Below are 144,179 nucleotides of genomic sequence, written 5' to 3' on the forward strand. Positions count from 1 at the left end.
TTCTAGTCTGAAACTGCACAGCAGCCTCTGCTGGCCCTTGCCCTTTGGGAGAAATGTGCCAAACATCATTAAGTCTTTCTGAAAGCACAAGCACCACAACTTGTGCTTGTACAAGCTGTACAACACTCTACCAAGATACTCTGGGCCTTGTAAAATGGGAGAATATAGCATACTCAGATGTAAGAGAAAAATGTTAGGTATGAGAGCGTGCAACACCTCACAATGATATATAACTTGCTGTGGCTCTTGAAGTGACCCTCAGTCTCTAGTATCTTTATTACCCCTTGCATTTTATTTTTAAATTGGAGTATAGTTGCTTTACACTGCTATGTCAGTTTCTGCTGTACAATGAAGTGAATCAGCCGTATGTACTACTCTTCTTAAGATTTCCTCCCCAGTTAGGTCACCACAGAGCACTGAGTAGAGCTCCCTATGCTACACAGTGGGCTGTCCAGGTTATCTATTTTATACGTAACAGTGTATGTCAATCCAGTCTCCCAATTCATCTTACCTTCCCCCTGGGTTTCCATACATTTGTTCTCTGCTACTGCTGCTAAGTCACTTCAGTCATGTCCGACTCTGTGCGACCCCACAGACGGCAGCCCACCAGGCTCCCCCGTCTCTGGGATTCTCCAGGCAAGAACACTGGAGTGGGTTGCCATTTCCTTCTCCAATGCATGAAAGTGAAAAGCGAAAGGGAAGTCGTTCAGTCGTATCCGACTCTTAGCGACCCCATGGACTGCAGCCTACGAGGCTCCTTCGCTCATAGGATTTTCCAGGCAAGAGTACTGGAGTGGGGTGCCATTGCCTTCTCCGACATTTGTTCTCTATGTCTGTCTATTTCTGTTTTGCAAATAACATCATTTATACCATTTCTCTAGACTCCACATGTATGCATTAATATATATGTTTTTCTCTTACTTTGTATGATAGTCTCTAGATCCAGCCACATCACTACAAACAATAGAATTTTATTTAAAAAGAAATTAAAAAGATCAGTCAGTCAGTTCAGGTGCTCATGTTTGACTCTTTGTGACCCCATGGACTGCAGCACTCCAAGCTTCCCTGTCCATCACCAACTCCCGGAGCTTGTTCAAACTCACATCCATTGAGTCAGTGATGCCAACCATCCAACCATCTCATCCTCTGTCGTCCCCTTCTCCTCCTGCCTTCAATCTTTCCCAGCATCAGGGTCTTTTCTAATGAGTTGGCTCTTTGCATCAGGTGGCCAGAGTACTGGAACTTCAGCTTCAGCATCAGTCCTTCCAATAAATATTCAGGACTGATTTCCTTTAGGATTGACTGGTTTGATGTCCTTGCAGTCCAAGGGACTCTCAAGTGTCTTTTCCAACACCACGGCTCAAAAGCATCAATTCTTTGGCACTCAGCTTTCTTTACAGTCCAACTCAGAAATGAAAATAAGGACTAAATTTACCAAAAAAAAAAAAAAAAAAACAAAATAGAAAGGAGACAAAGAAAAACAATGAAAATATAAAACAAACGTAAAAATTATCAAATAAAAAAACAAAAAGTAAAGTAAAAATAGAAAAATTAAAATGTATTTAAACATAGAAAAGATTAAAAATAACAAAAAACACCCCTGACAACAAAAAAATGAAACACACAAAAATTAATACTACTAATATCTTCCTGGGGCCTCCTCTGTCAGTGTCCTCACTTCTGCAGTGAGCCACAGCCCCTGCCTCCCGAGGTGGCTTTTCGTTATCACTCGATAGGTTTCTAGACCTGCTGTGGGCACTGTGGAACTCCCACATGGACTTGCCTCCAAAGTCCACTGCTGCTAAAGCTAGACGCCTCTCAGCTGTAGGAACACTCACTGACTATGCAGATATTCCAAACTCGCAAGATTTACCAAGCCAATCGCAGCGATTTAAACTATGGCTTGCACAGCTGCATGAAGATTTCAGTTCCCCTTCATGTCACAATGCCCCTGGGCTCAGCTTGGATTTTGGCCCCAACTTTGCTTGTGTGGCACCCTCAGGGGTCTGTTCCCCACCTGGGCGAGAGGGAGCAAAAGCAACAGCCAATTGGGACACACCCACTCACTCAGGCTGGAGCCGGGTAAGGCGGCCACAGCTGGGCTGTGTGTTGAGAGCCTGGGGCATGCTCACTCTGGCTCAAGTTCCCCTCAATGCCCGTGGAGGCTGCTCACCACCTGCATGCCACTCAACACTGGTGCCTCAATTCCTCAACTTCCCTCATTCACATCTCCTCCAATATATCCACACAGCCAACAGTGGTCCTCTCTCCATATCCAATCTCTTAACCCCATGCTTTAGCACTGAGCCCCTGCCAGCATTCAACTCTTCTTTGTATTTTTCATCTTATTATACTTCTGAGCTGCATTTTTTATTGACTTCTTCTGACGTATCCTGAAATGTCTTTGATATTTTAAGTGTGGTCCTTGAATCTGGAGAAGTCTTCTCACTTCTGAGCCTTTTAGGCATGCATAATTTCAAGAACCACTTCAAACATGCAGAATCAGAACTTGCTTTTTAATATCATCCCCAAGTGGTCTTTCCAGTAGTCATGAACGAAGGTGAGAACTGGACCATAAAAAAGACTTGAGTGCTGAAGAATTGATGCTTCCAAACTGGTGCTGGAGAAGTCTCTTGAGAGTCCTTTAGACAGCAAAGAGATCAAACCAGTCAATCCTAAAAGAAATCAGTCCTGAATACTCACTGGAAGGACTAATGCTGAAGCTGAAATTTTAATACTTTGGCCAACTGATGCGAAGAGCCAACTCACTGGAAAAGATCCTGATGCTATGAAAGACTGAAGGCAGGAGAACGGGGTGACAGAGGATGAGATAGCTGGAGGGCATTACCGACTCAATGGACTTGAGTTTTAACAAACTTCAGAAGCTAAGTGAAGGACAGGGAAGCCTGGCGGGCTGCAGTCCATGGGGCTGCAAAGAGCTGGACACGACTAATCAAGCAAACTAAACTGAACCATATGATTTGCATGCACATTACAGTTTGTAAAACATTTATACTGTTCATTTACTTTCAGACCTGTGCCTATCTGTACACAGCTTTCAATCATTTTTACCTCTACAAGTTCTATGTGGTATCTTTTAGTATTTAATTGGATATACTTTATAATTCCTTGCATGTATTTTTCAGTCTTGTCTTTCACTTCATTGAACAAGCCAAGATGATCATTTTAATCTGTCCCTGATAATTTCATTATCTAAAGTCCCTGTTTCATTGTTTCTTCCTCCTGAAACTTAAGGGTTTTTTTTTGTTTTACTTCAAGCAGCTCATTTTGTTTGGAATTTTCTTCTGGGGTGAATGTACATTCTTCCAGAGTGAATCTGTATTTACATCTCCCAGGTACCATGGGGCACTACCATTACGGAGGGTCACTAAATTTTCAGGTTGAAGTTTTAGTCAAAATATCTAATACTATGCATTCAAGCTACAAGACTGTGTGAATGTGAAGCCTTGTGGTAATTTTCCTCCTTACCTAAAAGCTCAAGATTCCTTGTGATTCCCTCGTAGACTAGGATTACTTCTACTCCATCTTTATACTAACGGTACAGCCCTTTGGGCTCTGGTTGTATGGGGAGAAAATCACATAGTAGATAACTTAGGACCTTTGAGATTTGCTTGCTATAATCATGCCCCAGAGCCTGTGAAGACCAAAGTCAGGTTGCTCTGGTTAACAAATAACTGCTGAAGCCAACTGCAGCAGTTTTGTTTTACTCTCTAAATACCCCATTTTACTTCTTCCTTGAGAATTCCTTGATTTTATACTAGCTAATAAATGCATCAAAGCTTTAAAAAAAATTTTTTTTTAAATCTAAGACTCTTAGCTGTTCTAGCAGGAGCCTGGCTAGCTTCAAATAGGTGCCTGTTTGATCCTGGCCAGTTGGACAAAATCTAGTGTTATCAGGCAACTTTTCAAACTGCTGGTTGACACAATTTAACGTGTTAGGAAACAAATGTAATGAATGGGTCACACTCAGAATTTTAAAATAATAGAAATAGATATTAGAATAGAAAAATAGCTATGGACTCTGCAAGAACTAGCCACTTCAATTTAATGTGTCAGGAAAGCAATGTAGAGGGTCACAATCATTATTTTCAAAAATAAAGATATTATAAATAACTACCAAAATAGATACCTAAGTGAGCAGACCCATGAACATTCTGTAAGAACTAGATATGTCTCAATAAACACTACAGCCAACTGAGACAGACAGCACAGGAAAACCGGTAAAGAGCATGTGATGAATATATGAAATGGAAGGAACAGGCCATTTAATCTTTTGTAAAATGTGGTTCCATTTGATTTTCTAGCATATGAAGGTCAACTTCTATTAGGAGGGTTATTGCTGTATTATCTGAGTTTTATATTAACACAGTTTGTAGTTTATCAAACTAAATGCACAGACATATAATCTTCTGTTGGTAAACATGTCATTACTATGAGTTTCAATTATGGTGTCTGTTTTTCAGAAAGATTATCGACAATATTTTTAAGTGGAAAATAAGAATTAAAAGATATTACTGTAGCATATTTCTTAACATTGCTAGCAATATGAATGTATTTATGACAATGGCTTAAAACAAAATTAGAGTGTTATACCTCATTTTTCCATCATGGACTTTTAATCACTACATTCCAGGAGAGAAATCTGAAACATAGTGACTTCCCTTCCATGCAAGAAGAGATTGGATTTATCCTTCTGCCCACAACAATCAAAATATTCTCAAAGTATATGGAACAACTGCTTCTTTGATGCTGGATATCAGGGACAGTGATTCTTGAGAGAGTGGAAACAAATGAATTGAGCCCTACCACTGCCCCAGCTTATTACCTCGTGAGTTTCCAAGCTGCAGCACAGTAGAGAACCCAGGCAAAGGCCAGCAGATCCTTTGAATTTAGAAAACAGCCTGAGAACCCAGAGAGACCAAGGTGGTGAGAACTTGCAGGACAGAAAACAGAGACAAGGAGCTAAACAGAGAGGGATTCCTTCCAGAATCCATCACAGTGGCTATCAATAAATGCATGTAAGTAAATTATATGAGGACGAGGGGAAAATACAAAGAATTAGAGGGAATAATGTCAAGCACACAGAACCAGAAATGGTGCCTATTCCCAAAAGCCACAGTGTAAAACCTCACAATTCAAGAGGCACTGCATATGATAACCAGGAGGGTCTTGCCTCATTATTGTGGAACAGCTAGCCTTGGACAGATCACTGTTCTGGAGGCTCCTAAAAAATCAGAGAAGACAGACATGAAAGAATCAACTATTTCCAAGTGACATAACTGCATCCCAAAACAATGCTCAATTCATTCATACAAACACAAATATATTCAGCACAACACAAAATTTACAGTGCCTGGCATCTAAACAAAGATTACCAGGCATGTAAGCAGAAAAACACAATCCATGAGGAGACATACCAACCAACCAAAATCAAACCAGAATGGACCCAGGCGTTAGAATTTGCCAATAAGGACAGTAAATCATTGTTATAATTTTATTCCATATATTAAAAGACTCAATTAGCAACTTGGAATATACTATAGACCCTAAATGAATTTCCAGAAATGAAAAATATACTGAATGAAATTACCAGATAATTCGTTAATCCTTTAAATGTTAATGAAATCATACATGCTTTTTAAATATGTAAGAACCAACAATGATTCCTAAAACTTTGTTTTTAAAATACAGTGTGTATATTGAGACATAACTTAAAATATATTACTATGTTCACATTTGAAAGTTTTAGAATCACTGATGTAGGGCCTTGTCAGTCATGGTAAAAACATCAGATTTACCCAGAGTGAGCCAGGGAAACATTAAGGATTTTGAGCACAGCGGTTATATGATCTGAATTGTGTCTTCAGAAAATGAACTTGTGGGGCCTCCCTGGTGGTTCAGTGGTAAAGCACCTGCCTGCCACTACAGGAGCAAGGGTTCGAGCCCTGGTCTAAGCAGCTCTCACAAGCTGTGGAGCAACTTAAGCCCTGTGTCACAAGTACTGAGCCTGTGCTCGAGAGTCAGGGAACTGCAACCATGCTGCAGCTACTGAAGCCTGTGTGCCCTAATGTCCGTGCTCCACAGCAACAGAAGCCACTGCAATGAGAGGTCCACGCATCGCTATCGAAGAGCAGCCTCTGCTCCCAGTAATCAGAGAAAAGCCCATGGAGGCACAAACCCAGCACAGCCAAAAATAAATAAACAAACTTAAAACAACAACAACAAAAAAAAAACTTGTTACTGGGAGAGAGAGGGATAGGGAGACGGGTGAAAACAGTAAGATGCTTCCTACAGTTATGGTACTTCAAGTGAGAGGAGACACACACTGCGGTGACTGCCCATGTGGCCAAACTATGTCATACACTGCTGAGACAAAACAAGGTTTTCCTCAAGAATTAAAACGCTGGGCTTTTGTATCCCCAACACGTAAATGCTACCAAGAGACAGCTAATCAGCTCTGAAAACATGTGGTTTCCCCAAATCGTTATATAAACCATCAAGAAACCAGTATCAGTTCATATTCCACATTTTAAAAAACTGCAGTTCTCTTTTAATTTTGTTGTTCAGTCGCTCAGTCATGTCCGATGCCTTGCGACCCCGTAACTGCAGCAAGCCAAGCTTCTCCGTCCTTCCGCATCTCCCAGAGCTGGCTCAAACTCCATGTCCATCGAGTCGGTGATGCCATACAACCATCTCACGCTGTCGTCCTGTCTCCTCCTGCCTTCAACCTTCCCAAGCGTCAGGGTTTATTCTAATGAATCGGCTCTTCACACCAGGTGGTCCAAGTATTGGAACCTCAGCTTCAACGTCAGTCCTTCCAATGAATATTTAGAATTGATTTCCTTTAGGATGGACTGGTTTGATCTTGCAGTCCAAGGGACTCTCAAGATTTCTCCACCACCGCAGTACAAAGGCATCAATTCTTTGGCACTCAGCCTTCTTTATGGTCCAGCTCTCACATCCATACAGGACTACTGGAAAAACCGTAGCTCTGACTATACAGACCTTTGTCTGCAGTTATGTTTCTGCTTTTTAATACGTTGTCTGAGGTTATTGATATTTCTCCTGGCAATCTTGATTCCAGCCTGTGCTTCATCCAGCCTGGCATTTCCCATGATGTGCTCTATATATGTTAAATAAGCAGGGTGACAATATATAGCCTTGACGTAGTCCTTTCCCAATTTGGAGCCAGTCCATAGTTCCTTTGCTTCTTGACCTGCATACAGGTTTCACAAGAGGCAGGTAAGGTGTCTGGTATTCCTAGATACCAATACAATTGTACTGCAATACCCAGAGTAGTATAGCTGCCCCAGGTAACTTGGCCCCTAGGATACAGAGATTACAGGCAGAATTTCCCCAGCCTTATGTATACAGTAGGCTGAGTCTACAATGGTCCTAGGCCTTCAGGTTTAATGAAACACCTACTGGCACATTCTTGTCCCTACTGTGCACTTCCCTACCGATCTCCCATTCCTGGCCCTTGTCCCTCTAAGAGTTTGGAGTCTATTAGGTTAGTAAGCGCACTTCCTCCAAAATCCCCAGCTTCTTTCACCCGTCTGCCTTCTCGTTTCCTTCCCTTGTGAATACCTGTTGCTCAGATGTCAAGTCATTTCTACAGTCAGCATTAAGTCAAACACAAATGACGACCCACCATTTCTTCATTCACAAGCATTTATTGAGCACCTACTATGTGCCACACCATGTCTGGCTCTGGGATACAACTGAAATATCACCCCTGCCCTCAAGGAGCTTACAATCTAGCAGAGGAAACATACAGTGAACTAACATAAAATAAACACAGGTTGTGCTATCTGCCATATAGGATACAAACAGTGATGTGGTTAGGATATTTAGGAAACACTTTTTAGACAGAATAGTCAAGGAAGGCCTGTATGAGAAGATGGGTAAAAACTGAGTATGAAGCCTGACTCCCTGCTTATATGCTGCAAGTCACTTACCCTCTCAGAATCTGTTTCCACATTTGTAGAATGGAAATAATCATATGAAACTCAACCAATGCTCCTTACTGTGAATCACCACGAAAAATCTTCAACAACTTGTTGCTATTGATATTCTACATGATTTTCATGACTTCTTACATACTTAATATTCCTTAGCAAACTTCTGGCTATTTTGGACGTTTTCAGCCCTCTTGTAGCACCCTGACTCCACCTTTAACCACTGCACTATGATCTCCCTACTTACTGATTTATATGGCCTTAGTTAGTTAGTAGTATTAGCCGCTCAGTTGTGTCTGACTCTGTGACCCCATGAACTACAGAGTCCATGGAATTCTCAAGGCCAGAATACTCGAGTGGGTAGCCACTCCCTTCTCCAGGGGATCTTCCCAACCCAGGGATCGAACCCAGGTCTCCCGCCTTGCAGGTGGATTCTTTACCAGCTGAGCCACCAGGGAAGCCCCATCTATTGGATGACAACTTTGGTGAAGGTAAGTCTCTATTGTGTATTCCAAATGCCTGATACAGTGCCTGGCATATACAGCCTCTCAAATATTTAATGACATGACACTCATAAGCCAAAAGCGGCAGCCAAAAGCAGCAGCCAAAAGGTGGAAGACATAAAGGATAGAGGGGAAGTCTCATGGAGGGAGGTCCTGAGGACAACATAGGACACAGGCGTCGAAGGTTCACGGGGCTGGACTGGCCTTTGGCCCAACTCGTCCTCTGAGGCTGGAATAAAGGAGGGAAAGAAATCATGCTGAAGTCCTGAATCTTCTGACTGAATTTGGAAACAAGATCACCTGCTAAGAAAGGCGTGTTCTGAACAGTAGTGGTAGGCTGCCATCAAACACAAACACAAAAGACAAGTAAGTGTTGGTGAGAATGTGGAGAAAAGGAAATCCTTGTGCACTGTTGGCAGGAGTAAACTGGTGCAGCTAGAATGGAAAGCAGTATGCGGGATTCTCAAAAAACTAAGCACAACTACCATAGGATCTGGCAATTCCACTTCCGGGTTATTTACATGATGTTAAGTGACTTCAGAGAGATATGTGCACATCAATATTCACTGCAACATTATTTTACAATGGCCAATGTATATGGAAGCACCTTAAGTGCCCATACATGAATGGGTAAAGAGTGCATACATGCACAACACAGCCACTGACAACAAAAAAGAAATCTTGCCATTTCCAACAACATGCATGAATCTAGAGGGTTATTATGCTAGGTGAAATAAATCAGAAAAAGACAAATACCATATGATCTTGCTCCTTCGTGGAATCTAATCAAATGAAATGAAAAGACTCATAGAGAATAAATGAGTGGTTGCCAGAAGGGAGGGGCTGGAGAGGGGAAGAAATGGGTAAAGGGAATTAAGAGATATAAACCTCCAGTTATAAAATAAGCATAAAAACATACAGCATAATACATTATTATAACTTCTTATGGAGACAAATGGTTACTAGATTTATCATGGCGAGAATACATGCAACCAAATCATGCAGTACATCTAAAATTAACAATTTTGTGCATCAACTATACTTCAATTAAAAAAGAAGGAATGGCAATATTTGCATTAATTGATGAGAATGGGGAAAGAACCACACAGTGTCAAGTCAAAGGATGGGCAGGTGACTGAGAAGGGCTCTGAGGACATGCTGAAGGATGTGATATTGCAGTGGGGTAGGAAGTACAAAGAAAATAGAGAAGGTTAAATAGGGAGTTTCAATGGAAGAAAATGTTGGAGGCAAGATAACCAAAACTCTCACCAGCCAGTGTTGGATGGGTCATCTGTCAGAACACGAAGTCACTGAGAATACGACAGAATCAGAGATGGCCAAGTACACTGTCAGGAAGTGAGGCCTTCAGCAAACCAATGGGAGTGATCGATGGTAAGAGCAGAGGTAACTGACAGTGTAACTTCCTGACATAGGCAACACAAGGGCAGATTTTTGTCAGAAGCCTTGAGAAATTATTTAGAAATTACAAGACAGAGGAAAGGCAGCCGCCACCAGCTCCTGTGATAGTGGAATGTGGACACAGCCCACACTGGTGAGAGCTGCAGGCTATGGCAGGCCTTTAGAAGACAGCCAAATTCGTTATGACAAGGCAGATAAGTACAAATTCAAAAAAACCCATTAACTTGCAGCCAAGCATGGTTAAGGGAGGAGAGAGGGTGGACAGAGGGCTTCCCCATGGCTCAGCAGGTACAGAATCCACCTGTAATGCAGGTGACAGAGGCTACAGTCCAAAGGGTAGCAAAGAGTTGGTCACGACTGAGCGACTGGGCATGCACAAGTGCAAGGGTGGGCAGGCAACTGGGAGAGACTAGAACACATACAGAAGGGAGACAAGTGATGGTAAGAACGGAGGCAAGGGAGTCTGCACTTCTTAAACACTGCAGAACAAAAATACGCTTCTTGAAAACTTTCTGAAATCTCATCTTAATCATCAAACTCACCATTGTCTCCCCTTAACGACTGCTGTCCATTCTACCTTGAGAAATGGCCTCAGCTCTTACTCCTACATCCACTTAATCTTGAGTCTTCCTTTGAAATGGCTCCATCATCCACTCCTTCCTTATTCCTGGAGCCATCACCTGAAATCAGTTCTCACAATTTTATGTCTAGGTTACCACACCAGCCTCCCAAATAGCCTACCTAATTAGTGTCACTTCAGTTTAGTCAGAAGGCTTTTGAATTAATAGGTCTGTTTCAGACACCCAAGTCCAACTGCAAAATTTATGTTTCATTTGCAACATAAAGACAACTACTTTCCTTTGAAAGACTGCAGTAACGAATGTGATATGTTGTAGGTTTCTTAGCACATCTCTTAGCAGGTAAGAATTCCTGATTTTTGAAAACTTGTTATAAGCCCTTTGAAGAATGGGACCAGATCTGTTTTACCAGTCTAGTCCACATACACTTTCAAAACACACTGAAATCTTGTTGAATGGTTTGATAAAGGCCAAAATACGAGGGATATTTTATAACACAACACTCTTTTGCTGTGTTTTACAACAGAAACACTTTTACAAGTGTTGAGCTTGTAAAGACTTGAGCTTTGAAAACATAAAAGCAGCTTTAAAATCCATTCAAAAAGAAACAGTTCAGGAAACAATGTGGTATGCCAATCAAGAAAGTAACACCTTGAGCAAAAGACTGTTTTTTCTTATTCCAGAGCTACCTTGAGAACATCAAATGGGGTGGGAAACACACACGAAAAAAAATGAAAAAGCAAAGCTTAGCTCTGCTTTTGTTGTTGCTTTAGCCTTACCACTTTTCCAGTTTGAGTTGGACTGCCTTTGGCTCAGATGATCCTACTGGCTTTGGGGAACTCAGAAAGGCCAAAATGGAGCCTAAGGGAAGAGGAAAAAAAGAGAGAGCTGGCTACTAAGGGCTGGCCCCAGGCAAAGATGGTTTCAGAAAGTCAAGACTTTCTAATTAAAAATGGAAAACATAGTGTAACACGTTTATGAATGTGTTATGAAGTAGCACATTACTTCATAATGCAAGTAAAAATGTGTGAAAAATCATTTGGATATCCTTATAAGCATGTTTCTGGAACTTATCAGAGAGATATATTTGAAACTGAGACATCCCAGGAAAATTTCTGCCGATTATCTCCAAATCAGTTACCCCAGCTCACCAAGGTCAGAGGTGGAAGGCCTTAATGCAGATGCCTGCATACAGTTAATGGTACATATTCTTGGAAAATATGGTTAGATAGTTCTTCTCATACCACATGGTTAGCAAAACCACTTGGAAAAGTGCTGTGCACCAAAACCTACAGAAGTATTTGCATCCTTGACTCAGAAGTTCACCTCTAGGAATTTATCCTAAGGAAATAATTTATGCACAAAGACATGCACTGAAACACAGCGTCATGATATAACCTAAAATGTCCAACAGGGAAAGGCAACAGAAAGCATGGCACATCCATACAGTGTAGTGTTTAGTAACTTGGAATAATGCCTGTAGACTGAGAAAAAAGAATCAAGATACAAATTACACTGAGAATGAATAAAACTATGTAAAATCACAAACATGTAGCAAAGAGACCAGCAAGAAACATTCAAAAATATTTAAGTGCCCTTTCTACCTTTTCTGTATTGTCTGGACTTCCCACAATAAGCATGTATTACCAACAGAAAAAAAAATAATTATAAATACAAATAATAAACAGAAAAAAAAAATACTGAATCAGGCAAGCATTAAAGCAGAATGGGCATTTTTATACATTTATTGGTTTCTGCTAAGAATTGGAGTGAGGTTCCTAACAAAAAAGCGGGGGCTTACAAACCAGTCATTCTTTAAAAAGCAGAGAAATTATTTAATTTCTTTTCTGTAAGATCCACCATATCCATGTAGAAACGTAGCAGAGAAGATGGTGAGTCAGGTTCTGTCGTGAATTACCAAGCTGGATGACAACTCCATGCTCCCACAACACACAGACCTAGACCCAGGGTCACAAGACACAATGCCAGACCCAAGTTTTAAATGGCATGCTGCTCTACATTTTCCATGATGAAAAAGATTAGGAAAATAAAAAGTGCTTACTTGGGGCGAGGGGAGACTTTTTTCACACTCATTGGGGGCCAGAGAGAAATGAAAGACAGAGCTGAGAACTAATACTTTATAAAATTCAACTTTACTTAAAAAGACAAAATGTAACTAATACTTTTTTGGCAGAAGAAAAGCAGACACCTTGGTTACTAGATGACAGACGTTCAGGACTGCTCTGAAGGAAGAATGGCCGAAAGGTCTGATTCCTAAATCACAGCAGTCTGTTGAATATCTTTCTTCTACAATCCAACCTTTCTTCAAATCCTTTTAAAATTCTACCCTAGGGAAATGTGCTTTATACCCAGAGTTATGTATCTCCTTATGTATACTCACAATCGTTCACTTAATCATGGTATTTCCATTCTAGCTTTCTGGACTCTACAGTTTTGTTTGGCCTTTATAATCATCCCACAACAGATGCTGAAAGAATTTATACCTTCTGGGCAGAAATGGAAACAAAGTCCTAAAGCAGCTTACCTAAGAATCAAAGTTAGTCGATGCAAGCAGACCCTAGGCATGAAGCTACATTCAGTACCAATTATATTGTCATGAGTTACCAGAGCAAGGAAACTCTTCTAACATTTCTGTGTGAACAAAGATAAAAACACAGGCTGGCTAAGTGTTTTAAGAGGCTGGTAACTGCAGTTCCTTTTCTTAAACATCATCAGATGGCAGATGGTTGGCTGCCACTTAAGTAACAGGTAGAGATGACCTCCTCTGAAACTGAATTATACTTGGTTGAGCAGCTATCTTGGCTAGTAAAAGACACTATACTACAAAGGCAGGGTCCCAGTAAAAGTTATTTGGTGGCCATACTAAAAAAAGCACAATGGCTTAGTAAGCATGCTGTTGTCAGAGCCAAAAGCATAAAAAAAGGTACTCACCTTCAAAGATACATGCATAAAAGCCTGAATTTAAGATTATAAACTTAAAAATATGTTTTAAAAAATGTTAGTCGCCTATATGAGATAAATTAAAAATTTATGTAATTTAGTGTAAAGCACCAAAAATGAACAACACAACTGTTCACATAAAATAGTGAAAAGAAAACAAAGTACAACTATAAAAGCACAGCGATTATCAGTTACAAGAATCAAGTAAATGAACTAATTTCTATTATTTTTTTCATTTACCTTATAAAACTCTGTTAAGTTGGGGGGGGGGGTCTCTGAGAAATCTAATGGGTAACAAAATGATAACAAATATACAGCATTTCTTTATTAACAAATTGTACCACACAAATCAGGTTACTTTTTCTGTCTGATTACAGAGTTAACAGAACTTGCATCCACATTTAGAGCAGCGATATAAAAGTTTACCAGGAAGAAATTCTGTGTATGGACCAAAGGACTGCAACATGTCCTAAGAATTTAAAACTGGCAACTATGATGTAACAACTGCAAGAAGATTCAGGTTTGTTTTCCATGTTTCTAACTCTCCCAAAGGGATAATACATTAGGGGGATAATACAGCCAAAGAAGGGATGATGTAGAAAATCACAGGAAATTAAACGAGTACAGAAACAGCACAAAGATCATGAGAACTTGAGAAGGTGTAAAAAACCAAGCAGTGACAAGGCAGCTCCCTGGAGCTGCACCAGCCCTGACTGTTCCCTACCCTACATGAAACTGGTGGGCTCTTCATCTGGGCATCTCAGCCTGAGAAATCCGCCAGACTAATGATTTTTAAACAAAGGTTTACTTAGATACAGCTTAGGGAGAGAAAGCTAAACATTAGCAAAGTATTAACTCCTTGAGAAATCAAAATTGTGCAGCCAAATGAAAGCAAAGTATAAAATCTGGATAAAAAATGTTTCTCTAAGGGTAAAATTCAGCTTCCTGAGAGATTTTAAATCAAACACATAGTAAGAGGGTGGTTTTCAAAGTGGGTTTAAGGCCCATCCTCTCTTCAAACTGTTCTTATACTCAAACACTTCTAATTTTGTTTTTATCTTCTGTGGTTTCAGGAAACATCTTTTTAAAAATAAAAAATAAAGGAAATCTGATGCCGCCTCCATCCCTTTGCTATTGTTTGTTCTTTAAATTTAAAAATCACTGCTATGAGAAAAATGAGATCTATGACACACTTTGTCAGCGTTCCTCATAGCAGATTTGAACATTATCCTATAAAATAAACAAGTAACAGAAGTTCTTAGGAAGAAATTAAACTTTGCTATTCCCACTGCCCCTAAATCTGTTCTTCCACTGCCTCCATGCTCTCAGTATTTCTGGACAGTGTGAACAAAATCTTAACATTCCAGCCACACCTCAATCCAGAAACATTTCAGTCAACGGTCACAGAGAACTTCTTTGAGAAGGTAAGCCCCTATTTACAGACATCTCTAGAATAAGAAAGTTCAATTACCCAAAAACAGCACACATTACATCAGGGCAGACTCTGTATAGTGTTCTTCAACATACTCACTAATAAGGAGCAGCCAAATCCCAGAACTCCACTCTGCATTCTCAAGCACAGAACACCAGAGTGGCAACAACCGCCAGGGGAAACATACAGGCCATGTTTCTTGGATGGAAATGAAGAACAGTGGAACCCAAGCTTTGGCCACTTATCTAGACTTCATTATTTCAACAAAACAGAACAAATCCATGGAAAGGGCCCATTTGGCAAATGTAACTTCTTTCCATATATTTTTCCTTCACATCAGGTTAAACAAAAAGTTGTCATTTTAGAATCACTGATTACATCTTTTTAAATTAGAAAAAAGTATACTTGAATATTTACATAATTTTATTGCTGTGTATTACAACAAAAAAAATTTAACTGATTTGTAGAATCTATCCAGTAACATGAAATTGAAATCCATCTCTCAGGAGGATGTCATTACAGCTGAATATATCTGATGCTCCAGAGTACATCAAGAGTAAGAAAAATCCGTGCATGTCATGTGGTTCTTGTTGCAGTCATCTGTGTTCATCTCTCAGAAGGCAAACGAATCCATCTGACATTTCAATAAATACCAAAGTAATCATTAGCAAAAAAACAGCTTCCACGGACCAGAGATCCAAGAAAGAGCAGTTCTGATGAATGATTCCTAGAATCGAGTGAGTCCTCCTTTAGTCCAGTGAGATGATGTCAGGAATGTTACTTCCACTGCTGGTTATGACCCCTGTCTCACTCCTGCTGCTGGATGAACTAACATGAGTACTGCTTTCATGGGGGCTGGTGGTGGTGACAGACGCACTGCTGGCTGTTAAGGGTGAGGTGAGACTATCCAAAAACATAGGAGGACAGTACTGCTTGAAACAAACAATGATGCGGATGAGGACGAGGCTTCATTGATTGTAAATAAAGAGACTACACACTGTTAGATACGCACAAGTGATAGCCACATATTTAAATCTTGGTGGGATTTTAAAATTTCTCAAAACTTCACATCTTTGGATAGAAGGTGGCACAAATTTAACATTTTACATTATTTGATGAGTGCAGCATATTCTTGACTGTCTCAAAACAGAATATGTTGACCAAAAGGTAGTAGTACAAAAATGTCAATAATATCTATCTATAGTTGTTTAATACTAGCCCCACCATTATGACTCATACTTAGTCTTGAATTTGCTCACTAAATGTATTTATACCAAATTTAAAGCACATTGTAAAAGGCTAATAAACTTATCTTTAATGGCTTTAAGCAAAAGTGCTACCAAAAAATTCAGTTAATTCTTTCAAAAGTTATTATTAATTAGACCCTTAAGGAACAATGTTAAGACTGACCAGCAGAAAAACAACATCTGATTTCTATCTACATACACGTAACAGTTACTTGTGTGAATAGAAGACAACATACACTCTAATATAGAGACTACATGGTAGCTAACTACCCCGGGATGCTCAGAATGAGATCTCCTGTATTTTGGAATAAAAAACAAACAAAATTTTGGAATAAATCTTAAAGGAAATCTAATTGCCTCTGAGATGCCTGCTTGACAGCCCCCTCCAAGTATTTATAAATGTTGGTTTAAATCTTAGTTGCTGATCCCCAAACAAATTTCAACCTGGGTTTAAGTACTCTGATACTGACCAGGAGGAAGAGAGACAAGAGCTAAAAGTTTTATTTTATATCACCGTAGACTGTTTTATGTGAGAAACAACTGCACTAACTTTAGTATGATAAGCGAGGTCCAGCACACACTGTAAGAGGAGAGGTCCTAAGCTGGTGTTTAGATTGACTACAGGAAAGATCAGTAAGGACGGCTCATCATTATTATCAATTCGAGGTATTTTTTATCAACAAATTAGCCTGACACCAAGCATCTGAATGGCCCTATAAAATCAAAATCCTCAAGGTTCCAAGATGATTTTTTTTAAAAAGGATGGTTCACATAAAAATCAGTAATACTTTAACCCTAAAGAATCTATCTCCTAGAAAAATACATAGATATTTTGCTATAGAATCTACTGATGTAACAAAGTCAATTGAGGGTGAAAAGAAACTTCTCTTCCTGTGCTTGTCACCTTGGGCCCAAACTTCCAGTACTGTTTGTGTGATCACACACAGGATTAAACCAGGAAGCTGATACACAACCTGTGGTTAGCTGATTCTGAGCAGCCTACAGAAGCAGTGACCCATGGTTCTTCCTCTGTCCGTCCCTACTCTCAACACCTCTCTGTCTCTTTCCCCGTCAGCTTTCCTTGCGCCTTCTCCTCCTCTGCTACCAGCCTATCAGCGGAGTCTGTGCTCACCACAAGGTCTTCATGGTGGGACACTGGAATACTAGTTTCTTATCTCCGACAGAGAAAACACGAATGGTTGATTTATAGCAACTTTAGGTGAGGGCTTCTTCAAAGTCTGAATTTGACTGTCTTTAAAAACTAGGAAGAATCAAGCTAATGATTCAATCTGTTTAATCAACTTCAGCCATCTTCTATGTACAGAACAAGTGTTTTACAAATTATCTGTATAAAGTTTCAACATTTCCAGTCATCCAGCACAGCTTCCCCTCATTTTAATCACTCAAATGCTTGTTAAGAAATGCCAAATGATTATATTAAACTAAACAAAAAATAATTTTAAATGCTAGTAGTAAAGGTCAAGATATCATAAACTGAAAAACAACATCATGCCTCCAAGTAAAATTGTGAAATATTTATAGAAGTACTTTCCTTCCATCAATTTAAGTAACTGAGAGTTGACTGTCCTGATTTTATGCAACTGGTCATTTTTAGTTAGTGACACAACCAACAATCCAATACAAATTAGTTGCTTAAATTCAGGATACATACCTGGGGATCAACTGGAATAAGGGAAAGAAAATCCAAACCTAAAACAAAAATGTTCTGTTAATAGTTGTCTCATATTTCGGAGACAAGAATTATTTCCCCAAATCATTTTTTATTTAAGTCATAGAGAACATCTGGGTTAAGTCCTTACCATTCTGCTGTAGAGAAGGTCTATACCACAATCAGGATATTTCAGGATATTTATGTGCATAAAACCCAAAAATGTACGTATGTCTTGACAAACAACTGGAAAAACCATCCCCAGAGGTTTAAAAGGGGTAGAGGAGTCCAAAATTTAAATAGAACTTTCAAAGCAAATTTTTGCTTAGCAGAATGAGAAGCAATGAAATGAAGAGATGATTATCTGGACTGAGACGTTAAAAAAACATGCTTAGTCTCTTAAGACACTTCACATTTATTTTTTTAGAAATACACATTTAGCTTCATCTAAAATATCACTTCTTTAACAAATAAATGTCCGTTTCATGGACAGCTCTCTGTCCCACGGTTCCCACAACAAAAGGAGTAGTACACAGTTCAACACGCTGCATAAAGCAAGCACTTTGTAACGGCTGCTTACTAACAAGCTAAATCTTGCCAAGGTGTACTGGGTTATAAGCTAATGCAGTTTTCTAAAGATTTGGGATCCTCCAATTATACTTCAGAAATAGAAAAGTGACAAGAGGTTGCCCAGTAATACTGTTTTGAAATATTAAACTTGTAACAATAAATAATAAAATCTTCATGTCTGAAAAGTCTAGCAATAAACTTCAAGGTCAGTTCCCCTAGACCTCTGTTTGACTAAATTCTACGACATTAAAAAAAAATCATATATTAGGTATAAGATTACTAAGGCCAATTTTTATTTATTCTATGAATTTTTATATCCTGGTATTCAACGTCACCTCAAATACAATAATTGTAATAGAGTGTACTATGATACTGGACTGTTAGTCTAAACAGAGAATATTAGTGGGAAATGATATTTAACCTGTCTGAATATAACTGATAAATCAAATGTTTAAGTTTATTCCCTTATAATCTCTAAATAAGGGTATAATGATAATACTTACTGAATAATACAAGCTGTAGCACCAATCATTTGAAAGAAGTTATTCAATTTCTAAAAGATTTTTGAAAACTCCTGACATGACTTGTCATTTCTTATGCCTATCACTAGCTGTAAGATACAAGATTTGAGCCAACACTGGACAAAGGGAATCATAACCAGTTCTTCCAAAGAGTTCCCCATTAAAGTGATACTAAGGAGGTGATGTACTTCAGTAAGCGAGTTTCTGTTCACAGTAATAATAGCACTGAGTAAATCCTCTCTCTGTGGCAGCTGAACAGTAATTCAAAATCTGTCTAGCCCTTATAATAATCATCTGCAAGTTTTATATATTCACCATTTCTATTACTGGATGATTATTTCATGTGTGCTAACAGTCTATTGATAAAATACTTTAAGGGATAATTGAATATGATAACTTAACGCCATAATAAAAGTATCTAGAAATTTTTCTGAAATTTTGGTTGAAACCCACTGTTATCTCCCTAGCTGTATTATACAGATGCTCTCTACACAAAATTCAATAATATTTCAATGTAAATATTTCTCACTGAAACCATTTTCTCTCCAACAGTAATACTGAAGCTTGCACAGTATTTCAGATGTTATTCCTTCTATTAAAAAACTATTATCAACAATGTCTTATAATTCTACTTTGTAAGTATAGACTATGAAAACTCTTACATGAAACAGATGAAGAAGCTTCATGAATAGTGATTAAAACATTATTGCCTTAATACTTTATAAAAAGTTCAGTAAAATGCTATTCTTATTTCACCATAAGTTTGAACTGCAATGGTATGCTGTGTTTTCACTCTTTAAGTATTTCATAATTATCTTTAACTAAAAAAGCAGGTAGTTTTAAAAATTATGATGGTACATTCTAAATGCTTTTCTCAATACTGATAAATCTGTAGTTTTTAGATTTTAAATGCTGCTTCATGTGAAACTGACTCTGTATGTCTTATTAATAACAACACATTTTACTTACTTGAGCCATGAAGTTTAACAAAACATAACTGCTACATGATTAAATATGTAAATGTTTAGCACTTTCAGATTTTAATGATACAACTTTTGAGCACCATTCGCACCTGACAGTATGGCACTAGCAATAATAAGGCAGTCATATTTTTCGTGAAATAATCAAGCTGCTTTCCACTCCACAAACACAAATTATGCTTTATTTTTGCATTCACTGTTGCACAGTATCAGAAGATGCTCCCAGCTGCAGTTCATTATTAATATCATTTCTTCTTTGTTCTCCTGCAGATTCAGAAGATTCATGTTTATGATGTTTTAAAAGGAATGTTGAGAAATGTATTAAGAGTTTGTCATCTCTCAATTCTTGGTGTTCTATTTAATATTTTATTATAAATTATTAAATTTATAAATAGCAAAACTCTGTACAGTATGACTAATTACATAAAAATTATGCACAAAAAAAATCCCTAAAGTAATTACTAATTACAAAAGAGCATATTAACAGTAAAACCCAAATAAAAACTAAACTATTTGGATCAAGTAACTACTACATCATTCATAAATGACGGTAAACTGGTTAACTCTCCTAAAGAACAATAGATCCTATTCTATTCCATTTATCAATAAGAAAGTCTTTTAACATTTTAATAAGCAGTATCACTATACTAGCTTATAATGGCTAAATACCAGTCCTGGATAATAGTCTTAGTTCTTACCAGCTTGAAATGTATTTTATGAAATACACAATTAACATTTGATCGCATTTTTCTCAAATCTGTACATTTTATAAAATAAATAGTCTGACTTTATGCCCAAATTTTGAAATATAAATTCTCTGGAATTGAAAATTCTTCCAAACTCACACAATTCAAAAACTAACAGAGCAAGTGATTTGTACATTGTATCTATTCTATTGCTAAATGGCCAGAGTCACTTAGTAAACAGAGAATGTTCATTATCTTTTTTCTCAGGATTAATTTTTAATTCAAAAGCTTCAGGAAATGAATTCTTCTGGAATGCTTATTTGTAACACATACTAAGATGACATGTAGAAACCTTTCAACTTCATTTAAAACTAGCCACAGTTAAAACAAAACATGGCAGTCAGGAATTAAGACTCTGACTTTCCCTCTTTCTTATGAACCATGAAACTTCACCTATAACTCAAAATCAAGCTTTGTATCAGCAATGACTCTGTAACTGGTCCTGGCTGGGTTTACAAACAGTTTTTTTAAAATAACCAATTCCCAAAGAACATGTGGAGGAGATATATTTAAGAACCAAAGAGCTTTTAACTTTTTTTTGATGGATACTATTTTTAGTCTACTTCTTTCCATTAAATTGTATTCAAACTGAATAAACTCTGAACAAGTTTCAAGTGACAAAATTACACCTGACCAGATTACACAACTATCAGCTGTTCCAACAACACAAATTTTACCCAATAGAATATATATTGTGCTTAAAATAAAGATCTTACTAAGAGGGCCAAGAAGAATAAATCACAGGTCAAAACTAACTTCCTAAACCCAGAGAAGAAAATTAATAAAAGGAGGAAGTAACTGAATTTCAATAAAAGGGCCCTTCAGAGAGAAGGGAAGTCATGAAGTCACTGGTTCTAAACTTGTGCCAATTTGATCTATCAAAAAACTTGATACTAAGGTAACTCAGGCAGCCATGAAGTTTTTAACTGTTAATATACATATAAAAGATATCCCTAAACAAACACATAATTGTAAAGCAATTATCCTCCAATTAAAAAAAAATTTTTTTTTTTTAAAGATAACCCTAAATACTCAGGAGTGTTGTGGAAAAAGAGCAGGCAGATCCTATTTTTACAGGGTAAAGCTGGCAGGCAACCTGACCTCACAGTTCACATGTATATTCTGAAGTTGTGATGGGCTACCCAGAAGTGATGTGCTTTTAGAAAAGAAAAGTATGAGAAAACATTCTCTCTAACCTGTGAAGCTTCCATGAAAAATAAACCAAGAAAAAGTCTCCCTGTGGTACATTCTCTATGTGGGAGAATAAATTCTGTAAAATTTTCCCACTATCCTACTACTCTATTTCCTCCCAACAAAATCTATAGATTGCTTGGTAGTTAAAATGACAGCAATTGAACGTGACTGATATTTAAAACAGGTATCACCTTTACAGGAACCCTTTCCTTAGCAATTTCCTTTGCATTTTTATTTAAGATACTTAAATTATATTTGCTTCACAGATTAAGATAAAAAATAAATGGTAAAAAAAAAAAAACTGATAAAAAACAAAACAACTCTTCACATACCTGGCAGATCTGAGGACATGCTTGAGATTGGCGTGTGGTGGAATGGTACTGAGTAGTCTGTTAATGAAGGCGGAATAGCAGCAGGATCAACCGAAGTCACACTGGGCACCCTTACAGAAGATGGCTGATACATGAGAACCCTGTTTTAAATAGCATGGGAAATTACAATCTGGCTGTTAGTTCACAGGAGAGAAGAGCTGTACTCCCGGGCATTCTCAATCGTAAGTTCACTAAGCTTCAAAACAGCTATACGGCAGCTACTCACTACACAGAACTCCACTCACTCTCCTCTTTCATAACAGTCTTCACTTTAACATGAACATATGCTGCCTCTCAACAGCAGCTGTGGCGTAAGAGCAAGGTGGCACTAAAACGTGAAGCACACTGCTGGAGCAAAACATGGAACTCTGAACCACAAATAGGACTGTACGCTGCACACTGCTTTTATTAATGTATGGGTAACATGCATGTGATATTAGTAAGCTATATATAAAGAAATTTAGAAATAAAACAGAAGACTCCTAAAATTTGATTCAAATCAGGGTACCTTTATGAGTAAAGCTACTTACTTACTATAGCTCAAACATAATTCCTTCCATTGTAACATGAATTGTGTTAATTATTAGCACTCTTATCTGGGATCACCTGAGTAAAGACAGTCCTAAAGCCAGCCAATCTGATAAAAACCAGTAGTAATCAGAAAAGAAATTAGATTAAGAATAAAACAATCAGGACTTAAGACATAATATTCAGAAATAAAAACACTAGCTACCATGATACCATCTACTCTTTTAGGAGTGCTATGACTTTCAAATTCACTGTTCATGCTACTAAAAACACAAATTAAATATACTTAAGACACACTTTATTATTAGTATTTATACATATATGTATACACACTGTATATATATATATATATATACTATAATTATTTTATAATTTCAAGAAGCAGTATAGTTAAACACATTTTTGAAGAAGTTCAGGAAAAAAGAGAAATGATTTTGCATTCTTCCCACTTAATAGTCATTATATCTTAGTCCAGAGTAAATGATTAGAAGTCCTCAAGAAAACATCTTAAATATATATATGTAAGCAACTGAGCAACGTCATGGACCCTCTGGCTCATGGTGACCATTTTTTTGCCCAACATCTTAGTGAGGCTGCAGGGGTAGCAGCTGCTCTCCAATCTCTGAGATGCTACCCAAGGATGACAAGAAAAAGTAGATGCCAGAAAGCCAGCCAAGAAAGACAAACACCCAGTGAACAAGTCTGGGGGCAAGGCCAAAGGCAAAATATGGGACAAGCTCAATACCCTAGTCTTGCCTGACAAAGCCACATATGCCAGACCACGTGAGAAGTTCCTGACTACAAGCTTAAAGCCTCAGCTGTCGTCTCCGAGAGACTGAAGACTCACAGCTCCTTGCCAGGGCAGTCCTTCAGGAGCTACTTAGTAAAGCATCCATTAAAGTGATTTCAAAGCATAGAATACAAGTAATTTAAATCAGAAACACCAAAGGTGAAGATGCCCCAGCTTCCAGTAAAGATGCATAGACAGGTCCCACCACTGTGCATTTTGAAAAATGAAACTTTACTAAATTTGAGGGAAAAAAAGAGTTGGGGACGGGGACCCATGGACATGAGGTCATTAGGACATTAAGGTCAGCATACCAAAGCACCAGCAGTAAACTACTGTGAGCTCAACGAGACAGGCACAATCTCCACAGCTGGAAGGGATCACTACAAAGATGACGCACAGGTGATAGAAACAGTGCGTGCGTGTATACGATCAGTCACGAGGTCATGTCTGACTCTTTGAGACCCCATGGACTGTAGCCCACCAAGCTCCTCTGGTCCATGGGATTTCCCAGGCATGAATTCTGGAGTGGGTTGCTGTTTCTTCTTCCAGGGGATCTCCCCCACCCAGGGATCAAACCAGCATCTCCTGCAGCCTCTGCACTGGCAGGAGGATTCTTTACCACTGAGCCACCTGGGAAGTTCTGTTATTCTGTACTATTTTTCAAAAAATACAGATGTCACTGGAAAGGAGGAAAACAAAGTCATCTTGAGAGGATATACATGGCTGTGTTGGCAAATGCTAGTCTCAGAAAAGCAAGTGAACTGAGACCGATCTATTTGGGAACCACAGGAGATATAGTATGCTTGAGACAATAACATAAGCTAAGTATTTCAAAACACATTTTCCAGACCGACAAAAAAGGCAACTGCCTCAGTTACAATCAGGAGGTTTCTTGGATGCCAGTGTTACCTGGCCATCTAAAACCACAAAGGTAGACTCTGGAGGGGGAAAGAGAAAACCTGAGATGAGCTCAAGTATGTATGTTAAATTAAAGCACATCTTTTTCTTGAAGTCTGAAGACACTGGTCCTCTACAAGGATGAAAGGAGAACAGGAAATCACCAGAAGTGTTTCCAAATTACACATGATCCTACCTCCCACACAGGAATGTGTATCAGAAACTGGGGCATGGGGTCATGGGAATAAGAAGGAAAGAGAGATTGGCATATGTGAGTACTCACAAGGGGGCGTAAAAAGTGGCTCTGATTATCTCACACTGTCTTTTCTCTTGATCCCCAACTGACCTTTCAATCTGGATCAGATTCATAGAAAACAACAACACTCCCTTTCCCTCCCTGGCCCTTTACTTACACCTGCACAGAAATGAGGTCAATGTCCCAGTGCACTCATCACCATAGTAACCCTTAATCACTGCACATCTTCTGCTCTCATAAAACTCTGAGTGATTAACTATTCCTTGTTTCACCAATATAAAATGCTACCACAATATGTAAAAATGTCACAATCCAGTGACAGTACCAATTAGTAAATCAACATCTACAATCTCAGCAAGTATCTGAAAAGTTAAACAATTCAGTGTAAGTTAAATCCGATTACCTGAACTTTGTAACATTAACATAAATTCAACTTTACATAGAATGGGTAAAATTCCCCATTTGTTAGGATTATCAAATTACCTACTGGTAGCAGATTTTTATCTCAATCAGAAGCATCACAAAGATCACATTCGGAAACGTAAACAACTCAACTGCCTGTGCAAAAATAGGTGTATTTATAGATATGGAACAACAGAACTATGGTGAAATCTAAATGGCTATGTCCAGTGGAATTATGGGTCTAAGTACGTGATGCTATAAATACTAAAAACATTTTTTAAAACTTTTGTTACTCCCTCCTTATAGGATTGGCAAATACAGAGGCCTATATGTACATTATGTATTATGTACACATATAAGTTTTTATAACTTTATGTATAGTATCAGTGAAAGGTTGGCTTAAAACTCGACTTTTAAAAAACTAAGATCATGGCATCTGGTCCCATCATTTCATGGCAAACAGATGTGGAAACAGTGAAAGATTTTATTCTCTTGGGTTCCAAAATCACTGCAGACAGTGACTACAGCCATGAAATTAAAAGATGCTTGTTCCTTGGAAGGAAAGCTATGACAAACCTAGACAGCGTATTGTTTTTTGGCTTCATGTAACAAAAAAGAGTTATTGGGTGGTCTGTCAAATATAAGATGAATAATGACAACGGCCAAAATACGTCACTTTTCCAGCGCTTTACTGAGTACTGTCACTGCCATTATTTCATTCAATCCTCACAATAACTTAATCAGTTGCACATTATTATTATTTCTACTTTACAGATGAGAAAACTGAGCTTACAGAATTCCCAAAGTCACACAGTTAATACATAGCTGAAAATGTTACAGGGTGTTTATTGTCACTTTCAGTTCATCATATTTAAATAGAAAGTCATTATCCTTGTCCTCAAGTCAGCTCTATTTCAGTCAGTGATACCAGACAGCACATTATTAATAAATAGAAGAGGCATCACTTTGCCGACAAAGGTCAGTGCAATCAAAGCTATGGTTTTTCCAGTAGTCATGTACGGATATGACAGGTGGACCATAAAGAAAACTGAGTGCCAAAGAATTGATGCTTTTGAACTGTGGTGTGGAGAAGACTCTTGACAGTCCCCTGGACTACAAGGAGATCAGCCCTGAATACTCACTGGAAGGACTGCTGCTGAAGCTCCAGTACTGAGCACCTGAGGCGAAGAGAATGATCCACTCAGTGGACATGAGTTTGCGCAAACTCCAGGAGATACTCAAGGACAAGCAAGCCTGGCAGGCTGCAGTCCACAGGGTCGCGAAGAGCCAGACATGAATCAGTGACTGAACAACAACATAATCTCACAGCACAGAAGAAAATTGCTGGCATACTGCTAGATGGCAAACAGTATTCTAGAGTACTAGATCACTAAACTCATCATACTTGGCCCAGACTTAGATGTCTGAAAATTCAGTAACTTGAATTTTTATCTATAAACCTGAAATTCACCAGGTGTTCCCAGTTTATGATCACGAAAAGATTTTCAAAGATTCAATTCTGCTACCAATTCCTAATGATTCTTCAGTTCAGTTGCTCAGTCGTGTCTGACTCTTTGCGACCCCATGAATCGCAGCACGCCAGGCCTCCCTGTCCATCACCAACTCTCGGAGTTCACTCAGATTCAAGTCCATCGAGTCGGTGATGCCATCCAGCCATCTCAGACTCCGTCGTCCCCTTCTCCTCCTGCCCCCAATCCCTCCCAGCATCAGAGTCTTTTCCAATGAGTCAACTCTTCGCATGAGGTGGCCAAAGTATTGGAGTTTCAGCTTCAATATCAGTCCTTCCAAATGAACACCCAGGACTGATTTTTAGAATGGACTGGTTGGATCTCCTTGCAGTCCAAGGGACTCTCAAGAGTCTTCTCCAACACCACAGTCTTAATCCATCTTTAATCTTTGCTTCCTTTCTTGAGAATACCTCTTTATTAATGACATTCAATTAATCATTCAATTTCCAAGGCATGGGGTAGGGGCATAATATTTTAAAATTATCTATTAATTTAGAAAAACACCAGAGGTTTTCTAAAAGTCTTATTTTCCCTCTATTCCCCCCATTTGCTTACTAGCACTAAGAAGCCCTATGATAAATTTACACCTCAGGGAAAATTTCCAGATGCTGACACAAAAGGGAGGACATGAGAAGAATGACCAGACACAAAACCAGAAAAAAAAAAAAGAAATCTAAGAGTTGGATGGGATTACACAGATGAAATAATCACAGTATAGTCACCACTGTGATGCCTGCACAGGTGGCATCCACTCTACCTTAACACAGAAAATGTGATTTTAACACAAAACATCAACGTTCTTAGTGTTCAGAAAACTCCAATGCAAACTTTTCATGTATCATTCCTCTACTGGATTTGTATCTGCCAAATGCTATAACAAAGAAAAAACTTAACCCAGGTCATCAATGACTCCCGTTCAAGACCTACAAGGTAAATATCACATTTTCTCTTTTCCTGGCTTCACAGCTTCAGTCCTTAAGACCCACTCATCCATCAGGCTACAGTTTCCACCACTCACCATCCTCTTTCCCTTCTCTGGCTGCTCTCATTAATATCCTTCTTGATGAAAGCCCTGACTAAAATGGTCTAAGTGAAAGTCATTTAGCCTAAAACGGAATAGAACTGGCATGGGTATGTAACCTGGATACTGCTTCTTTTATTACTGCAATCTAAGAACAAATCAGCTCAAGTGGTAAACCATTAAGTGAATTCTGACACTTCAGAGAGCTTCTATCTAAATGGCTGTTAATTTACAGAAGGCCATTATCTATTAAGATGATGATATACAGTCGTCCCTCAGTATTCACAGCAGACTGGTTCCAAGGACCCTCTCCCAAAAAGGAGACCAAAACTCACAGGTCCTGAAGTCCCTTACCTAAAATACTGTAGTGTTTGCACATCCTCCATAAATTAATTCATCTCTAGATTACCTTATACCTTACAATACCTAATACAATGCAAATGCTATGTGAAATAGTTCCTGCTTTTGGAAACTTAAAAAAAAAATTTTCCTCTAGCCATTTCTGATGATCCACAGTTGCCAGAATCCACAGATGTGGAGAGCTGACTAGCTGTCTATGACAAGATCCATTTTCTCAGTGTATTTCCTAATTATAAAGCATTCTTGGATAAACTTTACTTGGTATTAAAGGATGCCATTTTAACATATTAACTAATTTACTAAGATCGAATTCAGAATTTTCATTGATCTTCCTAATGTAAGCCTGTTTCATAACAGTTTTCCTGTTTGGCTGTTAACATATCAGTCAAGTATGGGTATTAAGAATTATGCCAGCTTCGCAGAATGAACGGGGTAGCTGCACTTTACAAACAATTTAAACCAAAATTTTCACGTGTTGCTGGTTTGGTCACAAATTTCCACCTTACACTCTAAATGTTAGGTTTTTTCTTTTTAACCTAGATGAGACTCAACACCTATCTCTGTGGTAGCTGACCACAGGTGTGAACTGTCCTGATTCCTCAGCACGGTAAGGTCATCTCAGATGACCCTTACAATGAGCCACCAGAGACACCCTCCAAGATGACAGTAACCCTTCAACCTGGTGTGAATCCATCTAACTATATATATCTAACTATATACTGTGCAACCTACATTTCCCCAGCATGTTCTAAAGCATTTCATTAGAGAGTAAACTCTGGAAATATCACATCTAAGCCAGTAAACATTTCAAAACTCTATTTTCATTTTTTATCATTTAAATTCTAGAAGTGCCAACTAAATTGTCTGAAAGAAACCATAAATGATCAGCATCCCAGAAAAAAATCCCAGTTGAAATACTTATTTCATTTTCAGTTCCACTAAGAAAAAGAACGCACTCTGTGATGTGGAAATCACATCTGGAAATCCAAGTATTTTAACAGTGAAGGTGGCAGCACAGAAAGCTTTAACTCTCCTGGTTTCAAAAATTAACTGTAAAAAAGGAATGTTTCAAAAGTGCACCGAGAATATAACTCCACTTGTATAAAATGCCTAGAGAAGGCAAATTTATAGCAATAAAAAGAAGATCAATGGTTGCCTACTGGAGTGTGCGTGGGGATTAACTCAAACACGAGAGACATTTACTGGGTGTGGAGAGTATTTCACAACTGAGTTGTGACGATAACTGTGTATCTATGAATTTACTAAAACCACTTAACTGTGCAACTCAAGACTTCAGATGTGGGATTTTATGGTGTGTAAATTATACCCCAATAAAGCCATTAGAGAAAAGAAGTGCAATGAGAGGTCAAAAGACAAGGCTGGCACACCCAAGTCTGAAATACTATGCTCATGGGATATCGAAAGAACCCTCTGCTACTTTCCTGCAGGTTCCAAAATCTCTCAGAAGTATCTATTGCTAATTACTTAAACTTGTCACTTAGATAGACCACATTTACTTGCCCACACTGTGCCTTGGAGAGGGTGAGAAGGGAAGGCAATGATTTTTTACTGAGAAAATTACCATGGGCCTGAATCAGGCTGAGCTCTTTCATTATTTTATTGAAACCTGAATATAACCTTATGAGGTAGGCATTATTTAACCCCATTTTAGAGAACAGGAAAAGGAGGCTCAAACAAGGTTAAGTTTTTCATCCAAGATCACAGAACGACTAAGCAATGGTGTCAAAATTAGAATCCATACTGGTCAGATTGCCAATTACACACTCCACACACTCCACTTCCTCACGGTGGTCTGTGATGCCAAATTCACTCCTTACAAAGAGAGTCAAGAAAATAACAGGAAGTGTTCAATATGAAATATTTAGACATGAGAAGATTACAACCCTCACTTCCCAAAGATGGGAATATCATCTTCATCAAAATTTGCTTCCCCATGAACAACATACTCTTTTGAAAATATTTCAACTGAATAAAACGCAAATGAAAGTGGCCCTCTATGGTTACGCCACTCTCCAAGAGCCATTCACAAACCTAACCCAGGAAGTTAGTTCCAAGCGTGATAAACAATAGTGAACTATAAATTCACAAACCCTTTGGTTGGGCTGCTTTGTGTTTCTGACATAAAGATGCATTTCCTTTTGGCAGGAGGGCCTTCCTCTTCATCAGAAGAGCTTTCTACTGTCAGGTCAATGACATCCACTTTCTTCTTGCTTGGCTCATTGGCTACAGTCACTGCACAAGGCTTACTGAGGACAGCTGAAGCTACATAGAGGGAACAGAGGGGGGGTAAAAAAAGTGAGAGGTGTAACACAAGGTCGAACCATAAGTTTTAAACTGTGCAGCATGTCCTGGAGAATACACAGCCCATAAAGTCCATACTTGCCCCATGGACAAAGACTCTCTAACTTCAGACATTCAGCTATAAAACGATTGCTTACCTAGGAGACAGACGGAGCACAATGCCTGTGAGAAGACCAAAACCTCTTTCAGGTGGCATCTGCCAAGTTATCCCCCCAGTACTGCCAGCAGATCTCTGTAGATCCTGCTCCTCACACTATCTCCCCCGGTGAGGACTCACATTATAGACAGACATCCGGAGTTAAGGAGCTGGTCTCTGGCCGTGGACAAGAGTATGTGGCTGTACTGGCTGTGTATTCTCACAGACATGGTAGTATTAAGTCAGAATCAAACACTTCCATTCTAACAAAGCAGTTGCTTATATCAAAGAATACAGAAGCTCTTCACCACAAGCCAGAAATGGATAAAATGTTCACCTTAATAATATCAGTTGGAAAAAACCCCAACTATCTCACTTTAACAAGTTACTCAGACCTTCAAAGTTTTTCTTACCAATTACCTACTTAGGTTCTTCTTTCTGCCCACTTCCATAGTCTTACACGATATGTTAACTCACTATTTCAAAGAAAATATGCTCTACAATCTACTTAGTAGAAAATGCATGCTACTTGATAATGGAAAAGCAGTAGCAACTAATTAAATCACTATTTTTCTCATATATGAGGGAAACCTTGATCATTCCCACGGGTTCAGTAACAACACAGGAGAATGATTAATACTGACATAAAATCCTTTACTTTTTCCTCTCTTCCTACTCTGAACACCTATTATTCATTACATTGCCAGAATGCGAAACACAGTCAGCACAAAACTCAGTGAGTGGACTATGTCAGATAAAAAGAAACTAGGTTTACCTACAGGTTTCAATTTCTCAGATGGCCTTGAATTTCCCCACTCAGCACGGACATCACAGGGAGCTGAAGACTGAGCTAAGTAACTCAGGTTCATATTTCTTCCCACAAAGCAATGAGCTTTGAACTCACCTTTTTTTTTTTAAACCAACTAGCCTATGACCATCATTCCCCACCCTCCATTAATGGAAAGTGCAGCCTCTCTAACCACATGTCTACTTGGGGTTCCTCCAACAGATACTCTAAAAACAATTCTGGAAAACTATCCATTTTCATGTTGTAGCAAGCACCACATATTAAGATGACTCTAAAAACTACAAGCAATGTATTGGTGACGATCTGGAGAAAAGGTACTCTAGATTACTGTTGGTAGGAATGTAAACTGGTGCAGCCACAATGGGGAACAATACGGCAGTTTCTCAAAACACTAGAAACAGAACTATCCTATGACCCAGCAATTCTACTCCCGGGTGGATAGTGAAAAACAAAACAAAAACACTAATTCAAAAGGATGCACGCACCCCAAAGCTCATAATAGCATTATTTACAACTGCCAAGATATGGAAGCAACCTAAGTGTCCATCAACAGATGAATGGATAAAGAAGATATGGTGTGTACCTACACATACATACACACACACACACGGACATTAAAAACAAACAAAAATTCTGCCACTTGCACCAACATGGATGAACTTGGACAGCATGATGCTAAGTGAAAAAAATCAGACAGAGAAAGACAAATACTATATGATATCACCTGTATGTGGAATCTAAAAAATATAACGAGTGAATATAACAAAGAAGAAGCACACTCACAGATACAGAGAACAGATTAGTGGTTACAAGTGGGAAGAGGAAAGAGAAGAGGGGCATTAGAGGGGTGGGGAAGCAGGAGGTACAAGCTATTAGGTTCAGGATAAGCTACAAGGGTATGTTGTACAACACAGGGAATATAGCCAATATTTTACAATTAACTATAAATGGAGTATAACCTTTAAAAATTATGAGTCACTATATTGCACACCTTTAACTTTGATAATATTGTACAGCAATTATACGTCAATAAAAAATAAGATGATTTAGATGGTTACTTTATGTATGAAAAATATACTATGAAAAGACTGACTATAATGTGATATAAACCTCTGCACATGTCTTAAGAAAAATCATTTGGGAGAAATCAGATGTGTAACAATCAGAAGGTAAACTGAGCACACTGAACTGCAGTCGCTCTAATGGCCAAGGTTAACGCTACAGACAACAGCACATGCGTCTCACTCTTCTCTGCAGCCATTCTGCACATACTTTCTATTTTTGGACATGGTTGGCTGGATACTTTCATAGCTTCTTTCTTCGGTCTCATTGGACACCAAGAACCATCTTCTTGGAATTTGATCTCATCCACATCAGTACAGTCATTGAGAATTTCCATAAAAAGCCTATAAACCAAGTAAGAAGAACAGAAACGTAATTGCATGGCTTTGCTCAAAGGTGAAATAACAAAGTAATACATTTTACCTTGGAGACAAAAGGTATTTTGTATTTTCTGTTTGCTTGGTGTTTTAATACTTCACACTTTACAGCAACTATTATCACCTCCTTCCTCCTAGGCTTTATCTCCTTAACAGGCAACAAAAGAGTTAAGTGACTTACCAACTATCACCTTAAAAATCAGTGATTAAACAAAAATAGACACACCTGGAACATTCTTGCAATAAAGAAACAACCCTCAACATAACACATAATGCAAACACAAAAATTACTGTCCAAAATAAAATATATAAGATTACCAACAAAAAGGATCACAGGGATGGGGAAAGGAGGCAGAAATAGGGACATCAAAGTCTCAATAAATTGAAAATAACTCAGCATATGAATTACGTTACAGGATCAAAATGAAATGAAATTGGAAAACAACTTCAGAAAAATATATGGAAATTACACAAAACAACTCATGACACAAAGATAGTATTAAAATACTCAGGAAGTATTTTGTACTGAATGGAAATGAAAATATACTAAAATCTGTTGAAGGTAGTTAAAGCCATACAATTTTCTATTACAAAAGGATGCAAATCAAGAACCTCACCTTCTAACTAAAAAGAACTAGAAAAAAGTAAATTAAAGTGACGATAAACCAGAGAAGGAAAATAACAAAGAACATAAACAAAATAGGAAAAAAAATAAAATAGAGAAAAAACAAAGAAACCAAAATGCAGGTACTTTAAGATCAATAAAACTGACAAACTTCTAATCAGACTTAGACTTATTCAAAAAGCAATAGATAACCCAAGGAATCTGTGTCTGTTAAAGAAACTGAATTTGTAAAAACTTTACCAAAAAGAAAATTCTAGGCCCATATGTCTTCGGTATGAAAATCTACCAAATATCTGAGGAGACACAGTATGACTTTCCAGCTCACCTATAATGCCAGCATTGTGTGGGTGCTCAGCTGCACAGTTGAGTCTGACTCTGCAACCCCATGAACTGGGGCCCACCAGGCTCCTCTGTCCATGGGATTTCCCAGGCAGGAACACTGGACTGGGTTGCCATTTCCTCCTCCAGGGCATCTTTCCCACCCAGGGATTGAACCCACGTCTCTTGTGTCCCCTGCACTGGCAGGAGGGTTCTTTACCACTGCACTGCCTGGGAAATCCCATGAGGCCAGCATTACTCTGATAGTAAAAACAGACATTACAGGAAAACAGACCACTCTCTCTCATGAATTGAGCAAAACAAACCCAACAATAAATATAAAACATAGCAAATCATGACCAAGTGACGTCAGAATGAAAGGTTAGTTTAATATTTGAAAATCAATCAATGCAAATCATCATGTAAACAGACTAGTCAGTTCAAGACAGCAAGACAAAAATATAAAAGGCATCTAGATTAAAAAGGAAGTGAAACTGCCTTTATTCACAAAGTATTAACTTTTCTATATAGAACATTCTATGTTCTCCATAATACAACTAGAACTACAAAATGCATTTAGCAGAGTTTCAAGATAGACAAAAATCAACGACATTTCCATATAACAAGGAGAAATATAAAAACCAATACCACATCAAACATGAAATAATGGGATAAATCTGAAATAAGGCACACAAGACCAATATTAAACTACCAAATATTACTGAGACCTAATTAATGAACAGTATGAAAAGGCAAAAAGATAGGACACTGCAAGATAAACTACCCAGGTTGGTAGGTGCTCAGTATGCTACTGGAGATCAGTGGAGAACTAACTCCAGAAAGAATGAAGGGATGGAGCCAAAGCAAAAACAACACCCAGCTGTGGATGGGACTGGTGATAGAAGCGAGGTCCGAGGCTGTAAAGAGCAATACTGCATAGGAACCTGGAATGTTAGGTCCACGAATCAAGGCAAATTGGAAGTGGTCAAACAAGAGATGGCAAGAGTGAACGTCGACATTCTAGGAATCAGTGAACTAAAATGGACTGGAATGGGTGAATTTAACTCAGATGACCATTACATCTACTACTGTGGGCAGGAATCCCTCAGAAGAAATGGAGTAGCCATCATGGTCAACAAAAGAGTCCGAAATGCAGTACTTGGATGCAATTTCAAAAACGACAGAATGATCTCTGTTCGTCTCCAAGGAAAACCATTCAATATCACAGTAATCCAAGTCTATGCCCCAACAAGTAACGCTGAAGAAGCTGAAGCTGAACAGTTCTATGAAGACCTACAAGATCTTCTACAACTAACACCCAAAAAAGATGTCCTTTTCATTATACAGGACTGGAATGAAGAAGTAGGAAGTCAAGAAACACCTGGAGTAACAGGCAAATTTGGCCTTGGGGTACAGAATGAAGCAGAGCAAAGGCTAATAGAGTTCTGCCAAGAGAACACACTGGTCATAGCAAACACCTTCTTCCAACAACACAAGAGAAGACTCTACAGACGGACATCACCAGATGGTTGACACCAAAATCAGACTGATTATATTCTTTGCAGCCAAAGATAGAGAAGTTCTATACAGTCAGCAAAAACAAGACCAGGAGCTGACTGTGGCTCAGATCATGAACACCTTATTGCCAAATTCAGACTGAAATTGAAGAAAGTGGAGAAAACCACTAGCCCATTCAGGTATGACCTAAATCAAATCCCTTATGACTATATAGTGGAAGTAAGAAATAGATATAAGGGACTAGATCTGATAGAGAGAGTGCCTGATGAACTATGGATGGAGGTTTGTGACACTGTACAGAAGAAAGGAATCAAGACCATCCCCATGGAAAAGAAATGCAAAAAAGCAAAATGGCTGTCTGAGGAGGCCTTACTGTGAGCTGTATAAAGAAGGGAAGTGAAAAGCAAAAGAGAAAAGGACAGATATATCCATTTCAATGCAGAGTCCAAAGAACAGCAAGGAGAGATAAGAAAACCTTCCTCAGCAATCAATGCAAAGAAATAGAGGAAAACAATAGAATGGAAAGACTAGAGATCCCTTCAAGAAAATTAGAGATGCCAAGGGAACATATTATGCAAAGATGGGCTCAATACGTGCAGAAATGGTAGGGACCTAACAAAAGCAGAAGATATTAAGAAGAGGTGGCAAGAATACACAGAAGAACTGTACAAAAAAGATCTTCATGAACAAGATCATGATGGTGTGATCACTCACCTAGAGCCAGACATCCTAGAATGTGAAGTGAAGTGGGCCTTAGGAAGCATCACTACAAACAAAGCCAGTGGAGGTGATGGAATTCCAGTTGAGCTATTTCAAATCCTAAAAGATGATGCTCTGAAAGTGCTGCACTCAATATGCCAGTAAATTTGGAAAACTCAGCAGTGGCCACAGGACTAGAAAAGGTCAGTTTTCATTCCAATCCCAAAGAAAGGCAATGCCAAAGAATTCTCAGACTACTGCACAACTGCACTCATCTCACATGCTAGTAAAGTAATGCTCAAAATTCTCCAAGCCAGGCTTCAGCATTACATGAGCCATGAACTTCCAGATGTTCAAGCTGGTTTTAGAAAAGGCAGAGGAACCAGAGATCAAATTGCCAACATCTGCTGCATCAAGGAAAAAGCAAGAGAGTTTCAGAAAAACATCTATTTCTGCTTTATTGACTATGCCAAAGCCTTTGATTGTGTGGATCACAATAAACTGTGGAAAATTCTGAAAGAGATGGGAATACCAGACCACCTGACCTGCCTCTTGAGAAATCTATATGCAGGTCAGGAAGCAACAGTAATAACTGGACATGGAACAACAGACTGGTTCCAAATAGGAAAAGAATTACATCAAGGCTATATATTGTCACCCTACTTATTTAACTTATATGCAGAGTACATCATGAGAAACGCTGGGCTGGAGGAAGCACAAGCTGAATTGCCGGGAGAAATATCAATACCTCAATTATGCTGATGACACCACCTTTACGACAGAAAATGAAGAAGAACTAAAGAGCCTCTTGATGAAAGTGAAAGAGGAGAGTGAAAGAGTTGGCTTAAATGGATTGGAGAAGGAAATGGCAACCCACTCCAGTGTTCTTGCCTGGAGAATCCAGGGACGGGGGAGCCTGGTGGGCTGCCATCTATGGGGTCACACAGAGTCGGACACGACTGAAGCGACTTAGCAGCAGTAGGAGCAGCAAAGCTCAACATTCAGAAAACTAAGATCATGGCATCCAGACCATCACTTCATTGCAAATAGATGGGGAAACAGTGGAAACAGTGTCAGACTTTATTTTGGGGGGCTCCAAAATCACTGCAGATGGTGACTGCAGCCAAGAAATTAAAAGATGCTTACTCCTTGGAACAAAAGTTATGGCCAACCTAGACCATATATTAAAAAGCAGAGACATTACTTTGCCAACAAAGATTCGTCTAGTCAAGGCTATGGTTTTTCCAGTGGTCATGTATGGATGTGAGAGTTGGACTATAAAGAAAGCTGAGCGCCGAAGAATTGATGCTTTTGAACTGTGGTGTTGAAGAAGACTCTTGAGAGTCCCTTGGACTGCAAGGAGTTCCAACCAGTCCATCCTAAAGAAGATCAGTCCTGCATGTTCATTGGAAGGACTGATGTTGAAGCTGTAGCTCCAATACTCTGGCCACCTCATGTGAGGAGATGACTCATTTGAAAAGACCCTGATGCTGGGAAAGATTGAGGGTAGGAGAAGAAGGAGACAACAAAGGACGAGATGGTTGGATGGCATCACCGACTCAATGGACATGAGTTTGGGTGGACTCTGGGAGCTGGTACTAGACAGGGAGGCCTGGCATGCCACGGTTCATGGGGTCGCAAAGAGCTGGATGCAACTGAACTGAATAATCAATAGATATATATCATGTTCATAGATTAAAAGACTCAATATTGAGAAGTCACCCTTAATTGATCTACAGATTCAACATTATACAAGTTTAAAAAAACAGGTTTTCCTAACTGACAAGCTCACTCTAAAATGTGCAATGAAATGCAAAAGATCTATAATTGCCAAGATAATTTCAAGAAAGAAATTAGAAGTCTCATATTACTCTGATTTTAAGACAGTGTAATACTGACATAAACATACACAAATCAACAGAATAAAGTTCAAAGATGAACCCACACACATATGGCAAACCCATTTTTGAAAAAATAATGCAAAGGCAATGCAGTGAGTAAAAGCCAATCTCTTCAACAAGCGTGGCAGAGCGACTGCATGAGCATATGCCAAAAACAAATATGAAGCTAAATCCCTCATTTTTATCTCACACCATATACAAAAATTAACTTGAAACAGACAAGACATCTAAGTGTAAAATGCAATGAAAAGACTTCTAAAGAAGGCAAGGAGAAAATCTTTGTGACCCTGGGTTAGGGGAAAATATCTTAGTATGATATCAAAGGCATAGGACATAAAAGAAAACCCTGATAAACTGGCCTTAATCCAAGAACTATTGCTCTGCTATTGGGAATATAAAATAGTACATCACATTGGAAAACAGTAGTAATGTTTCTTAAGGCCCACTTGACTGTACACTCCAAGATGTCCAGCTCTAGGTGAGCAACTGCACCATCATGGTTACCTGGGTCATTAGGACCTTTTTTATATAGTTCTTCTGTATATTCCTGCCACCTCCTCTTAATCTCTTCTGCCTGTTAGGTGCTTACCCTTTCTGTCCTTTCTCGTGCCCATCCTTGCATGAAATGTTCTCTTGATCTCTCCAATTTTCTTGAAGAGATCTCTAGTCTTTCCCATTCTGTTGTTTTCCTCTATTTTTTTGCCCTGTTCATTTAAGAAGGCCTTCTGATCTCTCCTTGCTATTGTCTGGAACTCTGCGGTCAGCTGGGTCTATCTTTCCCCTTCTCCCTTGCCTTTAACTTCTCTTCTTTCCTTAGGTTATTTGTAAAGCCTCCTTGGACAACCACTTCGCCTTCTTTATTTTTCTTGAGGCAGTGACCAAAACCATCCCCCTGTACAGTGTTAGGAACTCCCATCCACAGTTCTTCAGGCTGTCTGTCTACCAGACCTAATCTCTCAAATCTACTTGTCACATCCACTGTATAATCATAAGGGATGTGATTTAGGTCATACCTGAATGGCCTAGTGGTTTTCCCTACTTCAATTTAAGCCTGAATTTTTCAATAAAGAGCTCATAATCTGAGCCAGTCCACTTCAGGTCTTGTTTTTGCTGACTGTATCGAGCTTCTTCATCTTTGGCTGCAAAGATCAATCAGTATGATTTTGGTAATGACCATCTGGAGATGTCCATGTTTAGAGTCATCTCTTGGGTTGTTGGAAAAGGGTGTCTGCCATGACCGGTGTGTTCTCTTAACACAACTTTGTTGGCCTTTGTCCTGCTTCATTTGGGGCTTCCCTGGTGGCTCAAGTGGTAAAGAACGTGCCCACAATGCAGGAGACCTGGGTTTGATCCCTGGGTCAGGTAGATCCCCTGAGAAGGGAATGGCTACCCACTCCAGAACTTCTTGCCTGGAGAATTCCACGGACATACTTCATTTTGTACTCCAAGGCCAAAGCTGCCTGCTAGTTCGGATATCTCTTGACTTTCTATTTCTGCATTCCAATTCCTTACAATGAAAAGCATATCTTTTTTTACTGTTAGTTCTAGAAAGTTTACAGGTCTTCACAGAACTGGCCAATGTCAGTTTCTCTGGTGTTAGTATTTAGTGCACAGACTTGGATTACTGTGATGATGAAGGGTCTGCCTTGGAAACAAACTGAGATCATTCAGTCCTTTTTGAGACTGTACCCCAAATACTGCATTTCAGATTCTTTTGTTGACTATGAGGGCTCCTCCACTTCTTCTACTGATTCGTGACCACAGTAATAGATATAATAGTCATCTGAAAATTCAGATTCCTAAAATGTCAATGTTCAGTCTTCTCCTGGCCCACATACATCTTCTCCTGGACCATATACAATTTACCTTGATTCATGGAACAAACATTCCAGGTTCCTATGCAATACTGTTCTTTATGGCATCGGACTTTGCTTTTACCACCAGACACATCCGCAGCTGAGTGTCATTTCTGCTTTGGCCCAGCTGCTTCATTCTCACTGGAGCTATTAGTAACTGCCCTCCACTGTTCCCCAGTAGCATACTGGACATCTTCAGACCTGCAGGGGGCTCATCTCCCAGCATCCTATCTTTTAGCCTTTTCATACTGTCCATGGGGTTCTCCAGGAAAGAATACTGGAGTGGGTTGCCATTTGCTTCTCCAGCCACCTTGCTTCCCAGGTGGCTCAGAATCCACCTGCAAATGCAGGAGTCACAGGTTTGATCCCTGGGTAAGGAAGATCTTCTGAGAAGGAAATGGCAACTCATTCCAGTATTTTTCCCTAGAAATCCATGGACAGAGGAGCCTGGTGAGCTACAGTCCATGGAGTCCCAAAAGAACTGAGAAAACTTCAGGTTTGACAGATATATCTGTTATCATATTTTAATGATATTTCAGGTATATATTGGGTCAAAATGTATCAAATTGTACACTTATTAGGGATAGTTCTTCTACCACAATAAAACTGATAAAAATGAATGAGGAAAAACGCTACCTTCCTTAGAAGATGTAAAATTTTAAATATGTATTTTTCCCAATTATATGAAAAACAAAATTCCAATCAAAATCAAAACAAGATTTGTGTAATTTAAGAATACTTTCATTCAGGTGAATACGGCCAACTGCAATGATGGGTCAAGAAAATTCTGATTCATATGGCCTAAGAGATATTAATGCATAACAAAAATCCAATAATTAAAAGTTTTACAGTGATCAATACTTTGATCAACAGCACAAATACAGCACAGAAATGACACTTGTGTATAAAAATATTTCAAATGATGGAGGCAGTGTCCTAAGCCTATGAAGAGATGACATTCATTAAGTGCTGGTGAGACCTCTGACCAACAGTCAGGTAGGCTGTAGTAATGCGATCACATACTCCCTACCATCAGTTTCTTCCCCATCCCTAGTTCTCTTCACATAGTTTCATTCTTTACCTTCACAGCACTTAACAGTTACTACACAATTCTTTATTGTCTCCATTTCAGACCTGACACATGGCTAATATTTAATATGTATGATGTTGAAAGAATTCATGAAGGAATGCATATAAGAATAAAGAACTGCATGAATGAAAAGAGGGAAAAATGAAATCTTGAAGTTTCTGACAAAAAACTAGTGTTTGCTCAAATAAAATCTCTGGAACTCTCTAAAACACATTAATAATAAGCAGTATACCCACAAGACAAGGTCAAGTATTCAGGAAGCACACCCTAAAATATGAATGGGCAAAAGGGCATCTTTTTCTCTATATACACAGACATACACACACAAAAATACATATAAATTAGGAGGGAATGTGATAAAACAAAATGGCAGAATGTTAACAACTGACACATTATGCTACTGTTAACAATTTCTTGTTAAGTTTGAAATTATTTCAAAGCAAGTTAAAAAGTAAAAGTTTACAGACAGAAAAAGTCCCATCACTCTTTACTGTCTCATTCCTCTCTACAATAATACTCTTTTCAAACTTAAAAAACATGCTGCAGAATTATCTTTAAAGATCTAAATTATGTTTCACTCTACATTGAATGAAATGATAGGTATATATATACATTACTAACAGTTAGGTTGTATTATTTTCCTTAATTGCAAAATACACAATATGAGCAATACTGCTAAGAGTTTGGGCTCCACTGTCAGAAAAACCTACAAGTGAATTCCCATTTTAAACTTACCAGCTGCATAACACAACTCTATTTACCCTACCACTTAATTACTATGTTTTTGCAGAGACTTCATTGCTCTTCTAGTTCTAGATAAGCAAAATGACACCACTAAGTGGATTTTACCCTCTTTCCTATAGGTAATGAAATATGATCATGGAAAGCAAAAACAGAAGGAAACTACTCACCCTCTTGCCCCCAACACCGTAATAATGTAAAGATAGAAGGGCCATTAACTATAGTTTAAAAATAAGATTGAGTATAATTAAGTATTATGTTGGGATATACTTACCCATCTAAAATTAGACTTTCATAGGCAGCTTTTTTGTCACACACAGGACAAATCCAGGTGGGTTTCTTCTCATTCATTTGCAGATAAAGGGCAGCATCAAAACACTGTAGGTGTGTACAAGTCACCGCACGGCATGGGATTGTCAGCCTCATTTTCCCTAACTAGACGACAGGGAAGACAACATGGAAAGTCATTTCAGAAAAGAGAACAAAGCCTCAAAAGTCATAAAAATCTGAAGAAGTCATACAAGCCTAACAAAATGAAAAAGAAATTCAAGCCAGAATTTATTTCCATCAGGACTCCAATATACTTTATTTGTATTCACTGCTAGAGCTATAATTTTTAAAAGACCATTTCACTTTCTGAAAGAAAGCAAAACTTGTAGAAATCACAGGTAGAAAAAGATACATGTAAAATGAAAAATTTAAAGCTTTATCCTTCAATTAAAAATAAATATTTTAAAACATGAAAACATGTTTCTTTTTCATCTCTTCCCCTATTTAAAGGGAACCACTGCTATCCATCTCTTGCATGTCCTTTCACAGATGGTCTATGCATAATCAAGCGTGTCTTTTAAAAAATATTTTCACAGAAACGGTGGCATGCAATTCACACAATTCTGTACTTATATTTAAACTTTTTCTAATCCTTTATCACTACAGATGATACTGCAATAGATAGCTACAGGATAAATTCCTAGAAGGAAAACTTTTGAGTCCAAGTATATCTGTGATTTTTGTCCCAATAACAAACTAACTTTCACAGAAATTACCTACTGATTTACACATACACATGTGTTAATGTGCTTGGCTCCCTTCAACCTTATCAATATAGCAATTCTTGAATCCTTTAACCTCTTGCCACTCTGACAGGTGAAAAACACCCCATTATAGTTTTGTAATACACTTCTAAGTGAAGCTGAGCTTTTTATAGCTTCTAAGGGTCATTTGTGTTTCCAAGAACTATTTATTCAAAACCTTCTTGATTTTCTACTTGGTTATTAATCTCTGGTTACCTATATTAACCAGCCTCATATATGTGATATGAACTGCAAATGTATTTTTCAACTAAGAAAGAAAACTTTTTACTTTCGTATAATCACATATGTTGAAGTGTCAGTATACTGATAAAACCTAGTTCTCTATTCAATTCTTATTCCAACTGGTAGAGGAATACAAACATCAAGACACACATAACATCCAGATTAGATCAGACCAGGTTTTTCTGTAAAGCTTTTCAAACCTCCCTGTATACCCTTTAAACAGTATTTAATCAGTTCTCTTATTCTGATAGAAAATCTATTTCTCGACTATAAGCTAAGCCCTACAAGGAAAAGGTCTATGTTACTGTTCACTACTGTGATCTAAGTGTTACAACATAGTACCAAGGATGCAATGTATGCTCACTATTTGTCAACCAGATGGTAGAAGGAATGGAAAGAGACTGGATAAATGGCAAAGACAAAGAAAAGGAAAAAGAAAGGACTTCTTCATATGCACTATAAAGTCTAGAAGAAATCACATAAAATTGTAACACCGTTAATCCTCCCTGAGGGGGAGGATCTTTAGGATATTCTCCTTTTTTCCTTTTGGTTTACCTGTAATTTCTTTTCTCTAAAATGAACATTGGGTTATTTTATAATATAAAAAGAAAATAATTTAGCCAATTCATCACTATAGCAGTCGTATATGCAAAGTAGCACAATGAATTAACCTCTACCTTAATCTTAGTGACATTACCTTTTAACCTACACAGGTGATCTATATTATTATCCTCATTTTATACATGAGGAAACAGGCACAAAGAAAGTAAGTTAACTTGACTAACATTACAAAGTCAGAGTCAATATCTGAACCCTGATGATCTAGCTCAAGAGTCTATACTGTCTCTTAGTGTCTAACTAGGATTCTAAGAGATTTTAGAAGTTAGAGGGATTCCTGCAAGTGGGTAGCACAATTTAACTATTGGGCTGCCCAGTAAGTTCATTCAGGTTTTTCTGTATAATGTTAGGGAATATTCAAGATGGAAAAAGGTGAGAAAAGAATGTGAGGCAATTTTCTATGATACATGCTTTCATTATTTCCCCTTTCCTTTAATAACAGGTAACCTTTTACGTAATGCAGAATCTTAAAGCATGTTACAGACTTTTACAAATATTTCATGTAATTCTCATAACTGTATGACTTCCAAAAGACTAGTACCTCCATTTCTACTTTTGAAATGACAATGTTGAGGTTACAAGATACTAAAAACAATACACTCAGTAAGACACAGCTGGCAGAGCTATAACACAAATTCAAATGTTCTTCACTTTTATGAGGACATTCCTAGTTTTATATCATGCTGCTGCTGCTGCTGCTAAGCCACTTCAGTCGTGTCCAACTCTGTGCGACCCCACAGACAGCAGCCCACCAGGCTCCCCCGTCCCTGGGATTCTCCAGGCAAGAACACTGGAGTGGGGTGCCATTTCCTTCTCCAATGCAGGAAAGTGAAAAGTCAAAGTGAAGTCGCTCAGTCGTGTCCGACTCTCAGCGACCCCATGGACTGTCACCCACCAGGCTTCTCCATCCATGGGATATCCAGGCAACAGTACTGGAGTGGGGTGCCAATGCCTTCTCCAACGCATGAAAGTGAAAAGTGCAAGTGAAGTCCCTCAGTCATGTCCGATTCTCAGTGACTCCATGGACCGCAGCCCACCAGGCTCCTCCGTCCATGGGATTTTCCAGGCAAGAATGCTGGAGTGGGGTGCCATTGCCTTCTAGTTTTATATCATACATGGCGGTATTTTTTAGTTTTAATTATCTACGTTTTCCTATTTTGCTAAGAGGTTTTGTTCTGTGAGGAAAGGATACTGATCTACTCAGCACCTAATGGGGTAACTGGAGGATTTTTTCAATTATTGCTGTAGATGTCAATATTTCAATAGATTTTCTAATAACAACTTACACTTGCATTCCTAAGAGGCATCCCTTCATTCTATCATTTTTTAACAGGAGTACTGGTGTTAGTTCTAGGAGGTCTTCTAGGTCTTCACAGAACTGATCAACTTCAGCTTGTTCAGCACCGGTGTTTGGGCCATAGACTTGGATTACTGTGATACTGAATGGTGTGCCTTGGAAATGAACCAAGATTGTTCTATTGTTTTTAAGGCTGCACCCAAGAACTGCATTTCAGACTCTTTTGTTGACTACGAGGGCTACTCCATTTCTTCTGAAGGACTCATGCTAACAGTAGTAGATATTACGGTCATCTGAATTAAAATCACCCATTCCCATTCATTTTAGTTTACTGATTCCTAAGATGCCGATATTTACTCTTGCCATCTCCTGGTTGACCACATCCAATTTACCTTGATTCATGGACCTAACATTCCAGGTTTCTGTACAAAACTGTTCCTTATAGCACTGGATTTTACATTCGTCACCAGACACACCCGCAAGTGAGTGCTGTTTCTGCTCTGGCTCAGCAGTTTCCTTCTTTCTGGTGCTGTTAATAGTTGTCCTCTGCTCTTCCGCAGTAGCATACTGGAGACCTTCTGACCTTGGTGGGGGAGGGGGCTCATCTTTCAGTGTCGTATCTTTTTGCCCTTTTATACAGTTCATGGGTTCTCACTGCTACTATACTGGGGTGGTTTGTCATTCCCTCCTCCAGTGAATCGCGTTTTGTTACAACTCTCTACTATGACCCAACCATCCTGGATGGCCCTACACAGCATGGCTCATAGCTTCAGTGAGTTACAGAAGACCCTTCGCCCCAACAAGGCAGTGATCCAAAAAAAGATGTCCTATTCATCACAGAGGATTGAAGTGAAAAAGTAGGAAGTCAAGAGATACCTGGAGTAGTATGCAAGTTTGGCCTTAGAATATAAAATAAAGCAGGGCAAAGGCTAACAGAATTCTGCCAAGCAAACACACTGGTCATAGCAAACACCGTTTTCAACAACACAGAGACTCTACACGTGGACATCACCAGATAGTCAATATCGAAATCAGACTGATTGTATTCTTTGCAGCTGAAGATGGAGAAGCTCTATAAAGTCAGCAAAAACAAGACCTGGATCTGACTGTGGCTCTGATCATGAGTTCCTTACTGCAAAATTCAAGTTTAAATTGAAGAAAGTAGGGAAAGCCACTAGGCCATTCAGATATGACCCAAATAATAATTTATTATGATCAGACAGCAGACGTGACGAATAGATTCAAAGGATTAGATCTGGTAGACAGAGTGCCTGAAGAAGTATGGACAGAGGTTCATAACTCTGTACAGGTGGTGGTGACCAAAACCATCCCCAAGAAAAAGAAATCCAAGAAGGCAAAGTAGTTATACAAGGAGGCTTTTCAAATAGCTGAGGAAAGAAGAGAAGCCAAAGGCAAGGGAGAAAGGGAACGATGTACACCAAACTGAACACAGAGTTCCAGAGAACAGCGAGGAGAGATAAGACTTTCTTCAATGAACAATGCAAAGAAGTAGAGGAAAACAACAGAATGGAAAGGACTAGAGATCTCTTCAAGAAAACTGGAGAGATCAAGAGAACACTTCATGCAAGGATGGGCACGATAAAGGACAGAAAGGGTAAGGACCTAACAGAGGCAGAAAAGATTAAGAGGAGGTGGCAAGAATACACAGAAGAACTATACAAAAAAGGTCTTAGTGACAGGAATACCCACAATGGTGTGGTCACTCACCTAGAGCCAGATATCCTGCAGTGTGAAGTCAAGTGGGCCTTAGGAAGCATTACTATGAACCAAGCTAATGGAGGTGAGGGAATTCCAGCTGAGCTATTTAAAATGCTAAAAGATTATGCTGTTAAAAGTGCTGCACTCAACATGTCAGCATATTTGAAAAACTCGGCAGTGGCCACAGGACTGGAAAAGGTCAGTTTTCATCCCAATCTCAATTCTGTGTAAAATTCAGATACTGTGTTCAAAAAGTTAATTATACACACTCAATCAGATCCCTCTTCAACAACTAGTGCTGAAAACATACCTCCCTTAGGTCCCAAGGACAGAGATTATGGACTGCACTCTTACTATACACATTCATGTCTGCTCTAAATCACTTTACAAAACAGAACATTTCACATATCATGAAAACAGAACATTTCTCCCACCTCCTTAAGCTATCATTTTCTCTAATTTTTGCCTAATAAACCCAGGGTTTTTTAGGCTTATCCTCTCAACTGCCTATAATTCTTTTTTTCTCTCCAGTTCCCATCACCATCCTAGTTCCTGTCTTATTTTCATTCTGCTGTAGTGTCTCTGCCTCTAAAACTACTTTCATAATCTAAGTTCCATCATCTATCTGCTAAGTTTGCTCAAAACACCTATGCTTGATTTTCTAATAACATATACCACATCCTACAGTTATCAACCCAATGTATGTTAACACTAGGACGGTCTGAAGAGTACCATTCACTGTTTTCTTACAAAATGTTTTGAAAAAAATCAGGTAGAATCAGTACTGAGGAAAAGCTCAAAAGAGTCTCAAAACAGATCTGTTTTCACTTGTAAGCAGAGAAAGAAAACATTTAATGAACTTTAAACAGGATCTTGTTATTTCTTCAAATAACAGAACTGTTAATTTTCTTAAAACTGTCGATTTTCTTAAAACTGATACACCTGAAAAGAATCTATTCTTATATAGGAGAAATCCCAACCACTTCAATATGCCACTTTCATTGTTTTGAATGTCCAAGAATCCAACAGTTTGGTTATTGTTTTAGTTGCTGTCATACAGAATATCATAGTGTTTGAAGGAAAAGAGGAAAAACACACACAAACAAAAATGGTTCAAAAAAAACTTACAGAATACAGCGCTGTACAACTTCTTAGTTGTAAAGAGAAGTAAAGAGAAGTGCTTTCTTCCTGACAACAGTTTGACACAGTAAAACATAAATGTAACACAAGTTCCATTCCCAAACAGTGGCTGTGCTTAAAATATAGCCAGCAATGAGTATCTGCCAAATAAACTAGGGTTAAACCACTAAGAAATTTCTAATATCCAAACTGTTTCTGACTAACAAAATGGAAATTTCATGTGTTTCAATTTAGTATCAATTTTAACATGAGAAGGAGAAAAAGGTACTGTGAGGACACTCAAATGAACTGATGCCCAATGACTAGAGAAGACCCTGGGTCTAAACACATGCCCTCAAGGGCCTCTGCCACCACCTTAGGGCATTAAAGTCCTCCTGCTGACCTCCTCTGCTCATAACCACAGGTTCCCAATTTGGAAGCAATCCCAATTTCATGTAATTCTATCCCTTTTCAATAAAGGTAAGTTCAAGCAAATGATAATACACAAAGCTTTAGAAAGATACCTGCAAATACTGCTTTCCAGAATAACAGACAGGTAGCTATATAATCAGGATATTTATATTTCTGGCCCCATGTGGCAATATGGTACCTTGTTAAGAAAACTGGAATATGGTCAGAAGACCAAACTCTTTATTCTTGTTCTACTATAACCTAAGTGTGCAATCTGGGTTAGCAACCTCTTTCAGCCTCAGGTTCCTCAGCAGCAAAATGGGAACAACTCCATACAGGATTGCTAGTTAAGAAAGTCTAAGAAGCATGTAACAGGAGCTCAACAGATTATCCCTTTCTCTGACACAATTCTCTTTCCATTTAAAAAACTACACAATAGTAGCTGGTCACCAAACCCAACCCTCCCCACCCCAACCATATCATAAATTCCTAATCCCAGGACTTTTCTCATGAAGTTCCTCTCATCTAGAAAGGGTCCTTCCCAAAAGCAGCGATTTTAAAGACGCCTTCATCCACTATTCCTGTCTTCTCCCATCAATTAGCATTAGGTCCTAAAAATTTTGTTGCTATTTTTCAACACAGTTTATATGCTGATAAAAGGAGCCAACTCTCTATGTTCAGTATTAGCTGTGGATTATCTATAATTAGCAGTGACAGATTACTGTGAACCTAAAGCTCTCTTTCCTCTTTGATATAATATCCTTTTACGGCTCTTTTTGTTTAGTCACTGCCTGAGAACCCTTGCATTCTCTGCAATTATAATGCTTATCCATGAATATTCCTGAATGAGAAAATGAAAAAAGTTCAAAATTTTACACTGTATCATTCATTCCCATACTTACTTATAGGAAAATTAGTAACATAAAAAAAGCAAAATGCCTTAGAATGTTTCACTGCTTTACTTACAGGGCACATCAAGGACACGCGAAGGCTAGTGGTAGCAATCTCACTGTCAGGATCTGCAGTAAGTTTTTCTTTAACTTGAGGGGAAATCAACAATAAACACAATGTTTAAAAAATTGTGACTTATCAACAGGATTATAGAAATATATGCCATCTTATCTAAAATTTCCCAAACACTTCAAATAGATCAAGAAACTACAAAAACAAAATAAAATCTTAAGTATTAATGCATAAAAAACACAGCCACACTTCCACTATTAGGTTAAAGAATTAGAAACTCTAAATGACATGTTTAATCAAACTTTTAAGATTTCTTTTTAAAATTAAAATTGTGGGTAAGGAAGAGTTTTTAAAACAGCTGTTTCAGGCTTAAGAACAGTACAATTAGGGAAGGCAGCTGAACTCTGAGCTTCAATACTTTTTTAAAACATGTGCATGACTATTTTAATTAGGGAGTACATGTAATTTCCAATAACTGTTAAATCTGTAAATAATTTTACAAATAAAATATTCTTATACTTTATAAAAAAAGGTAAAATATTTTTATACTTTCTTTGACTCCTGAAAACTACTATGGATGTAGGATTATCTGCCATCTTCTTCACCATGTAATACATACAAGTTACTGTTGACACAAACTAATAAATACATAAACTGCCTTCAGATGCCTAATTCTCAACACCATGATAGGGAGAACCGGACTGGAACTGGAAAGAGTGGAACCTTCGTCAGGTAAGAAGAATTGTGGAAGAATTTCCCTGGCTTCCAGTTCTAAACAGGAAGATCAACACTGTGCTGTGTGAGATGAGAAATGGCTTGAGTATAAGAAACAAAATACCATTTCCACAGCCCTACTTGGCTCCCTTTCCAACCCACAGATCCCTCTCCTTTCTGATTCATTCACTGATGTGGGAGGTAAGGGGGTAAAATATTCTCTTTCCCAGAAAAAAATGTCTTGTTCAGTTAACGTCAGTTACTGAATTATTTACAGCTTGGGTTACACATTTTTTCCTCTATTTATTATTATACAGCATGACAGTATAAAAGTACAAAATAAAACATCTCAGAAGGCAAATATTATTTCTGATGGATATCAAAATTTCTTTTGCAAAAAGACCTTTTAAGTTATAAGTTTTTTAAGTGTATAGCACACTACACACTGGAGGACTTGAAGACCTGCATTCCTATTCCCAACGCAGGCATCAAAACTGCCAACAACCAGACATTTACCAAAATTAACTTCTTAAGAAAAAGGCAAAATATCAATATTAATTGAGATTTAAACTTCATCCTCTTGGGAGCAGTTTTTTTTTTTTTTTAATTTAATTTTAAAATCTTTAATTCTTACATGTGTTCCCAAACATGAACCCCCCTCCCACCTCCCTTCCCATAACATCTCTGTGGGTCATCCCCATGCACCAGCCCCAAGCATGCTGTATCCTGCGTCAGACATAGACTGGCGATTCAATTCTTACATGATAGTATACATGACAGAATGCCATTCTCCCAAATCATCCCACCCTCTCCCTCTCCCTCTGAGTCCAAAAGTCTGTTATACACCGCTGTGTCTTTTTTCCTGTCTTGCATACAGGGTTGTCATTGCCATCTTTTTAAATTCCATATATATGTGTTAGTATACTGTATTGGTGTTTTTCTTTCTGGCTTACTTCACTCTGTATAATCGGCTCCAGTTTCATCCATCTCATCAGAACTGATTCAAATGAATTCTTTTTAACGGCTGAGTAATACTCCATTGTGTATATGTACCACAGCTTTCTTATCCATTCATCTGCTGATGGACATCTAGGTTGTTTCCATGTCCTGGCTATTATAAACAGTGCTGCGATGAACATTGGGGTACATGTGTCTCTTTCAATTCTGGTTTCCTCGGTGTGTATGCCCAGCAGTGGGATTGCTGGGTCATAAGGTAGTTCTATTTGCAATTTTTTAAGGAATCTCCACACTGTTCTCCATAGTGGCTGTACTAGTTTGCATTCCCACCAACAGTGTAGGAGGGTTTTGGGAGCAGTTTCTAAGAGAAGGGTTTTTCAATTTATACAGCTCAATTCTTAAGAGTATTTTTAACTCATAATTCATTTTTGCTTTTTATTAATTATTCCCAAATTGTTTCTGTATTGATGTATATGTGAAGCTTTTAAAATTTCCATTTAAAACCATATCATATGCTCGGTCTTACAAACAATACTTACTTAGTGCTCTGGAATGATCAGGGTTTCTAATACCTTTCATTTTTAATCTCTGTAATAACATGGCTGATGTGAGTTGTCGTACAAGATATACAGACATGGAGTAATTCTACAAAGAAAGATAATCTGTATTAAAGATGAGAGATAATAGTTATTTATATAAAACATTTGTCTAAGAAACTCTGGTTTCTAAAAATAACATGCAAAATAACTTATACAGCAAAGTCAGTGACTGGGAAGGGAACAAAATCAACTCAGTTACTTTAGGGAAGATGAATGCTTCACCCTATTAAAGGTATTTCTCAGTCACTTACCACTTTAAAACATCTATGTGAAAAATAAAATGCTCAGATCAATCGTTTTCCAACTGTGTTTCTAACTTAGCAAAACTGGTGCCTCAGGAGCCACCATGGTATAAATGAGAATACACCCTCCTATGAACACTTCCAACTAGAATTTTCTGTTTTTTATGTAATAGGGAAAATACATTCAACGAAAAATGAGTTCCACTACAGAAACAAAGTTCAAACACCTGTGGTCTAAATTAATACTTCTAATCCAGAGTTCCACAGTTCTAATTTTGGCAGACACCTGCTACATAACCTTAGGCAAATCATTCACATGAATCCCAAATCAGCTTTTTTTTTTTTTTTGAGAAAAAATTTGACAAATTAATTGCTCTTTGCAAATGGACATTTTACTGGGAAGAGGCAGCTACTGTAGTATATATAAGACACATGAAAAAATAATAAAAATAAAAAATACAATGTCAGAAAATAATAGCATCCAATTCCATACCCTCTTAGACTTGGAACAAAGGAACTTTCATGAGCTATCTATAAAGCAATGAAGAGATGATATATAATTTTACTTAAATACTTAAAACCCACCTCACCAATTCACTACACATATTCATTCAACTGATTCTACAATAAACAAAATACTTTTAATAGTTGCCAAACCAAATACTTTGAATACCATTTTTAACACCCTGCTACAGTCCTTTCAAATATCTGAATATCCAAAAGAGTATACAAATTTACTGATTACAATTGCAAGAAAAAAATATTGTTTCCATTAAGTGAAAGTTGCTCAGTCATGTCTGACTCTGTGACCCCATAGACTGTAGGCTGCCAGGTTCCTCTGTCCATGGAAATCTCCAAGTCAAAATACTGGAGTGGGTAGCCCTTCCCTTCTCCAGGGGATTTTCCCAAGCAAGGGATTGAACCCAGGTCTCCCACATTGCAGGCAGATTCTTTACCATCTGAGCCATCAGAGAAGCCCAAGAATACTGGAGTGGGTAGTTTATCCCTTCTCCAGAGGATCTTCCCAACCCAGGAATCAAGCCTAGGTCTGCTGAATTGAATGCAGATTCTTTACCAGCTGAGCTATCAGGGCAGCCATTATAAGGGGTTTAAAAAAAAAAAAACTGCTAAGCGTTCAATATCTGCAATCATTTACTCAAAAACAAAATCTTTAAGGTCATAATCATTTCAAAAAGATATACTGCTTAAATTTCTCTCAAAAAACTTCATTATCTCACTAAACTTTAAAGCATTAGTACTTGCTCAGTTAACAACGTCTCTTATAGTTGTTATTCTCAAGATTTTACTTATTGTTTATAATAAGTAGGCCCCAGAGAATTAAGCAATTTTGCCAAAATCAAACAATTTGCCAACTTGAGACTAAGCCAAGATTTCCTGAATCCTTACCCAGTGCTACATGACTGTACATTTTTCATGCAAATAAAAAATATTAGGGATAAACAAGTTGTAAAAATTCAGAAATGAGAGCTCAAGAGAACAAACATTAGAAGCCCTAGTAATCACAGTTGTACAGTCCAAAGATTAATACAAAAATATTCATTATGTCCAGCTTGGCAATTACCTTGGTGATAAAACTAAATTAATTCTGGCTACAAACATGACTCAACTTCTTCATTCATAAGGAGAAATACTATCGTTTATTTCTATGAAACAGCAACATTAAAGCTGATGATCAGAAATTATTGAAATCTCTTCCATTTCTATTACTTCAGTTATATAAATAGTTCTAAAATGGAAATCCCTGTTGTATTAACCAGTATTTCATAACTGACAAAAAGCTTTTTAAGACTTAAGAATCTGCAGAAAACCAAGTTCATCAATCCAAAAGTACGGAAATAAATTCAAAACTAAGTAAATATTTTCTAGTAAATATAAATCTAAGTAAATATTATGAGATATTCACGTTATTTAAGTATCAGCTGTTCATATAAAGGCTGAAATAAATTATGTCTAATCACAACAGGAGTACATTTAACCATTTCCCCCAAAGCCTAATAAAGCTTTCTTTGTCCCTCTTCATAAATATGTAACAGTAGCCCCAATCCCCACTTTTTAAAAATATCACTTAAAACACACACAAAAACATAACTGTGATTAACCATTAACCTAAGGAATACCGTTAGGGTGCTTATCTTCTTTGGAAGATAACAGAGATGATACTGAAGAAACCTTAAAGTTTTAACCTTTAAGAATCTCATATCTCTACCCCAAATTGAAAATTATGACTTTTGGGGGTTATAAACAGAAAAGTGAATGAGATGAACTAGTAGCCTAAGAAAAAGCAAAGCAAATCAGTACCACCTAGAGAAATCACGTTCATGTTCCCCAGAGAAAAGAATCTTTACCTTTCCAATTTCTGATGCCCAAGAAATGGAAATCTGGTTTGGCACAGCTGAGGATAACCTAACTAAAGATGTAATATTCAAAGGGCGTCCAGGGCGCTTCTGTTCAATTCCATTTTTAGGTGGTGGTGCATAGCCCTATAACCATAAAAAAGGAAAGCAATTTAAAATTCTGAGGAGAGGAGCAAACATATTCTCCAAGACAAGTACAGTATCTTGCCTAATTTCAGTCATACTAAATTCTTTTCTTTTATCCTGGAAATCACACAGTCCTCACCCTAAGGTGAAGAAACCCAGAAGAGGAAAATAACCTTTTAAAAATGTTATAAAATATTTTACAAATCCAGGAAAATGTAGCAACAAAAATTCCAAATTCCATTAAAATCAAAGGTGCTGAGATCTTGGCATATTGGCTATGATTTTTTTTTTCCTTTCTTTTAAACAATAAAGTTGAATCTCTTTATACTGATTCATTTTAGGAACTTGCATTCATTCAAATACCAGGGGTGACAAAGAGGGAAAACGCACTCTGAAAATTTAAAAAAAAAAAAAAAAAAACAGTATAAACTGGGGAATTTCAAAGGAATTATTAAGATCTTGTGAGGGATAAAAATGTTCTCTTGACCTACATACAGTTTTCTCAGGAGAAAGTGGTCTGGTATTCCCATCTCTTTAAGAATTTTCCACGGTTTGTTGTGATCCACACAGACAAAGGTTTCTGTGTAGTCAACGAAGCAGATGTTTTCCTGGAATTCCCTTGCTTTCTCTATGACCCACCGAACACTGGGTTTGACTGCTAGTTCCTCTGCCTTTTCTAAACCCAGTTGTACATCTGGAAGTTCTCAGTTCACATACTGCTGAAGTCTAGCTTGAATGATTTTGAGAATAATTTTTACTAGCATGCAAAATGAGTACAACTGTCTAGTAGTCTGAGCATTCTTTGGCACTGCCCTTTTGAGGGACTGGAATAAAAACTGATCTTTTTTTTGCGACCACTGCTGAATTTTCCAAATTTGTTGACATACTGAGCGCAGCACTTGAACAGCATCATCTTTTAGCATTTGAAACAGCTCAGCTGGAATTCCCTCACCTCCACTAGCTTTCTTTGAAGTGAAGCTTCCTAAAGCCCACTTGACTTCACACTCCAGATGCCTAGCTCTGGATGAGCGACCACACCATTGCGGTTGTCCAGGTCATTAAGACATTTTTTGTATAGCTCTTCTGTGTATTCTTGCCACCTTTTAATCTCTTCTGTCTTTATCAGGTCCTGACCACTTCTGCCCTTTATTGTGCCCATCACTGCACGAAACATTGCTACTCCATTTCTTCTAAGGGATTCTTGCCCACAGTAGTAGATATAATGGTCACCTGAACTAAATTTGCTCATTTCTGTCCATCTCAGTTCACTGAATCCTGAGATGCTGATGTTCACTCTTGCCATCTCCTGCTTGACCACGTCTGATTTACCTTGATTCACAGACCTAACATTCCAGGTTCTTTGCAATACTGTTCTTCACAGCATTGGGCTTTACTTTCACCACCAAACACATCCACAACTGGGTTTCGTTTCCACTTCGGCCCAGCTTCTTCATTCTTTCTTGAGCTGTTAGTAACTGTCCTCTGCCCTTTCCCAGTAGCATATTGGACACCTAGACCTGGGAGGTGGACTCACCTTCTGGTGTAGTTATCTTCTGCCTTTTTGTATTGCTCTTGTGGTAAGAATACTGAAGTGTTTGTTCTGCCATTCCCTTCTCCAAAACTCTCCACTAAGAACTGTCCCTCGAGTGGCTCTGCCTGCTATGGCTCATAGCTACACTGAGTTACACAAACCCCTTTGCCACGACAAGGCTATGATCCATGAAGGGGACTCCACACATATACACCTTTATTTTTGCCCAAGCATTTTTTAAATGCAACTTCTAGACTTGTGACTTGACCCATACTTTTATATGCATCTTTAAAAGACCTCAGGAAATAAGAACAGTATCATAACCTTACAAAATTAACCATGATTTTTAAAATCATCTAATATCTAGTTTATATTGCAACTTCTCAACTGCCTTGAAGATGACTTTTATTCTATTACTGAAACTTTCAAACGTATACAAAACTAGAGAAAAAAGTCTAAGCAAACTATCACCCAATTCAATAGGTTACCTGTAAGTAGTCTTTGCCCATCTCAGAGTATTATATAAAGTATCCCAGACACATTATTTTATCCATACATAGTTTGACATATAAGATGTCCCTTTACAGTCTGAATCTGAATCCAAACTAGAGCCTCAGTGTGCTCAGCTGTCTCTGAAGTCTCCTTTATGCTCTATGAAAGAATAATTTCCATCCTCTCTCACCCCCTGCCCCAAAACTCCCACTCTGTTTCGGACACCGTTGTTTTGTGGGGGACCCCAGGGCTCTTATCTGAAGAATATTCTCATCTGGATTAGGCGGACTGCTTCCCCTCAGAGTTTCAAGATGTGATACTCCATGCTTTAAGCTAGTAATTTAGTGGCACAGGCTCGACTAGACTCAGGTTCAAATTTTCAGAGACAAAACCTTCACAGAGAAGGCTACATGCTTCCTACTGTGCCGCGTGTCATGGGGCACAGAATGGCTGTCTGCCCCACTGTCAGTGGTCTCGAGGCTGATCAGTTCAGCTTGGGTCAGCCTGACCCCTCCCATCTAGCTCTGACCTAGTGGTTTCAGTATCCACTGGTCACGGTTACCTAGATCCATTATTTGATTCTTGGATTACAAAAAAAAAAAAAAAAGGTTTTTAAAATCCATTCTTCCTTTTGCTTGTATTAAACCTTTCCATAAACAATTTGACCACATCAACATTTGGTTACTCCAAAATCAATGATTCTATCAATTTTTAGAGCAATGAGTTGATGCAACCTCCAATGGTTTGTCTACTTAAATATTATATTTTAGACGCCAATATTATCCCATCTTAGGCCAAGGGAATCTCGTCACACTGGAGCATGTGTGTGTGTTTTAACAAAAGAAAATACTGATTGTACTTTACGCCAGATTTACTGTGAGGTAGACCATCGGCGTAACTAATATATGCAGGAAAAAAATTATGTATCAGGATAAAGAAATCCACAAACTCAGAAAGAGAATACATTAAGATAATGGCACTGGTACTGACACGTCTCCCACTGCAATGAGAGGAAACACTTGGGAGATTTCTGCCAGCTGCACTGTAACACACATCCTCTCTATTCTTTTGGAATCTCTATAAGAAATATTGCCCCACACACGCCCCTAACCTCACAGCTCCACAGGTTTACATCCATTTCTCAAATTCTGTCTAAAAGGAAAAATAATGCAGCCTTTCAAAACTCTCCAGGCAAAGAGGGTCTTTTTTTTTCCCCTCTCTCCTGCCCTTAAAAACACATAACTTTCTCATGAGGTGGTCAGTCTGTACAACGGCAGCATCTGGGTCAAAGATGGTGGTATGGGGGCATTCCTCAAGGTTTGTGTCTGTCCTCACTACACATGTCATTCTACAAGCCCTGCTGTGAGCTGCTTACTGTCATCCCTGTTCTCAAGAGGCTGGAAAACCAATGGATTAAGGTATCTTTTAAAAGCCATCATCTTGATCTGGGTAAAAACAGCATATAAACTGCTTTCATCACTATTAGACCCTTATTATCCAGGGATACCTTGCTATTATCAAGGGAACACCATTTTCTATTCAGTCCACTCTCTGTTCACGCAGCAGAGTATCCAACCACTGGATCCATGCTGACTGCATACTGCAATAAGGTCATACAGACTGAGACCTGTTCCAGGACACAAATTCAAATTTACTCAGAGCCCAAATGGGAAATCCCATGACTGTCAAAGCTTATTCCTCCAAGATCTGTTGTGCAATAAATCAGGGTCATGGGCAAGGACCACAAGTCAAACTTCTCTGTGGCTTGTTGATGCTTCTTACGACTGGAACAAAGTCCCTGAAGATCTCCATGGTGATAAAGAGCTCAATTCTTCTCCTAAGGTGGCAGTATACTCACATGATTCTCATAAACATGCGAGTCAATGCCCATATTACCTTATCCCAATCAATATCCCAATATTGGGAGATATTACAATATCCCAATCATGGATCAAGGGGAGGTCTTAGCAGTTCTACATCAGTTCCACGTACATTTATATCAGCTGTCCCACAGGAATTCACAAGGCTAAAGATGAAGAACCTCTTTGGGAAAGACTGGCATCTGATCTTTGGGACGGCCTAACTAGGGTCAGGCAAGCTCCCCCTTGCCCCTACCCCCACTCTATTGCCTTCTCTTTCTGAAATCTGTTTTGACATCCTTTGTCCTATGCTCCATTTCCTCATCTCTCTCACAAGTGCCCCTGGAGCCACTGCAGGACCCTGGCTCCAGAGGTGAGTGTGGGACTCATCACAGAGTAGTCAGTGTGTTCACCAACAGCCCTAGTGTTAAGTATCCAAGGGTGAGTTAGTGCTTCTGGAGAGAAACCAGCAGTGACTGAGCAACAATGTCCCAGAGAACGTGCTCAACTACCTGAGTTTTTCTCTCTCCCCAGTCCTGAAAGAGTGACAAATTCAGAGCTATCCACAGTGATGCTGCAGACCTTAAAGATGGAATATTATACCACAGCCTGGCGCAGACTGGTCCACTTGGAAACTTTTGTGGAACATGTGTGTACACATCTGTAACCATCATATTTTCTGCAGCAACACCAGAGTTTAAGTACAGCCTCACATATTTCAGAGACACAACTTCCCAAAACTAGCACAATCATTTAATACTGGATAGATCTTCCAGGTGGGTCTATAGACACCAAGAAGATTATCACAGTCAGATATTTCTTTAAGGAGAGTGAGAGAGTAAAACAGCAATAAAAGTTAAAGGTCAAAAGAAACCTTAGCCCATCCAACACAAAGATAATTGGATATGAAAAGCCACGGAAAATGTGCTATCATTCCGAAATCCTGGGTTTCCTCTGCAGCACATCTGGGACCCAGTGGCATCCTTTAGTTCCAAGTGAGGCTGCTTCTTCCCCTGGTTTAGATCTTTATATGATTCATCCAGATGAAAGACAGCTCCTGAGATCTCCTGTTGCTTACAGCCAGAAACCCAAGAGGCAAAATGTGTCCCCTAGGTTTTGAACATGCATAAGACCATGTACGCATTCCTTCCCAACTGTATCTACTCAGCCTCTGAAATTTCCCCTTTAATCCCCACATGATTTCAGCCTTATAGACATCTTTCAAAAAGAGTCAGGCAGCAGTACAGTACTGTTCAAGCCCTATAAAATACATGAAACAGGCTATTTCTCAGGTCTTTAAATCCATAGGCTATATATGACAGAAATGAAACTCTGGATAACCAATAAGTCAGGTCTTCGAGTACAGGGGTTGGCCCTGGCCATGGGCCATTGTCACGCTGGGGTTCAACTACAACCACTTGGCCCTGGTAGAGCTGAGATTTCTAGACTTTGTTGTCTGGTTTGCTCAGCTGCTCACAGCTGTTGCTCATATACTTATTTCAGAGCCAAATCTTGCACTCAGCAGGAATGCTAAACAGCCACCTCATCTCCATGTCAAATGGTCTCTCCTTTGCTGAATATGGGAGCTTAGCATCATGGTAGAATCACTGTTCTCACAGCACTTCTTCAGTTAAGATACATAACCACTCTGAAAAACAGGCCATGCTCCACTACTATTGAGATTACAGCTTTACTGCCACACAGCTATAGCAAATTAGCAGTTTAGTTCAAACCTCAGTGAAGCCAGATACATACTCCTGTTAAACAATTTTTATTTTAAGATTTGACATCTATCAGGTCAGAAACAGGCTATACAGACAGAGACAGAGAGAGAAACAGGCTATACAGAGAGAGAGAGAATGTGTGTGTGTCTCTCCCTCTCTCTCAACAGGCTGTCAATCAAACACCACTGCATCTCTCAAGGGTGTGCACCATCAAGGCTCAAGCTTGGAATCCTCAATCACCATGTCCAGTTGTTCTCAGCAGCCTCTAACTTTCACCATCTCATCCAAAGCCAAGGCCCAGCTCATTCAGACATCCACTACAACATGCTGCCCTAATGCCCTTCCCTACAGGTCCTGCCCTGCTACTATGCCTTTTAATATCATCTTAAGAATCTCTCACAGCTTCCTTACTTCCTGGAACAAGATGCTTCAAGCTCATCTTTTCCATCTCCCACAGACCTGGAATCTGCCACTTCCCCAAAAAGCCATGAATCTCTCTAATGGAAAACAGTATTTAATGCTGGGACTGTTCACTGGCACTAAGTAGTCACGATTTTTAAGCCTTGTTAGTAATTATAACAAACTCACAAGCAAAAGCCTGGTGAATAAAAAGCAACTTACAGGCAAAGGAAATAGCTTCCCATTCACTTTTATACAGAGACTATTGGGATAGTTATCTTCTTGAGGGCAACTTGTCTCTGCGAGGCAAAGTCTGCATTAAAGAAAAAAAAAAAACTTAAATATTGTACTCAAATTTACACTTTACAAATTCAGGACTATATGCATATAGTTAGCAAGCATAAAATTAAAGTAACAGAAAAACTGCAAACTCACCTCAGCTGAACTTGTACTGTATAATCTCTCCTACCACCTGGCAAAAAATCCCTGTTGAAAAGAGAAAAACAAATGGATTAGGAAAATACAACTAGAATTCACAGAAATATGCTCAACAGAAAAAAAGCATTATTGCTATTTTTATTTGTAGTGCTTAAAAAATGAACATTAGCCTAACCAATGGCAGAAGGTTTAATCAAAACACTGTAGTGATAGTCCTCATATGCTTAACATTTAGTCTTGTCTTTACAGCAATTTTAAAGTATTTTCAATTCATAGGAACTTTCACAATACATTTTTATTTCAACAGACAACAGATTTGGTTAACAGGAAAGGAGCACATTAGGTTGTAAGACTCTGATGAATTAATTTGCTCACAGTGGTTTTGAAACCTTTGCTGAGTATTCCAGTCACTTGCAAACATTTTTTAAACATAAAGGCCCACTTACCAGGTATCCTTCTTGGCTCTGAAGCACAGTCGGAGCATTAAGTCTTTACAACTGCTCAGGGGATTCTAATATAAGATCTAGGATCAATAACTGGTGTCCAGAGTCTCAGAACCTCTATGCCACAGCAACTTCCTAACTATGCACCCAATTAAGGACACAGAATCTCTCAGGATTTCTAGATGAGAACCTAACAGAATCCCATATGAAATATCTCTGACAGTGAAACTCCTAAACTCTTGTCAGTCAAACTGGAGTCCACAATGAAGCAGTACAGTAGCTACTTGGGAGCTTCCTAGTTAGAAATGCAGACCCCCAGGTCCCCCCTCAGGCCTACAGAATCAGAATCTGAATTCTAACAAGGTTCCCAAAGTGATATGTATTCGCTTTACAGTTTAAGAAATCTTGTCCTCAGCCATTGTCATAAATCTTGGACTGTGTCAAAGAGAAGATCATGAGAGCTGAGTCCTGTCTGGAGAGTACACACAGCCCTCAACCTTGCTCCCACAGGGCTAGCCTTCTAACTGCTTCCAATTCTCTATGTTCGCTGGAAGGCAATAAAGCACGGTAATCACCAGCTTGAGTTCTACAGTTCCAAACCAAAGGACCTTGGGCAAACAACTTAACCTTTCTGTGCTTACATCTGTTAAAGATGGAAAATGACTGCACCTACTTCATGAAGCTGTGGTGACAAACGTGTTAATACATGTGAAGTGCCTCGATATAAGTGCTCAACATGCGTGAGCAGCTGGTTGCTATTACTGTTAACTATGTTTCTCCTGCCAGTAGTAATCCACATTTTTCAAATGTCTATTCACAATATCCTAGACAACACTGACCTCTTGTGAGTAACTCATATCATTCTGCTCATCAAAATCAAAAAAACACTGCAAAGTCTGGGTGCTGGAGCATCAAAGATAAATAAAACATGATATTTGCTTTCAAAAGTCTCATATGCTGTAGGTAGCAAATATATACAACTAAAATAATATGGTATTATAGTATACTATGTAAAATAAGTATTACAGAAAAGAGGGAAATTCTATTTTGTCTTGAAGTGAACCAAGTGAAGTCGCTCAGTCGTGTCCGACTCTTTGCGACCCCATGGACTGTAGTCCACCAGGCTCCTCCGTCCGTGGGATTCTCCAGGCAAGAATACTGGAGTGGGTTGCCATTTCCTTCTCCAGGGAATCTCCCCGACCCAGGGATCGAACCCAGGTCTCCCGCATTGCAGACAGACGCTTCAACCTCTGAGCCACCAGGGAAGCCTGGTCTTGAAAGTTCAAGGCAATTTCCACAATTAGTCTGAACAAATTAGAAAAGCGTTTGGACAGCAGTGGTTCTATCTACACTTAAGAGAGACATAGTTCCATCAGAAACAGTGGCTTCACTAGTGGGGTGATACTCAACAAAAGGAAAGCATGGCCAATGCTTGCTAGGTTGGGAACACAATGTTTAAAAGACTAACCTAGAAAGATAGATGGGAGAACACTCATAAAGGTTTGGATAGTTCACTGAGGATTGATGCTTCATTCTACTAAGGAAAATTAATATCAACTGGGAAATACAATGTATTATGTATCTTCATAAACATGACAAGTAATGACTAAGCATCTTCTGACATTTTCTGCCAGTAACTGCTCTAGGAACTTTCACATGTTGAACTCGTTCATTAGATATAAAGGTGTTTCCTAGACGCCACACACTATATAACAGGCCTTGAGAATATAACAATGACTAAGAGATGTTGGTTTCATTCAGAAGTTTGTAAATTCAAGCAGTCAAATAAATGTTTACTAGAAAATAAGTTCATGAGAGTGGTACAGTCAGAGACAAAGGATGTATTTGGGGAAACGTGGAAAGGCATCACAAAAGAGGTCAGACTTGAACTGGCCCTTAAAACATAATTCAGGTTTGCCAAGCAGAAGAAGAAAAAAGAATGAAAAGAAATGAGGACAGTTTGAGAGACCTCTAGGACATCAAATGCACTAATAATTCACAGGGGCCCCTGGAAGGAGAAGAGAGAAAGGGCCTGGGAACATATTTGAAGACATAACAGCTGAACATTTTCCTAACATGGAAAAGGAAGCAAAAATAAACAAATGGGACCTCATCAAATGTAAAGACTTTTGCACAGCAAAGGAAACCATCTACAAAACAAAAAGACAATCCATGGAACCGTAGAAAAGATTTGCAGATACTGTATCTGATAAGGGATCAACATCCAACATATATAAACAGCTCATACAACACCAAGAAAATAAACCACCCCATTAACAGAAGCGAATAGCCATTTTCCCAAAACAGAAATGAAGTGACCATCAGGCACCTGAAAAGATGCTCAACACTGTCAATCATCAGAGAAATGCAAACCAACACTACAATGAGTTATCACCGCACATGGGTCAGAATGGCCACAATCAAAGAGTACACAAATAATATGTGCTGGAGAGGGTATGGAGGAAAAGGAACCCTCCTACACTGTTGGTGGGAATGCAAACTGGTGCAACCACTATGGAGAACAATATGGAAGTTCCGTAAAAAACTAGAGTTACCACCTGATCCAGCAATTTCACCTCAAGTATATATCCAGAAGAGACAAAAGCTGTAATTCAAAAAAATACATGCACCCCAATATTCACAGCATCATTTACAACAGTAAGACATGGAAATAAGCTAAGTGTCCATTAACAGATGAATGGATAAAAAATACACACACACAATAGAATATAAGTCACAAATAAGAATAAAATAATGCCATTTACAGCAACACTGGGTGGACCAAGTAAAGAAACATTTACTTCTAAGTTAAGTAAATTAGAAAAAAGATAAATATTATATATCACTTATATGTGGAATCTAAAAAGTAATATCAATGAACCTGTTTACAAAACAGAAAACACAGACTTTAGGGAAAGAAAAACTGATGGTTACCAAAAGGGAAAGGGAGCTAGGGGAAAGGACAAATCAGGAGCATGGGATTAAATATACCACCATATACATAAAACAGATAAACAGCAAAGATTTAAAGTACAGCACAAGGAGCTATATTTGGTATCTTGTAACACCCTACAATGGAAAAGAATCTGAAAAACATCTATATATCTGAATCACTTAGCTGCACACTTGAAACACAACACCGTAAATCAACTATACTTCAATTTAAAAAATTAAAAACGAAGACGAGCAGAGTAGGTGTGGCACAGAGCTGTCAAACAATGGAGTGCGGACTTCAGATGGCATCACTGAGGGCTTCCCTGTGGGCTCAGATGGTAAAGAATCTGCCTGCAATGCAGGAGATCGGTTTGACTGCTAGGACGGGAAGATTCCCTGGAGAAAGGAATGGCTACCCACTCCAGTACTCTTGCCTGGAGAATTCCATGGAAGGAAGAGCCTGGCGGGCTATAGTCCATGGGGTCACAAAGAGTCAGACACGACTGAGTGACTAACACACTTTTTTACACAGGGTTTTTAAGCACAAAGAAGACAAGACTGAATGGGCTTTAGAAAGATCAGTTGGTCAGCTGGGAGAGTTAAGAGATCATTACACTTGTATAGGCAGAAAATGAATGCTTCAAAGTTATTTAAACATAAATATCACAGAATATGACATTTAGGGATAAAAACTGATAGGACTAAATGACTGACTGGTTACAAAGAGGCAGGATAAGGAGCAGGGAGCACCAAGCATGGTGCCCAGGTTTTAGAATGGTGCAGCTGGACAGACAGTGATGCTACGCACCAAGATAAACAGCGGTAGAGCCGGTTATGGCATTCAGCCACCAGTCACTGAGTGAGATAGTGATTGTTTCTTCAACTTTACATGCTGAGTAAATTAAGATTCAATAGGCTTTAGCAACCTACCCAGGGGTATACAGACTTAAGTGGTTAAGCCAGAATTCACATTTCAATCAGTATGAACTCTAAAGACCATGCTAGCTTCCTAAGGGTAGAGTTGATTCAACTTTTAAATCCTGAAAGAGACACAAAAGAAGGATGAACAGAGTAGCAAACTGAAAGGATGTAGCAGATGAAACGTGGGATAATATAAAGAGGCCTCTGCTCAGGCAGATGCCACACCATTAATGGAGTAGGCAACAGGAGGAAACATATACTAAGCAAAAATCTCTTTGAAGCCAGCTAATTTTAAGAAAAGAAAAAAGCACATTCATGGATACTATCCCAGAGCAGTGAGGAGAGAATCACACCTTGATCTGGGGAACATGCGAGAGCTGGCAGTATGCGAAACGGAGATAGCATGACTGCAGAGGCAGTGGTGCCCAACGGGAGGAGTAGTGCTACAGCCAGAAACAGAGCGGAAGTCACGGATCAGTCTTCACAAGATGTAACAGAAAAAAGCAACCCAAACCTGAATGTATTCAAGCCTCTGGTTTAGACCTTATCACCATTATAAGCAAAGGGGTCGGATGGAGGCACCGCAGTTTTCAAATCTGCTGCAAACTGGAAACGCCTGGGGAGCTTTAAAAACTACTGCTGCTGGCTTCTATTTTCAGAGATTCAAATTTAATTGATATGAATGAAATCTAGGTATCTGGAGTCTTAAAAGCTCCCCAGTTGATTCTAATACACAGCGAAATTTGAGAACCACAAGGATAGAAGTTACATGATACCACAAGAAGCATAATTATCCAAATTCAGAATGTGTAATATGCTAACAGAGTCAAATGAACCACTCTTTTTCAAAGTAAGTGGTAGAAAGCACTGTAAGGGTAGAATCAGAGCTCCTTAGAGAATGTATCCTTCCCACAACTGGGACTTGGAAGAAAAGTTACGACCAACCTAGACAGCCTATTAAAAAGCAGAGATAATACTTTGCCAACAAAAGTCCATCTAGTCAAGGCTGTGGTTTTTCCAGTAGTCAGGTATGGATGTGATAGCTGGATTATAAAGAAAGCTGAGCTTCATCATGTTAACCATCTTAAAGTGTACAGTTTTGTGGCTTTACATATATTTATACTATACCATCACTACCATCCATCCTGGAGGCAGATGATTGAACATCCATGATTTAAAATTTTTATTGAAAATAATTATTTAGTCATTCATTTTTTGACTAATAACATTCACACCATTCAAACTTCAAAAAGATACAGAAGAAAAGATATAAAGTGAAAAAACTCCCTCAACTTGGACCACGGCCACCGATTCCCTTCTCCAGAGGCAACTTTATATTTGTCCAGACATATGCTATACACTTAAGCAAATTACGCACATGCCTTTTTAAGACAGTGTGTGTGTGTGCTTAGTCACTTAGTCGCGTCTGACTCTTTGCAACCCCATGGACTCTAGCCCCCCAGGCTCCTCTGTCTATGGGATTCTCTAGGCAAAAATACTGGAGTGGGTTGCCATTTCCTTCTCCAGGGGATCTCCCCCACCCAGGAATTGAACTGAGGTTTCCTGCATTGCAGGAGGATTCTTTACCAGCTGAGCAACCACGGAGGCCCCTTTTAAGGCTAACTAATTGTACATGTTATTCAAATTCCATGCTTTGATTTGTTCACTTAAAAATGTCTTGAAACCTACTGACTAAATAACCTCCCAAGCAAAGGCCAACACAACACCCTAAAGAAGCTTGTGGTAATCTCCTCCATCTATAAATCAGCTCTTATTTGTCATTATTGCATTGACTCTTTCCATGTGACACCCTGTAATGCCAACAATCATTTTATGTATATAAGCCAGTTCATTAACTAGACTGCAAGCAACTTGTGGAAAAGGAGACATGCCATGTAATGTAACACTTTGTAGCTAACAAACCCTTAGTAAATGTTCTCAAGCAAGGGATCATCAGTGAATACAAACAAAACCATATAATAATGATATGGCTTGGCATATAAAATATAACTTTTAATTTACCATATTCATTTCTTAGTTGGTTTATTAATACTCCCAAGCTTGTACTTCCAATATAAAAATTTCCTGCAATGTCTTGCCCCTAATGAACATGTACATTCATTTTACTTCTTTGATAATTTCCTTCTCTAAATTTTCCAAAACCCCTATTACTTGGATATTGGGGTCTTTGGAACTCATCTTTAGTACTGTCCCTTTTTTTCTCTTTTACTCTTCAATATTTGGTCCCCTTCTGGGGAGCTCAAATTTTACCAGGTCAAGGTATAAAATTATTCTGAGGCTTTGTTGAGAGCAGTGATGGGATCAGTGCAAGAATCTAAAGTTGTATCCCATACTATTCCACCTAACACTGTGTGCATCTTCAAGGTGTTAGAATGTTTAAGAGAAATCCATAAATTCTGATCCACCATCTTAGGAGACTGAGAATGCACATTAACATAAGAAAGACTGAAAAGTCTGGCTTTAAGAACTTTTGAAACTACCTTGAATTCAGAATTTCCAAAACCTAACAGTAGGACCTTTATTTTTTAAAAAGTTGTATTAACATCTCACAGAAAATAAGTGTTCTAATGAAGAGCTTTTTGAAAGGATGCAAAAAGACCTCTAACTGGCTCAATTCTGGGTTCCAAATTTTAATTCTACAATCCCAGAATATCACTTAACCTGCAGGAGCCTGTTTTTTTAGGCTTAATCTTTTTAAAGTCTTATAAATAATATATTAACACCAAAGATGACTATATATTTAATTGGAAAAGTTATATAGTACAGATTTTTCTTTCCTATCTCTTTTTAGTTCATTGCTCTTAATAAATGTCTTTAAGTTTATCCTGTTTTTTTGAAATGGCATAGCTCAGAGTACTTTTCATAATTGTTTTCAGATTTCTGCTAATTTTTTCAGTCCAGGTAACCATACACCTCAGAATGGTCCTCTAATTTATGTTCTTATCCTAGAAAAAATATTAATGTCCACATTCAATATAAAAAAGCCTCCGGATGATGAACTTTATGTCACTCTATCTTTGGGGCTAACACAAATTCTTTTTTGTTGCTATATTTGGAATAAATTTTTCATTAAAAAAAAATTTTCTGCCAGACGTGACAAAAAGTAATTCAAAGGGGTTTTATTAAAAAATTAAAATGTTTTTCTAATTGTTGTTCAGTCGCTCAGTGTCCGACTCTCTGCGACCCCATGGAGAGCAGCACCCCTGCCTCCCTGTCCTCCACCATCTCCCAGAGCTTGCTCAAACTCACGTCCACCAAGTCAGTGATGCCTTCCAACCACCTCATCCTCTGTCGTTCCCCTTCTCCAATCCCTCCCAGCATCTGGGTCTTTTCCAATGACTTCAGCTCTTCGCATGAGGTGGCCAAAGTATTGGAGCTTCAGCTTCATCAGTCCTTCCTTCCAATGAACACCCAGGACTGATCTCCTTTAGGATGGACTGGTTGGATCTCCTTGCAGTCCAAGGGACTCTCAAGAGTCTTCTCGAACACCACAGTTCAAAAGCATCAATTCTTCGGTGCTCAGCCTATTTTATTGTCCAGCTCTCACATATGTACATAACTACTGGAAAAACCATAGCTTTCACTAGACAGACCTTTGTCAGCAAAGTAATGTCTCTGCTTTTTAATATGCTGTCATTGCTTTCTTCCAAGGAGCAAGCAACTTTTAATTTCGTGGCTGCAGTCACCATCTGCAGTGATTTGGGAGCCCAAGAAAATAAACTGTCACTGTTTCCATTGTTTCCTCATCTGTTTGCCATGAAGTAATGGGACCGCATGCCATGATCTTCATTTTCTGAATGCTGAGCTTTAAGCCAACTTTTTCACTCTCCTTTTTCACTTTCATCAAGGGGCTCTTTAATTCCTCTACACTTTCTGCCATAAGGGTGGTGTCATCAGCATATCTGAGGTTACTGATACTTCTCCTAGCAATCTTAATTCTAGTTTGTGCTTCATCCAGCCTGGAATTTCACATGATGTGCTCTGTATATAAGTTAAATAAGCAGGGTGACTATATACAGCCTTGACATATTCCTTTCCCAATTTGGAACAAATCTGTTGTTCCATGTCTGGTTCTAACTGTTGCTTCTTGACCTGCATACAGGTTTCTCAGGGGCAGGTAAGGTGGCCTGGTATCCCCATCTCTTTTAAGAATTTTCCAGTTTTTTCTGATCTACACAGTCAAAAAAAGCTTTAGTGTAGTCAATGAAGCAGATGTTTTTCTAGAATTCTCCTGCTTTTTCTATGATCCAACAGATGTTGGCGATTTGATCTTTGGTTTCTCTGCTTTTTTTTAAATCCAGCTTGTACAGCTGGAAGTTCTTGTTTCATATACTGCTGAAGCCTCACTTGAAGGATTTTGAGCATGTGAAATGAGTGCAACTGTGCAGCAGTTTGTATTTTCTTTGGCATTGCCCTTTCTTTGGGATTGGAATGAAAACTGACTTTTTCCAATCCTGTGGCTACTGCTGAGTTTTCCAAATTTGCTGGCATATTGAGTGTGGCACTTTAACAGCATCAACTTTTAGGATTTGAAATAGCTCACTGGAATTTCATCACCTCCATTAGCTTTGTTAGTAGTGATGCTTCCTAAGACCCACTTGACTTCACGCCCCAGGATGTCTGGTTCCAGAATATTTATTAAATATTCGCCTAACCTTAGTCTGGAGAAGGAAATGGCAACCCACTCCAGTGTTCCTGCCTGGAGAATCCCAGGGACGGACAGAGTCGGACATGACTGAAGCGACTTGAGAGCAGTAGGCAACCTTAGTCTAAGTATATTATGCTTACTTAAGGAGAAATGGCTCAACTGTTATGGACAGAACTGTGTCCCCCCAAAATTCATATGCTAAAACCCTAACTCCCAATGGGACTATGAAGTCGGGGCTTTAAAGAAGTCATTAAGGTTAAATGAGGTCCCAATGGTGGAGCCTTAATCCACCAGGAGTACTGTCCTTATAAGAAGAGAAAGACACACCAGAAACACACAGGCACACAGAGGAAAGGCCATGTGAAGAAGGCCACAGCAAGAAGGCAGCCACCTGCAGTGCAAGCCAAGGAGAGAGGCCTCAGAAGAAACCAAATCTGTCAATCAGTTTTGGACTTCAAGTCCCCTGAAACGTGAGAGGAAAAATTTCTGTTGTTTAAGCCACCCCATCTGTGGTACTCTATTATAGCAGGCAGAGCAGACTAAGACACAAACATCTCAGAAAACACATTCCAAACTCCTCTTACCTGGATATGCAAATCTCTCTAACTTGCTGAGGTGTCAGAGCAAAAATAAAAAACTTCTCTTGAAACCGCTGAATACTGCTTTGAACTGGGGAGGAAAAAAAAGAGAGGTAATATTCCAATAACAAATTCAATAACAGAAGAACCCACAATAACAAGGCACTTCTGATAAAGACTCTGCCAAATTTTGAAATTTTTACTGTTAAAATACAACAGAATAAAGTACTAAGCCACATGCATCTTGGAATCATGAAAGTAAGGTCACTCTAAAGCAGGTTCAATTTAAAGCATTTATCCTTCTTTATTGTAATATTCTAATTATAATCAAAATATAACACAACCCTTCAAAATTATTACATTTCATCCTTGACTACAGTATCTTCTAATGAAAAGTCTGAGAAAGTAAAAAAAAATCTCCCCAGGAGAACTTTAGTCAAGACTCAGGAGTTTCTGTTTGTTTCTTTCTTTGCTGTGTTTTATTTTCTACACTTTATACTCAATTACATACACACAGCATTCATTTAAGAGAAAATTTAAAACTCTGAAACTTCTAAGTTAGGAGAGTTAAGACATAAATAATTTTCAACATACAGAAGATTATGTAGTTAAAAAAGATTATCTAATGAAGTCATTCTTCAGAAGTGTATTTTTAAAAAGTGAAATGTATTTTCTTCACAAAGAACTTTTCATAGTTTTACACTGATCCATTTTTCAATGATGTTCTCGTACTCATTTAAACAATGAATGCCTTCAATGAACACTTGACTGAATATGCATCTAAATTTCAATAATCAGTCGGTTACAATCATCACTAAACATTGCTTTATAAGAACATTTAAAAATAATCCTCCTGTGCACACACCAAAATTGTTCAAATTTTATGAGATTTCAACATAATATAGCAAACTTGAATCAACTGAAATAATTTAACCTTTACAAAAACAATCATATTAATTATCAGTGATGTTAACACTAAAATACTTTTCATTCTATAAATTCATCCGCTACAGAGATCAGTTGGGGAGGGCAGAGTGCTGAGTTTTCATGCTTCCTATAAAACAGTGGCTGTAATTCAGAGTTATGAGTGAGGAGACTTGTTATCAATTGTTCAATCACAGAAATCACTCCTTTCCTTGCCTTCTGTCCTCCATCTTTACCCCTGCAACCTACTCATTAAGTTCTATTGTTTTGCTTTGCTTTTTTAATTTTCTTATCAACTGCCTCCTCCCTATTTTCACTACCACCATCCTATCCTACTCAAAACCTAGAATCACTTTGTACAAATAAAGGGGCAACCGTGCCTCTCTGTTGGTCCCTCATCAGAACATCAGTGCAGAGTTGGTCATCCTTTGTAATACTTTTTCATCATCGTTCCCCTGCTGAAAAATGCTAAGATCATCTTATCTCTGAATGAACCATGTCCAAAGTCCCTTATTTATAAGAACCTCAATAACAATGTCTTTCCTAGCAAACCTACATGTCCAATGTCTCCTGAAGTCCTGCTCTATTCAAAGCAGCTTCTTCACTGTCAGGACTCCGAACAGTGCCATTTTTATTTCTACTCCTTTGACTACTCAAATCTCTCCTTTCTTGATATCTACTCTCCTATAAACTCCACCGATTCAGAGCAGGCACATTCATCCTTCAAAGCTCCCTCAAGTTATCACTCTTACTCCAACAAGTCTTGATTAACCTTCGCAAGAAGTCTTGATTAACTTTTATTAGGCCAATACAATATTTGAGCTTTAGGTTCACAAATTATAGGGTTTCACCATACAAGCATATAATTGCTTGCTACTTTTCCCTCACCTTAACATTCTCTCTCCAACTAAATAGTAAATTTCCTAAAGCCCACGACATACTTCTGACTTCTCTACAATTAGGCTACAAGACCACATCCAAATTAAACCCTCATTATGTACTTGTTATGAGATTACATTTTAATGGCTTTACATTAATGTGCGTTATCACTTTGTTATTGTTGTTTACTCGCCAAGTTGTGTCCAACTGTTTAGCAACCTCATGGACTGTAGTCTACCAGGCTCCTCTGTCCACGGGATTTCCCAAGCAAGAATACTAGAGTGGGTTTTCATTCCCTTCTCCAGGGTATCTTTCTGATCCAGGAGTCAAACCAACGGCTCCTGCCACATCTCCTGCATTATAAGTAGATTCTTTACCACTGAGCCATCAGGGAAGTCCATTAACTGTTAACTGTACCCAGAGGCTTAGTGAGTATTTCCTGATATTCAGAAATTTAATACTATGAAAAGATACTGACCTTCATTACTCTGTCACCTACCAGACTGCTGCTGCTGCTAAGTTGCTTCAGTGTGTCCAACTCTGTGAGACCCCAGAGACGGCAGCCTGCCAGGCTCCCCCGTCCCTGGGATTCTCCAGGCAAGAACACTGGAGTGGGTTGCCATTGCCTTCTCCAATGCATCAAAGTGAAAAGTGAAAGTGAAAGTGAAGTCGCTCAGTGGTGTCCGACTCTTCGCGACCCCATGGACTGCAGCCCACCAGGCTCCTCCGTCCATGGGATTTGCTTGGCAAGAGTACTGGAGTGGGTTGCCATTGCCTTCTCTGTACCTACCAGACTACAAAGATTAAAAGACCAACAATACAATGCAGATAAAGTGTAAGGAAAATAACACATTCATACATCATTGAAGTTGAAACTGGTACAATGAATGCTTTTGAAGCAACTGCCAAACTTCTCTATAAAAGCTGAATATCAAAATATTACATAATCATACTCCCGGACCCAACAAATCCACATCAAGGCATTTATACTTTGTGAATATGCAGCCTGAGTATTCAGAAACATATGCAAAAATGCTCAAAGCAGCAATGGCTGTAAGACTGCAAGAATAGTGCCCAAGACATGTTCTACACTTAACACTTCTGAATAAACAACAACTGAAAACGTACATCAACAGAACACTGGTTCAGCTGTGGTACATCTACAAGAAAACAGACCTACTATAATCTACAGGTGCATAATTTATTTCTAAGAAATACAGTTAAGATTGTCACAGCACAGAACTCCAGAAGATGCTTTTCATAGTAGATTCAAGTAGAATAATGCCCTTCTCCCTCCACCAGAAAAGAGGCACAGTGGCTCTGTGGTTAGAAAGGGCTTTTTTAATAAAGAAAAATGAGAATTTTTTTTAATGAGAAAAAAAGATGGCATAATATGCCAGAGAAACAGTACTGATAATGACTCTAGCTGAGTAATAACTGTGGCTATGAGGGACTTTCCCTTTGTGTTATACTTCCATGTCTAAAGTTATCAATTACTAGCACAAATTACTTTTGTAAACTGAAAAACAAAGTGAAGAAACCTTAAGGAATCAAAGACTCAATACTTTGAATGTATTTCATAAAATACTAAACAATTCGACACATCAACATGTGAATATGTACACAGTATACCACATGTACATTTCAAAAGCAAGTTAACTGAACATTACTTTTTCTCACACATATATGGTAAAACTAGCAAGAGGAAACACAAAATCCAGAACAGTGATTTAACTCAAAGAAGAAAAGGCAAGGTTTCAAAGATACTGGCAATTTCCTTTCCTAAAAAATGGGTAGTGGTTTCACAGGTTTTCATTCATAGATATTCTTTATAACAATGTATTTAACATATTCTTTTATAGACTGAATATACACAAATTTTTTTTAATGAGAAAGGACTTCATCATCAAAAGAAAAAAAAAAGAAGAAGCAAACAGAAAATAGAAAAAAAAAAAAAAGATAAAAATACTGCCAGTGAAAGCAAAAGCAAATGAGAATAGCCATTTAAGGGAGAAGAGAAATTTTATTAATTTGTTTTCAGATTAGGGGATAATTCATTTGTTACAGTAAAACCTCAGCTATAGAGAAATTCACATAGTATTATTGTATACACTCACACTTTCTAGATGCAATAGTCTATCATTTTAAATGCTAATTTTATTGAAATAATTTTAATAGAAATAATACCAAATTGCAAAACTATATAATAGTGTATCTTCTCTTGTCATGACAGTTTTGTTTAGCATCTACAGATGCACCTTGCTGTAACAGTGAATCCCTCAATACTAAGGGGCTATTGGTTTCAACGTTCCCAAGAGGTTTTGGAACATTTTTTGACTTTTCAGTTGGCTTTTTTTCTTCTTTGAGGGCTCTTCCAGTCTTTCCCATGTTGTTAATTAATTCTTGCTCAACAATATGTTCATGGCTTAGGAATCATCTAATCAACTATATATTAAATCAAGAATACATAGACTGGCCAATGGACGTCAAGAATATGTGCTCTGAAATACGGCTTTGGATCTCTTTCAATTCATAAGGCTTTCTACTTCTCATTTCCCAAATGTAAGTAGGTTTCTCCATAATAGTGTTCCAAATAAATGGATTTACCCCAAATTTTTATTTTTACAAGTATTTTCAACATTCTATAACCAAATCATTAAAACTTAAAAGCAATTCCTCAATGTCACTGCATTGCTTTAGACAGTATGAAACTAGCCTTTTTTAGATCACTGTTTTATCAATCTAAGAATATATATTAGGAAAATTGTTTTCTTTTCTTTCTTAGGGAAAGTAGGATAAGGAAATGTTTACGCCTTGTTTTAAAACAAGAAATCAGTTCATAAAGTTTACTGAAACGAGGATAAGCAGGTCTCCTGAAAAATACATGCATTGGCAATTTTTTAGCTCAGGAGCAAAAGATTGTTTTATAAGTCCCAAGGTTATATGTATTTCTTACATTCTAATGTAAACTATGAGCAAAAGGCTGGTTTTCTTCTTAATCACTCTTCAACACAAAATGCCTCCAGTATTATCATTAAGTCACACAAGAGACAAAAATTTTAGTAAATTTATAAAAAGCCTACTACCTTCCTTTAACCTTACTGAGATTAATGAAAAAAAAACTTACAAAGAACACGGAAAAGTAACAAAATTCCTATTTCTGTTTCTGAACACAGGAAAAGCATGAAACGCGAAGCACTCCATGAAGCCTCTTCAGAGTTCGCCGCCTGGTGCCCCACTGATGCCAGGGCCAGAGAAGACACCTTGCTGCGTCTTTTCTCCGTCTCCAGTCGTCTTCCTTCCAGGCACTCAACCTTCCACTGGAACGACCCCAGATGGCCTCTTCTTCTCAGTCCTGCGTTTAACTATATTCCTGAGGAGTCCCTGGAGGTAGGGTCACCTACACACACTACTAGTCTGAATCCTTCTCCAAACACAGAGAAATAATTTAGTGGTGATTGCTGAGCAACATGTGAACGAACCATGATACTACATATGTACACTGACACAAATCAAAAGCCATGAGAAAAGGAGAAATAAATTATGGAAACATTTTAACAAGATAAAGGAACCTGGTTAAAAAAGAAGTTAAAAATGAAAGTAAAACCATAAAAGAAACAGTTAAGTAATACATATTTTAAATGTTTATTCCTGTTATTAATTTGAGAAATGAAAAATCTAAACAAGATACGAACTGTAAGAAAAAGTACAGTGAGAGACAGTCTCTCGTTTTGTGGAATTCAAACTGGCACAGCTGTACTGGAAACTAATCTAACACAATGTTATCAAGAGTCCTTACTCTATGATGCAATAATTCTACTCACAAGACTTTGTACAAACAAAAAAACATGAACAAATATAGAATCCTTATTTTAGAATGAATGTAATAAAGGGATAAAATACATTATTCTACCTGCCTGGTTCAGCTGTGCTAAACAAAACAATGTAAGGAGCCTACCACTATCAGGCCATATTGACCCCATTAACCTCAAAACTTCCTTCTAGCTCAACCAACATGTACAAGTATAATCCTATACAAAATGAAAAAAGCATATTAATATATTTAAGAGAGTTTTCAAATGACTTGAAACAGAAAAGCATTTTTCCTAGGATGGACAGGAAAATATCTCCCACCCTAACTATGAAATGTCATTTCCCAAACAATTTATCAACAAATTCAAATACCTCTGTGAATAATTTCATTAGCCAGGAGGAAATTATGCCATTACAGCACAGAAGCCATCAATTGAGGTAAAAATTTGTTGGAGTCACATGTATCAATGTCTAATAATATAAAATTTATTACATTTTCTGAGCAGTCACCGGTTATTAAACAAAAAGCTAAAATATGTGGCAAACTGTCACTTTAGGAAAAATTTAAGTAAGAAAGATTTATTTCTTGCAAAAACAGTTTTAAAAGCTATGCTGAACAGAAACTAAGTCTCTGTAAAAACAGCAAAAATATCAAAAGGCAGAATTCACAGGCAAGAAATACGATTTGTGTCTGTTCATATACACCCTGAAGCAATTTGAGTTCTAAGCTATAAGAAGGAAGTTTGATCAACGAATTAAGTTTTATGCCAGATTTGTCATGGTTGCCCGTATTTCTATTTACCTGTACATTTAAGCACTTGGCATTTTAATGCCTTGATTTTATAATATTAACAGCAATTCAGTCGAAGCCTTCTTGCTTTATTTACTCTCTTGTCCAGAAGAAACGGATTTCTCTAACACTTACCTAAACTCGTGGGCTTGATGAGAACATCAAGGACATCATAAAAGGGTAAGGTTTTTAACTGCACATCAGGATGGACAGGAGGGATTGGGGGAGATGGCTGCTGCATCTCAAAGGCGGGTTTAGTGTCCTGAAGCAGCACAGAACCAACAGGGGAGGACGGAGAATGAGGCGTAACGGAAGTGGAAGGCAACGCGTGGATTCCAGCCACAGCCAAGTCAGGTTCTACAGGTGAGGAGCTACCATCCAAACTGAAAACCGGTGATTTGATTGCGGATAAATCAGAAAGGCCTTCGAGAGTCCGTGGGTATCGGCGTCTATACAATTCTCGGATTTTAATCTGAACCGCAGGGCTGCAGCCACTCTTCAATAAATGCAACGCCCTCATCAGGAGGTCATGCTTACGTCCACTTTTATTCCGTCCGGCAAAGCCTAGTAACACTTGTAGTTCAGAAACCCTAAAACTAGAAACCATATTCTAAAAGGAAAGAAAGAAAAAAGGACATAAGCCAACAGGCAGTCTCAAACATATAAAAACCCTATCTAAAATAGGCTGTAAAATCAGATTTTTCCAACATTCTGTTAATATCAACTGGCATGAGCTAGTATCAGCATTTTCACATATCACTTACAATCGTTAACTGTTTCTACCGCCACCACCCTTCCCCGCAACTGCATTCACATTATGGTTTTAATTATGTTTTGCTGTTCTCAATTTCGGAAACCGATGGTCTGCTGGTTTCTGTTGACCACTTCACTATCTGACTATGAAATCTATAACCAATGAAAATACTCCTTTTCACAGTGTACAATACACAGTGTAATGTTTATTACAGTATTATCACCAATTAAACAAAAAAATTCAACTTTCTGCAACAATGTACCTCTAAAGTTTCTGATGCTAAGCAGGAAAAATCTATAAAATCAAGACAGAATCCAAATCTGTAATCCAAAATCCAATAAATTTTTCACCCCAACTCCAATATTAAGGGACAACAGGTTTTCCCTGGTGACTCAGATTGTAAAGCCGTCCCTGGGTCAGGAAGATCCCCTGGAAAAGGAAATGACAACCCACTCCAACACTCTTGTGTGGAAAATTCTATGGACGGAGGAGTGTGGGAGGCTACAGTCCACAGTGTCACAAAGAGTCAGACACAACTGAGCAACTTCACTTAATCACTAAGAAAATGAGGATTTTTTTTAATACTAAAGATAAAAATCACATCATCTTTATTCAGCAGTCAAACTCCTAAAATGACTAAAATTCTCACGTGTAAAACAAGAACTCTATGGTGTAAAATGAAGACTATAAATAGCTCTGTTCCACATTTCACCTTGTTGTTTATTCAACAAACCTAGTAAATTCTTCCTATCATTTACTGTGTCATAAACCCACCTACTTATGTCATTTTCAGTCAATTCTGAATTTAGAGGTAAGACACACTTGGGTCAGTTTCACCTGTACCGTACAAGCATCATCTGACCAAGAAGAGGATTAAGACATGAGTTGTCCAAAAGCCCTTTCCGAAACCGACCAGCCCTCCTCCTCCTCGGCACTGCACACTCTACAGCTGCCTGGGATGCCTATTCAACCTGGTGAGTATGCAGGGGCCATTCTACAGCTGGCAGTGATTCATAATAATTCCTCTGTTTTGCACTTTTAAGTGTCATTGACAGCCCAAGAACAATTGCTAAAACTCTTCTTGGTATTTAAAACAGTTGTTAGGAATACTTGCCAGTTTTCCAAAATGCAAACAAATTTAAATATATCAAAGTAATCTGAATGTATATGCTGTATCATAATTCTACTCCAAATACTCTGTCTCCAAATTTCAGACTGTACAAGTCAGAGAATATTACATAGTAACCCCAGCAAACACTTTATACTCGATCAGTGCAATTCAATAGAAATAGGAACCACATATATAATTCGAAACTATCTGGTGACCACATTAAAATACGTTTTAAATTTACTTTGATAATATGCTTTATTTAATCCAATATATCAAAAGCATTATTTCAACATGTAAAAAGTGGTTGCAATTTAAATAATTTTTTTTTAAGTGTCAATAAGATCTTTTTTCATACTAAGTTTTCAATACCCGGTGTGTATCTCACACTTGAGTAGATCTCAGTTTGGACTAACCCCACTTCAAGGGCTTAGGGAGCCACAGGTGGAGGAACCACCACCCTGGACGGTATGGATCTAAATCATACTCTAACAGCAACATGTATCACAAGTACCATGACCATTATATTTTAATTTACTTCATGGGTAAAAGGAAGATTTTATTTATCTTACCCTACCCTTATGCTCTGGCCATCTAATGCGAAGAACCGACTCATTGGAAAAGACCCTGATGCTGGGAAAGATTGAAGGAAGGAGGAGAAGGGGACGACAGAGATGAGATGGTTGGATGGCATCACCAAGGCAATGGACATGAGTTTGAGCAGGCTCCGGGAGTTGGTGATGGACAGGGAAGTCTAGCTGCTGCAGTCCATGGGGTCACAAAGAGCTGGACACGACTGAGTGACTGAACTGAACTGATCCCCTAAGCTCAGGACAACAAAGATGGAAAACAAGAGAATTTGGGGCCTATTCATGGCGCACCAAGAGGCACAGTTTCAAGCATATAAAGACTCTGACAGTGTTTCAGGAAGTTTCCTCCCAAGCAAGAAATGCAATGCCTCTTTTCCAAAGTCCTCAATCTTAAAAAATACTTCAACTGAAATCTGTTTATACTACAGTAGCACAAATAACATTAAATCTAACAAGTGTTAGTTGAACTAGTTGTTAGGAGAACACTAACAACAAAAACAATAAACAATGACAGTCCTACAGATATAAGGTATCTGTGATTCTTTATAAAGAAATCAAACTAACTCAGAATTCATGGTGTCTCTTCTTACCCTTATTTTCAGGTAATTCTTCATTTTAAGGAAACTTGTTTTACAGAAATGACAAAATAGACAAGGATTCTAAAGCTTGACTCTCAAAAAAGAATTCCTGGGAGGTCTCATAATACCTGTTTTCAATGGGAACTTTATTTGGCAAAGAATGCTAATGTACTTGGTCTAACATCTATTGTAAATACACAAATGAAAAAGAATAAGGAGAAAGAATGCAGAATTACAGTATTGTGAAGCAAAACAAAAATCGCCAGGTTTGGAGAGGGGCAAGGAAACAACAGGAGACAGGGCAGCCTTTGCCCCGCAAAATGTTGCCAAGATATCGTACTGCAGGCATTTGCACCACATCTTTCCATAGTGTCCTGTGGAAAACTTCACACCAGCAATCAGTAGCTGAAGGTCCCAGCATCAGAACTCAGGACACTGGCAGTCACACCATCTTTCTGGTAATTTCTAGTTTAAAACAACAACAAAATTCTCCCTTTATTTAGCATTGACTATTAAGATATCCCCTAAGAAGCTTAATCAGTCAACTCCAATGAACATGTGTTTCTTGGCAAACACCACTGGATCCCACTTCAAGTTATGCCTTAAAAAAAAAAAATCTGTCTTCAACAAATTTCAGCAGTCACCAGGTAAGGTGAGCCTGCTATGACTACTACCAAAAATGGGTTTCAGCTACTGCTTTCCACCAACCTCTGATGTCAGTGTTTTTAATAACACTCCTTTTCAAATGGGTTTTATCCAGTCCATCCTGCCTGCTTCCAAGTCTGCCCTCTAATACTTCAGTTACAACTGCTGTGTGTGCTACAGAGAAATTTCTCAATCAGTGTTTGTGGACTGACTTTAAGAAAATTCATGAACTATGCCGGCATGACTGATTTTTAAGAAAGATAATCTGATTGCTAAGGAAGAGCTAATTTGATTCAATAAAGCTAATCTAAGTTAACTGACATTCAATTAAGACTCGAAATGTAAAACAAGCTTTTCCATTGTCAAAATTATTAAAAAATTTTAAAGCTGGAACTTTATACAACTGAAACATTACATATAGGAGTGAATGCAAGTTGACAGTGCTATGGTATGGAGCCCAAAAAAGCACAGAATTTGGCAATGCTCTAGTGGGTTAGATGTCGTGGTAAAAATCAATACAGCTCTGCAGATTCTCCGTGTGCTATGACATATATTATAGGGAAAGGAGAAGAGCTGCTAAGGTAAACTGATGAGTCACAATATTAATATCACCTTTCCCAGCTACAGTATTAAAACAATCTACACCTGCATTTATAAGTAGGGATGCATTAAAAAATTCAGATACATCATCAATCCATCAAAGGCATGATTAAGCTGATGCCGTAAGAAAAACTACTACGGCAAATTAGGAAGATGCAATTCCAGAAGTCATAGGAGGCCTCAGTTCCTGGGCCTTACTCCTGTGAGATCATGTAATCCCTATGATTAAATCCCATTTTGCTTGAGATATTTGACGTGGATCTCTTCTTTACAACACATTGATCTCCTAACACCTTCTTTTCGTACAAGATTTAAAATAAAGAAGTCAGTTCAAGAAAAGAGTGACAAATTAAAAGATACAAGAAAACGTGACTTAGAAAGCAAAACGCAAAAAGTCCATAAATTCAGTTTGGACAAAGAGGGAAGAAAACAAATACCATCCTAAGAATGAGAAGAGAAACAAAGACTACAAATACTAAGCAAATTTCTTTAGGAGAACAGCACATGCTGTTATATTCTAACTTAAAGTTACTTCCTAGAAAAATATGTTACTCAATCTGATTCAAGGAGTATTATCTTTGTCCTGCTCTACTTCCAAAATTATCTGCCCAGAAAAGATAGCTTAGTAAATAAAATCCTCTACCTCTTCAAGGGAAAAATGGAATTTTGTTCCTTGAACTATTCAAGAGCTTAAGAGTCAGAAAATCAAATACATGCTAGCAAACAAACATGGAAAAAACTATTGAACACAAAACACAAACTTTTAAAATATTACTGTATTTCAAACTTCTGCAGGTGAGTCCACTCATCCAACCAAAATTTCAGAGAAAAGCCTGATCAAACAGGGACCCAGTATACCACCTATTCTGTCATTTCCCAAAAAAGCCTCAAAGTACCCAAATATAATTTAATCTAGGAAAATAAAAATGGTTTAAGATAAATTCAATAAATTACTTGGTTAAAATGATTTCTGTTCTTATAGTCACATACTGAAATATTTACGGATAAAACTTCTATAAAGTACACTGAATTTCTGTTAAAATCATTTGGGGAGAGTAGATGAGGACATGCACGATTGCTTTTGGCAGGAAAGCTATGACAAACCTAGACAGTGTGCTGAAAATCAGAGACATCACACTGCCTATAGTTAAGGCTCTGGTCTTCCCAGTGGTCAAATACAGTGGTTGAGAGCTGGAGAGTAAAGAAGGCAGAGCACCAAAGAATTGATGTCTTCGAACTGTGGTGCTGCAGAAGACACCTGAGAGTCCCCTGGACAGCAAGGAGATCAAACCAGTTAATCTTAAAGAAAAGCAACCCTGAATATTCATTGGAAGGACTGATGCTGAAAGCTCCAGTATTTTGGTCACTTGACATGAACAGCCGACTCACTGGAAAAGTCTCTGATGCTGGGAAAGACTGAGGGCAGAAGAGGGGGTCAGAGAATCAGATAGCTGGGTGACATCACCAATGCAATAGACATGAACTTGGGCAAACTCCGGGTGATAGTGAGGGACAGGGAGGCCTGGCATGCTGCAGTCCTTAAGGTCACAAACAGATACAACTGGGCAACATGAAAAAAGACCCGAGTTGATAATTGCAAGGTATGGGATACACAGAGAACTCTCTACCTTTGTCACCTAGAAAGTTTCCATAGCAAAAAGTTTGCTTGACAAGGGCAAACTGGTTGTGGGGCATATGGCACTATATATTCAAGTTTTCTATTAATCTGAAAGTATTCTATATTCAATTAGACAAAAAAAAAAATTCATTTGTTTGAAGCTAGGATAAAGACATTGTGATCTAAATACCATTTCCCACCAAGAAAAAAAAAAAAGCTCAGGCTCCTTGAGGAAATGTCTAACTGCAAGTCTGAAAATGCAAAGACATGCCTAGAACATCCTATGCAGAAAACAATCATCAAAGATTACTGAAATCTTGTCAGAAGGACACAGAAAACAACTCGGCACCCCAGGACAAGCTGACATGAGCAGCAAAAAGTCTAACACTGCATCAGATTCAAACATCAAATATATGAAAAATCATTTGTTTGTAACGATACTTTAAAAAACTCACTGATCTTCTTTAGAAAACATTGGGAAACCAACTCATTAGTATTCTGAAAATGGATAAGGTAAGAAGAAAAACAATACAAAAAGATTTACTGGTTCAAAAAAATGCATGTGATTAGCTAGCTAAATGCTATTAGGTTGATACAAAAGTAAATGTGGTTTGGACTATGAATTTTAAATCATTATAACTAGGTTCAAACACATCTTTATTAATTAAAATAGGAATTGTTACAACCAATACATTTTGTCTACGAGAAATGTTTGTTTATTCTTACAGCAAAAAAATCCCTGCTTCAGAATTGGACCATCTCTTGGAAAGCATTTTCTGCCTCCTGCTGGTTGTGGAAACATTTTGCCTGCAAAAAGTGGTCGAGATGCTTGAAGAAGTGACAGTCGATTGGCGAGAGGTCAAGTGAATACGGTGAATGAGGCAAAACTTGGTCCCCAATTCATTCAAGTTCTGAAGCACGGGCTGTCCCACTGCCATGGATTGGCGAGAGGTCAAGTGAATACGGTGAATGAGGCAAAACTTGGTCCCCAATTCATTCAAGTTCTGAAGCGCGGGCTGTGCACTGCCATGGAGAAGGACTGGGCCCAATCTGCTGACCAATGCCGGCTGCAGGAGCTGCAGTTTTCGGCACATCCCAACAATCTGCTGAGCACCCGTCTCAGATGATATGGTTTCGCTGGGATTCAGAAAGCTGTAGAGGATCAGACTGGCAGCAGACCACCAGACAGTGACCAGGATCTTTTTTTGGTACAAGTTTGGCTTCAGGAAGTGCTTTGGGGGTTTCTTCTTGGCCCAGCCACTGAGCTGGACATCAGCAGTTGTCGTACAAAATCCACTTTCCATTGCACATCACAGTCCAATCGAGAAATGGTTCATTGCTGTTGAGTAGAATAGGAGAAGATGACACTTCAAAATAATGACGTTTTTTGATTTCTGGTCAGCCCACGAGGCACCCATTTAATGTGCTTTTTCACCTTTCCAGTTTGCTTCAAATGCTGAACAACCATAGAATACTGAGTTCTTCGGCAACTTCTTGCGCAGTTGTAAGAGGATCAGCTTCGAGGACTGCTCTCAGTCGGTCACTGTCAACTTCTAATGGCCAGCCACTGCACTCCTCAACTTCAAGGCTCTCGTTTCCTTTGCGAAACTTGCGGAATCATCATTGCATCATACGTTCGCTAGCAGTTGCTGGGTCAAATGCACTGTTGATGCTGTGAGTTGTCTCCACTGCTTTACAACCCACCCTTATGGCAGAAAGCAAAGAGAAACTAAAGAGCCTCTTGATAAAGGTGAAAGAGGAGACTGAAAAAGCTGGCTTAAGACTCAACATTAAAAACACTAAGATCATGGCATCCAGTCCCATCAATCACTTCATGGCAAATAGATGGGGAAACAATGGAAACAGTGACAGACTTTATTTTCCTGAACTCCAAAGTCACTATGGACGGTGACTGCAGCCACGAAATTAAAAGCAGCATACTCCTTGGAAGAAAAGCTATGACAAACCTAGACAGCATATTAAAAAACAGATACATCACTCTGTCAACAAAGGTCCATATAGTTAAAGCTGTGGTTTGAATATATGGTTTGACATGACTACTAGTCATGTACAGATGTGAGAGTTGGACCATAAAGCTAGTTAAGCCCTGAGGAATTGATGCTTTCGAACTATGGTACTGGAGAAGACTTTTGAGAGTCCCTTGAACAGCAAGGAGGTCAAACCAATCAATCCTAAAGGAAATCAACCGTGAATATTCACTGGAAGGACAGACGCTGAAGCGCCAATATTTGGGCCACCTGATGCAAACAGCAGGCTGATTGGAAAAGACCCTGATGCTGGGAAAGATTAAAGGCAGGAGGAAAGGCGGTGACAGAGGATGAGCTGGTTGGATGGCAACTGACTCAAAGGACATGAGTCTGAGCAAACTCCAGGAGATGGCGAAGAACAGGGAAGCCTGGTGGGCTGCAGTCCATGGAGATTGCAAAGAGTCAGACATGACTGAGCAACTGAACAAAAACTAGATAAAAACAGAAAATGCTGAAAAGATGTCAATTGCCCCCAACTTCAGTTATAAATATAGTAAAACTCAAGCAAATTTTGACAGATCAAACTTACAATGAAGAATTAAATAAAATACAAATATGGCATGTGGTGACGAATACTATGGACAAAAACAGAGGGAAAAGGAAATGAAGTGAAGAGGTAGAGAATTTGGCATTTTAAAGGAAGATTTGCCTGAGAAAGTGACTGAACAAGTAATAAAGGAACCAACGGATATCAGATGAAAAGCATTTCAAGGCACAGAACACAGCAGATGCCAAAATCCTGAGAAAAGCGTACCTAACACATTGAACAGAAAGTAAACGCCCATCACAGCTGAACCAGAGTAATCTAAAGGAATGAGTATTACGAGAGCAAAATAAGGAGCAAGAAACTGACAAACCCAGGGAGGGAGGGAAATAACCTAAACAAACATTTACTGGATAAAATTATAGTATGAAATTTGTGAGGCTAAGAAAAGACAAAAGTGCTGGGCAAGATGGCATGCCAGAAAGTTGGTAGAGGTGGTAAGCAGTTTAAAGCATTCCACAGCAAAGGAAGAAAAATACAGTGATTTTAGATTTATATCTAAAGTTTCAAGAGAAAATTAAGCTCCAAGAATTTGTGAGAAGGCAAAAAAAAATGTATTTCACAACTAATAAAATGGAGAAACATGAAAAAGAAGAAAAAAAAAGCAAGAAAACAGATGAGGAAACAAAATGCAGAAAAAGAAAGATGCTCAAACTGAAGGTGTAGAAATAAATACAAACATATCAATAATCCCAGCAAATGAAAACCTTTCCAATTAAAATAGCCAATAGGGGATATCACTACAGAAATCACAGCATCCAAAATCCAGGAATACTAAGAAAAACTCTACACACATGAATTTGTCAACTGAGTTGAAATGGATCAATTCCTTGAAAAATACAAACTACCAAAATTCACCCAATATGAAATAGATAATTCGAATACTCCAATTAGGAAATTTAGCTCTTAATTAAAAAAAAAATTACCACACCCAGATCATTTTACCAGAGAATTCTACTCAACATTTAAATAAGAATCAGTACCAATTCTACATAATTTCTTCTGGAAAACAGAATATCAGAGATTCCCAAATTTATTTTATGAAGCTAGTAATAGCCTGATACCAAAACCAAACAAAATCAATACAAAAAATGAAAGTAAATCTAACATCCTTCACAACTATAGACGCTAAAATCTTCAAGTATTAGCAAACAGACTTCAGCAATATATAAAAAGAATACTAAGACCAAGTGAAGTGTTTATTCCAGGAATATAAGGTCAGCTCAATGTCTGAAATCACTGAAGTACACCATACTAACAGCTTAAGTAAAATCACATGATTATACATATATGTGTGTGTCTGTGTATATCAATGAAGAAAAAGGCATGTGACAAATTCAACAACCACTCAAGATAAAAACTCTCAGAAAAAAAGGAATACAGGAGCACCACCTCACCTTGACAAAAAGCACCTACAAAAAAAACTATAGCTCATGGTGAAAAAAATGAATGCTTCTCCCTAAGACTAGGAATGAGGCAAGATGTGCTGGAAGTTCTAGCTAGTGGAATGAGACAACGAAAGAAAAGACATAGCGATTGAAAGAAAAACAACTGCCTGTACTGGCAGATCCCAAGGAGTTTGCAAAACAATTACTAGAATTAATAACTGGGGATTTCTCTCATGGTTCCAGTGGTTAAGAATCTACCCTACAATGCAGGGGACACGGGTTTGATACCTGGTCAGGGAACTAAGATCCCACATGACATGGAGCAACCAAGCCCAGATGTTACAACTGCTGAGCCCACATGTGCTTCAACTAGAGGGTCTGTGCACCACTGCGGAAGATCCCGAGTGCCACTGCTAAGACTTGACACAACCAAACAAATAATAAAAAAAAGTTTCTTAACTATTAAGAGAGAGAATTAATAATTCAGTCCAGCAAGGTCACAGGATACAAAAGCCAACACACAAATACAATCACATCTCTATATACGAACAACGAACATGTGGAAACAAGTAAAACACACAATATTATTTATAATCACTCCAAAGAAAATGAAAATGTGTATAGTCGAAAATAAAACACATACAGGTGTTGTATGCTGTAAACTACAAAAACTAATGAAAGAAGTCTAAAAAGTGCTAAATAAACGGATCCCTTGTGCACTGAACAAGGAACAAAGCAACAAAACCGATTTCCCTATGTCAAGACACAGATTTAAGACAATTCGCACCCGAGTCTCACCAAGGCATTTTATAGAGACACATGAGGTTTTTCTAAAATCTATATGGAAAGGCAAAGGAACTAGAGATTAAGGGGATGGAGAGGAAATAGGTGTGGCTGTAAGAACAATAATATGAGGGATGCTTGTGGTGATGGAAATGGTCTGTACCTTGTGTCAATGTCAATAACCTGACTGTGATATTGTACTACAGTTTTGCAAGACATTATCAACAGGGTACCTGGATAAAGAGGACACAGATGTCTCTGTTGCCTCTGTATTCCTTCTGATAACTGTCAGTGAATTAACAATTATCTTAATTAAAAATTTAGTTATAAAGTTAAAAGACCAACATAATTAGAGCAGATTAATTTTTTAATTCAATACCATGACATTCATAAGTGATAAAACTAAAATAAAAGAACACAAAAATGTAGGAGGAGGGGAAATTTTAAAAATCAGGCAGAACCAGCTTGCCTAAAAATAAATAAATAGGTATGTTAATATCAAACAACAGTATGTAACTGAAAAACCATTATTAGATATAAAGAGGAACTACAGAGAGTAAGTTTCAATTCAATAGCAATATGATAAATTCAAATTTTCATGTACTAATAACAATTTTAAAATGTCTTTTAAAAAGCTGATATAAACTACAAAGAAAATTGAAAAAATAATTCTAGCAGAACATCTACTCTTAAAAAACAAAGATATAAGATTCTAATAACAGAATTAACAAGTCTAATACTAGACACATATAAAACTTTTCACCAACAACTAGAAAATACACTCTTTCCAAATACAAAAATAACCTCTAAATACAGTAAGCCTCAACAGATTTCCAAGGACTGTATCCACATAGATCACACTGCCTAGCCACAAGACAATAACAAATCAATAACCAAATTAACTAAAAGAATGCCAGCATGTTTAGAAATAAAACTTTTATAATATTTTTATTTATTTATTTGCACCAAGTCTTAGCTGCAGGACATGGGATCTTTACTTGTGGCATGCAGGATCTAGTTACCTGACCAGGGAGAGACCCAGGGCCCTCTGCATTGGGAGCTTGGAGTCTTAGCCACAGGACCACCAGGAAAGTCCTCTGGAAATAAAACTTTTAAAGAACTCATAAATTAAGAATTCATCCCTTGTGTGATTCATGGAAAGCAAATAAATAGCTATTTATGATCTTAAATGTCTATTAAAATGCTGAAAATTAATAAGCAAGTCACCCAACGTAACAAATTAGAAAAATAGAAATAAACCCAAAGCAAGTATAAAGAAAAGAAACAGAAATAAAGAACAGAAATTAAGTAGGGAAAAGATACGTTAAAGAGCATATAAAAAACAGAAACTTGATTATTCGAAAAGGTTTTTTTGGAAAAAAAAATTGGCATTTTAGCTTTTAAAACCAATCAAGAAAAAGACAGCACTTAAAAAAACATTAAAAGGACATTAACTACAAAATAAGAAACTAACAATTTATTGCCACAAACTCAAGAATGTGGATGAAATGGACAACTTTCTATTAAAGTATAACCTACCAAAATCAGTTTGAAAATTGAAAATACGAGCAATCTGTAACCAAAGCAATTGAATCAGTGATTAAGATGTGTCCCAATTCTACAAGGAAGTTCTACCAAACACTCAAGAAACAAATCTTTCTAATCTCACATAAACTCCTCCAGAAGAGGAAAAGTATGTATACTTTCTTAATTATAAGGAAGTATTACTCATTATACATTAACTATATTCAAACTGAGACCAATAATGGAAAAAAGGGACAGACCAGGGTTGACTTAATTTTCGAAACACAAGTTTGGTTTAAATATTAGAAAACAAATCAGTGTATTTCATCACGTTAATAGGTTAACAAAAAAAAATCATACGACCCTCTCAAAAGAGGCAGAAAAAGTTTTTGATAAAATTCAACATCCATTCATTTTTCTTTTCAATTAGCAAACTAGCAATAGAAAGAAACATCCTTAACCTGAAAAAGATTATCTACAATAAACCTACAGCAAGCATCATACTTAACTGTGAAACTCTGAAAGCATTCCCTTTAAAATCAGGAACAAGATCAGGATGCCCCCATCATCGCTTCTATTCAACATTGTACTGGAGATCCTAGCCAGCACATTAAGACAAGAAAAAGAAAGAAAAAACAAAAAAAAGCATAAGAATTGGAAAGGAGGAAACAAAGAGGTCATTATTCACAGATCTGTCTATGCAGAAAATCCAAAAGAATTCTATATACAATTTATCACAATTAGAACAATACCAAGTCCATTATACAAAGTCAAATTGTACTTCTTTACACCAGCAAGGTAGAAAATATAATTTTTAAAGATACCGTTACTGATTTAACAGAAAAATACGGTACCTAGAAATAAATCTAACAAGATACTTGCAATCGTTTTTTGAAACTATTAGAAGAAAATGGTAAAAACTTTATTGAATGAGTTTGTAAAAGACTTAAGTGAATGAATATTGCCATGTTCATGCTTAAGGAACAATAACAAAATGTCAGTTCCCTTCAAATTGGTTTACAAATTCAATGCATTTCCCATCAAAATCCCAACAGCTGTGCATGTATCTACAGAACTTTAAAAACTGATTCTAAAATTATATGGAGGAGCAAACCACCAAGAAGTTCCTTGAGGAGCTATGAGGCAGGAGGACTGGCCTACTTCTGTGTCCCTCAATGACTGACTAGACGGTTTCACACCAACTCTATGAAAACTTTAAAACGGAATATAATTTAAGAAGAAAAAAAGTGTTGGAAGGCAAGAAGTACAACAAAGGCAGTAAGAACCTGGAAGGCCAAGATTGTGGAAAGAAGGGAAGCCTAGAATATGGAATCTAATATTTGATGCCTCTTTTCCCCTGGAGACACCTGCCAAAGGAAAGGGGGCAATGGAGAAGTTAAGAAATCAAACAGAGCTTTGAATATACTCATAGGGCTGGGAAAACTGAGAAGATATTTGCAAAATACAACATACAAGCCCTGGTATCTGGGATACGTTAATAAACTACAAATTAGTATGAAAAAGACAGATGGCCCAATACGAAAATGGAAAAAGACTTAGCAAGCTACCTCACAAAAGACCAGTAAGTGTATTAAAAAGGGCTTAACACCGTTAATCATTACGGAATTCAAATGAAAACCACTGAACATCCACCAAAATGTCTAAAATTAAAAGGATGGATGAGAAAGGACAAGAAGCAACTGGAACTCTTTTGCTAGCGGAAGGGCATTAACAAAAAACTACAACTACATACAACAATATGGATGAATCTCGCAAACAAAACTGAGAAGAAAAAATCAGACACAAAAAATATACACTACATTATATAGGCCCATTTAAATAAGATTCAAACAACAGGCAAAACTAGTGTAAGATGTTAAAGTCTGGCCAGTAGGTATCTTCTGAGGAGGAGGAGGTTAGTCACCGGGAAAGGACTCAGGGAATGGATGCCAGTCATGTTCTGTTTCTTGCTGTGCTCTCATGATCTGCTTACTTACATATGCCCTGTAGCAGTAGAAGTTTGCTTTTATGGGAGCTGTTAAAAAGTTACAGTAATGAAAACTATGTGTTGGTGTTGTCAGACTAAGAAACTAGTCTAGAAACTATAGATAGATTCAATCGTGGAACTGCTACAAATCAGGAGGAAATTTTTTTTAAAAACTGAGCCATCAAAGGGAATGAATTTGAATCAGCTGAACTGATGTGGATGAACCTTGGGCCTACTATACAGAATGAAGAAAGTCAGAAGGAGAAAAACAAATACTGTATATCAATGCATATATACGGGACCTAGAAAAAACAGTACTGATGAACCTATCTGCAGGGCAGAAGCAGAGACACAGATGTACAGAACAGACTTGTGGACACAGTCTGGAAAAGGGACGGTCTGATGAACTGAGAGCACTGAAAAATACACGTCACCAATGTAGACAATGGACTGTGGACACAGCAGAGGAAGGAGAGGGTGCGACAGACTCAGAGCGCGGCACTGAAACACACACATTCAGTTCAGTTCAGTCGCTCAGTCGTGTCCGACTCTTTGCAACCCCATGAACTGCAGCACGCCAGGCCTCCATGGGTAAAACAGATAACCTGCAGGAAGTTGCTTGAAACAAGCAACTCAATCCTGTGTCTGTGACAACTTAGAGGGGTGGGATGGGGAGAGGAGGGAGGCTGGAGAGGGAGGGAATAAATGCGGGCCCACAGCCGATTCGTATCACTGTACAGCAGAAACTGACACTACACTGTAGAGCAACTACACCCCAATAAGAATAGAGATATTTAAAAAAACCTAATACAAACATGGGCTAAAGACACGAACAGAATCTCAGATGAGGGAAGAACATGTTAATCAGCACAGTAAAAGATGCTCAAACTCAACAGCAAAAATCAAAAAACTGAAAACTAAAAGGTGATATTTTATACTCCCCAGCAAAAACTTCTGAAGTGTGATAAAAGTGCTAAATAATGAAAACCTCTACATTACTGCAGGGACCAAATACTGATACAATCCTCTTTAGAAAATAACCTAGCATTATCCAGTATTGTTGAAGATGTGAGTATCTTTAATTCCCAGCAATGCAATGCTACTCCTAGAATTTCTACAGTAAAACATATTGTATTAAATATTCACATTAAATGAGATCGATAAAGATTACAAATAGCATCGTATCAATGCAAGTTAACTTTGTTCACAAATTAAAGTTACACACGTGTGTGTGTGTGCGCGCGAGCACGTGTGAGCATTTTCAGAGCTTTTTGGATTTCAGACATATAGAAAAGAGATTTAGGCGCCTGCTGTAGGAGGGCGGGAAAAAAGGAAATTTTTCCAACAAAAATCAATAAACTAATATTTACATTTACGCAATGGAAACTCAAAAACAATGATAAACCAAAACATCCCAAATACATACAGCATTATTCAATTTGTATAAAATTTTAAAACACACACACAAATTACAAAAAATTCCACATATAAAATTTGTGATTTATATATATATAATTTTATATCTGTATAATGTGGATGTAATCAGAGAAAGGCACCCTGCTGGTCTAATGAACTATTTCTTAACTAGGATGGTGTTCACATGAATGTTTATTTACCCATACCTTACCTGGTATAAGACTTTCCCTGGTTGCTCACGGTAAAGTGTCTGCCTGCAATGCAGGAGACCCGGGTTCGATCCCTGGGTTGGAAGATCCCCCGGAGAATGAAAAGGAAATGGCAACCCACTCCAGTACTCTTGTCTGGTAAATCCCATGGACGGAGGAGCCTGGCAGGCTACAGTCCGTGATGTCGCAAAGAGTCGGATACGACTGAGCAACTTCATTCATTCACTCATTCCCTGGTATAAACAATCTTTTGAATCTATTAAATAACTTATATATTTAAGTTTATTAATTAGCATGATACACACCAATACATACATCACTAATGAAAGTGAAGTCACTCAGTTGTGTCCGACTCTTTGCGGCCCCATGGACTGCAGCTTACCAGGCTCCTCCGTCCATGGGATTTTCCAGGCAAGAGTACTGGAGTGGGGTGCCATTGCCTTCTCCGGGGGATCTTCCCAACCCAGGGATTGAACCTGGGTCTCCCACATTGTAGGCAGATGCTTTACCATCTGAGCCACCAGAGAATTCCCCATTATCAATTTAGAAAACAATAAAGAGGACTTTTTTAAAGGAATTAGTATCCCAAGAGAGTTCAAGATATTTTCCCCCATAAATCAAGGACAGGTTGCTATTTTAAAAAGGGGGGAGAGCAGAAAGAAAAACAGGATGAAGCTCTTCTAAATCAAAAATATAATCACTAAAATAAATTTTATGGGTGAGTTCTAAGACAAGTCAAGGAAATATTCCAGAATGTAAACAAATAAAACATCAACTTAGGAAATCTAGCATTTACCTGTCAAGAGTCTCAGAGAAAAGAGGAAAGAAATTATCAAAAAAAAACAAAAGTTAATTCCCCAGACCTGAAGAGCCTTACTTACCATTGAAAAGGTTCCACCAGAAGGAATGAAAAAGGCCCACAACTAGACACAGTTCACAGGCCAAAGATAAGGAGATAACCATAAAGATTGTAAACAGGTTTCCACAAAAAGATAACCATCAGATTTGCAACAGATCTCATCAGCAATACTGGGTGTTTTACATTCCAAAAGCAAAGCTTTCAAAATTCAGAAGGAAAAACTGTATTACCAACTTACAATTCTGTATCTAAATTTTCCACTAGGAACAAAAGCAAGTCATTTCTTAAATGTTCAAGAAATCAGAAAGTTTATCACCAGCATATCCTTTCTAAAACAACTGCTTGGGTTGGGAGCAGGGATTGGGATACTGGGATTAGCAGCATATACAGTACGGACAAACAATTAGGTCCTACTGTACAGCATGGGGAACTATATTCAATATCCTCTGATAAACCCAAATGGAAAAGAACATGAAAATATAAACAGGTAACTGAATCACTTGCTGTAAAGCAGAAGCTAACACATTAGAAACCAACTATACTTCAATAAAATTTAAAAAATAAAACAACTATTCAAGATTATATTCCAGCAAAATCAAGGAGTTTACAAAAGAGAAAGACATGAGATCCAATCAACAAACCAAACCCAGGAGTGCAATGCAATCTCAGGATAACATGTATAGCAGATCTAGAAAGCAAACTGCCCAAATTATAGAAGGCTGAGAGCTCCAGAAAACCCATCTTCAAGAAAAGTTCAATGGTTACAGGATGAAAACACGTTGCAATATTAAAGTTTTAATAATGATGTCCAGGAGCTATCCACAATCAAGCAGGGCGTTGCAATATTACTAATTTAAGGAGCCTGGGTTTAACAACACAGAAGCTCCACACTACTTGGTTCTGCAGTAACTACTTACTTATATCCGTACACAAGTCACAAAGGCTGGTTATTAGTACTCAATTTGTAGAATCTTTCTGTAGAAGCACAGAGAAGTTTAGAAAAGTTATAAGCCATAATATAAAAGTTACAAATCTTGATAATGTAATAGAAAATGAAGGCTAGAATGGGAAAGAAGGGTAGTTGGTGGACAGTCACACAGTCATGCCCAACTCTTTGTGACCCCATAGACTGCAGCATGCGAGGCTTCCCTGTCCTTCACCATCTCCCAGAGCTGGCTCAAACTCATGTCTATTGAATCAGTGATGCCATCCAACCACCTTATCCTCTATAGTCCCCTTCTCCTCCCACCTTCAATCTTTCCCAGCATCAGGGTCTTTTCTAATGAGTCGGTTATTCACGTCAGGTGGCTAAAGTATGGGAGCTTCAACATCAGTCCTTCCAATGAACACTCAGGACTGATCTCCCCTACGATGGACTGGCTGGATCTCCTTGCAGTCCAAGGGACTCTCAAGAGTCTTCTCCAACATCACAGTTCGAAAGCATCAATTCTTCAGCGATCAGCCTTCTTTATGGTCCAACGCTCACATCCATGCATGACAAGAAAGGTGGAAGCAGGGAGAACAAAAGGAAAACAGTGGGTGCTAAATCCTCTCTAAGACTGGAAATGAAAGAGTGTCTAAAACTGATTGGTCAAAAAACAGAAATCTGGGACTTCCCTGGTGGTCCAGTCGTTAAGAACCCTCCATCCAACGCAGGGGACACCAGTTCAATCCCTGGTCCAGGAAGTTCCCATACAACTAAGCCTGAATGCCACAACTCCTAAGCCCGCATGTTGTTACTACTGAAGCCCAAGCTCTAGAGTGTGTGATCCACAAGAAACCACTGCAATGAGAAGAGCAGGCACTGCAACACGAGTAGCCCCACTCCCTGCAAGGAGAGAAAGCTCGTGCATGGCAATGAGGACCCAGCTTAGCCAAAAACAGTAATAATAATAAAGCAATAATGCAATTAAAGAAATGCAAACTTCATTAGCATGATTACAATTAGTTTTTTAAAAAGCAAAGAACAAAGGAAACAGAAATGTAACTATTACGAAAAGTTTAAAATAATCAACGGCATTAGGAACAAAACTGTACCTCCTAGAAATCCAAGTGCTAGGGAAGGTAGAAAATACAATGACCTGAATTCTTATCTACTAGGGAGTCAAGCAACAGATACTGTTCAGAGTTGGAAGAAAAGTCAAGACACAGGAAGATATGCTTTATTTTTGACTTTTGGAATTAACCTAAAAAAAAAAAAACTAACAAGAACCCTCATTAAAGGCAGTAATATAAGCATTTAAGAAAGAAATTTTTTAACTAACATTTTCTGCCCTTTCATTTAAAAAAAGAAATAAGAAATTTTAAAATATTAAACCATTTCCAATTGGGGGGAAAAAGCCAAATAATGTCTAAGGTCATACAGTTGAAATCCATGCATCCTCAATCAAAAAAAAAAAAAGCTCTCAATCTAGATCCACTTTTTACTGACTTGTATGAATAATATGGAGAGCTCTGAATGTCTATGTTAAGTTTATACTGTTCTCTGAAGTCACACATTAAAAGAAAAACCTTTGTTTCAAAAAATCTAGGGAAACTGGCATGCCACTAGTGGATTTAAAACGAACATTCATATAGGATAGCTTAGACTATGACACCGATTGATTTCTTTTTTTTTTTTTCTTTTTTTTTTTTTTTTTTTTATTAAATTTTAAAATCTTTAGTTCTTACATGTGTTCCCAAACATGAAACCCCCTCCCACCTCCCTCCCCATAACATCTCTGTGGACACCGATTGATTTCATATCACATTTACTTCAATTGTGAATTTCTTAAATTCAGATTCCTCAATAAAAAGTCTAGCTATCAAGACAACTCTATACAGAAAGAATTTTTAACAAATCATCCTGGAAAAACTGGATATCCACGTGCAAAGGAAATTTTATCTCCACTTCACACCATAAACAAAAATTACCTCAAAATGGATAAACAATCTAAATGTAAAAATTAAAACTTTAAACTCTAGATGAAAACAGAAATAAATCTTTGTCACTCCATAACGCAATGGTTTCTTAGATTTGACACCAAAAGCATAAGCAACAAAGAAAAAAATGGATAAAATTCAAAACATTTGTGCTTCAAAGTACATATCAAAGAAAATGAAGTACAGTCCACAAAAAGAAAAAAAGATACTTGAAAACCATATATCTGACAAAGAACTTATACCTCAAATGTATAAAGAACATAAACAATAATAAAAAAATCAAATAATCCAATTTAAAAAATGGGCAAAAGACTTGGATAGACATTATTCCAAAGAAGATATACAGATAGCCAATAAGCACATGAAAACACGCTCAACATCGAGTCACCAGGAAAATGTGAACCAAAACCACAAGATACCACTTCACATCCATGAGGTCAAGTATGTGGAGAAATCATAACACATGCATTTCTGGTAGGAATGAAAAATGGTGTAGCATTTGGAAAAAGAGTTGGACAGTTTCTTAAGAACTTAAGAGTTACCACATGACCCAGCAATTACATTCCTAGGTGTCTATCCAAGAAAACCAAAAACATTATGTGCACACAGGACTTATACACTTAGAGATGAACGCTCACACTAATCTAAATGTGGCAATCGCCCAAATGTACATAAACTCATGAAAGAATAAACAAAATGTGGTATATTTCATACAACGGAATATCATTCAACCATAAGAAAGAAAGAAGTACTGATACATGCTACAATAACAAACCTGGGAAGATTATATGTTAAGTCAAAGAAATTACATGATTCTTTCCAAGAAAGGCCACACGTGACATTGTGTTACTAGGAAATGTTCAGAATAGGCCAATCCATAGAGCCAAAGTAGACCAGGAGACGCTGAGGGCTGGGAGAGAGGACACAGGAAGGGACTGGCAGTGGCGTGGGCTTCTTGGGGGATGAAAATGTCCTGGAACACAACAGTGGTGATGGCTGCACAGCTGTGTAAGCTGACCACAACCACTAACAGGCTGAATTTTATGGTGTGACAATTACATTGCAAGAAAATAATTTTTTTAATAGCTAAGATCCAATTCAGAAAAACTAGGCATAAATGTTGACGAAAGACAAACATCTGGAGGATCTAATAGTTAGAAAAATGTCACCTTTATCAGAATAAATATTCATGTATACCAGAGAGATGGTGCTGACCTAAGGAGCACACACACACAAAAAGGTCGACTACAGCTAAGAATAGCTTGGTTCACTATGAAAAAGTATCTATTTCACTTTAAATTAAATATTTGGTTTTGAATCTGCTTAAATTGCCATGATCTCAAATGGAAGCCCTCCTGGAACCTGAGTTGCATCCACTAATATCCGCTGTGAGTTACATGGTGCATTCTGTTACATCTATTGTATGTGTTAGTCTACTTCTTGGCCCAACAGACGGGAACTTGGAGGGATGAGGACCTCTAACCTCAACACCCTCCTTCCCAACTAACTTCCCATTCTCCCTCTGTATCCCAACAGCACCCAAAAGTACCAGGATGGCAAGTAAGGAACCGAACACTCAAGTCTTTTAGGCAGAAAATCTTCTGTTATAGAATTACTAAAGCCTCTGAGTAGATCTTCTGTATCTGGTGTTCAGTTCAGTCGCTCAGTGTTGTCCGACTCTTTGCGACCCCATGAATCGCAGCACGCCAGGCCTCCCTGTCCATCACCAACTCCCAGAGTTCACTCCGACTCACGTCCCTCAAGTCGGTGATGCCATCCAGCCATCTCATCCTCTGTCGTCCCCTTCCCCTCCTGCCCCCGATCCTTCCCAGCATCAGAGTCTTTTCCAATGAGTCAACTCTTCGCATGAGGTGGCCAAAGTAGTGGAATTTCAGATTCAACATCATTCCCTCCAAAGAAATCCAAGGGCGTATCTCCTTTAGGATGGACTGGTTGGATCTCCTTGCAGTCCAAAAGACTCTCAAGAGTCTTCTCCAACACCACAGTTAGGGTGGCAAAAAAGTAGCTCCGGTTTTGGACCATGAATTTTAAGTCATTATAACTAGGCTCAAATACATCTTTATTAATCAAAACGGAATAGTCACAATCAACAATCAATTTCTGCCAATGAGAAATGTTTGTTTATTCCTGCAGCATAAATATCCATGCTCCAGGATTCGACGAACTCTTGGAAAGCATTTTCTGCCTCCTGCTGGTTGCAGAAGCATTTTCCCTGCAAAAAGTTGTTGAGATGCTTAAAGATGACAAGGGTAGAAATGAGTAGTCAGTTGGCAAGAGGTGGTCGGGTGTATATGGCAGATAAGGCAAAACTTCATAGCCCAGTCCATTCAACTTTTGAAACGTTGGTTGTACGACACGCAGTTGGGTGTTGTCATGGAGAACTGGGCCCATTCTGTTGACCAATGCCAGCTGCAGGCGCTGCAGTTTTCAGTGCATCTCATCGATTTGCTGAGCATACTTCTCAGATTTAATGGTTTCGCAGGGATTGAGAAAGCTGCAGTGGATCAGACAGGCAGCAGACCTCCAGACAGTGACCCTGACCTTCTTTTGATGTAAGTTTGGCTTTAGCAAGTGCTTTGGAGCTTCTCGGTTCATCCACTAAGTTGGCTGCCAGTTGTTGTATAAAATCCACTTGTCATTACACATCACAATCCAATTGAGAAATTGTTCATTGCTCTTTAGTAGAAGAACAAATGACAACATTTTTCAAAACGATGATTTTTTTTGATTTGCGGTCAGCTCATGCGGCACCCACTAATGGAGCTTTATCAACTCTCCAATTTGCTTCAAATGCTGAACGACCATAGAGAGGTCGATGCTAAGTTCTTCAGCAACTTCTTGCATATCTGTCGGAGGATCAGCTTCGAGGATTGCTCTCAGTCGGTCACTGTCAACTTCTGACAGGCCACTGCCCTCCTCATTTTCAGGGCTCCTATCTCCTTTGCAAAACTTCTTGAACAAGCCCTGCACTGTACGCTCATTGGGAGTTGCTAGACCCAACGTGCTGTTGATGTTTCAAGTTGCCTCTGATGCTTTATGACCAATTTTGAATTCAAACAACAAAAACCGCTCCAATTTGCTTTTTGTCTAACATCATTTCTAGTCTAAATAAATATAAAATAAACAGCAAGTAATAAGTCATTAGCAAAAAAAGTACAGCAAGAAATACATATTAAAATGATGTATAACACAACCACATTCAAGAACATATTCCAGTATGAAATGTCAAAGTTCAACAAAGAAAAACCACAATTACTTTTGCACCAACCTAATAAATCACAACCTCCTAACAACATAAACGCTTTCAACAAGCAACAGTTGAACTGAATAAATTCTTCTCTGACACATTTACAATCAAATCTCAGACCCGCCAGAGACGCTGGGAGGGTGCAAACACAACCCTGTGCGCCAAGGAGGGAAAGAAGCAGTGGCCCCCGCGGCAGACTGAGCCAGGCCTGCCTTTGGAGGAGTGAGTGTCTCCTGCAGAGGCCCGGGCCAGCAGCGACCTGCCTGCCGCAGGGACAGGGGTTCTGACTGCAGACCTGGGAGGCGCGGCAAGCGGCAGAAGTCCTCCTGGAGGAGGGCGCCATGAGACCGGTCACAGATAAGCCGAGCAGACAACCCACAAACTGGAGAATAGTTATTAACAAAGACGTTTCTCGCACTGTTGCCAAAGTTCTAGGGCCCACAACAGATTTCCCAGCCTGGGGATCGGGCAAAAGGACAGAGAACTCCCAGGGAATTTGAATTTGAAGGCCAGTGGGATTTGATTACAGAATTTCCACAGGACTGGGGAAACAGATTCCTGGAGGACACAATAAAACCTCATGCCCACCCGGACCCAGGAGAAAGGAGCAGTGACCCCACAAGAGACGGAGCCAGACTTCCCCATGGGAGTCTGGGAGTCTCCGGCGGAGTCGTGGGTCAACAGCGGCCTGCCGCGGGGTCAGGGGCACTGACTACAACAGTCCTGGGAGCCGCAGTGTGCTGGCCATCAGTCTTTTTGCAGGAGGTAATCATTACTACCATTATCCCCACCGTAGTTTGGCCTCAGGCCACACTGCAGGGAAGGAACACAGCCCCACCCATCAACACAAAATTGGATTGAAGGTTTACTGAGCATGGCCTTACCCACCAGAGCAAGACCCAATTTCCCCCCACAACCAGTCCCTTTCATCAGAAGCCTGCCTAAACCTTTTATTCTCATCCATCAGAGGGCAGAATGAAAACCACAATCACAGAAAACTAACCAAAACCGATCACATGGACCACAGCCTTGCCTAACTCAATCAAACTATGAGCCATGCCATGCAGGGCCACTCAAGGTGGACAGGTCACGATGGAGAGTTCTGAAAATACACGGTCCACTGGAGAAGGGAAGGTAAACTACCTCAGCATTCTTGCCTTGAGAAACCCACGAACAGTATGAAAAGGCAAAAAAATAGTAGGACACTGAAAGATGAACTCCCCAGGTCAGTAGGTGCCCAGTATACTGGAAAAGAGCAAAGAAATAGCTGCAGAAGGAATGAGGAGGCTGAGCCAGAGTGGAAGCAACGCCCAGCTGTGGATGTGTCTGGTGGTGAAAGGGAAGTCCAGTGCTGTAAAGAACAACGCTGCACAGGAACCTGGAATGTTACTGGAATGTTAGGTCGACGATCAAGGTAAACTCAGTTCAGTTCAGTCTCTCAGTCGCATCAGACTCTTTGCAACACCATGGACTGCAGCAGGCCAGTCTTCCCTGTCCATCACCAAATCCTGGAGTTTACGCAAACTCATGTCCATCGAGTCGGTGATGCCATCCAACCACCTCATCCTCAGTCATCCCCTTCTCCTCCTTCAATCTTTCTCAGCATCAGGGTCTTTTCCAATGAGTCAGTTCTTTGCATCAGGTGGCCAAAGTATTGGAGTTTCAGCTGCACCATCAGTCCTTCCAATGAATATTCAGGACTGATCTCCTTTAGGATGGACTGATTGGATCTCCCTGCTATCCAAGAGACTTTCAAGAGTCTTCTCCAACACCACAGATCAAAAGCATCAATTCTTCAGTGCTCAGCTTTCTTTACAGTCCAACTCTCACATCTGTACATGACTACTGGAAAAACCATAGCTTTGACTAGATGGACCTTTGTTGGCGAGGCAAATTGGAAGTGGTCAAATAGGAGATGGCAAGAGTGAACATAATATTATAGCAATCAGTGAACTAAAATGGATTATAATCAGCAATTTTAATTCAGATGACCGTATCTACTACTGTGGTCAAGAATCCCTTAGAAGAAATGAAGTAGTCCTCCTAGTCAACAAAAGAGTACAAAATGCAGTACTTGGGTGCAACCTCAAAAACAACAGAATGATCTCTGTTCGTTTCCAGGCAAACCACTCAACATCACAGTAATCCAAGACTACGCCCCAACCACTAATGCTGAAGAACCTGAAGTTGAAAGGTTCTATAAAGACCTAACCATTCAATATCACAGTAATCCAAGTCCCCAACCACTAGTGCCAAAGAAGCTGAATTTGAATGGTTCCATGTAGACCTACAAGACATAGAAGTAACACCCAAAAAAGATATCCTTTTCATCACAGGGGAATGGAATGCAAAAGTAGGAAGTCAGAAGATACCTGGTCTAACAGGCAAGTTTGGCCTTGGAGTACAAAACGAAGGGCAAAGGTTAACAGAGTTTTGCCAACAGAACACACTGGTCATAGCAAACACCCTCTTTCAACAACACGAGAAGACGCTACACATGGACATCACTAGGTGGTCAATACAGAAATCAGATTGATTATATTCTTTGTAGCCAAAGATGGAGAAGCTCCAAACAGTCAGCAAAAACAAGACCGGGAGCTGACTGTGGATCAGATCATGAACTCCTTATTACCAAATTCAGACTTAAATTGAAGAAAGTAGAGAAAACCACTGGGCCATTCAGGTATGACCTAAATCAAATCCCTTACGATTATACAGTGGAAGTGACAAATATTCAAGGGATCAGATCTGATAGAGTGCCTGAAGAACTATGGACGGAATTTCATCATATTGTGGAGGAGGCAGTGATCAAAACCATCCCCAAGAAAAAAGAAATGCAAAAAGGCAAAATGCTTGTCTGAGGAGGCCTTACAAACAGCTGAGAAAAGAAGAAAAGCAAAAAGCAAAGGAAAAAGGAAAAATGTACCCATCTAAATGCAGAGTTCCAAAGAATAACAAGGAGAGATAAGTAAGCCTTCCTCAGCAATCAATGCACAGAAATAGAGGAAAAAAATAAAATGGGAAAGATTAGAGCTCTCTTCAAGAAAATTAGAGATACCAAGGGAACATTTCATGCAAAGATGGGCACAATAAAGGACAGAAATGTTATGGACCTAACAGAAGCAGAAGAGATTAAGAAGAGATGGCAAGAATACACAGAACTGACCTTTATGACCCAGATAACCACAGTGGTGTGATCACCCATCTACAGCCAGACATTCTGGAGTGTGAAGTCAAGTGGGCCTTACGAAGCATCACTACAAACAAAGCTAGTGGAGGTGATAGAATTCCAGTTGAGCTATTTCAAATCCTAAAAGATGATGCTGTGAAAGTGCTGCATTCATTATGCCAGCAAATTCAGAAAACTCAGCAGTGACCACAAGACTGGAAAAGGTCAGTGTTCATTCCAATCCCAAAGAAGGGCAATACAAAAGAATGTTCAAACTACCGCACAGTTTCACTCATTTCTCATGCTAGCAAAGTAACGCTCAAAATTCTCCAAGCTAGACTTCAACAGTATGTGAACCGAGAACTTCCAGATGTTCAAGGTGGATTAAGAAAAAGCAGAGGAACCAGCGATCAAACTGACAACGTCCATCGGATTATGGGTAATGCAAGGGAATTCCAGAAGAACATCTATGTCTCCTTCATTGATGACACTAAAGTCTTTGCCTGTGTGGATCACAGCAAATTGTGGAAAATTCTTAAAAGGTAGTAATACCAGACCACCTACTGCCTCCTGCAAAACCGGTATGCAGGTCAAGAAGCAACAGTGAGAACCAGACATGGAACAACAGACTGGTTCCAAATTGGGAAAGGAGTACATCAAGGCTGTATACTGTCACCCTGCTTATTTAACTCACATATAGAGTATATAATGCGAAATGCCGGGCTGGATGAAGCACAAGCTGGAATTGAGAAATATCAATAACCTCAGATAGGCAGATGACACCACCCTTATGGGAGAAAACAAAGAGGAACTAAAGAGCCTCTTCATGAAGGTGAAAAGAGCAGAGTGAAAAAGCTGGCTTAAAACTCAACATTCAAAAAATGAAGATCATGGCATCTGGTCCCATCACATCATGGCAAATAGATGGGAAAATAACGTAAAAAGTGACAGAGTTTATTTTCCTGGGCTCCAAAATCACTGCAGATGGTGACTGCAGCCATGAAATTAAAAGACTCTTGCTCCTTGGAAGAAAAGCTATGACAAACCCAGACAGCATATTAAAACGCAGAGGTATTACCTTGCTGACCAAGGCCCATAGAGTCAAAGTTATTTGTTCCAATAGTCACGTATGGATGTGAGAGTTGGACCAGAAAGAAGGCTGAGCACCGAAGAATTGATGCTTTTGAACTGTGATGTTGAAAAAGACTCGAGAGTCCCTTGGACTGCAAGGAGATCAAACTAGTCAATTCTAAAGAAAATCAATCCTAAATATTCATTAGAAGGATTGATGCTGAAGCTGAAGCTCCAATATTTTGGCCACCTGATGCAAAGAGCCAACTCACTGGAAGAGACTTTGCTGCTGGGAAAGACTGAAGGCAGGAGATGGGGAAGACAGAGGAGTGGATGGCTGGATGACATCACAGATTCATCACCGACATGAATTTGAGCAAACTCTGGGAGATGGTGAAGGACAGGGAAGCCTGGCATGCTGCAATCCATGGGGTTGAAAGAGTTGGACACGACTGAGCGACTGAACAATAGCACCCTGAAAGCTTCTAACACATGATGCATTATTGTAATCATCTTTGTTGTTGTTTAGTTGCTCAGTCCTGTCTCACTCCTTGTGAACAGAGACCATAGCCCGCCAAGCACCTCTGTCCATGGGATTCGCCAGGCAAGAATACTGGAATGGGTAGCCATTTCCTGCTCCAGGGGATCTTCCCAACCCAGGGACTGACCCGGCATCTCATGCATTGGCAGGCTTCTTAACCACTGAGTCATCTGGGAAGCCCAATGTGACCCTCATCAGGCTTAAGTGCTCAGCCAATCAGATCCTCTCTCCCCTAAGAACTGAAGGGAGTATGCTGGTATTCTGCTGGTCACCTGAATTGCAAGAGGCAAAATGTAGGGATGTCACACTCTGTCATGACTGGACAAGAGTTCTAGTACTGGCCCACAAGGCAGTCTCAAAAACTGAAATTGTCAGGCAGCCTCTTAAGGGTCTACAGGAGTGGCCCCATCAAATGACGCCCCTCCCCCAAGAAAAGCAAAGGCACAGGCGTCACTAAAGCACAGTGAGGTCTAAATTCCCAAGATTCCTTCCCAAAATTCTGGATCTTCTGCATAGGAGACACTAGTATTAGCCCTTGTGACATGGGCTTCTAGGAAGTGGCCCTGAGTCATAATGGACAAAGATAAAGGAAATCCTCTGAGCGGCATTATGAGCCAAACATGCAACATTCAGGTCTGCTGGCCATTTCCTCTACAGCCAAGAATTTAGGCAACAAACCAGTGCCCATGATTTTTCCCCGTCCTTGAACTTACTTCACTATCCCTCTGATCGTCAGAATATACTCTGATTCAGAAACCATTTAGAAAACACTTAATGTGTCTTCCTCTTTTCCTCCTTTCTAATTCGATTTTTAGCCAGATGTCTGGTTTTCCCCTCAATATTATGTCATATAAGCAGGGTATCATTGTTTATCATTCACTTTAGTTCACAGAGTGCAAGAGGACAGGTAGGGGACATCCCATGGACCTGAAGGAAACTGGACAGAGCAGTACAGCTTAGACGCTGAGGAACGCTGACTCTGAAGTTAGACCTCTGAAGTTAAAAATCCCAGGTCTTCCTAGTATCAAGCTGTGCAACTTCCGTCTGGTTATTCAACCACTCTGGGCCTCACTTTTTGTGAGAACTATTTAAATAAGTATGTATGTAAAGTTCTGAAACCAAAGCCAGGCACATAATAAAAACTTTATTATAATGGATATCTGCCACCATCATCAAGGTTTGCAATGAGGAGTGGGGAGACCTACAGCACATCTTTAAGTGCAAATGATGCTATTAAGTAGTATGGCAAAATCTGGGGTGATAACTCAACATTTGCATAGCTCATACCCTCCTCACTTCCGAAAATTCTGTTTCGTAAGGCAACCTGTCGGGGAGGGGCCATCTTCTAGCAAGTGTCTGGAGAAGCAAAGACAGCTAATATACAGAAAAAAAAACGATGAAGCTGACCCACAACATAAAATGGGAGAGAAGAGAGGGCTGAGGGCTGGAGACAACAGTGGAGGGAGGTAAGGGGAGACAAAGACAGAAAGAGAAAAATCTTGGTTTTCGACTACTTTCCAGTTCCTGGTTCCACTCCAACCTATAAGCACTGCCTGCCTTTTCTGCCCTCCATTGTTGTTCAGTCATGTCCTACTCTTTTGTAATCCCATGGACTGGAGTCTGCCAGGCTCCTGTGTCCATGGGATTTCCCAGGCAAGAATACTGGAGTGGGTTGCCATGTCCTTCTCCAAGGGATCTTCCTGACCCAGGGATCGAACCCCCATCTCCTGCACTGCAGATGGGTTCTTTACCACTGAGCCACCAGGGAAGCCCTTTTTGCCTTTCACCAATAAATTCTCCACTTTTTATTAAACTGTGACCAACATTTGTAAAAGTCGAACACAAGTTTTGGGAAAGTTTTCATCAACAACAACAACAACAACAACAAAAAAAAGCTTAGAAGAGGGCAAGTTACATATGCCCATTAGTACACAAAAACTAAGATAATACTGCAGATACAAATAACCACAAACTTGAGTATCCTCAATCCACTCTACATCTAATGCATTAATTTACAGATGAGGCTCAGGCCTTGTTGTTTCAAAAGCTCTACAGGTGTTATTAGCTCTACAGTTGAGACTCACCCTTACACTTAACCATATGAACACCCTTTACCTAGTATCAGGTTCTCTGTATAAACTAGCATAGTGCATAAAACGTATTAATATACTTTTCACTGGGAATTAAGTAATTTTTGAAACAGCTGGAAAGAAAATGGCAGGTACTATTCAAACCAAAACAATTTACCTTTAGATCAGAGCCATGAATACGTTCTTTTGCCGATGTTCACCAAACCAGCCAGGTAACCAGCCAACATCCCTTCCCCTAACACACCCCACTCCCAAATTCCGTAATAAACATACACACTGAATCTTTTACCAGATTCCACTTTCTTCTTATTCTGAAAAAGTAACGCTAACACCACACGTCTATGTTGTGCAAACTGATGGCAGTTAAAAGTTTCTATTCATCCGTTCTTTGAAGACTATTTTTTAATCAGTATTTCCCTCCTTAAGTATCTTATTTATGCCGTCAGTAACTCAGCGGGCCATTAAAAAAAAAAAATCTGGCTCGTTTATCACAATTCTGTCTCAGGACTCTGAAGGTTATCAGCTCCGGGAAAAAAATACATACATATCTTTTGCGTTCTAACCTCAACACAGCCCATTTCAAATCTCTACTCTACAATACAAGCGTATCAACAATAAAGTTATGACCTTGTTCTCATGACAACACGGACTTTGCGGAGTTCTTACCCATAGTACTAAGAAAAACACCAGCGTTTAAGGCCGATGACGAAAGGCAGGATTCCCAAAAGACGACGCTCCTCTCCAAGACGTGCAAGGAGCACTGGTGGGAGGAAGGGGCCTTTCTCGTGACAGATCGTCCTGAACAGTAACATCACTCCAAGGAGAGAGAGAATTCTAAAAGCAACTTCACGTTTCCGATAACAGCCTCCCACTCAAGTGAGTGGCCCGGAGACTGAAGAATCACCAGACACGTACACCCCTCGCGAAGGTGGAAAAGCAATCCCTACTCCCGACTTCATCCCTTAAAATAAATGGGGGAAGTTGGGTCCCCACGAGCCCCTGGCGAGAGCGGCCGCGGCCCCTCGCGCCAGGTGTGCGTGCCCCCGACGGACCCCACGGGTCGGCTCACCCTGGGCCCCTGGGCCCGCCACCCCTGCGCGGCCCGGGCGTCCTCCGCCGCCGAGCGCTCCCCCCACGGCCGCACGGGCGCCTGCTCGGACGCCGGCCAGGCTCGGGGCTCGGGGCTCCGCCAACCGCTCCCCGCGAAACAAGAAGGTGGCAGCCGGCGGCGTTGCGGTTTCCCCGCCTCTCGTCCCCTCCCCTCCCCTCCCCTCCCCCGCGGCCTCCGGGCTCCACTCCCGCGCCCCCGCTTACCCTCAACTCCTCGAAATCCGCCATTTTATACCACCCGCGGGCGCCGCCGCCGCTGCCACCACAGCACCCCCTCCCGCTGCCGCCAACAACGCCGCCGCCACCACGGCCGCCGCCGCCGCCTCCAGCACCATCCTGCACTGGGGGCCGCTAAAGACGCCGCGGCCGCCGCCGCCGCTGCCGCCGCCGCCGGACCCGTCACGTGACGAGCGCTGGAGCCCCGCCCCCCGGCGAGCGCGGCCCCGGCGAGCGCGGCCCCGCCCACCCAGCCCACAGCCTTCCGCCCGCGTCTTCCGCCCGCGCGCCGGCCCTCCCCGCGCGGCGCTGTCCTCGGCCGCTGGTCCCCTCCCTCTCCCGCGGCCTGCCCGCCTTCCCGCACGCCTTCCGGCCAAGCCGGGCCGGTCGCCGTGCAGCCCTCTGCCTCCGGTCCCCGGCGTGGATGCCAGGCCCCAGTTCCTGAAGCGCTGTGGAGACTGCAGCGCTACCAGAGGGCCTGGCGGAGGGAGTGACGGAGAAGAGGTGGCCTGGGACTCGTGACTGGACCGTTTCGGGAAAATTCTTACGGGGCCCTTCCCCACGGTGGATTGTAGACAGAGGGGTCCACCCAAAATAAAGGCATCCCCTGGGTTAGTTGCGGCGGAACAACCTAAACGTGGATGTTGGATAAGCTATTGTTCCTATCTCATAGTGCAGGGTTGGTAAGATCTCTTTGGTTTGCCAATAGCCTCAAAGTGCTAACCTGGCTAGTTCTTTTCTGACTTTGAAGGGCGACTGAATGTCAAGGATTGCAGAGTTGAGCGGGTTGGGGGAGGGAAGTTGGGAGAAGTGAAATAGGAGCGCGCCCAGAAGGGCCCTGATAGAAAGGGGTCAGGGAAATCAGATAGGTGGGAAAGATGAAATGCCAGAGCCAAAGACGATGGAAGTTTCACCTCACCCCTTAAGTGCTGACCAAGGATGAGACAAGGTGCTGAGTCAAGCTGGTCAGAAATTCGCTGGACCAAGTCTGGGATTCAGATTTCCTTTAAGAGGTGGATGGAGCCCATTTCAAACACCTAATGTTGACCCCTGGGCCAAAAATAGTTTTCCAGTCTGACTTTTCACCTAATTCCTGTTCATCCTTCAGATCGCAGTTTTAAGTATCACTCTTTCAGAAAGACCTGAACCCACATGGCGCCTGTGCTGCGCTTAGTCGGTAAGTCGTGTCCGACTCTGCGACCCCTATGGACGGTAGCCCGCCAGGCTCCTCTATCCATAGTGATTCTCCAGGCCAGAATGCTGGAATGGGTTGCCATGGGCTCCTCCAAGGAATCTTCCCAACCCAGGGATCGAACTCTGGTCTCGCACATTGCGGGCGGGTTCTTTACCACTTGAGCCGCAGGCGCCATTTTCTTTCAGATCCCTCTCTGACCGCTCACAGGACCCGAACATTTCCTTCCTGATGTTTTTACATGGTAATTGTGTAGGTCTTTGTGTAGTTATTATATAAATAATTATGGTTTACCTTTTTTCCTTAAAAATGTTTTTAAACCCACGGGGGAGCCTGGTGGGCTGCAGTCTATGGGGTCGCACTGAGTTGGACACGACTGAAGCGACTTAGCAGCAGCAGCAGCAGCAGCAGACTGTCATAACTGACAGATGCCTGAAAAATTGCTGTCCTACTTGTTTAGTGAGTAAAAGAATGAACAGTGTCAGGCTAGAGTACCTTCTTCCTCTGGCTTTCCACTATTGATTTTTGTGGTCTCAGTTTGACTTAGTTTTGATTTTGGCTTATTCATCTTAGGCCTTGATTTCCACCTCAGAATTTAACATTGTTCAACGGACATTAAGTGAAGGCCTATGTGGGCTAGGAGCTGTAGGGGAATATATGAGTAGAATACAATACAGCCCTTCCACCAAGGCACTTAAAACCCACAAGAGGCACTGACACGCAAAACCAAGAAAAGCCACGCTACAATTACTGAAGTGTTCATTGTAGGGTTGGGTAGCTTTGCCTGGAAAGAATCTAGATGCTGTCTTAGACTGGCCTAAACCACAACTTGGTCTCACCAGGCCAGATTACTAATTGGGCATCTTTCCTAAACTAGACTCCCTAATATTAATTCAATATTTGTTTAAAGGAAAGGCTGAATGGTAATGGGTAAAAAGCAAGGCCCTTTTTACTGTCATAAACAATTTATCTCATCCAAATTTGTAAATCCTACTCATCTAAAAGAAATCTCTGCACTTAGTTGGATATAACTTCTTTGTAGTGTGACATAATACATCCTTGGATGAGACTTGAGGAAGGAAATTAAGTATCAAAGTCTCACCGTTACTATAGACCACATACCTAACTACCACACCTGCCACGAGTAGAACTGTTCCCCGAGAGGAATTCCATTTAATACAATTTTCTCATTACATTTTTAAGTGATTAAATATGTTAACACTCATTATGGATTGAGGTTCTAGGCAGTTACCTGGCTGGACCACCCCCTTTATCTAGCTCCAATTAAAAACATAAGTATTGTAATTAAAGTTCCCCAAGCTTATACTACACAGACTCAAAAGTCTCACAAGTAGCTTTTCCACATATTAGCTGTCTTAACTATGGCAAAGTCTCAACTCCGTTTTTCTAATCTATTCCAGATCTCAGGATGTTGAAGAATTGAATGAGATCAGGAATTTTAGTATGCTTTATGAACTTACCTTTGATAGGTGATTGTTTTTGTATTTAAACAACTGATAAGCACACACCAAAAAAAACTACTAAGCACTTAAATATCTATATGATATATTCTAGTACTTTAGAAAAGAATATTCTCTTTTCTAGTTGGATGATGCATGAGATACTGAATTTACTCTCCAAGCACCTGTCTTAATCCTTTCCCTACCTATCTGTACATCCATCAGTCTCTTGATCTCAGTATCTCTCATTTTGTTTCCACTGACTTCTTCCTTTTTCCCTGTATCCATATTCAAGGCTCCTACATAGTTTCAAGCCACCTTTCTTGCTTTGCCAAGTGCATATCTATTCTAATCAGATTTCTTCATACCATTTGCACTTTGCCTTAGCCTTTGCTAAACAGTATGAAAAGAAAATGAACAATGAATTTATCTTTTATATTCCCATTTTTAACACAAAGTTTGAAAGCATAACATGATAAATATACTTTCTAACAAGATTCAACAATTATTAATATTTGAACAATTATTAAGGTACAAATAAATAGGTAAACCCTCGTATCTTAAGTGAACTAGTCATTTAGTTTTGAAAACTGTTTATCAAGACACAGCACTTCCATCACCCCAGAAAATTCCCTCCTGCTCTTTCTCAGTCAAACCTCCCACCGGAAATAACCAATGATCTGATTTCTAATACTATAGAGAGAATTTTAAAATGAGACAAACTTCTTTATTTATTTAAAAATGCTGTTATAACCTCAGTGCCAAAACCCAGACAAAAAGTAATTATCCTATCTAACATATAAGCAGGTTTTACCCCAGTAATGCAAGAATGGTTTTACCCTAGCTTATATGTTAGAGACTTGGTGACTTGGTACAACTCAACAACTGAAAACAAAATTCTGGATTTAGAAAATCATTAGCAAGTGCCAAAAGTAAAGAGTTAGCCGGTCAAAATCATAGAAGGCAATATTCCAGACATTTAAGCTGAACATTTATCCTGAGGAATTTGACAATCCAAAAGTAAAATCTATAAACTGGGACTTCCCTGGTGGCGCAGTGGTGAATCCACCTGCCAATGCAGGAGACAAGAATAGCGGGTTAAATCCCTTTGTCAGGAAGATCCCTCGGAGAAGGAAATGGCAACTCCCACTCCAGCATTCTTGCCTGGGAAATCCCGTGGACAGAGGAGCCTGGCAGGCTGCAGTCCATGGGATTGCAGAGTCAGACTTGACTTAGCAACTAAACAACGACAAACTGAAATATAACTTTTGCAAAGTCCAATAAACAACCCCGATATTTAATACAAGACCCCACAGAGTAAAGATAAACCGGAAATGTCAGCACATCCACAAATTGCATTCAGTTTTTATACTAATCAGTAAATCTCACTCCTTGAATATTGAAAAATAGGTCCAGGATGGTACTGTACAGACACTGGGCAGAAACAAAAATTCTCTCCAGGTAAACATCTATCATCTTCCTTGGTAGCTCAGAGGTTAAAGCGTCTGCCTCCAATGCAAGAGACCCGGGTTCAATCCCTGGGTCGGGAAGATCCTATCACTCCAAACCTCAAATTAACCTACAGATTATTTTCCAAGTTAAATGACCAACACATAATCAAAAATCAGAAAAAGACTGCAATAAAAACATGCTTACACAAGTAAGTAAATTAACAAGCAAACCTTGAAAAAAATTATAGATACTCTAGAATTAAGAAGTTAAAGACCTAAATGGATAGGTTTAATAGTATATTACACACAATTTAAGAGAATAACCTGAACATGTTAGAAGACTAGAATGAAGCTAAGGGAAACAAAAAGATGGAAAATGTGTAAGAAAATGTTAGACATAAATTTGAGACAGAAGATAATGTTAAAAAAAGTCTACCAAACGTTTCACTGGAGTCCTCAAAGAGCCAAAAACCAAAATGAGGCGGAAGCAATGTATGACAAGATAAAATTGGAGATTTTCAGACTGATTAAAAAAAAAACCCATTGTGGGTAAAGGGTTAACAAAACCCTTTTCCTTTCCGCATGAAAACTTGACCTTCAGTTAATTTTCTAGCTCTTTTCACCTGGAAACATAATAGAGGTTTATGATAAAAATGACCTCTGATTAGTAAATTGCCTCTGGACCAGGAAGAACTATAAATGGTCTACGTTTATAGACATGATGGAGCTACCATATTAGGGACTTAATGAGTTCAGTTCACCAGCAAAATACAGCAATTTTAAATGTGGGCAACCCACTCCAGTACTCTTGCCTGGAAAATCCCATGGACAGAGGAGCCTGGTAGGCTACAGTCTATGGCGTCACAAAGAGTAGGACACGACTGAGTGACTTCACTATGCACTTAAATGACATGTCCTTAATGTATCATACAGAACTACAATGAGAAGTAAAACAAAACCCCACAAGTATAGAGAAGCATTTTACCATACTATCTCAGTAATTGATACAAAAACCAAAATCATTAAAGATATAGATTTTTGTAACTGCATAATTAGCAAATCTGCCTTGGTTGCTACAAATAATGTGCGTGCATGCTCAGTCGCTTCAGTCATGTCCGACTCTGCGACCCCATGGACTGTAGCCCCACCCCCACCCCCACGCCCGACTCCTCTGTCCATGGGATTCTCCAGGCAAGACTACTGGTGTGGGTTACCATGCCCTCCTGCAGGTGATCTTCCCAACCCAGTGATCGAATCAGCATCTCCCGCATTACAGGCAGATTCTTTACCTATTGAACCACCTGGTAAATCTCTCACAAAGCACATACACTCAGACCCTTCTTTCCCTCTCAGAGGAAAAGGATTGAGAGAAGAATGTGCCTTTCTCGCTTTCAAGTAAGCCACATGCCTTGTGTGCAGCTTTAGCAGAAGAATATCACGTGATTAATAAAAGACGGATGACTGTTTTTTCCTAAAGTCACCAGGAGAAATCCTTGTCCAAACACTGCAATAGCTCCCTGCCAGGTGGGGTGCGCTGATTTGTCCCCAGGTCCCAGTTCTGATCAGACTCAACCATGTCTGTCTGAGGTGGGACTGTGAGAAGACCCAGAATGGGACTTGCAGAAAATGCATTATTTTAAGTACATATGGAACATTTACCAACATTGAGCATGATAGGGCAAGCCTCAACAATTTAAGAAATTGTGATAAAATAAACACAACCTGAAATTTACCATCTTAAACCCTTTCAAGTGTACAATACAGTGCCATTAAGTAAGTCACATTTTGTACAACCATTACCACTGTTCACCTCCTGAACTTTTTCACCTTGCTAAACCGAAACGCTATACTCATTAAGCAGTAACTCCCTATTCTCTTCTTCCCCCCAGCCCCTGACAACCACCATTCTGCTTTCTCTGTAACTTTACTCTAAGTACCTCATATAAATGGAATTACATGGTATGTGTCCTTTTGTGATTGGCTCATCCATAATGTAGCATATGGCAAAATTTTCTTCTCTTTTAAGGATGAATAATATTCCATTGTATGTCTATACCATATTTATCTGTTTATCTGTCCATGAACAATTAGGTTGTATCTTAATCAGGTTGGGCTACTGAAACGACATACCACAGACTGTGTGGCTCAAACAGTTAACATTCATTTCTCATAGTTCTGGAGGCTGGGACATATAAGATCAAGGTGCTAGCATTTGGTGTCTGATGAGGCTCCCCTTCCTGGTTTACATTTGACCACCTTCTTATTTATTTCCATACATGATGGGGAGAGAGATCTCTGGTTTCTTGATCTTATAAGGGCATTAATCCAATCCTACGGCTTCCACCTTCATGACCTCAACCAAACCTAATTACTGCCCAGAGGCCCCACCTCCAGATAGCATCACAATGGGGATTGAAGCATCAACAAATGGGTTTTTGAGGGACACCGACATTGAGTCATTAGTAGGTTGCTTCCACTTTTTATTGTGGCTAATGTGAACAAATCTCTCTTCTAGATCCTGCTTTCAATATTGGGGGGTATATACTCAGGAGTGAAATTAGTGGATCATATGGTAATTTTATTTTTTGAGGAGTTGTCATGTTTTCCAAAGCAGCTGTGCCATTTTACATTCTTGCCAGCAGTGTGCAATGGTTCCAACTTCTCCACATCCTCATCCACCCTTGTTATATTCTGATGTTTAATAGTATCCATCATAATAGGTGTCAGATGAAATCTCCTTGTTGTTTTGATTTGCAATTCCCTAATACTTTGGCCACCTCATGCGAAGAGTTGACTCATTGGAAAAGACTCTGATCCTGGGAGGGATTGGGGGCAGGAGGAGAAGGGGATGACAAAGGATGAGATGGCTGAATGGCATCACTGACTCGATGAACGGTAATCTGAGTGAACTCCGGGAGTTGGTGATGGACAGGGAGGCCTGGCGTGCTGTGATTCATGGGGTCGCAAAGAGTCGGACACGACTGAGAGACTGAACTGAACTGAACAGAACTGAATGGTTAGTGATATTGAGCTTCTTTTCATGCACTTATTGGCCTTCAGTATAACTTCTTTGGAGAAATGTCTGTTCAGTCCTTTGTGCGTGCATGCCAAGTCGCTTTAGTCGTGGATGACTCTTTGTGACCTATGGACTGTAGCCCGCCAGGCTCCTCTGTCCGTGGGATTCTCCAGGCACGAATACTGGAGTGGGTTGCCATGCCTTCCTCCGGCAGATCTCCCCAACCCAGGGATCAAACCCAGTCTCTTATGTCTCCTGCATTGGCAGGCAGGTTCTTTACCACTAGTGCCACCTGGGAAGTCATTCATTCCTGTACTCATTTTTAAATCAGGTTATTTGGTTTTTTTGTTTCTGAGTTTCAACAAAATTTTAAAGGACTGGAAGCTGCTACAAGTCTCTTTCTTTTACTTCTTTATGACAGAGATTGTCTTGAAACAGTGTTTTATCATCTCTCAGGCTCTGATGAGATATAATAAGCCATGATGGGGTCTTCCCCAGTGGTTTAGTGGGTTAAGAATGCTCCTTGCAATGCAGGGGACTCAGGTTTGATCCCTGTTCAGGGAACTAGGAGCCCACATGTCATGGAGCAACTAAGCCCCAGCGCTTTGGAGCCTGAGCACAACTGGAGAGCCCCCGAGCCACAACAACTGAGCCTGCAAGTGTTAACTAGAGAGTCTGTGGAGGGCAGCAAAAGATCCACCTGATGCAAGAAGATCCTAAGTGCCCCAATTAAGGCCGGACACAGCCAAATAAATAAATAATCTTTTTTAAAGCCATAGTTACTGTATATACCCTTGATATGATGTGATAAGAATGGCAGTTTACGTCTGTGATCTTCCTCTCAGAACACACACCTGTGTGAGAGCTAAGTCACTTCAGTCGTGTCCGACTCTTTGCAACCCTATGGACTGTAGCCCGCCAGGTTCTTCTGTCCATGGGATGTTCCAGGCAAGAATACTGGAGTGGGTTACCATGCCCTTCTCTAGGGGATCTTTTCAACCCAGGGATCGGACCCACATCTATTAGGTCCCCTGTATTGGCAGCTAGGTTCTTGACCACTAGCACCACCTGGGAAGCTGCACACACACACAACACACACACACACACACACACACACACACACCCAGTTTAATCATGGGAAAAGTTATCAGACAAATCTCAGTGAAGGAGCATTCTATAAACCATTTGACCAGTATTCTTTAAAAGTGTCAAGGTGAAAAATAAATAAATAAAAGTGTCAACGTCATTGAAAATAAGGAAGTGAGAGAAACTGTCACAGCAAAGAAGAGTCTGAGGAGACACAACAACTAAGCATGACGTGGAAGCAGTCCATATCCCTTTTGGCACCAGGGACTGGTTTCATGGAAAATAATTTTTCCATGAATAGGATGGGGGAGATAGTTTGGGGATGATTTAAGTGCATTACTTTTATGATGATCTGACATGAAGCAGAGCTCAGGCAGTAATGTGAGCAATGGGAAGTGGCTATAAATGCCAAAGAACCAGCTTTGCCCACTACTCACCTGCTGTGCAGCCTGGTTTCTAACAGGCCACGGGCCCATACTGGTCCATGTCCCAGGGGTTGGGGACCCTTGTAATACGGTATTCTGGCTGGATCCTGGTGTAGAAAAAGGATAATGCATAAGAACTAAGGAAATCTGAATAAAGTGTGAACTTTAGTTAGTAATAATGACTCGGTATTTGTTCATTAGTTGTGACATGCATGTGTGTGTGCCAAGTTGCTTCAGTCATGTCCAGTTCTTTGCAACCCTATGGACTGTAGCCCACCATGCTCTTCTGTCCTTGGGATTCTCCAGGCAAGAATACTGGAGTGGGTTGCCATGCCCTCCTCCAAAGGATTCCTGACCCAGGGATTGAAAGCCTGTCTCTTAAGTCTCTTGCATTAGCAGGTGGGTTCTTTACCACTAGCACCCCCCAGGAAGCCCAGTTGTGACATACATTAATACAAGATGTTAACCACTGTATAGTACAGGAAACTCTACTCAGTGCTCTGTAATAAGCTATATGGGCAAAGAATCTGAAAAAGAATGGATATTTGCATATATAACTGAATCACTTCGCTGTACACCTGAACTAACACAACACTGTAAATCAACTGTACTCCAATAGAAGATAAACATTAAAATTTTTTAAAGATGCTAATAATAAAGGAAACTGGAGTATATAGGAGGGAACTGTGTTCTATCTACAGAACTGGAATCTAAAACCTATTTGTCATAAAAAAATTTCAAAATTAAATTTGTCAATGATAGAAAGAGACTGGCTACTGGATTTTTAAAATATAATTTCAACTTTTGAATGATTGAAAAATACAAAATATCTTATCAATTGTGTCTGCAAGAATTTGAAGATATTGTCATTAAAAATGTGTTGACCAGGAAATACAGACAATTCAAACATTAAATCTAACCACAGAAGTCCTCTCAAGCTTTTCATTAAAACTCTTGAAGTTTTCTATTTGAAAGTTTTAAACAAATTTAAGATTTATATTTTTTCTTAATATTTTAGTATTCCATTTTTCTTATAAAAAGAAAAAAGTAATGATCTTTTTCACCAAGCTCCATGTAGACATTCCTAGATCCCCTCCAGTTTATGAACATGCCTCAGAAATATTACTATTTTCTTTGTGTGCATGATCTGAAAAAGGTTAGGAAGCACTAACTTAGAGAAACTTTTATACATGCACATGTGCACCAGGAGATATGTACAAGAATATTTATTACTTCACTGTTTGTAACAGCAAAAACTTAAAATAACTTGTCCGTCAAGGACAGAATGACTATATGCATTGTAGTGTGTTCCTGCAAAAGAATGCTATGTTTAGAGTACAAAAGAAATGAATAAGCCAGAATTGCATATATGAATATGAACAACCCCCTAAAAAATGCTAAGTGAAAAAATCAAGTTGGAAAAGTTGCATACCTTTTATATAAGTTTTGCAAAAGGGAAAAATAATGCTGTATAGTTATAGATATGTAAGTATGTGCTAGAAGTTCAAAAACATACATGCGAATGATGAGTATCAAAACCAGGAAAGTGGATCCCTCTGAGAAGAAGGGAATAGGATCTGGAGGCTATTCTTGGGGGTTTTACTATATTTGTAAAGTTTTCTCTCTTAAAAAAAAGAAAGATCTGAAGCAAATATGGCAAAATGTTAAGATATGATAGAATTGGAAAGTAGGTATATCAATCTATTATCCTCTATACTTGTGTGCTTGAAATATTTCATAATGAAACAAAACACATAAACACCCTAAATCTGATCATCTTAACTACTTCGCGGCTACTGCAGCCATCGTCCTGGGTGACCACAGTTGCCAACTGTCTTTCTATCTTTCTTTTTATCTTGTTCCACTCCATTCATTCTCCATGTAATAGCCAAGATGAATTTTTATAAATATAATTCTGATATCACCATCTGCCTATTCACAATCTTTTAGCAGGTTCACAGCACTCTAGAAATAAAAATTAAATTCCTTACCGCAGCCCACAGACCCTATTTATCTCTCACATTTAGCTCTCATTCTTCCTCCATTGTCATTATTTATTCCCTCAAACTGTGGAACTTCTCACATTATATTAATTCATGGTTTACAGGAACAGTTCTTCCCAGAGTCCCCACCTCCTTTAGAATATAAGTTCCTTGAAGGCAGGGACTTTGTTTTTCACTGCATCCCCATTGCCAAGAACATCATTTGATTCATATGAAGCATGAAATAAATATTTTCTGGATTAAAGAATGAATGATTTCATTTTCATTCAAATAGAGGAAGAATAAAATACTTCAGTGGTTAAAAATGATATAATCAAACACATGGAGTCTGAAAATGACAGGTTACACTCTCAACAATAACAAAAATTGCCAATGCTCATTAAGGATTCATTATGTGCATTTCCAAGCACTGGAACCACATACATTGTGGGGTACATATGAACCTTGCTTTCCTCCTAGGCCCTGCCAACCTATTTGAGATATGGGAACCTCCTCCCTAGCCACAGCTGATTGGATCTGGAGGAAAGGGGACTGAGAAAAAATCCATGTGTTAGCCAGAGGGAAGTGATCAGTTTCTTTTTCTTGAAAATCTATGCTGAGTGACGTGTAGGCTAAAAAAGTTTAAAGATGAGTCATGTTAATGGCAGGACATTTTTGAGTGAAAGGAACAGCTGCTCAGGTCCCTGAAGCTGCACCAGTATCTACCCTTTCTGAACCTTGCTGTTCAGTGTTTCTTTGGCTTAATGACATAAATTACCCCACTATTCTTCCAGAAAAATCCACCGCTTTCATTTTTAAAACTAATATGGGTAAGTTACTTTGTTTCGTTATTTATTCATTTTCTTAGAAACAAACAAAACTAACAATCTCTTAATCAAGGAAACTTGACTAGGGCAATCTTTCCCACACATGGTCCACTTTCATTCTGAGAAGGTGTTACTGTTCCCATTTTACAGATGAGGAGACAAGGCTTGAACGTGTCCAATACCTTTCCTAAAATCATACAGCAGTAAACAATGGGGCAAGATTCCTATCCTGGTCTATGTGGCTGAATGTGGCTGCAGGAATGGAAGCAGGAAAACTGTTCACAGATCAAGTTAGGAAGATGGGGCAAACACTTTGATACCATTTAAGGTAAATTAGAAAGTGACATTGATAACAGAGACAGAGTAAAAACCAGGTTTCATTCTATTTTTGGATAAGATCCAGTAAAACCTCTCTATTCTTATATTTCAACAACTGTTGGCAGAGAGACATTTATACCAACACAGAGTGTCTATATGAGTAAAACTTTTTCTCTTTCCACCGACAGAGCTGACAGTTTTAAAAGAATGACAAGATGCACTTTTTTTAAAAAGGATACATTCTTTTTAAGCAACATAAAAAATAGTTTTGGGGGAGCAAGTGAGCAAGGGAAATTGTTGTTTTATCTCTTTCCCACCTGCTGCAGCAACGGCCCCAATAATGCCTTGCCTGAATTTCCTGTCTGACCTCTAGTCAATTTCTATTGATTGACGAAGGCCAGTAACACTGGCCATTATCAGCTTTAGGGCTCCTAATGTAAGACTGTTGTCCCCTTCTGGGGAGAGGTTCTTGGGACCTCCTGGACCACTGGATGCAACTTCACTGTGGGTGACAAGTGGCCACCTGACCATCTTGTTTCAGCGTCACCAAGGTTGGGAAGTCTGCCTTCCTGGCTTCTGGGGGCCTCAGTACCCTCATCCAGGCAATGCTTTTCCCTCCAACTTGTCCTTTTCCTTCTTCTGAAGCCTCTTTACTTCTCGCTGCCTCTCCTCTCTCTGTTCCATCCTTTTGAGAGAGTAGACTTCGGGCAGCTACAGCATCACTTTTCAACTTGTGAGACCTGCCCCCTCCAGCTGGCATGGCTCACCTTGATGAGTGACAAGCAGAAGTGGGAGAGGTGTGTCTTACACAGACCCTGGTTCAGCAGGCTCTCCCTGACAGGAGTGATAGAGGTTTAAATCTCATATTGTGTAGTCCTGTCTTTTTCTAGTAATCTCTTTATTTTGCTGCTGTCTCTTTTTCCTTTTTCAGTCTTTTCCATCCCTCCTTCCTTGACCTCTCTCTTGATCCTTAAAGGGGACTCCCCTTTAATCTGAAAACTTCTTGTGTCTTTAAGTTTTTGTCATTGGTTTGTTTGTTTTATGTAGTTTTGTCTGTCCAACTGCTCCTGCAATTCTCTGCCAAAATTGTGGGCATAGTAGAGCATTTAAATCTTGAAATACAGCTGTAGCCCTCATTGCCTGAAACACCAGCCTTGAGTTACTCTGTGGGATTTTAAAGAACAAAAACAAAAGAAAGGAGTTTGTATTTTTCCCTCTTCTGCTTTTGCAATGTAAGTGTTCTACCTGGGCTCGAGGAGCTTGCATTTCTCTCCTCTCTGCCATTGCAATGTAACTGTTCTTTCTGCCTGAGCTCAGCGGGGCTTGCATCTCTGTTCTGGGCCTTGGAGTGTTAACTATTCTGCCTGGGCTCTCAGGAATTACCTGACTCTTCTGGAGGTGCCCCAGACTGAGGGGGAAAAAAGGGACCATTTTCAATTCAAGTGGGAAAACTATGAACTCTCTGGTTCTGTCTATCTTTATGTAAAAATTAACTTGTAAATGAGCTGTATTTAATTGGCTTAAAGGAAATTGACTTCTCACATACATTCTTGGAAATATAAAGGAGGCTCACCAGAATACAACTTGTGTTCATGTGATCTGGGAAATATTCAATATTTAATTAATATCTGATCTTGGAGCTAGCTTAAGCTTATGGATTTAATTAATATAAACCTGTCTTTAGAGTCATCAGAATTAAGTATAACACATTAATTTTTCCTAGGGTTCCTAGAAGTCAATAAGAACATTTGTTTTTATTATGAAATTTGTCAACAGGAAAAATAACCTGATATGATTAAATTTTCAAGTAAATATAACTGGGATAAGAAATTTGGGGCAAACTCTACAGAAATAATTATGTTTTAGAAACGTCCATCTGAAACAGTCTCTCTAAATCTTGGTAAATTAAAATTAAGTTAAATGATAAGAATTCATTGAGTATCCAGGCCATTTCAAATAATATAAACTATTGGGAAGGTTAAGTTTCTAAACAGGTCTAAAATTTACCTATTTTTGTCTTCTTGTGAGAGAGAAACTAAAGCCCTTTGGTGCCACTTTGAGATGTTCTCTACCAGTCTATAGAATGCTAATGTAAAGACATGGTTGCTTAAGCAAAATAGGATGAGTGTTTTCAGAAAAGAAGGTATGAGGAATGGAAATATATTTTGTTAAAGGAAAAAAGGTGATTTTTGTCCTAAAGCCGGTTATTTCTAAATGGGAAGAATAAGGGACAAAGTATGACTACAGAAAGTTCATGAGGTCTGCAGAAGAGGAACACTGAGAAAAGAATTTTGTATGTGTTCAGGATTTTCTAAGGTTGGATTAAATTTAATTAGGTAAATGGATTTTGTTAAGAGCAAGCTGATGCAAGACTGGATTTAGTTTGTCTCCTTCATAAAAGAACAAAGTTTTCCTGGAATGCTGCCTTTGATATCAGATTATGTGAGTTTCTGTGTCTTTAAGTGATCTGGTTTTTTTTTTTTCAATTTTATTTCTTTATTTTTGGCTGCCCTGAATCTTCACCGCTGCATGGGTTTTTTCTACTTGCAGTGAGTGGGAGCTACTTTTTGTTGCAGTGCACGAGTTTCTCATTGTGACAACTTCTCTCGTGTAGCATGGGCTCTAGGCTCATGGGCTCAGCTGCTCCACGACCTCTGGGATCTTCCTGAACCCGGGATCAAATCCATGTCCCCTGCATTGGCAGGCAAATTCTTAATCCCTGGACCAGGGAAGTCCTGTAATTGTTTTTGAAATCTTTTTTTTCACCTAACTCAAGGGATAATTGTTCCACAGTGGCCTTTGAGTCTATCAGACCAGGTGTTTTAAAGCTTTTCGAAAGTTTTGACAGACTTCCCAAATATCAGATTCTACTTAAAGTTCTTTTAATCTCCAGCTACTTCAAGGGGGTCCTTCAAAGTGCTACTGGAGCATCCCCAAAAGACATTCTAATCTCAGTGGGATGGTATGTTAAATGACATGGGAAACATTGTCCAGACTGATGCCTATGTCAGAAAGAATCATCAGGCTCTCCCCAGTTTTATCACAGTCACCAAGCAGATAGGGGAGAGGATTTGGGGATTTTCTGCTCCCTAGTCTCTCACCTTAATCTATGTCCAAAAAAATCCCCTATGGGAATACTCCCAGCTCTAGGGCCTCAGGTCCTGACCCCCAAGGCATTTTCTATTGCATCCAACTCCAGCTCCTCCAGGAGTTCCATTTTGCTGCTCTAAGATCCCTTTCACTTTCGGCCTTGGCAGCCTCATACTTTGTTACAGACTACCTATTGGGCTGGCTAAGCAGTCCATGTCCTACGCTTTATAGATGCTCAATCTCAAGGAATATAGCCCAACATAAGAAAATTGTTATTGGACATAAGCTTTATAGACAATAGATCTCCCTCAAGGAAAGCCCTGGCTACACACTGGCACTGGTTCAAACATCCCCTATTGAGGACACTTGGCACAAGGGACTGGATCAACCAGAGGCACCTGGATAGGAATCAGTGGGAGAGTACAGGATGCTCAGAATCCCATTAGGTAAGGGGAATTCAGAGGACACTCTGATCCGCTTTAGACAGGGATCCTAGTAAATGTCTCTGAGCGTCATTTCCAGGAGTGCTCTCAGTTGCAGGTTACTCAGTATGGGAGGATCCTCTTCTAAGCCAGAAGAAACACCTCTGGAATGTATCTTTAAAAACTGGAAATTAAAAAAAATAAATGTGCTGAAAAGGGGAAAACTTAAACTCTGCCATAACACTGCCTGTTAAGTTGGTGGGACAGAGAAAAATGGCCTGAAAATGGTTCTCTAAATTACAATACTGCCTTGCAATTGGATCTTTACTGTCGTCACAAGATGGGGAAATGGACTGAAGTTCCATATAGCCAAGTCTTCATGGTCCTTTACCAAAACCCTGCTCCATGTGGCCTGGGGAATCAGAAAACACTCCCGACATTTTAGATGATTCCCTTTTAACCTGCCTCAACTTTCAGGGTGAAACCAAGTTTCCCCTTCTTCTCCGGAGCCACCTATTTCTTCAGAGGCAGCTACTTCTCCAGATACCTCTGACCAATCCCACACTCCACCTCCCTATGTTCATTTATATCCCATTACCCTAGGAAGGAGACAGTAATCCCTCCGGGGTAACCCGTAGTGGAAATTCCTATTACCCCAAATCCAGCTCCAACCAGTCAATCCTAAAGGAAATCAGTCCTGAATATTCACTGGAAGGACTGGTGCTGAAGCTAAAACTCCAATACTTTGGCCACCTGATGCGAAGAACTAACTCATTTGGAAAGACCCTGATGCTGGGAAAGATTGAAGGCGGTAGGAGAAGGGGACAACAGAGGATGAGATGGTTGGATAGCATCACCGACTCAATGGACATGAGTTTGAGTAAACTCCGGGAGTTGGCAATGGACGGGAGGCCTGGCGTGCTGCAGTCCCTGGGATCACAAAGAGTTGGACACAACTGAATGAAATGAACTGAACTGAACTGAGAGGGGTGCACTGACCACCTTGCCAGGGACCAACCTGAACATTTTGTTATTGGTGGAGATGACCGCCTCTTCCAAATCAGTAGCCCTGCTAGAGTTATAATTCCCAGGAGGGAACAGAAGCCAGATAGAGCATGATCCAATGTGTATTAGAAGGGATGAGGAAGTATATAAAAAAGCCGGTTAACTGGCTTTATGAAAACATTAAAGGAGTGACCCAAGAAGATAAAGAAAATCCAACCCTCTTTCAGGGGCAGCTTGTAAGGGCTTTTAGAACATTTACTAACATTGATCCTTCCACTCCTGAGGGCCAATCCCTACTGGGACAACAGTCCGCCCCAATATTAGAGGCACAATTAGGCCCACAAAGCCTGATCCCCCAACTCTTAGAGGTGGCCTTTGGGATACTTAATAACTGAGATCAAGCTGAGGAGGAAGAGAGAAACTGACGTGAAAATGGGCAGGCTATGGCTCAAGCTAAACTGAGGCCACAGCTGTTAGCCATGCCTTGCAACCTCAGGAGAACCCAAGGGATCCTGAGGAAGTTTAGCCATCTGCCTGGAGGTAAAACCAGCAAGGGGGAATGCTTCAAATGTAAGTCAACCAGTCACTGGGCCTGAGAATGTCAAAAAGAAACCCCTGGTCCATGTCCAGTCTGCAAACAAACAGGTCATTGGAAGTGGGACTGCCCTCAGTCCTGAAGGAGAAGGGACAGCTCCCACTGTGGAGATGGCCACACTGGATGACTAGGGCGGCCTGGGGATTCTGGCAGCTTTCCCCACAATGAGATTTCTATCTCTATTGAGGAGCCCTGGGTAATCCTTGACATGGCAGGTAAAAAAAATCAACTTTTAAACTGATACAGGAGCTGCTTAACTCTATCCTGGTCTCTCACCCTCAGCCTATTTCCTCCAAAAGCTGTACTGTGATTGGTGTTGATGGAATCTCCCATGCACACTTGTTGCTTCACTGGGCCTCTCATTTGCCAACCTGAATAGCATTTGGTCTCACATGCCTTTTCGGGTGTGCCTGAGTGTTCTACCCCACTACTGGGAAGAGGGAGAAGGCAATGGCACCCTACTCCAGTACTCTTGCCTGGAAAATCCCATGGACAGAGGAGCCTGTAGGCTGCAGTCCATGGGGTCGCGAAGAGTCCGACATGACTGAGTGACCTCACTTTCACTTTTCACTTTCATGCATTGGAGAAGGAAATGGCAACCCCCTCCGAGCTCCCTCGGAGACATATTATGATTAGGAGACCCTGAGCAGCCTCTTGCCTTGACTCTGATGAAAACAAATCAGCTGGAGGAACAAGGGCCTATTCCCTGCCATATTCTACACACAGCAAACCCTGCAGTTTGGGACAAAGTAATCCCTGAGAAGGCTATAAACGTCCAACCTGTAAAAATTAGCCTTAAGACAGAAGTTGCTTATCCTAACAAGAGACAGTATACCCCATAAAGCTGGAAGCAAAAATAGGTTTGCAATCCCTTATAGATTTAAAACATGGCCTCTTAGTGCCCTGTCAGTTTCCTTCCATGCAATACCCCTATTCTGCCAATTATTAGGCGAAATGGGGAATCTTGAATGATATAAGACATAGAGCAGTAAATGAGGCATGGGTCCCTAAACATCCCAATCCTTAAATGCAAAAAATTTAAATGTGAAAAATTCCCCTGTTAAACACGGGGCTGAACTATTCACAGAAGTTTGGACATGGAAGCAACCAAAGTGTCCATCAATAGATGAATGGATAAAGAAGTCGTGGTATGTATACGCAATGGAATATTACTCAACCAAAAAAGGGACACATTTGAGTCAGTTCTAGTAAGGTGGATGAACCTAGAGCCTATTGTACAGAGTAAGGTTAGTCAAAAAGAGAAAACCAAACTTTGTATATTAACACACATATATATATGAAGTCTAGAAAAATGGTACTGATGAACCTATTTGCAGGGCAGGAATAGAGACACAGACGTAGAGAACAGACTTTGGCCACAGCAGGGGAAGGAGAGGGTGGATAAATTGAGAGAGAAGCACGGAAACCTATACATTACCGTATATAAAAATAGAGAGCTAATGGGAAGTTCTTGTATAACACAGGGAGCTCAACCTGGTGCTCTGTGGCAACCTAGAGGGGTGAAGTGGGAGGAAGTCAGTTCAGTTCAGTCACTCAGTCCTGTCCGACTCTTTGCGACCCCACGAATCGCAGCACGCCAGGCCTCCCTGTCCATCACCAACTCCCGGAGTTCACTCAGACTCACGTCCATCGAGTCCGTGATGCCATCCAGTCATCTCATCCTCGGTCGTCCCCTTCTCCTCCTGCCCCCAATCCCTCCCAGCATCAGAGTCTTTTCCAGTGAGTCAACTCTTCACATGAGGTGGCCAGAGTACTGGAGTTTCAGCTTTAGCAATATTCCTTCCAAAGAAATCCCGGGGTTGATCTCCTTCAGAATAGACAGGTTGGATCTCCTTGCAGTCCAAGGGACTCTCAAGAGTCTTCTCCAACACCACAGTTCAAAAGCATCAATTCTTCGGCACTCAGCCTTCTTCACAGTCCAACTCTCACATCCATCCACGACCACAGGAAAAACCATAGCCTTGACTAGACGGACCTTAGTCAGCTAAGTAATGTCTCTGCTTTTGAATATGCTATCTAGGTTGGTCATAACTTTTCTTCCAAGGAGTAAGCGTCTTTTAATTTCATGGCTGCAATCACCATCTGCAGTGATTTTGGAGCCCCAAAAAATAAAGTCTGACACTGTTTCCACTGTTTCCCCATCTATTTCCCATGAAGTGATGGGACCAGATGCCATGATCTTCGTTTTCTGAATGTTGAGCTTTAAGCTAACTTTTTCACTTTCCTCTTTCACTTTCATCAAGAGGCTTTTTAGCTCCTCTTCACTTTCTGCCATAAGGGTGGTATCATCTGCATATCTGAGGTTACTGATATTTCTCCCAGCAATCTTGATTCCAGCTTGTGTTTCTTCCAGTCCAGCGTTTCTCATGATGTACTCTGCATATAAGTTAAATAAGCAGGGTGACAATATACAGCCTTGACGTGTTATGCACCAAGCCTGTATCTCTGAACCGACCGAGAGAGCAAGCCCACCACAGTAATGCAAAGGCAAGAAGGGAGTTTATTTCTAGCGCGCTAGGGCCCAAGTCTCTTCCAGCACAGTGGAATCCGACAAGCGCCCCAAACAAAGGAGTATGGCAGCGTATATACAGGCAGTTCTTTGTCTCAGTTACAGGAGTAGCTGGCGTTACATGATTAGCCAGGCAGGATGAGCGCATGTCCTATCTCTTTCTGGTTGGTGTGTGCGGGAAGTCTTCCTAATTTGGTCAAGGAATGTTCTGTTAAGGAAACATGACTCAGGTCCTAGAGCCTGTCGTTTGGTCCGTAACAGACGTACTCCTTTTCCCATTTGGAACCAGTCTGTTGTTCCATGTCCAGTTCTAACTGTTGCTTCCTGACCTGCATACAGATTTCTCAAGAGGCAGGTCAGGTGGTCTGGTATTCCCATCTCTTTCAGAATTGTCCACAGTTTATTGTGATCCACACAGTCAAAGGCTTTGGCATAGTCAATAAAGCAGAAATAGACAGGGGAGGTTAAAAAATGAGGGGACATATGTATACTTATGGCTGATTCATGTTGTTGTATGGCAGAAACCAACACAATATTTTAAAGCAACTATCCTCCAATTCAAAATAAGTTAAAAAAAATACAGGGCTGAGATTTTACATCTCATAGAAGTGACTCAAAAACCGAAACTAGTAGCAGTCGTTCACTGCCATGGGCACCAAAATGTAATTCTAAAATTACCCACAGGAACAACAGGGCAGATCGGGAGGCAAAGGAAGTAGCCCTGATGCCCATACCAGGCAAAACTCAATGTTGAAAAAATTCGACAACAGGCCACTTGACTTTAGCAAACAGTGAACAACCAATCCTTGCTATTCAATATAGGTGGGGAAATTGAAAATTGACTCTAGTTTGTTCTCTTGGATCCTACACGGTATAAAAAATTTTCTACCAGGAGGTTTTCATTTTCTTATAACCCTTTTCTTTCCAGTCATACTGATTGACGCTATATTTCATCTAGGGCTCCATTGTCTTCTTTACTATTGTAAACCTGTGTCTAAGACCTTTTGGTCCAAGAAGGACACCTGGCACCAACAGGTCGAGACCTTCTATTCTAAAATTAGAGAAACATGGTAAACTTTAACCTGGAGATTAACAAAAATATACACCCAAGCAGAATGGCTTCTTGGAGGGGCAATATCACTCCCTGTCTGGTCACCAGTTAAAGAAGGCCTCCCAAAGTTAACCTGATTCCTTCTCTTTCTAGACCCTTTAATGGTTATTGTAGTTTACCTCCTTTTTACCCCTTGTTAGCTTAAACTTTTGGTTAAGGTTCTGTTTTTTAGACTCCAATATTTTGAAGTAAGACTCATGATGGCTCAAGGAATTCAGCCCATTCCAACAGAGAGTGGCTCAGGTCCCTACAATTCCTTGGAACAGTCAGCGAAGGACTTCTACACCTCTAGAGTAGGCTAGGGTCTGCGGTCCCTGTCCGGCAGGAAAAAATTTCAGAAGAGCCTTTGGCCCCTTAACCCTTAAAAGTAAGGGTGTGGAGTCTCTCAGAGGGGAACAGGACAGGTGAGGGCCTGGGATCCTTGCTGCAGAGCTACAATGCTCGCACTTGGACACACCTCTCCTCCAGCAACAAAATACAAAGAAACTATACGGGACTAAAAATAACTGCAAGTGAGCAACAAAATACAAAGAAACTATACGGGACTAAAAATAACTGCAAGTGAGCAACAAAATACAAAGAAACTATATGGGACTAAAAATAAACGCATGCATAGAGGGTTGGAGCAAATTCTGGACAAAAGATAGAGAGAGACCAAAAAACCCAACCGCCACTTTTGAAGAGCCTGGAACAAAAAAAGGGTGTCAGGAACAAAAGCAGGGAACTGAGCATCCCCCCCTGAACTCAACACCACCAGAGGGGTGGGCGAACCACCTAAGCCACCCACCCAGCCAAAACCCTGGACACACAGCTACCTTTACCCCATATAAAGAACAAGCTTGACCTGCTTCAGAGAGACATCAAGCAAGGGAAACTGTTACTTGTTCTTGCTTCCACTGCTGCAGCACGGGCCCCAATAAACCCTTGCTGAAAGAAAAAAATGGAGTTTTAACAATATATGTTTAGAGATGAGTTATCTGTTAGGCAGGCATCCTTCTTGTCATTCTTGAAAACTCTCCTGCATCCTTGCATGCCCAGTTAGAAGCTCTGTGGAAGGTAGTTGGATGTAAGTGAGGCTGTGAATACAGGTTCCAAGGTGTTTGTGTGGGGAGGGGCTAGCAGAAGGGGAGAGGCCTTGATGGATTCACACATACTTTGAAGAATGTAAGAAACGCCGCGGGAAGAAGGAACCACCCCTATGGACCGTTGAACAGGGCCTTTTATTGGGCGGTCGCTCTCGGGCAGAACTCCCGGGGGCGGGTAAGCAGGGGAGCGAGGGGGGTCTGCAAAGCAAAGGGAGTCTGCGGGGGTAAAGGGAGTCTGCGGGGGTAAAGGGAGTCTGCAGAGTCTGCGAGGTGTGAGGGGTGGGGAAGGGGTTTTATAGCCCGGGCCGGGGCTCCCATATAAGGAAGAAAACGCGGGCTCAGCGGTGATTGGTGTTCAAGGGCTCCGTGTTGGCTCCTGATTGGCCGGCTTGGTTGCCAGCCCGTCTCCGGGGTGTCTGCAGCGCCCTCTGCTGGGGCATGCCCCGACATGCCCGGGCATGCCTGACCTTGCCCTGACCTTCATCCTGACCTCGCCCTGACCTTTCAAAGAACATAGTCAATTTTTTAAAAAAAAGGTTTAAAAATAAAATACACTCAATTTGCCCTATAGAACATAAGCTGTAAGAGAAAGAACAAGCGGAATAACTTTTTTCCGATTGAAGTTGGACTGTTTTTCAGTATTTTAGAAATAATATGACTTTAAAGAAAAGAAATAATATCCCTTGAGAAATAAGCAGTAAGCTTTGATTCTGTTTTATATACATGAAAGGACAAAACTTGGAAACGTCACTAATGTGCACAATTCAGTTCAGTTCAGTGGCTCAGTCGTGTCTGACTCTTTGCGACCCCATGGACTGCAGCATGCCAAGCCTCCCTGTCCATCACCAACTCCCAGAGTTTACTCAAACTCATGCCCATTGAGTCGGTGATGCCATCCAACCATCTCATCCTCTGTCATCCCCTTCTCCTCCTGCCTTCAATCTTTCCCAGCAGGGTCTTTTCACATGAGTCAGCTCTTCCCATCAGGTGGCCAAAGTATTGGAGTTTTAGCTTCAACGTCAGACCTACCAGTGAACACCCAGGATTGATCTCCTTTAGGATGGACTGGTTGGATCTCCTTGCAGTCCATGGGACTCTCAAGAGTCGTCTCCAACACTACAGTTCAAAAGCATCAGTCCTTTGGCACTCAGCTTTCTTTATAGTTCAATTCTCACATCCATACATGACTACTGGAAAAACAATAGCCTTGATTAGATGGAACTTTGTTGGCAAAGTAATGTCTCTGCTTTTTAATATGTTGTCTAGATTGGTCATAACTTTTCTTCCAAGGAGTAAGCGTCTTTTCATTTTATGGCTGCAGTCACCATCTGCAGTGATTTTGGAGCCCCCCAAAATAAAGTCTGCCACTGTTTCCACTGTTTCCCCATCTACTTGCCATGAAGTGATGGGACCAGAGGCTATGATCTTAGTTTTCTGAATGTTGAGCTTTAAGCCAACTTTTTCGCTCTCCTCTTTCACTTTCATTAAGAGGCTTTTTAGTTCCTCCACACTTTCTGCCATAAGGGTGCTGTCATCCGCATATCTGAGGTTATTGATATTTCTCCTGGCAATCTTGATTCCAGCTTGTGCTTCTTCCAGTCCAGCGTTTCTCATGATGTACTCTGCATAGAAGTTAAATAAGCAGGGTGACAATATACAGCCTTGATGTACTCCTTTCTGATTTGGAACCAGTCTGTTGTTCCATGTCCAGTTTAACTGTTGCTTCCTGACCTGCATACAGGTTTCTCAAGAGGCAGGTCAGGTGGTCTGGTATTCCCATCTCTTTCATAATTTTCCACAGTTTATTGTGATCCACACAATCAAAGGCTTTGGCATAGTCAATAAAGCAGAAGTAGATGTTTTTCTGGAACTCTTTTGCTTTTTCAGTGATCCAGTGGATGTTGGCCGTTTGATCTCTGGTTCCTCTGCCTTTTCTAAATCCAGGTTGAACATCTGGAAGTTCATGGTTCACATATTGCTGAAACCTGGCTTGGAGAATTTTAAGCATTCCTTTACTAGCATGTGAGATGAGTGCAATTGTGCAGCAGTTTGAGCATTCTTTGGCATTGCCTCTCTTTGGGATTGAAATGAAAACTGACCTTTTCCAGTCCTGTGGCCACTGCTGAGTTCTCCAAATTTGCTGACATACTGAGTGCAACACTTTCACAGCATCATCTTTTAGGATTTGAAATAGCTCAACTGGAATTCCATCACCTCCACTAGATATGTTTGCAGTGATGCTTCCTAAGGCCCACTTGACTTCACATTCTAGGATGTCTGGCTCTAGGCGACTGATCACACCATCGTGATTATCTTGGTCGTGAAGATCTTTTCTGTGTATTCTTGCCACCTCTTCTTAATATCTTCTGCTTCTGTTAGGTCCATACCATTTCTTTCCTTTATTGAGCCCATCTTTGCATGAAATGTTCCCTTGGTATCTCTAATTTTCTTGAGGAAATCTCTAGTCTTTCCCATTCTATTGTTTTCTTCTGTTTCTTTGCACTGATCACTGAAGAAGACTTTCTTATCTCTGCTTGCTATTCTTTGGAACTCTGCATTCAAATGGGTTTATCTTTCTATTTCTCCTTTGCTTTTTGCTTCTCTTCACAGCTATTTGTAAGGCCTCCTCAGATAGTCATTTTGCTTTTTTGCATTTCTTTTTCTTGGGGATGGTCTTGATCCCTGTCTCCTGTACAATGTCACGAACCTCCATCCATAGTTCATCAGGCACTCTGTCTATAAGATCTAGTCCCATAAATCTATTTCTCACTTCCACTGTATAATCGTTAGGGATTTGATTTAGGTCATATCTGAATGGTGTAGTGGTTTTTCCCTACTTTTTTCAATTTAAGTATGAATTTGGCAATAAGGTGTTCATAATCTGAGCCACAGTCAGCTCTCGGTCTTGTTTTTGCTGACTGTATAGAGTTTCCCCATCTTTGGCTGCAAAGAATATAATCAGTGTGATTTTGGTATTCACCATCTGATGATGTCCATGTATAGAGTCTTCTCTTGTGTTGTTGGAAGACAGTGTTTGCTATGACCAGTGCGTTCTCTTGGTAAAACACTATTAGCCTTTGCCCTGCTTCATTCTGTACTTCAAGGCCAAATTTTCCTGTTACTCCAGGTGTTCCTTGACTTCCCACTTTTGCATCCCAGTCCCCTATAATGAAGACAGTATCTTTTTTGAGTGTTAGTTTTAGAAGGTCTTGTAGGTCTTCATAAAACCGTTCAACTTCAGCTTCTTCAGCATTACTGGTTGGGGCTTAGACTTGGATTACTGTGATATTGAATCATTTGCGTTGCAAACAGAGATCATTGTGTCATTTTTGAGACTGCATCCAAGTACTGCATTTTGGACTCTTGAGTTGACTATGAGGGCTACTCCATTTCTTCTAAGGGATTCTTGCCCACAATAGTAGGTATAATGGTCATCTGAGTTAAATTTACCCATTTCAGTCCATTTTAGTTCACTGATTCCTAAAATGTCGATGTTCACTCTTGCCATCTCCTGTTTGACCACTTCCAATTTGCCTTGATTCGGAGAAGGCAATGGCACCCCACTCCAGTACTCTTGCCTGGAAAATCCCATGGACAGAGGAGCCTGGTAGGCTGCAGTCCATGGGGTCGCAAAGAGTCGGACACCACTTAGCAACTTCACTTTCACTTTTCACTATCATGCATTGGAGGAGGAAGTGGCAACCCACTCCAGTGTTCTTTCCTGGAGAATCCCAGGGACATTGTAGCCTGGTGGGCTGCCGTCTATGGGGTCGCACAGAGTCGGACACGATTGAAGCGACTTAGCAGCAGCATGGACCTAACTAACATTCCAGATGCCTATGCAATATTGCTCTTTATAGCATCGGACCTTCCTTCCATCACCAGTCTCATTCACAACTGGGTGTTGTTTTTGCTTTCTCTCCGTTCTTCATTCTTTCTCGAGTTATTTCTCCACTGATCTCCAATAGCATACTGGGCACCTACCAACCTTTGTGAGAGCCCCATGAACTAATGTGCACACCTGATGCAATGTTCATACTTGGATGAGTACTGAAACAATGTTTCAAAGTCAAGGATAAGAAATTTATTGAATATTTTATAAAAGGAGAGGAAAATAAAATTTCCTTAGAAAGAGGGCAGTTTTTCTTTTCTCTGTAGGTATGAACAGTTTAGGAAGAAATTAATTGATATATTTTTAAAGTAGTTCTGGCAGTGCGGGCGGGTCACCTGATGCCTTTGCAGTCCCTGGAGCTGCAAAAGAAAGGGAGGTTGGAGTGTCACTCTCTTCCTCGAAGATGTCTATTGCTGTTCGGGTTCAAGTCCTATACGAGGCTAAGGGTCACTTTTTTGATGTCACTTTAATTTCTGGAGAATATTTTCACTGGATATGGAATTAAGTTGACAGCATTTTGTTTCCTTTCAGTGCTTTAGAGATGTGTTTCTATAATCATCTGGACTCCTAGGTTGTTTCTATGTCTTTGCCTTTGTAAATAATGGCCCAATGAACATGAGTGTTCAGATATCTCTTCAAGTAAGTCATTTCATTTCCTTTGGGTATGTATCCAGAAATGGAATTGTCATATCATATGATAGTTCTATTTTTAATTTTTCTGAAAACCCCCCATCCTGTTTTCCACAGTAGTTATACTAGTTTACATTCTCACCAAGAGTGCTATTGCCTTTTCTCCGCAGCCTCATCTCTTGTATTTTTAATAATAGTCACTCTAATAGGTGTGATATATGATACTGTGGTTTTGATTTGCATTTCCTTTATGATTAATGAGGCTGAGCACCTTTCTATGTACTTATTTTCCATTTGCCTATCTTCTTTAGAAAAATGTCTATTTCAAGTCCACTGGCAATTTTAAAATCAGATTGTTTGGGGTATTTTTTGTTATTGTATTGTGTGAGTTCCTTATATGTTTTTGTATATTAACCCCTTATCAGAAAAATAACAAATATTTTCTTTCATTCTGTAGGTTAGACAATTTCCTTTGTTGTGCAAAAGCTTTTTAGTTTGATGTAAGATTGCCGGGAGAAATATAAATAACCTCAGATATGCAGATAACACCACTCTTACCGCACAAAGTGAAGAAGAACTAAAGAGTCTCTTGATGAAAGTGAAAGAGGAGAGTGGAAAAGTTAGCTTAAAGCTCAGCATTCAGAAAACTAAGATCATGGCATCCGGTCCCATCACTTCAGGGGAAATAGATGGGAAACAGCGGCAGACTTTATTTTTGGGGGCTCCAAAATCACTGCAGATGGTGACTGCAGCCATGAAATTAAAAGGCGTTTACTCCTTGGAAGGAAAGTTATGACCAACCTAGATAGCATATTCAAAAGCAGAGACATTAATTTGTCAATAAATGTCCGTCTAGTCAAGGCTATGGCTTTTTGGTAGTGGTGTATGGATGTGAGAGTTGGAATATAAAGAAAGTTGAGCACCGAAGAATTGATGCTTTTGAACTGTGGTGTTAGAGAAGCCTCTTGAGAGTCCCTTGGACTGCAAGGAGATCCAACCAGTCCATCCTAAAGGAGATCAGTCCTGGGTGTTCATTGGTAGGTCTGAGGTTGAAGCTGAAACTCCAATACTTTGGCCACCTGATGTGAAGAGCTGACTCATTTGAAAAGACCCTGATGCTAGGAAAGATTGAAGGCAGGAGAAGAAGAGGTTGACAGAAGATGAGATGGCTGGATGGATTCACCGAGTCAATGGACATGGGTGTGGGTGGACTCCGGGAGTTGGTGATGGACAGGGAGGCCTGGCGTGCTGCGGTTCATGGGGTTTCAAGGAGTTGGACATGACTGAGCAACTGAACTGAACTGAATCCCATATGTTGATTTCTACTTTGGTCATTTGTGCTTTGAATGTCATATAGAAAAAAAAATCATTGTCAAGACCAATGTTAAGGAGCTTTCCCCTTATGTTTTCTTCTGAGAGATTTATGGTTTCGGGTCTTACACTTAAGTCCTTAGTTCAAGTTAGTTTTTGTGATGTAAAAACGGAATGCAAATAATGCAAGATAGGAATCCAATTTAATTTTTTTTTGCATAAGAATATTGTTTTCCAAACATCATTTATTGAAGAGACTATCATTTACTCATTGAGTATTCTTGGCTTTCTTGTCAAATATTAGTTGACCACAGGTGTGTTTCTTAATGTGGGCCTCAGAAATATTTGAAAGCCAGTGGTCATGTGGAGAAAATTCTTTAGAAAAAAATTATATTACCTTTGGAAATAAGGCAAAAGAGAATATGGCATGTCCTGTCAATATCATACCAGAGCAATATTTAAGAGACCCAACTGTTTTTCAAAAGGACTTTTTGTGACGATGGAAATGTTCTGTATCTATGCAGTCCAATATATTTGTCATTAGTTACATATGACCATTGAATACTTGAAATGTCACTAGCCTGACTGAGAAACTAAATGTTTAACTTTAATTTTAATTAGTTAAAATACAATGTAAATACCCAACACTAGAGAAATGTTTCTATGTCCTTTAGAAAAGAAAATGTCAAGATTTTATTGCCCCTTAAACTATTAACTAGTTTTGTATCTAACCTAGAAATCTTATTTTAACTTTTTTTTCTCAAAATGCCTATAAATACCCAGTTCGTCAAAATGCTCTTTAAATCAGCTTCACCATCTTATTGGCTTCCTCAGTCAGTTAGACAAAAATCTTTGGCATATGTCCATTTATATCAAAGAGAATCATAATTTTAACTTTTTGAAAATCATGTCAACATAACAATTTGATAAGTGTAGTTTAAAAGAGTGTATAGTGAAATCAAGGCTTCCCTGGTAGCTCAGCTGGTAAAGAATCCCGCAATGCAGGAGACCTGGGTTTGCATCCTAACTCTATCCTCTTGGATAACATAACATTAGTTAACTCAGCTCTTTAAGCCTGTTTCCACAACTGTAAATTGGGAGTGTTAATAACTTTCCTCAGGGTATTAGGGGTAAATTAGATAACCACATAAGTCACATAGTACATTGCCTGGTGCCCTGATTTAAATGTTCAACAAATTACAGCTATTATTACTGATGAGAGAGTGGTGAACAATTTCAAATGGTGCCAAGTTTAAATATAGTACAGTGTAAAATAATCTGTAATTAAATTTTCTAATTAGGAAGTTGGGCTTCCCTGGTGGTTCAATGGTAGAGAATCTGCCCACCAATACAGGAGACACGGTTTGACCCCTGGGTTGGGAAGTTCTCTTGAAGAAGGAAATGGCAACCCACTCCAGTCTTCTTGCCTGGGAAATCCCATGGACAGAGGAGCCTGGCAGGCTAGAGTCCATGGTGTCCCAAAAGAGTCAAACATGGCTTAGCAACTAAACAGCAACAACCATTAGGAAGTTACTGGCAACTGTGACAGGAACAGTTGCAACAGAATAGGGACAGAAAGTGTTGAGAAATGAATGGGAGGTGGGGAAGTGAAGAAGAGAGTCAGTCCTTTCCGAAAGCTTGGAGAGAGGGTCAGAGAGGCGATTCAATTTAACAATTATAAGGTGAGAACTTTTTTAGATTGAGGTGACTTGAATATTTTCGTACTCTGAGGGGAGAAGATGGATGAAGAAAGCCAAAGAATGAAGAGAAGATGGTTTAGAATAAGATTCATAGCAAGAGAGACAGAAGGGAAAGACATTGAAGACACAAGAGTAGTTTAGTACATGAAGAAATTAAGCAGAGGAAAAGGTAAAGTCCGTGTTTGTCCACTTATACTGAGTAGGTCTCATGCAGTGGACAGTGGAGGAGAATGGAAAATTTAATGCAGTAAGAACCCACCTGCAATGCAGGCGATCTGGGTTGGGAAGATCCCCTGGAGAAGGGAACAGCTACCCACTCCAGTATTCTGACTTGGAGAATTCCATGGACTGTCGTCCATGGGGTCACAAAGAGTCGGACATGACTGAGCGACTTCCACTTTCCACTTTCACTTGAATCCAATAGTCTCTGACAATCAAGTCCACAGTAGATTCTATCAGTCTAAATGGACCAAGTACAGACAGTTTCAAAGTAAAGTAAAAATTGGAATTTCCAAACTTTTGCTTTGATTAGGGGGTGGGGGGAGCCTAGAGTAGACAGGATGCCAAAATACAATCTTGGGAACATAAGCATTGGCTCACAAATGCCTGAACATCTGCTGAAATAAAGGACAAATACTATGATGCATAAACTTTAGAGACAGAATTAAGAGAAACAGACAGTTGCTCCCCCACAAATTCATCAAAAGATCATTTGAATGTCGAGCAACTTCCACAAAACAACTTCTGAACACTGGCGGAGGACACCAGGCACCCAGAAAGGCAGCCCATTCTCTTTGAAAGGATATAGGACATCATACAAAAGACAAAAAGGGAGACAAAAGAGGTAGGGATGGAGACCTGTCCTGAGAAGGGAGTCATGAAGGAGGAGAAATTTCCACACAATAGGAAACCCTCTCGCAGGTTGGTCTGTGGGGAGTTTTGGAATCTCAGAAGGCAACATAACCGGAAAGAAGAAAAAAAAAAAACCCACAGAATACACATCTAACCTCAAAGGCAGAAAAGAGAACTTTCCCTCCAAAGGTTCTAGCCTAACAAGCTAATGTGCAACCTAGTCCACCCACAGAACAAAGGATTGGGCAAATACCAAAGAAGAGCTAGCTGGCTGTGGACCAGCCCTCCCTGTCCAGAGACAGAAAGGCTTGTGACAGCCAGAGCCGGAAGGCAAGGGGCTGCTGCAATATCAGCCTCACAGATGGACTCTTCTACCAAACTGTGAGTAGGCTCCCAGCTGCTAACCACATCTTCCTGAGATCCTGGATGGTTGACAGCTGCCAGGAGGGTTGCAGCCTGAGATTAGCTCTACAGAGGAGACACACACGGCACACCTGAGACAGTGCTCTAGCGGCGCACCCGGGACACCAAGTGGCCAGGAAGGGGAGGTGATTAAGATGGACGGTCCACCTGGGACAGTGTACTCACCAAGCACCTGGTCACCTGAGCGGATCAGACCTGGGAAGGGCACAAAATGCACACCCAACCCACAGAGACTGAGCCAGAACTGTGTCTGGGTGTCTCCTGTGGAGGTACGGGTCAGCAGTGGCCTGCCACAGGGGCAGGGGCTCTGGGTGCAGCAGACCTGGGTATTGCATAAGCGCTCTTGTAGGAGGTAGCCATTGACCCCACCATAGAACCTCCAGAACTTACACAAGACTGGGGGAACAGACTCTTGGAGGGCACAAACAGAACCTTATGCACACCAAAACCCAGGAGTAAGGACCCCACAAGAGACTGACCCAGACTAGCCTGTGAGTATCCAGGAGTCTCTGGTGGAGGCATGGGTTGGCCTGCAGCAGGGTCAGAGGCACTGAGTGCAGCAGGGCATGCATGGGACCTTTTGAAGGACCCTTATCTTCAGTAACACTGAAGAAGCTGATGTTGAACAGTTTTATGAAGACCTACAAGACCTTTTAGAACTAATACCCCCAAAAGATGTCCTTTTCATTATAGGGGACTGGAATGCAAAAGTAGGAAGTCAAGAAACACCTGGAGTAACAGGCAAATTTGGCCTTGGAATGTGGAATGAAACAGGGCAAAGACTAATAGAGTTTTGCCAAGAAAATGCACTGGTCATAAAAAAAAAAAAAAAAGAAAATGCACTGGTCATAGCAAACATCCTCTTCCAACAACACAAGAGAAGACTCTACACATGAACATCACCAGATGGTCAACACCAAAATCAGATTGATTATATTCTTTGCAGCCAAAGATGGAGAAGCTCTATACAGTCAACAAGAATAAGACCAGGAGCTGACTGTGGCTCAGATCATGAACTCCTTATTACCAAATTCAGACTCAAATTGAAGAAAGTAGGGAAAACCACTAGACCATTCAGGTATGACCTAAATCAAATCACTTATGATTATACAGTGGAAGTGAGAAATAGATTTAAGGGCCTAGATCTGATAGATAGAATGCCTGATGAACTATGGAATGAGGTTCGTGACATTGTACAGGAGACAGGGATCAAGACCATCCCCATGGAAAAGAAATGCAAAAAAGCAAAATGGCTGTCTGGGGAGGCCTTACAAATAGCTATGAAAAGAAGAGAGGCGAAAAGCAAAGGAGAAAAAGAAAGATATAAGCATCTGAATGCAGAGTTCCAGAGAATAGCAAGAAGAGATAAGAAAGCCTTCTTCAGTGATCAATGCAAAGAAATAGAGGAAAGAACAAAGCGGGAAAGACTAGAGATCTCTTCAAGAAAATTAGAGATACCAAGGGAAAACTTCATGCAAAGATGGGCTCGATAAAGGACAGAAATGGTCTGGACCTAATAGAAGCAGAAGATATTAAGAAGAGGTGGCAAGAATACACAGAAGAACTGTACAAAAAAGATCTTCATGACCCAGATAATCATGATGGTGTGACCACTAATCTAGAGCAAGACATCCTGGAATGTGAAGTCAAGTGGGCCTTGGAAAGCATTGCTATGAACAAAGCTAGTGGAGGTGATGGAATTCCAGTTGAGCCGTTTCAAATCCTGAAAGGTGATGCTGTGAAAGTGCTGCACTCAATATGCCAGCAAATTTGGAAAACTCAGCAGTGGCCACAGGACTGGAAAAGGTCAGTTTTCATTCCAATCCCAAAGAAAGGCAATGCCAAAGAATGCTCAAACCACCGCACAATTGCACTCATCTCACATGCTAGTAAAGGAATGCTCGAAATCCTCCAAGCCAGGCTTCAGCAATACGTGAACTGTGAACTTCCTGATGTTCAAGCTGGTTTTAGAAAAGGCAGAGGAACCAGAGATCAAATTGCCAACATCCGCTGGATCATGGAAAAAGCAAGAGAGTTCCAGAAAAAACATCTATTTCTGCTTTATTGATTATGCCAAAGCCTTTGACTGTGTGGATCACAATAAACTGTGGAAAATTCTGAGAGAGATGGGAATATCAGACCACCTGATCTGCCTCTTGAGAAATCTGTATGCAGGTCAGGAAGCAACAGTTAGAACTGGACATGGAACAACAGACTGGTTCCAAATAGGAAAAGGAGTACATCAAGGCTGTATATTGTCACCCTGCTTATTTAACTTCTATGCAGAGTACATCATGAGAAACGCTGGACTGGAAGAAGCACAAGCTGGGATCAAGATTGCCAGGAGAAATATCAATAACTTCAGATAAGCAGATGACACCACCCTTATGGCAGAAAGTGAAGAGGAGCTAAAAAGCCTCTTGATGAAAGTGAAAGTGGAGAGTGAAAAAGTTGGCTTAAAGCTCAACATTCAGAAAACAAAGATCATGGCATCCGGTCCCATCACTTCATGGGAAATAGATGGGGAAACAGTGGAAATAGTGTCAGACTTTATTTTCTTGGGCTCCAAAATCACTGCAGATGGTGACTGCAGCCATGAAATTAAAAGACGCTTACTCCTTGGAAGAAAAGTTATGACCAACCTAGATAGCATATTCAAAAGCAGAGACATTACTCTGCCGACTAAGGTCCATCTAGTCAAGGCTATGGTTTTTCCTGTGGTCATGTATGGATGTGAGAGTTGGACTGTGAAGCAGGCTGAGTGCTGAAGAATTGATGCTTTTGAACTGTGGTATTGGAGAAGACTCTTGAGAGTCCCTTGGACTGCAAGGAGATCCAACCAGTCCATTCTGAAGGAGATCAGCTCTGGAATTTCTTTGGAAGGAATGATGCTAAAGCTGAAACTCCAGTACTTTGGCCACCTCATGCAAACAGTTGACTCATTGGAAAAGACTCTGATGCTGGGAGGGATTGAGGGCAGGAGGAGAAGGGGACGACCAAGGATGAGATGACTGGATGGCATCACGGACTCGATGGACGTGAGTCTGAGTGAACTCCGGGAGTTGGTGATGAACAGGGAGGCCTGGCGTGCTGCGATTCATGGGGTCGCAAAGAGTCGGACATGACTGCGTGACTGAACTGAACTGAACTGTCTTCATTACCTGCACCATAGTTTGGCCTCAGGTCAAGCAACACAGAGGGAACACAGCCCCGCCCATCAATAGAAAATTGGGTTAACGATTTACTGAACATGGCCCTGCCCATCAGGACTTTGGCCACCTGATAAAGAACTGACTCATTTGAAAAGACCCTGATGCTGGGAAAGATTGAAGGCAGGAGCAGAAAGGGATGATAGTGGATGAGATGATTGGATGACATCACTGACTCAATGGACATGGGTTTGAGTAAACTCCAGGAGTTGGCAATGGACAGGGAGGCCTGGCGTGCTGCAGTCCATGGGGTCACAAAGAGCTGGACACGACTGAACGACTGAACTGAACTGAACTGAACTGAACTGAACTGATCAGAGCAAGACCCAGTTTCCCCCTCAGTCTCTCCCATCAGGAAGCTTTCATAAGCTTCTTATCCTTATCCATCAGAGGGCAGACAGAATGAAAACCACAGTCATAGAAAACTAATCAAACTGATCACATGGACCTCAGTCTTCTCTAGCTCAATGAAACTATGAGCCGTGCTGTGTAGGGCCACCCAAAGCAGATGGGTCATGGTGGACAGTTCTGACAAAACATGGTCCACTGGAGAAGGGAATGGCAAACCACTTCAGTATTCTTGCCTTGAGAACCCCATGAACAGTATGAAAAGGGAAAAAGGTATGACACTGAAAGATGAACTCCCCAGGTCGGTAGGTGCCCAATATGCTACTGGTAAAGAGTGGGGAAATGATTCCAGAAAGAATGAACAGACAGAGCCAAAACAAAAACAACACCCAGTTCTGGATGTGACTGGTGATGGAAGTAAAGTCTGATGCTGTAAAGAGCAATATTAGGAACCTGGAAATTTAGGTCCATGAATCAAGGCAAATTGGAAGTGGTCAAACAGGAGATGGGAAGAGTAAACATCGACATTTTAGGAATCAGTGAACTAAAATGGACTGGAATGGGTAAATTCAACTCAGATGACCATTATATCTACTACTGTGGACAAGAATCCCTTAGAAGAAATGGAGTAGCCATCATAGTAAACAAAAGAGTCCGAAATGCAGTAGTTGGATGCAGTCTCAAAAATGACAGAATGATCTCTATTCATTTCCAAGGAAAACCATTCAATATCACAGTAATCCAAGTCTAAGCCCCAACCAGTAATGCTGAAGAAGCTGAAGTTGAATGGTTCTATGAAGACCTACAAGACCTTCTAGAACTAACACCCCCAAAAGATATCATCTTCATTATAGGGGACTGGGATGCAGAAGTAGGAAGTCAAGAGATACCTGGAGTAACAGGAAAATTTGGCCTTGGAGTACAGAATGAAGCAGGGCAAAGGCTAATAAGAGTTTTGCCAAGAGAACGCACTGGTCCTAGCAAACACCCTCTTCCAACAACACAAGAGAAGACTCTACACATGGACATCAACAGATGGTCAACACGGAAATCACACTGATTATATTCTATGCAGCCAAAGATGGGGAAACTCTATACAGTCAGCAAAAACAAGACTGGGAGCTGACTGTGGCTCAGATCATCAACTCCTTATTGCCAAATTCAGGTTTAAATTGAAGAAAGTAGGAAAAACCACAGCACCATTCAGATACGACCTAAATCAAATCCCTTACGATTATACAAGTAGGAGTGAGAAATAAATTCAAGGGACTAGATCTTATAGACAGAGTGCCTGATGAACTATGGATGGAGGTTCGTGACATTGTACAGGAGACAGGGATCAAGACCACCCCCAAGAAAACGAAATGCAAAAAGGCAAAATGCTTGTGTGATTGGGGCCTTACAAATAGTTGAGAAGAGAAGCTAAAGGCAAAGGAGAAAAAGAAGGATATATCCATTTGAATGCAGAGTTCCAAAGAACAGCAAGGAGAGATAAGAAAGCCTTCCTCGGAGATCAATGCAAAGAAGTAGATGAAAACAATAGAATGAGAAAGACTAGAGATCTTTTCAAGAGAATTAGAGATACCAAAGGAACATTTCATGCAAAGATGAGCACAATAAAGGACAGAAATGGTATGGACCTAACAGAAGCAGAAGATATTAAGAAGAGGTGGCAAGAATACACACAAGAACTATACAAAAAAGATATTCATGACCAGAAAACTACGATGGTGATGGTTTACGGAGAAATGTGTCAGATTCGTGATTTCCGAAGATTTAGCTTGAGGACCAGAGACTGGCTTGACCACTCACGGCTCTTGTGTGGCAGAATTTTTATTACAGTGAAAAGGGACAGAGAAAACTTCTGACATAGACTTCAGAAGGGGGCGGAGAGTGCCCTACGCTAGTCTTCAGCAAGGGAATTATATACTTTTTAATTAGTTATTACAATAAATCAAAAGAATGTCTCAAGTTTGTGAAAATTTTACCAGTTCCACTCCCACAATTTACATTTTAGGATAACAGGATCAAAACTTAAGAATAGAAAGATCCTATTAGACCAACCCCCATAATTTACATTCTAAGATATCAGGATTAGTCAGAAGGTTTTCAGGTAGGAGAAACTGTCCTCAAGCAGGATATATTGTTGTTGTGTAATTCCTAGTACAGAGTTTATTTTATTATTTATTTATTTATTTATTTTTTCCTAGTACAGAGTTTAAATTGAGTTGTTTGTTGTGTCATCAGTTCCTGTAATCATCAGGGCTTAAAGGAAAAACATTTTATGTGACTAAGACTAAGGAATATAGAAAAAAAAAAAAGTTTGTCCTTTCCTCCTCCTTGAGAATTCCAGACCCCTATCTATCTCCTCCTTGAGGACCCCAGACTCCTCGCTCCTCAGAGACCCCCGACCTCTTTTCAACCTGCCTAGGAATTAACTCTCTCAATGGTGTGATCACTCACCTAGAGCCAGACATCCTGGAATGCGAAGTCGAGTGGGCCTTAGGAAGCATCACTATGAACAAAGCTAGTGGAGGTGATGGAATTCCAGTCGAGCTATTTCAAATCCTAAAAGATGATGCTCTGAAAGTGCTGCACTCAATACGCCAGCAAATTTGGAAAACTCAGCAGTGGCCACAGGACTGGAAAAGGTCAGTTTTCATTCCAATCCCAAAGAAAGGCAATGCCAAAGAATGCTCAAACTACCGCACACTAATTGCATTCATCTCACAAGCTAGCAAAATAATGCTCAAAATTCTCCAAGCCAGGCTTCAACAGTATGTGAACCGTGAAACTTCCTGATGTTCAACCTGGATTTAGAAAAGGCAGAGGAACCAGAGATCAAATGGCCAACATCCGTTGGATCATTGAAAAAGCAAGAGAGTTCCAGAAAAACATCTACCTCTGCTTTATTGACCATGCCAA

The 144,179-nt window shown here is 39.7% G+C and overlaps 1 protein-coding gene and 1 pseudogene across 4 annotated transcripts; one reads left to right on the plus strand and one right to left on the minus strand.

The window, feature by feature from the left end:
* Positions 1-13,822: 13,822 nt before the first annotated feature.
* PIAS2 (protein inhibitor of activated STAT 2) lies at positions 13,823-107,359 on the minus strand. 4 transcript variants are annotated; one of them, XM_068993977.1, is made up of 14 exons: positions 107,283-107,359; positions 76,392-76,866; positions 69,857-69,941; positions 60,303-60,353; positions 60,090-60,180; positions 53,728-53,862; positions 51,060-51,165; positions 48,853-48,926; positions 41,681-41,841; positions 32,492-32,625; positions 30,065-30,236; positions 22,132-22,271; positions 17,792-17,829; positions 13,823-15,506 (listed from the first exon to the last, which is right to left on the minus strand). In XM_068993977.1, the coding sequence occupies exons 1-14, from the start codon at positions 107,304-107,306 to the stop codon at positions 15,486-15,488; spliced, it is 1,707 nt and encodes a 568-aa protein (XP_068850078.1). In that variant the 5' UTR covers positions 107,307-107,359; the 3' UTR covers positions 13,823-15,485. The 4 variants fall into 4 exon arrangements, with proteins under 4 accessions (XP_068850078.1, XP_068850076.1, XP_068850075.1 ...); XM_068993975.1 differs by having other exon boundaries at positions 13,823-15,801; XM_068993974.1 differs by having other exon boundaries at positions 13,823-15,804.
* Positions 23,326-23,682, plus strand: LOC138097420 (small ribosomal subunit protein eS25 pseudogene; annotated as a pseudogene).
* Positions 107,360-144,179: the final 36,820 nt, after the last annotated feature.

The sequence above is a fragment of the Capricornis sumatraensis genome, chromosome 21, assembly GCF_032405125.1.
Source record: "Capricornis sumatraensis isolate serow.1 chromosome 21, serow.2, whole genome shotgun sequence".
NCBI lineage: Eukaryota > Metazoa > Chordata > Mammalia > Artiodactyla > Bovidae > Capricornis > Capricornis sumatraensis.

Excerpts from the sequence above, each read along its gene's own strand:
- PIAS2 (XM_068993974.1), bottom strand. The coding sequence starts at position 107,306 with ATGGCGGATTTCGAGGAGTTGAGG. Across the intron at positions 53,863-60,089 it reads GGAAGCTATTTCCTTTGCCT|GGCTATGCACCACCACCTAA; the intron begins GTAAGTTGCTTT and ends TTATGGTTATAG. Across the intron at positions 15,805-17,791 it reads TTATTCCAGTTGATCCCCAG|CAGTACTGTCCTCCTATGTT; the intron begins GTATGTATCCTG and ends GTTTGTTTCAAG.